The 144,179-nt window shown below is 33.5% G+C and overlaps 4 protein-coding genes and 2 long non-coding RNA genes across 7 annotated transcripts; 2 read left to right on the plus strand and 4 right to left on the minus strand.

The window, feature by feature from the left end:
* Nucleotides 1-3,390: 3,390 nt before the first annotated feature.
* LOC133178783 (uncharacterized) lies at nt 3,391-5,962 on the plus strand. The gene is made up of 3 exons (XR_009720029.1): nt 3,391-3,451; nt 4,228-4,365; nt 5,892-5,962. It is a non-coding gene; the product is annotated as an uncharacterized LOC133178783 (long non-coding RNA).
* Nucleotides 5,963-18,043: 12,081 nt separating this feature from the next.
* LOC133178718 (uncharacterized) lies at nt 18,044-25,173 on the minus strand. The gene is made up of 6 exons (XM_061313431.1): nt 25,132-25,173; nt 23,156-23,179; nt 19,233-19,363; nt 18,999-19,137; nt 18,298-18,428; nt 18,044-18,202 (listed from the first exon to the last, which is right to left on the minus strand). The coding sequence occupies exons 3-6, from the start codon at nt 19,311-19,313 to the stop codon at nt 18,044-18,046; spliced, it is 510 nt and encodes a 169-aa protein (XP_061169415.1). The 5' UTR covers nt 19,314-19,363; nt 23,156-23,179; nt 25,132-25,173.
* A 12,537-nt stretch (nt 25,174-37,710) lies between these two features.
* LOC133178533 (nucleoporin Nup37-like) lies at nt 37,711-45,921 on the minus strand. Of its 2 annotated transcripts, none has more exons than XM_061313229.1 (7): nt 45,714-45,838; nt 44,455-44,579; nt 44,088-44,160; nt 42,955-43,140; nt 40,632-40,813; nt 38,950-39,085; nt 37,711-38,472 (listed from the first exon to the last, which is right to left on the minus strand). In XM_061313229.1, the coding sequence occupies exons 2-7, from the start codon at nt 44,571-44,573 to the stop codon at nt 38,344-38,346; spliced, it is 825 nt and encodes a 274-aa protein (XP_061169213.1). In that variant the 5' UTR covers nt 44,574-44,579; nt 45,714-45,838; the 3' UTR covers nt 37,711-38,343. The 2 variants fall into 2 exon arrangements, with proteins under 2 accessions (XP_061169213.1, XP_061169212.1); XM_061313228.1 differs by having other exon boundaries at nt 37,713-38,472; nt 44,455-44,594; nt 45,726-45,921.
* Nucleotides 45,922-46,067: 146 nt separating this feature from the next.
* LOC133178784 (c-Myc-binding protein-like) lies at nt 46,068-49,855 on the plus strand. Its single transcript, XM_061313481.1, has 5 exons — nt 46,068-46,220; nt 48,112-48,184; nt 48,355-48,403; nt 48,829-48,958; nt 49,377-49,855. The coding sequence occupies exons 1-5, from the start codon at nt 46,206-46,208 to the stop codon at nt 49,410-49,412; spliced, it is 303 nt and encodes a 100-aa protein (XP_061169465.1). The 5' UTR covers nt 46,068-46,205; the 3' UTR covers nt 49,413-49,855.
* A 1,664-nt stretch (nt 49,856-51,519) lies between these two features.
* Nucleotides 51,520-58,978, minus strand: LOC133178785 (26S proteasome non-ATPase regulatory subunit 13-like). The gene is made up of 12 exons (XM_061313482.1): nt 58,843-58,978; nt 58,566-58,644; nt 58,376-58,410; nt 56,889-56,944; nt 56,283-56,413; nt 55,617-55,788; nt 55,082-55,161; nt 54,680-54,805; nt 54,385-54,447; nt 53,987-54,067; nt 51,988-52,104; nt 51,520-51,733 (listed from the first exon to the last, which is right to left on the minus strand). The coding sequence occupies exons 1-12, from the start codon at nt 58,941-58,943 to the stop codon at nt 51,638-51,640; spliced, it is 1,137 nt and encodes a 378-aa protein (XP_061169466.1). The 5' UTR covers nt 58,944-58,978; the 3' UTR covers nt 51,520-51,637.
* Nucleotides 58,979-81,554: 22,576 nt separating this feature from the next.
* On the minus strand, nt 81,555-83,232 carry LOC133178787 (uncharacterized). Its single transcript, XR_009720030.1, has 4 exons — nt 82,956-83,232; nt 82,236-82,311; nt 81,874-81,941; nt 81,555-81,689 (listed from the first exon to the last, which is right to left on the minus strand). It is a non-coding gene; the product is annotated as an uncharacterized LOC133178787 (long non-coding RNA).
* Nucleotides 83,233-144,179: the final 60,947 nt, after the last annotated feature.

Raw genomic sequence — 144,179 nt, forward strand, 5'->3', positions numbered from 1 at the left:
GGGAGCTATGCATGGACCTTGATGGTTAATTCTACCTAGCTTCATAGTGCAAGAGTGGTTGTTGTTCCAAAATCTAAAGCTGCCACAAGCATCCAGTCATTATGCATCAATTGGTTACCTGCAGACTAATTTTAAAAAATAGTTTCGGAGTAACACAGGAATAAAAGGATAGGACACTTGACGTAGATATAGCGAATCCAGCCGTCACTTCCGGTCGTTACAGGAAGTGATCAAAGAAATCGAAAATTTCAACTTTTCTTTTTATAATAAAAAATTGCATCACTTTATTGCATCTTTTTCGCAGATTCGAAAGATGTTGGTCCAACCGGAAACGAAAACGACAACTTCCGGTTATAAGAAAAAAAAATAAATAATTTGAGTAGTTTACTTTCCCATAAATATTCTTTATAGATAAAGTATTCGAAATAGATTTTAAATATGTTATTCACACTGGAAATGTCTAGAGTAACCTTAAATATCTTTCAAAAATTCACTTCCGGTCGCGTGTTTTCCTGTCCTGAAAATGAGAAGTTGTCTGAGCGAGATCTCAAAAACAGGAAAAAGATTAAAAAACAAACCTTTATGAGTAATAGACCTTGAGGAGTAGGCAAAACCATTTGGGTTAAACGCGTCAGTCGTCACTTCTGCTTGTCACAGGAAGTGATCAAAGAAATCAAAAATTTTAACTTTTCTTTTTTGAATTAAAACTTGCATCACTTTATTGCATCTCTTTCGCTGTTTTAAAATATGTTAGATTCTACTGAAAACAAAAACATCAACTTCCGGTTTTAGGAGATAAACTACGTTATTTTTATATTTAAATTTATTATAAATATTGCATATCAATTTAGTACTTGAAATAATTTTTGTATTTTGTAGATACTGCAAATGTCTAGAGAAAAGTCAGAGATTTTTTTTATAAAATTCACTTCCGGTCGCGTGTTTACATGTCCTCAAATTTAGAATTTGTTTTCACAATATTGTTTGGCAACAGCAAACGACTGAAGTCTAAAACTTACAGGACTGATAGTCAGTAATGAGTTTCTTTGAATCGTGAGAAAATCTTGTATCGCCGTTACTTCCGGTCATGACAGGAAGTGATGCAAAAAAAGTGAATGGTTAATGGTTAGCACGTTGGATTTTCACGCTGACGACCAGGTTAAATCTCCAGAGTGTCTGAATTTCTTTTATCACTTTTTCAGCTTGAATTTTCGTTTATTTTCAGAATCGGACGGAAGACCTCTCATTGCTCGCAATGAATTTCTAGTTTAACTATTAATAATTATTTGTCTAAAATAAAGTATAAAAACAGTATTGCGTCAGAGTACTCTCAGTCTTTTGATGAATTTCTTTATTGGCTGTTAGCTTCTATGGGCTTAGTGGCTGCTGTTATTGGCTGTTAGTTTCACTTTGGTACTGGCCCATGCGGGTTGCAAATGGACTTTTTCGAGAAGCGCTGACTTTTACAGTTGACGGCTTACTTTGACATTTAAACCCGCGTTATGTACGGAGGTACGGAATTGATAACAGATAAGAAAACATTAATACTTATGGCAAGCCCTTTTACTATTTATTCGTAAAATAATTTTTTCTTTCAATAAGAGAGATATCTCTTTAGCTTAGAGAGATATCTCTTTAGCTTAGAGAGATATCTCTTTAACTAAAAGAGATATCTCTTTGACCAAGAGAGATATCTCTTTGACTAAGAGAGATATCTTTATAACCTAGAGAGATATCTCTATAAACAAAAGAGATATCTCTTTTTGCAAGAGAGATATCTCTTTTACTTAGAGAGATATCTTTTTAAGCTAGAGAGATATCTCTTAAAGCGAGAGAGATATCTCTTAAAGTTAGAGAGATATCTCTTTAACAACGTTAAGACAGATATCTTCCTAAGTTAGAGAGATATCTCTTTAGAATTTCAAAAAGAGATATCTTTCTAAGTTAAAGAGATATCTCTCTCAATGAAAGAGATATCTCTTTTCAAGTTATCCTTAAAATGAAATAATTATTCCTCCCTTATAATACGAAAGCGAGGCTAGACACCACATGGCAGGAAGTGTAATGTTTGATGATCATATATACGGTAGATCTCTGCCTCTGGAATAGTTTCAGCATGCCCGATCCCAGAATGAAGTATGTAGAAAGAAATGCTAAATCCCATGTTTGAAACAACAAAAGGATAATGACTACTTTGTTGATAAACATGCTAAAGTCTTTATGTTCAGGAAAACGAAAGTAGGCTAGCAATAATCTCAACTGCGATGGACCGAATTTTCTCAGCTTTTGAAATAATCAGCTGTTTCAAATTTTAAATCTAGACAACACTGAATTACTTGTCATATTTATTTAAGTTATACTGTAAAAAAGGTCAAATTTAAAGACTACTTTAATTAACATCCTCGTCGAAATGAAGTTGGAGAAATCGGGTGGGGGTCTATTCCGTTGAACAGTGAACTTTTGCTGAATATTTTTATTGGTGCGTAATTAATGTTGTTTTGTGGAAAAAAAGTGGGGAGATTTGCTCCCAGCCAACTACCAGCAATTCTACAATTAGCCCCATTAGGTTCTGATACTCATTGTTTAATGCACAGGTGCTTGGGGACAGGACCCCCCCCCCCCCCCCCATCAGGCCCGTTGCAACGATTTCAAAAGGCGAAAGGGGGGTAGCAACTTCTCAAAAAAACATTAATGGCCCTCTGAATTATTTTTCATGATTTTTTAAAGCATTTGTTGATGCATAATGCACTATAAATATTCACAATTGATGTCTCTGGTATCTGATGTATCCCCCCCCCCCCAAAAAAAAAAATATAAATAACCTCTCTATTTATATCATTGGTATATTTTCATACATAGCTTATAAATGCATTAATTGTGAATTTATATAGTGCATTGTACATCAATATATATGCTTAAAAAAATAAATCAAAAAATAACTCGGGAAGCCCAAAATTTTAGAGGGTTGGGGTGGGTTGTGTTCCTGTTCCCTTGAAGCACCTGTGGTTTAATTATGTACATTTTGTCTCTTGTCTTTTATACAATAAGCTGAACTCTGATTGATTGCAAAGATCAATAATATGCGCTAGTCATTATCCTTCAATAAATCGCACACAAAATAACAAATTTAAATAAATTCAGTCTAACTAAAATTAGATCTTTATTCTGCTCCAACAAGATTGCTACACATTGCGATCTAGTTGGGTCTAGTTTTAATTTTTTCTGCTCTCACTAAAGGAAAGGGATCAAGACATTCTTTGATTTTGATGCAAATTCTATTGTGTGAAATGGAAATAAAAATTATAACAATGGATTGCCAAGTCATAATTGCAACACTTCTTTTATGGAAATCTATAGCTTGAACTTGTTTCTTTTTTTTTTAGAAGTTTGAAAATTTGCCTTAGCAGAATAGAAATACTTTCCTTGTCATCTGAAATGTAGGAGAATATAGGTACCCCTTATTCTTCAGAATTTTTATGCCCCAGCCATAAAATGGTCGGGTGGGGGGGGGGGGGGGTATAGTGTTACCCTGTTCCGTCATTCTGTCATTCCGTTATCATTGAATTTCCGTTCATTATCTCGGCAACAGTTGTACACATTCAACTCAAATTTGATATATGGATACGTCATAGGAATATGCAGGTCAAGTTTGAATTTGGTCATGGTATTGACAGTTATCCCCCTTGAACTTGGAAAAGATTTAAAAATTCTCAATTTCTAATCATTATCTTGGCTACAAATGTGCAATTTACAATTTGCAATTTGAAATTTTGGCTGTCTGCGGGGGTATTTGTGGTGTTACCACACACATCTAATTGGTAAAATAAAATCCTTGCCCTTTGGTCTTTGTTTTCATTTCCCAGCAAAATTAATCTATCATGGTACATGTACATTCTCTGACAATTCCTCAGAATTTTTTTTTTTTTTTTTATTTTTGAAATCAAATATTTCTGAAATTAAGCAAAGTTTACAGTTCAGTGCAGTCATTTAGGGTGCATACCAGTAATATTCCAAATCACTTTTCATTTAATTTTATTTAAATGCAAAAGGTGTAAATAATTTTATGCCAGAAATTGGCTGTTTGGTATTGACAGAAAGCAGTTTAAGTGACTATGGCACAATTCTTTGAGCATACCTTCCATAAAGTAACCATGACTGAGAGTTTTTTTTTTTTTTATCTCTGATATAGTGTAAAACAGGTCACTTCAAATAATTTGTGTGTTGCAGGTTGAGACATCTGAGTTGTGTCCCCTCCTTTGTCATAATGCCAGCTAGTGTAAAGCTGAGATTGATCAATGTACTCTAAGCTAACTTAGGACTGTGCTCTAGACCTGGTGTATTCCTTAGGGAATAGAGAGCCAACAGGTATTTATTCTTACTGATTGCATGACTAAATATTAATAAAATATATTAATCGTATCTTAATGAATTCCATCTGTTCAACAATCTTTGATTTACCTCATTACTTAAAAAAAATGTTAAGAAGGAAGACACATGTAGTTTATGAGATCACACAAAATAAGTTTATTTGTTTGTAGATCATTCTGCATCATCACATTTATGGTGATGTGTTAAATACACATAAATAAATACATGTATAACTTAATTCACTCTGTCTTACAAATTAAAACCCTTCAATATTATATACAGAAGTAGTTGATGAAAGGTTGACACCTACATACACTGCAAATGAACTTTTAAAATTTAAGAAATACCAGGTACATGTTCTAAGATTGAATTGTGTCTCTTTCAAGCTTGTTTACTTCCATTATGAATTAATAATTAAACCCTTAGTTTGGCCCTCTCTCACTTTCATATTTTTAGCTCACCTGAGCCGAAGGCTCAAGTGAGCTTTTCTGTTCACATTTTGTCTGTAGTCCGTCTGTCTGTCCGTCTGTAAACTTTTCACATTTTCGACTTCTTGTCCAGACCCACTGGGCCAATTTCAACCAAACTTGCCACAAAGTATCCTTGGGTAAAGGGGATTCAAATTTGTTCAAATGAAGAGTCACGCCTTCTTCCAAGGGGAGATAATTATGAATTCATGAAAAATTAATGGCATCATTAAAAAATCGTCTTCTCAAGAACCACTGTGCTTAAAAATATGAAACTTATGTGGAAGCATCCTCAGATAGTGTACATACAAGTTTATTCAAATCATGACCCCCGGGGGTCAGGTGGGGCTGCAATGGGCGATCAAAGTTTTACATAGGAATATATAGGAAAAATCTTTAAAAATCTTCTTCTCAAGAACAGCAAAACCATGATTGGTCATATTTACATGGAAGCATCCTGAGGTAGTGTAGATTCAAATTTGTTCAAATCATGACCCTGGGGGTCGGGTGGGGCCACAATGGGCAATCAAAGTTTTACATAGGAATACATAGTAAAAATCTTTAAAAAAAAAACTATTTCTTAAGAATAGCAAAGCCATGATTGGTCATATTTATATGGAAGCATTCTTAGATTAGTGTAGAATCAAGTTTGTTCAAACATGACCCCTGGGGGTCGGGTGTGGCCACAATGGGTGATCAAAGTTCTACATAGGAATACGTAGGAAAAATCTTTAAAAATCTTCTACTCAAGAACAGCAAAGCTAGATTGGTCATATTTAAATGGAAGCATCCTCAGGTAATGTAGATTCAAATTTGTTCAATTCCTGACCCCCCCCCCCCCCCCGAACCATTTTTATATTTAAACTTTTCAGCCTTTCAAGACTAAACTGATTTCTGCTTTTTCCTAGCCATAGTGCTTAGGTGAGCGATGTGGCCCCTGGGCCTCTTGTTTTTTATTTTATATTATCTATTCCTTTATTTGCTTAGCTTGACATTGAATGATCAGTTACTTTACTACATTTTGTTATATTTATTTTTGAAATAATAATTTCACAGGTGAATCACAAGAAGCAACTACCTAAACAAAGTTGAGAATCTGAGGGTGTCCTACCAAACCTATACTGTCCTGTTTGAATAATTCCAGGCCAAGAAAAGTGATGCACAGACTTCTACACTCTCTGCACTTTTACTTGTTTTTAAATGTTTTAAATTGTTTGAAAAAGTTTAATTACTTACTGGTACCGTGTATATGCATGTATCCAAATTTGAACAATGACAAAGCAATTTATTCCCAAGTCAATAAAACAATGTATCAGTGTTTTCAATATCTTTATTTGAATTCAAGATAAAAAGGTTATTACATGTACATACCAATGCTTGTTTTTTTTGTGTACTGGTAATACATGCTATGAAAAATTGTAATATCATAAAGTATAGTCACCCTGATGCTTATACTTATGTGACTGTTTTTATTTAAGAGGTCTTCCCAAGTTAAGTCAGTAAAATCTAAATCTGCAAACATTCTATCATTAAGGATTCAAAAATACCTTCCAGTTATGGCTGAATTGTCATGGATTCAATGTATACTATAATTGAACTATGCCTATATAATTCAATAACTGTGAACAAACTCCAACATTATACCCCCTATACTTTTTTTTTTCCTGAAAATGCCAATATCAATTTTCTAAATGTGACCTTGAACTTGCCAAAATGATATACTGGTTAAGAAAGAAAAGATGCATCTTCCATTCATCATAAATCTTTAAATAAAAGGGAGATATTTACTGTTTCTCCATTAAGACATTATAGACCTGACATGAGCAATTTTTTTTGCCATTGACCTTGAACTTGTCACAATATCATGGGTAAAGGTAATGACATACTTTCAGCTTACAAATAATCTTTGAAGTTTCCAGTTTCAATACTTATCCATGAGGGAGTAATGAAATGAAAACAAATTTCACACATTTACTGCCAGTAATCTTGACATTGGATAAGGTCATGAAACACCATTTAGTCAAAAGCAATCTTTGTGTCAAGTATCATTTGCAAATTATGCATTTGACAAAGGTAATACACTTTTTCTGCCAGTTACCCTGAACTTGCATAAAAATGACCTTGATTTAAGATCAGTCATAACCGCAGGTCATGCTCAATATTTGCGATAAGTATGAGCCTCTAAATGTTCTCAATTACAAGATATAGTCAAACAGGAATTATAGATTTTTATAAATTTTTATTTTATAAAATCACCTCAAACTTCATCAAATAACCTTGGGTCAAGGCCATCACACATATATTCAATTTATGCATGAAGCACAAATTTCCAATGTTTCTTCAACAGGAAATCAGGTTTTGGGCTACAGTCAGCCTTTTCATTCAGCCCTCACTCAAAAAAGTGTAAGGTAAATATGAACAACATAAAGAAAAGAAAATGAAAGAAAAGACAAAAATTTTATATTACTTATAGATGAATGAAAAATGAAACTTATGCTTGTGTATTTGATAGCTAGAATTGAAAAAAAAACCAAAAATCTTAAGTTATAAACTTGACTGCTGTTAAATTGAATGTATTGTGTAAAAATATTATACATGTGAAATATTCTACCACTCTCTACCATTGGCCCATACATGTACATGTCTGAGAGAGGAACAAATGACAACTCTGCATAGGAGATTGTTATCCTACAAATTTAAATAAGGTCCACAGTATCAGTAAACATAATAAAAAACTATACTAACATCACATGTAATTTTTTTTCTGTAGCCAGAAGATTAATAATAGGACAAGAATTTCTTCTTGGGTTGCAGTTTTGTTGAAGTGTATACAGTGAATTGTTAAATTATGGTCACTTGACATAGGTGGAGTAAAACCTCTCTTATTGATAAAACTTGGATATTTCAGAGTTCCACAGATCCATAAAGGGCATTCAGGTGGGTTCAATTTCTGGTGGCCAGATAGTTAAATTGGTAGAGCAAATGACTACTGATTCAGGGGGCCCTGACTTGAATCCTGGTCTGGTCCATACACCCCATTGCTTATCTCTTTTCTGTCTATGCAAAGAACTTGACAATGCAGACTTTCCCTCAATGATAGAAGTGCTTGTCTCTGCAGACTGTACTTGTGACCTACACATACACAAGGAAAATCTTTTAAGACTTTAAGAGAACATAATGTTTTTTTTAATTGATCTATTTCACGTTTCAATGTTGTTAACAGCATATTTCTAAGTCATAATACAAAAATACATACACATGTAAAAATTAACTCGCACTTTTTCAGGTAATCATATTGACTTGTTACAATCACTGGAATCTTGGACATCCTTCACATTCAAAGACAAGTGTCACAGAAAGTGTGTTGGACATACCCTTCTTGCACTTCATATCTGAAACAATGACAGAAAAAAATTTGTAGGGGATGTTTCATTAATCATTACATGTAACTGATCTTTTCAATTTAAATACAGTGGTCTGCAACTGCACTAGAAAACATGAAATCAAAAGGCCCATGGCCACAATGATCACCTTAGTCACTATGGTCATGTTGTTCTTTTTGAGCAGATCCCCCCCCCCCATCTTCCGAAGCAAAACTTGATTGTTTTGCCCGTTCTAGCTGGCTCAACCCTAGCCCCTGGAGACATGAGGATCCCAGCTTCCTTAGAAATATTACTTATCTTTTTATTGTTCTTGAGAAGAGATTTTTAAAGATTTGTTTCCATATATATTCCTTTGTAAAACTTTAATTTCTCATAATGGCCCCACCATACCCTCCATGTCATAATTTGAACAAATTTGATTGAACATACAATACGCAACCTAATGCTTCCATGTAAATACAGTTGAACTTCAGTATCAAGAACACTGATATCTCGAATACCATTGCTTATTGTTTAAGTAATATACCCTTGATATCTTGAATCCTCAGATATCTCGAAGTTTTTTCTTGGTCCAATCGAGTTTGAGATAATGAGATTTTACTGTATGAACAATTATGTCTTAGCTTGATTGAGAAGATTCTATAAAAAATTCCTACATATTCTAAATAATGTAAAACTTGATCACTCATTGTTGCCCCATACTACCCTAGAGGGTCAATTAAGCTATGAATGATCGTGAATCTACACTATATAATAAAGCTTGCACATAAGATTCAACTCACCTGGCCCAGTGGTTCTTGAGAAAGATTTATATTTATCAAATACGTCATAAAATCTTCACTAATTATCTATTATCTCCTATTGAAAGAGAGCGGGACCTTTATTTGAATATCTTTCATTTGATCCACAAGTTTAGATCAGAATTCAATGCTCAATTGAGCCTTCAGCACAGGAAAGCTAAATATGTTTCAAAATTGAGGGAACAATCATTTCATTCTAAGAAGGGGGGGATAGAGGGCTATTTTTCAAGTCAGCTTATTTCTTTCCATACCAGTGAAGGACAAACTAACTATTTTCAAGATGATAAATACAGAAAATTATATATATATTTTCTTCACTGATAACATTTTAACCCCCCCCCCCTTACACACACACACAAGGGGGGGGGAGGGAGGACAAATTATTTGTTTTCAACATTTTGAGGTTCTGATTATTTATTTCCAAAATCTGCAAGTCACTTCCCCCTTTCAGAATCAAATGGTCTACTCGCTTTCCACAGGCACTTGTTTCTGTGATACTTTAATTAACCCATAGTATGATAGTATATTAATAACATAAGGTATCCAACTCGTATGCAGGTAACGATCACAGGGGGGGGGGGGTGCTTCCGGGATGTATACAATGTTAATAAAGAGAAAGAAATATTTGTAGATCTACTAAATTGTATCAGTAATCACGATGGGTTTTGAAATATATATATATTTTTTTTTAAATATTGTTTACATTTCGAAACAAGCCCCTGTGATACGTTTACGATGTTTTCATGATCGGCTAAGTTTCTTACTCTGAACTTTTTTTCATTAAATCAGTTGATCAAGCACTTGTAGAAGGACAGCTCCCTTTTTGTGTCGTATCTTGGGGTCATTTTACACCTGCAAGTCAGTAATTTGCTCACAAATACCATAAAACACCACATGTTCTACTTTCTCGTCTCTACTTTCGTTTTGATTTAATGCATTTCCGTGAATATAAAGCTTAAATTACTTCCGGTAAAGGGAGAAGTCATTAAAAATGCTTTTTAAATAAAAATAATGTAGAGAGATATCTCTTTACAGTAAAGAGATATCTCTTTTTGCTTGAGAGATATCTCTTTTGGACACTTTTGAGAGATATCTCTTTCACTTTGAGAGATATCTCTTAAGATAAACTTAGAGAGATATCTCTTTTACTTTGAGAGATATCTCTTTAACTTGGAAAGATATTTCTCAAAGTAAAAGAGATATCTTTCTAGGTGAAAGAGATATCTCTCTAAGTGAAAGAGATATCTCTTTAACGCTAAGAGATATCTCTCTTAACGAAAGAGATATCTCTCAAAGGAAAAGAGATATCTCTTTAAGTGGAAGAGATATCTCTCTAAGTGAAAGAGATATCTCTCTTAGTGTAAGAGATATCTCTCTAAGTGAAAGAGATATCTCTTTCTTAGAGAGATATCTCTTTAAGTTGAGAGATATCTCTTTAAGTTGAGAGATATCTCTGTTTTTTTAAGAGATATCTCTCTAAAATAAGAGATATCTCTTTAATTTTGAGTGAAAATTTATTTTACGAATAAATAGTAAACGGGCTTGCCATAAATACTGGTTATAGGTGTGGTATTAGGGGCGCTAACATGATTTACCGGTGTACAATCATTATGAGATGATGGGAGGCAGACTAACATAACTCAAAATGTGTTATTCGTGAAGGGTAATATTTCCTTTCAATTTCATTTAAATTTGCTGAGGAAATAAAATAAGGAAGAAAAAAAAAAACATTCCGAAAGAAAAACTTGGCGGGAGTTGTTCATGGTGGAAAGGAAGGGGGTAGAGGATAGAGTAGTTACAGTTCCCTTCCTAGACAACGTTATATGTGCTTTGAAAGGGCCCATTATTACATCTTGATTAATTGTTCAGCTAAATATTTATATCGCAAAAGAGCTTCCGTATATTGTCGTTGTGTAAAAGTAAGCCGTAGAATGTAAAAGTCTGCGCTAATCGCAAAAGTCCAATAGGAAGCATTTACATATATAACATTCGTTGAAATAGTGTTTTTTAATATACATTTACTAGATCATGGCCTATTTAAAAATATGTTATCGCACAGATTTGCCAGTGTGTTCGTTATTAAGCAATTTGTAGCATTTGTCTATAAACTTTATGGACAATCCTAGTACAAGTATTAGAGGACAAAACATTAATCTGTCTACCACATAGCATAAAGGAGAGATAAATCCCAACAATATTTAAATGACGCCTCCTTATCCAGAGTATAGCTAGCCTCAGTTTGTTTTAATCACTCTAAGGTCATGAAATTCACTCTTTCTGAAGAGAGGCCCTTGATCATCTATGCACTATGCTTAGAACAGAGAAGATTTTTAAAGAATTGAAGCATTTTCACTATAACCCCCCCCCCAACACACACACACACACACACACACAACACACTCTCACACCAAAACACGAGACTCTAGAAGCCAAAAACTGCTTAATTTTGGAAGACGAACCCGTGCTTATCATAACTATACCTTTAGTTTGTATGCTTAATACCCATTTCCAAGATAGAGCAACGGAGGAGATTTTCAAAGCATAAATGCAATTTCTCTTTATTGTCAATAGCGCCTCTATCTAACATTAGAATCTCTGACCCAGGGGCATGGAGTACATAAATCATAACTACTAGTATGCATTTAGTTTCTCTGCTAAATACCACATGTAATCCCCATGTAAGTTTGTAGATGACAAAATTATAGTCTACATAGGTCTACCTCTCTATACTATAAAATCAACAAGGCCTGCAACTACCCGCCATGTTGGCTTTCGCCTGGGACCTATTACCGACTTACTTTAACAGGTTGGGAACAATTCCCCTGTAGAGAGATCATCTCGCTACAGCGCAATTATCCCTCTCTAGCGGGAGAAAATACATCTCGGAAACCCGAGATTTATATTCCGATTCCATCTGTAAACGTGTTAACTACCGTAAAAGGAAAATCCGGAAGCATGTCAACCCATTTGTTAAATATTTATTGTCTCATCTCTATATATTTGCTTTAAAATATTGCCTCTACTGCTGCATACCTTGGAAATTTGAATAAGATCTTGCACAATTGTATAGACTTTCTACGGAGGACCACAAGTGATAAATATCAGTACGAGTAAACTTGCTTATTGCAGATGTACGTATATCTTTCGCCTTATTTTTTTAATAACCCCGTTTGAAAAGCGGGGGGTATATAGTGATCAGGTGTCCGTCAGTTAGTCTGTCTATAAAGCTGTCCGTCCGTCCATTACGATTTGGGGTACCCATCTCTTATCAGCAACTCCTCATACCACTAAATAAAATGTAATGATACTTTTACAGATTCTCTTTTAAATTGTGACCTCCTAATTTATCTTTTTATCGGACAGATATTTGGACTTTCCCATAGCAACAAATGGACTTAATCATTATACACATGTGGGAGCAGGAGTTTCATTTCATGAGCTCATTGTTACACTCGTCAATGTTTGCAGGATCTTCTATATATTTATTCTTTTGTATATTTTACCCGTGAATGAAAAAAAAACCATCAGTGTAATTTTCAGTTTTTCATCCTACATTAATAACTCAATTAAAAAAAAAAAAAAAAACCATTAGACCATACTATTGTATTGCTCTCAGAATATAACTGTACATGTTATTTTGAAAAAATCACAAATTTTCGGCGGCGAGGGGGGGGGGGATAACAATTGCAAGGAACAAATACAGTAGGTAGGTTATGTGACTAGATTTCTTTAGATTTATACCGAAGTTCAAAAACAGATGCATGGTAAAAGCTATCAACATTAACCATTTTCAATTCACAGCCAATTTAATTTAAATAGTCTTATGGGTGACCTTCAAGTATGACTCGACTTACAGGAAGCCATATAACCTGCAAATCATCGCTTATACGTGACGCCCCCCCCCCCCTTGTTAACTCAATAAAAATATAATAATTTTCATTGTAGGATTAATAAAATGTTAATTACGAAGTATTTCACATAGTGTTAGTAAATCTTCTTTCTAAATAAATGCGTACCTTTAAAAGTATTTATTCCCTTGGGCACTTTTTATTTATTATTTTGGTCAAATTTTTTGGAAGCCCCCCTCCCCCCTTTTTGAAAAAAAAAAAAATCTACGGGCCTGGGTTCTCCTATGCAATCTCTGTATTGGAAAGTATCTGATGCACTATTAAAATTTACATTTGTTATGCAGGATCCCAACATGATTCCAGCGCAAGTGTCCTCAAACGTGGAACTGTTCATTGCCACCGGAAAAAACGTTAAGAATTTGTCATTGAAGTACATGTACGAACACTTAGGGCCTATACTTCTTCAAACTAACACAACACGTGGAAAGCAGTGATCACTCAACAATTTCGCATTTTTGTTTTCTCTGTGTTATAAAAAAAATAATTCATACTAAACTGTTTTGTGCCGTTTATCAGTTATGCTTGACTATGTTCCTATGAATATTGATAAGCTAAGACAACCAATGAAAATCTAGATCACCATTTGACGGTTATTATGCGTCGAGAATATCACGCTTACTGCAAGTCCAAGAGTTACTATATATCAACATTTTGTACTATGTCAATATCGGTTAGACTTAATTTAAACTTTTTTAAATTGATTTGTTTTCAATTATATTTAATTATTTAATGGGGTATCTAGCTTGTATATATGTCATTGATAGTTGTTTTTTTTAATCATGACTTTTAAACAAATGTTACAACCCTGTTGCGCTTCCGTACTTCTTGTAGTCCACCAAAGATCAAATATTTCAGCAATGGTCATGGGTTTCTGGAGAACGTAATTATTACCTTCTGTGCACGAAGGGAAAGCTAAAACCTTAACGAATATAATTTGGATATCTATTCATAATTTATATTGCTTCATAAACATATATAACTGTAAATTTTAAAACCGTTGCAAAAAAATGCACGATTTACACTTGATTTTCACCTCCTATTCTCACATGCAGCAGTGATTGTCTTAAATTTCTAGCCCAGGTTGTCAGTTTTATGTAGGAAATTCAAGCTTCAATGCAGTCTTGTCCCGGATTTTTAAAAAGCACGAGATTTTTGATTATTTTGTAATCAAAACAACAAAACACCTGTTTATGGTAATGTTTATTCTTCCGCTATAGAGGGATTATCGCGCTCTAGCGAGATGATCTCTCTACAGGGGAATTGTTCCCAACCTGTTTAAGGGTTTCTTGTCTCAGTGGGGCTGTTCATCAATTAACATCGGGTTCTGTATTCTATTGAAATAAAATAACTGCAAGCGACAATCCAGCAGCATTCCGCCGTATTTTCGTGTTTATTGACATTTCTCTGACATCCAGCTGATCTCAGCCGAAAGTAGTCAATTTTCGACAACTCGTTCTAAGATTACTCCGAATATTACATTGATATTACGCGGAAAATTCAAAAACATTCAGCATAATATCTTGTTTATGAAAATGACACATCAGTTGTATGTTTTCAATTTGAAAAAAAAAATTGAACCAAAGTGATCGTGCATTACTCTGGATTGGTTGTTAAATCCAAATGTTGAACTCTTCTATTTAAGGTAGAACCTATGTCGGAAAAGTCTTTGTAACAAGATTTTCAAACTTTTCAAAATGATAAATTAGCACTCATTTATCAATCAGTTAAAAATATATGGTGTGTTTCCTTGTTATTAAATGTAGTTCAGCCTGTGTAATTTGAAATGATAATTTTACACTGCGACAACATATTTTCAGCCATTCCATTTTTAGGGGTACTGGTCATAAAGGGAATGTAGAAAATCACAAAAAAAAAAACTTCTTGAAACATCGTCGTTTATAGACTTTATTAACTGAATTGTATTAAGCAATATTATTCAAGAATAAATTCTTTTTTATTCATTTGGCATAAAAGATTAAGTCCACATTTCAACGAATATAGGCAAATGTACTCAATATTTTTTAGTCAATTTACCACCTAAATTTGTAAATATTTTTAAAAAGTCTTCGTCAGAATGTTTTCAATCTTTAATATGATAAAGAACATACCCAAATAATTACATAAAGTGATTAATATATATATCTTTCCCAGCTCAGGAATCAGAGCCACTCTATTTATCAATACTTCTTTTGTTGATTTTTTTTGCACTTACACAGGATTTAATTATTAAATGACTGTTTTGGGGTTACGTTCAGATTTACAATGTGAATATTGATCAGAAAATGTTATTTTTTTTTTATTTGACGACGACGACCTAATTCATTTCTGCAATAGATTTTTTATTCAAATTTTAATATACCGTTCACAATAGATCAGGCGTTAGAGCTCTTGCTCCGTGATCGGGAGGTCATGGGTTCGAATCTCGGCCGCGACAGACCTAAGTCGATAAAAATAGGTAGCAACTGTTCCTTCGCCATGCGCTCGGCACTTTGAAGTGAAAGTTGCGGGTCCTTCGGATGAGACCTTAAAAACCGAGGCCCCGTGTCAAGGCAGGCGTTGGCACGATATTAAAGATCCCTCACTGCTCAATGACCCTGAGTGCCGAGTAAAGGTCAAAATTTGAAGCCCTTCACCGGTATATGGTGACGTCTCTATATGAGTGAAAAATTCTCGAATGGGACGTAAAACAATATACAATCAATCAATCAATCAAATTTCAATATGAGGTACAGTGACTTTTGGTGAGTTAAAATCAATAAAAAAAAAATCATATGGTCATCGATGTAGATTTTTAATGGGGAGCGTTTCAAAAGTTGGCGATGGAAATCGATAATTACTATAGGAAGTAATGGGGAATCCTATCTATTTCCACTATTGAAGAGTTATACTTCTTAGTGTGCTCTTTTGTGGAAAAAAAAAATGTACAAATCTCGCGGGATTTCTTGGACAAACGTAACATGAACATGTAAATAACATGTTGAATGTCGATGAACAAATCCTAACAAAATTCAGATGAAATATTCTATTGTTGTGGACTTTATATACATTAAGAGTAGAAATGACAACGATATCAATTTATATCTATTGTTGATCGTATGTATCTATTTATCGTATGGTACATTTAAATACAGTACACATACCTCGGAAATTTCGTATTTTTTTATTAATGGATGATAAATTTAGGGTTCTCGCTCTCTTACATATGTCTTTTAGTTCGTCTGTTCTTTAATTGGAATGACAAATACGTTTAACATTTAAAATTGGATTGAGGTTGGCATGTTTTGTATTATCCGCAATGCCATGCTGTCCCAGTCAGACGACCATACGCGCCTCTAATTTTGAAGAGTTCACTAATGGAAATCAAACGTATTGTCAGTGTAGGGTATTAGAGTAATCATTGATAAAATTCTGCAATAAAATCTTTATTCATATTAAAGGACAATGTTAACAAAACAATTTACCAGCAAATTATGCCAGATTACGGCTTAGATTTTTCAGGGGGACATGTCAAACGGCACATTTTATGGGAAATTTTCAATGAAAATACCAAATGGCCAAATAAATCATTTGTTTATAAAATCAACAAATGAATATAATCGTTAAAATTTACAATATTTTTGAGTTTGAATATCTTTAAAAAATTAAAAACCAAATACCAAAAGTAATCTTAGAACGAGTTGTCGAAAATTGACTACTTTCGGCCGAGATCAGCTGGATGTCAGAGAAATGTCAATAAACGCGATTACACAGCGGAATGCTGCTGGATTGTCGCTTGCAATTATTTTATTTCAATAAATTACAGTACCCGATGCTGATGAACAGCCCCACTGACACAAGAAACCCTTAAAGTAAGTCGGTAATAGGTCCCAGGCGAAGGCCAACATGGCGGGTAGTTGTAGGCCTTGTCTATTTTATAGTTTAGATGGGTAGACCTATGTAGACTATCATTTCGTCATCTACAAAAATACACGAGGAGTGCCTGTGTTAAATACCCAGGATTAATCACTTTCACTGTATGACATGTAGAGCCCCAACCTTATCAAGAGCCCTTGGCCCACTGGCAATAAAATTCCCAATCTTGCATATAATTATGCACTTAGTTTGTTTGCTAAATATCCAGACGCAGAGGATAAGATTCATGAAGAAATTAGATACTTTCACTTAATGAGTCCCACATAAAACCATAACTTCTGACCTAGAGGCCATGTAATTCACAGGAGTCACGCTTGTCTATCACAACTGTTAAATACCCAAGAGCACTTAAGTATATTTTCAAAGGATCAATCATTTTCATTATATTTATCAATAGAGCTCCACACTAAACCAGAACCTCTGACAAAGGAGCCATGAATTCACAATTTTAGATAAGGCACCCTTGCCCTACACAACTAAGCACTTAATTTGTATGCGTTATACCCAGGAGCAGAGAATATTTATAAAGAAATCATGTACTTTCATTATATGATCTACATAGCCCTGCCCTAGCAGCAGAACCCTTGACTTTAGGGCTCTGGATTTCATAATTTTGGTAAAATGCCAACAGTTTGACTGCTTAATGTCCAGGAATAAAAAAGATTTTTAATGATTTCATTAATTTTTATGGTTTAAGGCCAACCTCTAAGGTCACAGGGAGGCAGGGGCTATGATTTTCACAATTTTTGTTCCCTTTTGCCCATTGATGCTATATGCTCATATTGGTTGAAATTGGTTCAGCGATTCCAGAGAAGTACCTGATAATGGTTTGATAATGTTAATGCATTATTCGAAAAATAAACCAACAACGAACTAGCTTAAAAAAGTTGCAATTCACAAGTGAAAAAGAAGCATAATTGAAGCGTTTAATTAAACTTAAAATAATTGACAGAAAAAGCATCAATGAAAGATGATCACTTTCTTGGGTTCACCGATTTATTCACATTTCAAGTCGCAACCTTAAAGTAGAAAGCAAAATTAAATGCAAAGCAACATTTTTTTGTAAAGCAGATATATTCTCTGGGGAAAAATTTGCTAATTTCATTGTAAACAATTGTCAACGAAATTAAATGCCAAACTAATTTTTTATGCGACTATATATTTTTGAAAAGAAACGTAAATAAAATTACACACCTGATTCCCCTTTATCCTGTGACGTCTACGAATACATTTTTATAGATGTTCATTTTCCAGTGTCCACCACACCTTTGCCATTTACTCCCAGTGCATTTCTGGTTGCATTCTCTCTCTGGTTTTCGAACAGATGTTGTAAGAGTGTTTCCACAGAAACAATATCGTGCACCCTACAAAGAAATGACAGAAATGTTTATGGCTTATTCAATGATTTCCAGTACAATTCAGCATAGTAATGATTATTTTATCTAATAAATTGACGAACCTCGACACCGTAGTACTGGTAAAATTCCCTCCCACACATATATCTGCACCCATGAACAGTCATTCTTGAACTATGTGTATATTTTCCGGTCAATACTCGGTTCTTTTGGTCCTGGAAGCATCCTAAATATCCTGACAATAAAAGACATAATTTTTGTAACAAATGTATCTGATTTACAGCTGGCTTCATTTCAGATTAAAATTGAAAAAGACGATATTTATATTTTGAAGTCATTTAGATCATTTGGATTCCGATAAAAAGAAAACTAGCAATAGGAAGCCCACTAGAAAAATTCTTACTGGCTTAAGATATATCGGTGACATTAAATTTCTTTTTATTGTTTCCTAATAAACATTTTTTTTTTGTTTCATACTGACCTGAGCTAATGTAAGCTGTTTTTTAATATCAATCATATATTTTCTTTTGCAGTAAATTTCTTTATTCATGTGCACCGCTTTGGTGACCGAAACTTATAAATAGTAAGAAATAAGGTATGTTTCAATTCAAGAAGATAGAAGATATGTACTATAACCAACTTGTATTTTATATCAAAGAACCCATAATCTTCTGAATTAGCATCCAAAAAGAATGAAAAAAGGAAATAAATTTCTTGCTGTAATTCAACCTACGGTTAAATCAAACACATATCGTGTAATAGTATACCAAGTGGACGTTTCCTGAAACGTTAATTAAAATCACACCTGTGTTTGAATAGATGTGCATTTTCCAGTGTCCACCACACCATTGCCTTTTATTCCCAATACATCTCTGGTTGCATTCTCTCCAGTGTTTTTTAATAGGCTTCATAAGAGTGTCTCCACAGAAACAATATTGTGAACCCTACAAAGAAATGACAGAAATGTTTATGGCTTATTCAATGATTTCCAGTACAATTCAGCATAGTTATGATTATTTTCTCTAATAAATTGACGAACCTCGACACCGTAAAACTTGTTGTTAAGCTTCGTACACAACATCCTGCACTTATCCACAGACATGTCATCGCTTCTTGTCATCTTACCGGTCAATACTCGGTCCTTTCTGTCTTGAAAGCATCCTAAATATCCTGGGAACAAAAGACATAATCTTTGTACCAAGGCATCTGATTTACAGCTGGCTTTATTTCAGCTTTCAATTTTAGATGCAATTGTCTATTAATTTTCACGTAATTTAAACACCATTTGGAAGTATTATAAACAAAAATCCGTTTATTTTTCAAGTTGTTTTCCATTTCTATATCCTTTATAAACTTCTGTAGTAAAGAACATTTTTATTCAGTAAAATTCTGTGTTCCTTTGGTACAAGGTCAAAAGATCTTTTATGAAATTTGAAAACAAAATGGAAAATGTTTTGATGTAATTCTGAAGTGAACCTCTCATACCACTCACCCAACCTACATGTACCCATTCCCCAAATATAAAACCAATGATTACAATGTCACATCTATTTTTTATGGTGTTATAGACCATCAGTTTGTACGCCTTTTTTTAAATCCCTTTAAAGGTCAGATATAATATTTATTTGAAAATTCATAATCATTCATGAATATCAGCCTTTTGAGCTATATGAATGACATTATATGGTCTTTTTAATTTTTTTGTCACCAATGTCATCACTAATCGTCGTTAAATATAACTGTGTGACAAGTTGAGCGTTTATTGTAAATCGCTTCTCTCCCTTGCTGCGTGACGTCATAAGAGACAACGAGAAAATAGAAAGTGCCGGTTATGGAACATATCGTTTGCGAGATGGTGCTATGGGCTCTTTTAATTGTACCAATAAATCGGAACAGGACCTGAGTGTGTAATCTATTTATTTTCCAAGAACCCGAAATTGAGGAAAATATCAAAATTGAAAAGAGATGGTTTTGAACCCAATCAACATGTGAAGCTTTCTGAGCGACATTTTTACATGAATCAGTTTACAGTTTAATTAAATATAAAATAACTCACGAAGTTCTTGGTTTTATTTCAAATTTTTTATTGTATATTAGTTTGTCAGTTTGGGTGTTTATAGCCGCAAAACTGTTTAGAGGGAAAGGTTTTTCGACTTTTCGTTATTACACAAGATAGAAGAATTCATTTGTTCTTCCCAAGGCGCTGATATACCCATCCGACAAATCTGTAATAAGCGAGATGTCTGTAGAGTAGGGAATGAGAAAGGAAATACCATTTGCATGTTTTTTTTTTTTTTTTTTTTTTTTTTTTTTTTTTTTTTTTTCATTTTGTACATAAATGTTTTATTTTTCAAAGAAATTAAAAAAAACTTGTTTATCATGGTGAAAGAATCACCAGTTTCGGGGCACAACAAATGTTATTTCGGGGGGGGGGGGGGAGCAAAAATTCCTTGTCACGCATTAAACAAGATGCCCAGGGGCCACATCGCTCACCTGAGCACTATGGCTAGAAAAAAGCAGAAATCACTTCAGTCTTGAAAGGTTGAAAAGTTTAAATAAAAAAGTGCTTCGGGGGGGGGGGGGGGGGAGGGTCATGAATTGAACAAATTTGAATCTACATTATCTGAGGATGCTTCCATTTAAATATGACCAATCATGGCTTTGCTGTTCTTGAGTAGAAGATTTTTGATGATTTAACCTATGTATTCCCATGTAAAACTTTGATCGCCCATTGTGGACCCACCCGACCCCCGAGGGTCATGATTTGAACAAACTTGAATCTAAACTACCTGAGAATGCTTCCATATAAATATGACCAATCATGGCTTTGCTGTTCTTGAGAAGAAGATTTTTTAAAGATTTTTCCTTTGTATTCCTATGTAAAACTTTGATCGCCCATTGTGGCCCCAACTGACCCCCAGGGGTCATGATCTGAACAAACTTGAATCTACACTACCTGAGAATGCTTCCATGTAAATATGACCAATCATGGGTTCGCTGTTCTTGAGAAGAAGATATATATTCCTATGTAAAACTTTGATCGCCCATTGTGGCCCCACCCGACCCCCGGGGGTCATGATTTGAACAAACTTGAATCTACACTATCTGAGGATGCTACCATATAAATATGACCAATCATGGCTTTGCTGTTCTTGAGTAGAAGATTTTTAAAGATTTTTCCTATATATCCTATGTAAAACTTTGATCGCCCATTGTGGCCCCACCCTACCCCCAGGGGTCGTGATTTGAACAAATCTGAATCTACACTACCTGAGGATGCTTCCACATAAGTTTCATATTTTCAAGTACAGTGGTTCTTGAGAAGAAGATTTTTTAATGATGCCATTAATTTTTCACGAATTCTTAATTATCTCCCCTTGGAAGAAGGCGTGGCCCTTCATTTGATCAAACTTGAATAATCTCCTTTACCCAAGGATACTTTGTGGCAAGTTTGGTTGAAATTGGTCCAGTGGTTCTTGAGAAGAAGATGAAAATGTGAAAAGTTTACAACAACAACGACGACAGACAACGGACAAATTTTGATCAGAAAAGCTCACTTGAGCCTTTGGCTCAGGTGAGCTAAAAAAGTTACTAGACATACGTAATCTATAGTATACTTTATATTAAATCGCCGTGCCCCCAGTCCCTACGGCCATGCAATGTAAATATAAGAAGTATACGTTTTCACCTGTGACAGTCCTATGAACAACACGTAAAATAAATTTTCCTTAAACATTTTTCCACAGGCACCTGACGTTACTTATTTTTCTTTTAATAAATAAAATATATACCCCCTACCTAATAATTCACCCTTATGAATTATTAGGTAGGGGGTATATATTTTTTTTATCAAAAGAAAAATAAGTAACGTCAGGTGCTGTGCATTTTTCTGAAATATTGAGAGCTTGAGTAAAAGGGATTATAGTAATACCAGTTATCTGCATTCTCTAGGTGCTGTTGTGTCTTTTCATTTCCACTTTCACCTTCGCAGGTTTCGGATGAAACAGAATCGGTCGAAGAAGAATAATCATTTTCAATTTGTGTACTTTCCTTGATTGGCTCTAACCACAGGCACCTGAAGCGTGGACCACCCCCCCCCCTCCCCCGACTTACTAATAAAAAAATAAGGAGTCTTTATTTTCTCGAAAATATGTGATTTCTCCGTCAATTCTATCTGTATGTCATTCTGTGCGATTGGTTTGTACTTTTGTTAAGGTTTAAAAACTGGCCTTATACGGTATAAAAAATTGTTATGAAAAAGTATTTTTATAATACGGTTACCGTATGTAAATTTTTAAACCTTAACAAACGTACAAACCAATTGCACAGAATTGGTTTATTTTATTAGTTGGGGGGGGGGGGGGGGATTCACGCTTCAGGTGCCTGTGCTGTAACATTTCGGACCTTTTCTTAAATGAAAGATCTACCTCTGGTATATCACCATCACTGTCACTAAAATTTTACATTTTTTGTGATAATCGAGAGCACTATACTATACTTCACTAGATATTATCTGTTTCTGATGTCGATTGCCTCTTATGACGTCACAAAAATGGGAAGTAACTCTTTTGATAAACGTTATATTTAGCGATTTTTAAACAGGTAAACAAAGAAAACAACGAGGTTTAAAATTTTACAAATATTATGGTTCCCTCTTTTTAACTGTTGTTTACAACATATATAATTTACAAGTGTATCTATTTCCTTTGAATTTGACCTTTAAATGTAGCATTGTGTAGAAGATAATGCCAAGAGTAATGTCAATGTAAGCTTAATAAAAGCATGGGCCCTAAAATTATTAAGATTTTTCGTTGACGTAAAACCTGTCATTGATATCATTTCATTGATACATAAAACAACAAGAATATTTGAAACGAAAACAAAGAAAAGGTAATGCACAAATTTACAAATTTTTAAAATGATTGACATGTAGATTAGATGAAGACACAAATAATTTCTTACCTGGTATAGCTCCAACAAAGCATACTGAAAAAAAAAAAGATTACAAAAATTATCAAGACATTGTTGCTATATTGTGTTGTTATATCTGAATGGCTAGTGCTCAATGTAACATTCGGATTGATTCCAGTTTATAGTTGAAATGATTCACGCGAATGCACGAAAATATAATTAGACTATACTAGCCTAATTTCTCGCGTGGGTGAATGGCTTACCCTGATCTCTCTAAAAAAAAAATGCAATACTAATCCTTATCGGTCAAAAGGTGTGCAGCAACTAACGTAGATATTTTGAGTGTGCAAGGACAAACCCTAATATCTCATAGCGCACGATCAATCGGACGTCCCTACCAGAACCAGACCATCGGACTTTGGCGTTACTATGAGTCACTATATATATAATGCCTTCAGCGTATTAACAGATCATTGCTTCATCATCTAAATAATTCATCTTTTATCGAGATGTACCAATAATTTAATTGTTGTTATATATGTAAAATAGACCAGGCTCCATTCTATTAAGGTATTTGTTTAAGGAGGTTGGATCCTGTTATCAAAAGTATTTGAGAATTTTTTCTCGAGTATATTTTTAGAATCTACACACATAGCTTAATAAAAACTCTAAACAAAAAATGGGGGTCAGTGCGCTTCTTTTAGCACTACCGGGCAATTAATATGACCTTTTTGCACTGTAATAACGTCTAACACATAAATCAATTTTTCAAAGTTTTTCCTCTAATATCTATTATCCAAATAAATTATACGAACAAACACAGTCTTTTTTCATCTTGAATAGTCACATTAAAATTTGTGACAGCAAAAATAGTTTCAAATTACTTCGCATAGTCAATTATTTGACCTTTTTGCACTCAAAAAATGTTAATTTTCTGGCGTTAAAAATTTAACAAGCAATGGAATCATTTGAAAGTAATGACATTTTTCTGAATTTAAGCAGAATGGTTAAAATTACCTTATATATTCAGAAAATAAAATAAAAAGTGGGGAGCTGTGTTTGTTTTTGTTTTTGTTTTTTTGTTTTTTTTTTGTTTTTTTTTTTTTTTTAGAAATTACTAAAATAGTGTTACTTTTAAGCTTAAATTGGCGTCGCCCGCGTGGCGCAGTGGTTAGAGCGTCTGCTCTAGAGTCGCGAAGTAAGGAGTTGATCCTTACGTTGCGGGTTCGAATCCCACTGTGGGACGTGGAGACCGGTCCTTCGGATGAGACCGTATAAACCGAGGTCCCGTGTCGCAGTAGATGTTGGCACGAAAAAGATCCCTCACTGCTCAATGGCCGTAAGTGCCGAGTATAGGACAAAATGTGAAGCTCTTCACCGCGGCAAGTGGTGGCGTCTCTATATGAGTGAAAAATTCTCGAGAGGGACGTTAAACAACATACAAACAAACAAACAAAATAAATTGGGCTATTTTTTTCAGGACTTTCACGATATATTTGCTATATTTTCTAAATATGATGATATAATTCATGACAGTTAATTTTTATATATAATTTAAGACCAGCATAGAACATTTCACTGCACAAAATCTGATACTGTTAAAAAGTCTGATTTCAATGGAAAAAGTTTTCTATTCCCCTTATGAAAAGACTTGTAAATATAAGCAAAGTAATTTTTTGACACTCTTTTTAAAATAATTATTATAATCAATTACTAATGAACTCTTCTTTGTATTCAAATAAGTTTTAATAGCCAAATTGCCATTTATATTGAATTCAATGAATTATAAATATAGGCAGGAATCGAGAATTAGCGGTTGTAGTTCTTTGTCTGAACAAATATTTAAATTATCCGAACGAATTCAATATTTGTCAAAATAAATGTCTGATTCGGCCGATCACATTTCTAATATCTAATTCGTCGGGACAAATATGCAATTTGTTCGAACGAATTTTTAATTTTTCCGAAAAAATAAAAGATATATCTTTAAATTGTACACAAATATTAGCAAACAAATTCCAACTTACTTGTTTGAAGGATTGTTACCAGGTATAATATCAGGAATATGGCCACGATCTTCATTTTGTCTCGTTCATATATCCCCCTTTCGAAACATGCTTTTATAATACTCCTCCGTTTACTTCCTCAACTGTTTCCACCAATTAAATTGTTTACGACTATTGTACATTGTAGCACCTGTGTGAAATTCAGACACCAATGTATAATTCAAAAAGAATTTACCTATTTGCTGAACCATTTGCCAAGTTAATTAAATGATAATTCCACAACGCCCTTTTGAAGAATAACTTACTTAGAGATTACTTATATTGTATAGTCACTGGTGAGACAGAGGCCCAGATGTGAACAAAGTTAAAAGTGCCCTATATGAAGATTCCTGCTTATCAAGATGACTAAGCATGACGTTGTATAAAAGTATTTTCCTAGTATATAATTCCAGGAATGAGGTTGATCCCCCTATTGTGGTTCCACCCTAACCCCTTTGAGCATGATTTGACCAAAGTAGAATCAGAAAGATTTCACATAGGTGTCATCTTTTCTGGCTATGTGGTTCTTCAGAAGATTTTTTTTAATAAACTGACAATACATGTATATTTACCATCTTTTGATTATCTCCCCTAAGAAGGAGACAAGCCAATGTTGAATTTAATATCAAAGATTGTCTTGTACCATCTTTTTTGTATCATAGATGGATAAGGAAACAATATAGCAGCAAAGGACGTTTGTGTTAAATAAATCAAACACAATTGGTTTTCAGAATTGTATAAAATATTTTTATTTTTATTTTGAACTTTAAACCAAAACAGAGTTTGTTACTCAAAGATTATGAAACTAAGAAACTGTTAAAACATATATCATAGGGTTAAACAACTACGGTTAAATCATATATAAACAAGATGTGTTGTGAAACACTGATGCCCCCGTATGGCAGCTTATGGCGAAGGTTAAAGTTTCTCAAATGCAAGTCAAAATCCAGGCCAAAAGATAAAAAAATTTAATTTGAAAGCCCTAGCTGCAACTGTTCAAAAGTTATAGTGAAGGTTAAAGTTTTTTAAAAGAAAGTAAAACATCAAGGTCAAGGTCAAAGTTGTTGGTATCCAAAGGAAGGTCTTGTCACAAGGATTACATATTTAAAGTATGAAAGCCTTAGCACTAACCAATTAAAAGTTATGCCCAAGGTTAAAGTTTTTCGAAAGTAGGTAAAACTCCTATGTCAAGGTCAAAGGGTCAAAGTGGTTGGTATCCAAAGAAAGGTCTTGTCACAAGGATTACTTATGTGAAGTATGAAAGCCCTAGCTCAACCGTTCAAAAGTTATGGCCAAGGTTATTGTTTTTCAAAAGTAGGTCAAACTCCAAGGTCAAGGTCAAAAATGTTGGTATCCAAAGGAAGGCCTTATTACAAAGAATACACATGTGAAGATTGAAACCCCAAGCACCAACTGTTCAGAAGTTATGGCCAAGATTAAAGTCTCAAAAAATTTTGCAAAAGTGGGTCAAACTCCAAGGCCAAGGTCAAAAGGTCAAATATGATGGTACCCAAAGAAAGGTCTTGTCACAAGAAATACACATGTGAAATACGAAAGTCATAGCTCCAACCAATCAAAAGTTATGGGCAAGGTTAAAGTTGACAACAAACAGACAAAGAGACAAACAGATAAACAGACAAACAGACAGACAGGACAAAAACAATATACCCCTGGGATCTTTCGATTCGGGGGCATAAAAATATTTCACAGAAAAGTCATATTTGTATAATAAATTCACAAAAAATTCTGGTGTTCATAAAACACATCCTAGCCAGTCAAACTCTGTAGTCCCGTAGATAAGGGGGGGGGGGGGGAGGGATAGAATCCTCAACTTTATTCTATATATGGTGTAAAATTTGGAATACTCCTCCTCTTAAGAACAAAAATGCCAAAAGCAAATTTATATTTAAAAGAATGGGTTAAGAACATCCTTTAGAACAAAATAAAGCATAAAGGAAAATGATTTTATTTATGATTGAAACTTAACTTTTACATTTTATGATACAAATGAATATTCTTTGAATGTAAAGTTCAAAGTCCTTTATATAAACATATTTGCTTTTGGTGTCAACCAAACCGGGTGTTTAAGTTAAACTTCTATTTTTATTTTTGAATACATACATACATACATACATACATACATACATACATACATACATATATATATATATATATATATATATATATATATATATATATATATATATATATATATATATATATATATATATATATATATATATATATATTATACTTTCATGTAAATTAGTTAATTCTGATTCGTCGAGAAACATTTGTTAAAAAACACTTTCATCCGCTGAATAAATGAAGTCATGACCTCCAGAGTAGCAATAGTCAACATTGTTTGACGACGGGTGATATTCCAAAAAATATTGACTGCGCAGAAATTATGCGCGAAATGTTCACTGTAATGTGTACTTGTATAAAACATTCAGTATAATATAATAAATAATGCATGTAGTTGAGTGTAACATTGAAAATTTTCATCCCTAGAAAACCGTTGTCAACCTCGGCTGCGCCTCGGTTGATGATAAATAGCTGCATGACAACTCTTAGATTTATTTACATCTTTAAAAAAGCATTCCTTAGAACACTTTAGTTTATATTGTTACTCGTGTTTTGCACTTACGAAAATAACAAAAAACCCGTCTCACTTGTAAAATAAATTGTTTATCCAACTACAAAACGTTGAATATCCTCTAGATTTATTCTCGGCAGTGGTACGATTGCTCTCATCTGTACTACAGTATTGTGGCAGTAAAGCTGATGCATACGTACATATGCACTGCAAGGCTGAATGACAATTACAATTACAATGTTCCATAGCTTTGATGTTCCATGATGTGGACTGAAAGTTTTCTGTGTTCTTATATTTGGATGTTAACACAAAATGTTCAATATTTTAGGGCCCATTTTACACTGCACAATAATTACATGGTACTTTGAATAATTTGACTGATCTACCATTTGATATAATAAAATACAATCTGCACTGCATTCTGTAATTTGTGATTAATTCAAATTTTCTAATCATTATAATGGTCCAAAATTAATACAGTAATTGAAAGTTTTATTTGCATGTTTTTACCCCCATTCCTCCAATTTGAGTACACAAGCACGATTATTTTTGTCCCCACTAATTGAAGCCATATATGCTTGCTGTGTTCAACCATCCGTTTTTCCACAAGTATTTGTTTAAAGTTCCTCAAACCTCTATATTGGTTGGAGGTAGGGTTTTTGTGTCGCTGCTGAGCAGATCTAGAGCAACACTTTCCATTCTGATTAAAATAAGATATTTGATCCGCTCCAGCTAGACAAAGTTGTGTATGTATAATACGTTAAAGTTATATAAACGTTCAAAACTAATAAACACTGTGCATTGAAATTAGAAGCAGCTCAATCTTAATATTGCTATATTCAACATGATGTGCATATAAGGCTATCGCTTTATATTGCATTAAAACCTCATTCTTTGATTAAAAATTAATTAAAATTTCGTTCTTTATTAGACAATATGTATTCTTTTGAAGATAGAGAGATGTTCTTCGGCAGAATCTTGTATTTTTCTCGTTTATTCCGTATAATTTTTCTTTCATATAAAACACGGTTGTAAACCAAATTGATCACCCTTAATTAATCTATCATTAACTGCACCTACTGCGTATAATTTCATTATTCTTATGTTGGCATCAAGTAACAGACGGACTAAAGATGAAGTTTGATAATCAAATATGAAGTTGTTTTCAAGCAGATGTCCTGGTCTTTATTCTGCATCATGTATGTATTGGATACAGCTGATGTCATGAAGACATTTCATGCTATTTATATATAATTAACCGCTTTGTTTTGTCGAATAGTATAAGTTTATGTTATCATGAGTAAATACCCTCAGGTATCAATAAAACCCTTTCAAATTGAAGCTATATCACATTTAGTATAATCAAAAGATAATCCATCATCTTTTGATGATGGCAGTTTTATTATCAGTATTGTATTCAAGCTTCTCAAATAATTATATAGAGTACAAATATATTTAAAATACATCTAAGAATGTATAGTGAAGTTATATGATCGATGATCTCTATGACTCTTTTCTTGTTATTTAATTCTGTCTCCACACTGGTTGTAAATGTGACTGGAAATTCGCATCCTTTATATTTATTCAGTCTCTGATATTTTTAAGTTTGATCGTAAACTTGTTAATACCATTTGTTAGAGACGCCTCTTATTTGATCAATCATATTAATTAATAATAGGGATGTCATTTTTGTCCATAATTCATATTCGAATATTCAATGGAAGTATTCGAATATATTCGAATATTCGATAAAATAAATTTTAAAAACTTGTTTATTTTAAATATGCACCATCCTTCTTTCTTAACGGGATTTGCGTCAGTTTGGTATATGAATTAAACACACGAAATATATGGAGATAACGAACAGCACTTGTAATTAATTGCAATTATCTGCAGAATAAGATATATGATTATAATCTTCGATACAAATAACAGTGTTTTGAAAATAAAAACAAACATAAACAGTCAATTTTCCAGTCATTAACAAATAAAATAAATTCCCCGATAATCATTTAAAACTTTATGAATATGTACAACCCGAGAAACCGAAGTAAATGACGCATTTATTATAAAATTGAACATTTTATTATATTAAAAACTAATTCTATCAAACATGTAATTTAGTGATCAGTGAAATTTATTTTGATTAGTACACGCTTCATTTCTTTTAAACAGTCTAAGAAGGATTTCATTCTGGTGCCCTTGATTCTAGATCTGGTCATATTAAACTATTAAAAAGTATTAAATTTGTATCATATATGAAGAATTCCTCTATAATTCTTAAATTTATGGCTTACTGAAAACGAAATAATTTAGTGGAGAGAATGGAAAGTATAGAAAGAAATCAAGCGCTGATTGCTAGTAAATAGAAACAGGGTTAATCCCAGCACTGCCCTTAACAAAAGTTATCAATTCTAGTATTCCCTTTTTCTAAAATATGAAAACACCGAATATTCGAATCTCAAATTCATATTCGAATATTTAACTTATTGAATGAATATTCGAATGTTCGAATATTCGTTAACATCCCTAATTAATAATAGCTAAATATTAGATGGACAAACAGACAGACAAATAGGATTAACCCATGAAGGACTCTGTGTGTGTGTGAGAGAGAGAGAGAGAGAGAGAGAGAGAGAGAGTAGGTGCAGGTGAGGGTGTGTGGGTGGGGGTGGGGGGTTGTGTGTATGTGTATATGTGTGTGAGGGTGGGGTTGTGTGTGTTTTCCAGTTAAAATAATGAGTTTTCAAAATATAGTTTTATCCTGTTGTTTTGATATAACAGCATTCAATGCATTAGATTTGAATACTACTGAGCTGCAATAAGGACATATATCTATTGATTATACTAAATGAGATATAGTTTCAATTTGAAAGGGTTTTATCGATACCCGGGTATTACTCATGATAACATAAACTTATGCTATTCGACAAAACAAAGCGGTTAATTATATATAAATCGCATAGCAAATAAGAAATGTCTTCATGACATCAGCTGTATCCAATACATACATGATGCAGAATAAAGACCAGGACATCTGCTTGAAAACAACTTCATATTTAAATATCAAACTTTATCTTTAGTCCGTCTGTTACTTGATGCCAACATAAGAATAATGAAATTATACGCAGTAGGTGCAGTTAATTATGGATTAATTAAGGGTGATCAATTTGGTTTACACCCGTGTTTTATATGAAAGAAAAATTATACGGAATAAACGAGAAAAATACAAGATTCTGCCGAAGAACATCTCTCTATCTTCAAAAGAATACATATTGTAAATAAAGAACGGAATTTAAATTACTTTCAATCAAAGAATGAGGTTTTAATACAATATAAAGCAATAACTTAATATGCACATCATATTGAATATAGGAATATTTAAGATTGAATATAGTTATATTAAGATTGAGTTGCTTCTGATTTCAATGTACAGTGTTTATCAGCTTTGAACGTATATATAACTTTAACGTATATATACACAACTTTGTGTAGCGATCTAATTGGAGCGGATCAAAGATCTAATTTTAATTAACCCTAGTGTTGCTCTGCTCAGCAGCGACACAAAAACCCTACCTCCAACCAATATAGAGGTTTGAGGAATTTTAAACAAATACTTTTGTGGAAAAACGGATGGATGAACACAGCAAGCATAATTATATGCCCCCGAATCTTTAATTACTGGGGAAAAAATAATTGTGCGTGTGTACTCAAATTGGGGGAGTGGGGGTAAAAACATGCAAATACAATTTTCATTTACTATATTTTGGACCAATATAATGATTAGAAAATTTGAATTAATCACAAATTACAGAATGCAGTGTAGATTGCATTTTATTATATCACATGGTAGATCAGTCAAATTATACAAAGTACCATGAAATTATTGTGTAGTGTAAAATGGGCCCTTAAATACTGAACATTTTGTGTTAACATCCAAATATAAGAACACAGAAAGCTTTCAGTCCACATCATGGGATATCAAAGCTATTGAACATTAATATTGTAATTGTCATACAGCCCTGCAGTGCAGATGTACGTCTGCATCAGCTTTACTGCCAAAATACTGCAATACAGATGAAAGCAATCGTACCACTGCCGAGAATAAATCTACAGGATATTCAACGCTATGTAGTTGGATAAACAATTTATTTTTCAAGTGAGACTGGATTTTTGTTATTTTCATAAGAAAGTGCAAAACACGAGTGATAATATAAACTATAAAGTGTTCTAATCATTTATTTGGTATCATGCCATCATACATAAAACAAATACACATAAATATACATAATCATTTGAAAGACAATATTTGGGAATCCATAAATTTTAAATAGATTTATAAATAAATATTCAGGAAACCATATTTTTAGAAAGTGACTAGTTGATACCAGGATAATCCATTAAAGCTCGAGAGCTTATTTCCAATATAATATTTCTAAGGAATGCATTGCCACATGCTCTGTAGCTTTGTAGCTTTTTTAAAGGTGTAAATAAATCTAAGAGTTGTCTTGCAGCTATTTATTATCTACCAACATCATAGTTCGTGATTTTCCACGGATGGTATAAGACTTACATAAAATCTATTGATCAAAGAAAATATAGTTCCCCACCTTCAAAGAATAATTAAGTTGAAATTATGAGAGATAATTACTTATCATTTTATTAATGCATGTTTCAAACAGTCCTTCAGAAGAGATTTCAGTCATCTTTACTATATGTGTCGCGATCCGTCGTGGAATACCGCTCCCGATGTACATGTATTTTCACAGTAGTTAAAAATAAGTTTGGGTGTGGTTACTGCATTCCATGCAGTTTCAAAGTACAGAATCATGGGTTCATGAACATGTATTAATGCTTATTTTAAAACCCTGCTTCCAAGATTGATTGATTATTGCTGTTTTACGCCGAGTCGGCAATATTTCAGCCATATTTCGGCGGCTGCTTCCAAGAAAAATATGTTAGATTAAACTGCCCGGGGTATTTTTTGCAAAGTAGGTCAAAGGTCAACTGGATTGTAACACTGGTAATTTTCATGTTTTTATGACAAACCACATTATCCAAATGCTAAATACCATAAATTTAACCTTTTAAATGTCAAAGGTATCCTGTATATCGACACTTAGAACTATTTTGAAAAGTACATGTAGCTCAAAGGTCAAGAATCTCGAGGTTGGTAACCATGGTAGTTTACAAAAGCCAAATAGCCAAGCAATAAATAGTTTTCGATAGATACGATTTTAGCAAGAGTTGTTTCCCGCTGGTCGCCATATTGGAGGTACTCAAGCCCGAATTCCTTCATTATTCAACCAAATTAAACTTGTTATACTGGGCAATTTGTTGAAGATCACACAATTTTTCTTACGAATTGATGTTAACACAAGCTTCGTTTAATTCGTTATCTTGGTATTTTAGAGATTTTTGCCCTTATATTTCTGCCATACAAGTTTAAAATCGGTTGCTCAAAGAGGAAAATTCGCTAGTTGGACCTCCATTATGGCGGACAACGGGAAATAACTCACACTAAATTTAGGCTTATGTATGTGCAAATCCATGATACCTTTTACAGTTCTCCACATCTGTGACAGACGATCGGCCAGACAAACATATGCCAGTCGACACAAAGGCTAGGAAAATGTCCATAGGACATGAATGCCCCGCCGAGGGTTTATTAATGATGCAACATAAAAAATTAAACTAGTGTATTAAGTTTGATGAAAATACCTTGAATAGTCTCTTTAAAACTGAGTTTTAAGGAGGAATATACCACACCAGAATTTTATTTAATAGATCTTTAAGACATCCCTTTTAAATTATGGTTTCAGCAGTGAAAGATCGATATTAGCTCTTGATTATTTTATAAGATTTTTTTTTTTTTTTTTTTTTTTTTTTTTTTTGCATATTTTAGTGAAAATGAAAAAAAAAAATGTTTTATTTGCAAATATGATGATTTATGGTTTAACATTTGATATTAATAAATGCATAATATTAATGTTTAATAAAATATGTGAAGAAAGGCTGGATATACATTTTAATTAAAAAAAAAATATTTATGAATATAAAACACATGATTTGTGAACATTTTTTAAATTATGGATAAAATCTTCACACAACTAGTCACAACTAGGGAAAATATATTAGTTAATCACATTTTAAAAGGAAATTGAAATGAAATTGCGAAGTTTTAGGGAAAATAGTTATTTTAATATTTGGACCAATCCCGATAAAAATTAAACTGACCCCGATCAAAATTAACACAAAATAAATTAAATAATAATCTGCCTTCTTTATGTATTTACCTCTAAGAAATTTATTTGATTGTCAAGTTCAATCAATTTTTTATCTGTTTTACACCTAAACAAATTACATTATGTAGTATTCTAGTGAAAATGTTATCTATTTCCAATTATTGCGAATTTCTCGTTGGGATCAGTTCACTTTCGATCGGAATTAACCAAAATTTATAAGAATATTTTCTCTAAAATTTCGCACATTCATTACAATTTTTTTTTAAAAATATGATTGTCTAATATATCCTTTGTAACTGTGAACAACACAAGACAAAACAAGAGACCCATGGGCCACATCGCTCATCTGAGCACATTGGTTAGGTAAAAGCAAAAATCAGTTCAGTATTGAGAAGTTTATGGGGGGGGGGGGGGGTACTTGAATTTTGAACTACCTGAGGATGCTTCCATACCGATATTACAAACGGCTTTGCTGTTCTTTAGCAGCAGGTTTTGCAAGATTTTTCCTATATATTCCATTGTAAAAAATTTATCCCACACTGTGGCCCCTCCCTACCCTTGGGGTCATTATTTGAACAAACTTGAATCTACATACCTGATGATGTTTCCATATCAATATGACTTAACATGGCTTTTCTGTTCTTGTGAAGAAGATTTTTTCCTATATATTCCTATGCAAAAACTTTGATCCTGCGTTGTTACACCACCCAACCCCTGGGGGCCGTCATTTGAACAAACTTTAATCAACACTACCTGAGGATGCTTCCATATCAACATGGTTTTGCTGTGATGGTGAATTTTTTTTCTGTTCTAAAACTGCATAAGTTTCCTTATGCTTGTGAACTTTACTGCCTCCAAGTATTTCACTTATTAAGTAATGAAAAGTTGCATCAATTGTCTAATTATTGTCTAAAATAATGTATTAAGTGGTCAAAAATGGTGAATTATTTTTCCTTTTTTTTTCATTTTCTGTTTTAAATCTGCATAATTATCCTTATGCAGGTGAGCTTAACTGCCTCCGAGTGTTTGACTTATTACGTGAATAAGTGTTGCATTAATTATCTAATTATTAATAATTAATTGTCTAAAATAAAGTACAAAAACAGTATTGCGTCAGAGTACTCTCAGTCCTTTGTTGAACTTCCTTATTGGCTGCTAGCTTCTACGGGCTTATTGGCTGATGTTATTGGTTGCTAGCTTCAGTCTGGTTCATCCATATTATAATTACTCATTTGGTTAATTATCCCCCTTGTGAGGTCGTCCGATGTGACGCCTATTTCTTCTTTAGCTGTGATCTCAACAGGCTTTTCTCTCCTTACATTTATTTTCTTCTTGCTTTGTAAAACTGTTTTCAGGAAAAAAAACTTCATTAAACTTGTTTACCTTGTAATCTTTTATTGAAACAACTCATGTTTATTTTGCTGAATTTTGGACATTGCTTTACATACACATTATGCTTTCAGTATCATATGAAACTTTTCCAAAAAATTATATGGATGCAAACCGTGAGTGTGTATCTAAGGTACGTGGCCTCCTTTTCACTATAGGGTGTCTGCTGTACGCTGTGTACTTTCTTGCAAACATTTCTCTGTCCCATCTTATGGAATAAATAATGTCCCAGAAGGGCTTTCATCTGTAGAATGACGTATACATAATATTTTCCCCAATGATATACATGTAATTATCTGTTATATATTTTAATTCCTATACACTTAAGCAAGAGCTTTGATTCAACTTTATTGGCGGTGATTGTCTGCTTTATTCCTGACGTTATTCTACAGTTATTATCTCTTTAAAACAGAGTATGTCCATGAATCCCAAAAATTCTTTGTGCACTTTAATGCTGAAGAGACATAATTTGTCGAAATGCGCACGTGGTGCAGCAAAATTGGTACCGTATATGATTTACATTATGACTCCTGGGTCGAGGCCTCTGCTGGTGGACTGTTAGTCCCCAAGGGTCTCTACAGCCCAGTAACCTAGTACGTATGTACTTCGGTACTAGCCTGAAAAAACGAATGTATATATATATATATATATATATATATATATATATATATATATATATATATATATATATATATATATATATATATATATATATCTATCTATATATATATATATATATGGGGGGGGGGTAACCGCCGTGGTAATATTTAGAAATTCATTTCAAAATTAAGGATTATCCCCCTCATGCATAACTCTGATCCTTCGACGTATTTGGCTCTAGTCTTCGGCACTTTTTTTCAGCCCTTCGAAAATTCTTTTTATTCAAATTTTGGATTCCCAACCTTTCGGCTTGAGCATCACTGAAGAGACATAATTTGTCGAAATGCGCATCTGGTGCAGCAAAATTGGTACCGTATATGATTTACATTTAGCACTACTGTGTCTTTTTGCAAGTTCGTATTTCCGCGGCATGGATGCAATTGTTCTATTTAAAATAAAGATTACCATACAATCCTTAGTGCTTCCTTCAGTGCAAAATGAAATAATAAATTCGAGTTTCTATGACATTTTCTTCCGTGTATTTTCTTTGATTGCATTTTGATTCGTAATCCTGATTTAAAGGACTCCGCCTTCTTCATTCAAATATTTGCCGAGTGAATGTCGAAGTTTAATTTCTTTGGCGGTTAGAGGTTTAAAGCACCCTCAATTTTTTTGTTACCCCCTACAGCATATATTTCCTTTGCAAACGTGATGCCCCATAAGTTTGTTTTTCACTTGCAAAGGCTTCTGGATAACAGGTATTTCTCTCTTTTCTAATATTTTCTGCTCTTCTGGCTGGATCATCGACTCTTTTCTCTTGAATTTGTCCATTCATTCTCAGTATTTGTTAACGTTATAGTTTACTAAAAACATTTTTGAAAGACACAATATAGAGAACATAAATTGTTTCATGTAATTGGAAATGACCATATTAACTGAAATGAAAATTATTTTTCATTTTTTTAAGAATTTTATTTCTCCAGAAAAAAAGTCATAGTGTAATGATTTTTGTTCTGACATGTTGTAGCATTTCATCTCTTTCCAGCTTAACGTTATCAAGCTGAAGGGATTCTGAAAGTGTCTATTAAAGAAAATATAAATATGATATTCATTTTAAAAGTAATGTTATTTACACAGATTATTGTGTATTACACTAGCATACAATGCTTTTGTGATATTTTCTCAATATTTTCTTCTACATGGAATTAATCCTTGAAACAATTCTTTCTGGCGACTACAAGAGATATATCTGTATAATACAATCTGAGCAGAGACAATTTTTGCAGAAATAATGCTTTTTTACTATATAACCAATAGATCCCCATCTTGACACCAGAACCCCTGATCCTGGGGCCTTGAATTTCATGATTATGGTGGAGGCACTCTTGCTCATCATTACCTTGAGTTAGATTGTCTGGTAAATTAAATGTACAAGGGAGAGAAGAAGATTTTTGAAGAATTGGTGTTTTTCACTTTGAGATCAATAAGAGTCCCTCCCTAACACCAGAATCCCTGACCCTGGGCCTCAAATTGAACAATTTCAAAAAAAGACATCCTTACTCATTATAACCATGTACTTACAGTGTAGTTATTTTGCTTAATACCCAGGAGCAGAGATAATTTTCAAAGCAATAATGCATACTTGCTTTAGAGCCCTACCCTAATTCCAGAACCCCTGACCCAGGGGCTATGAAATGCACAATTTTGGTGACATGGGCTGCGACCTTATCATCTAATGCACACATTGTCTCACATACTCCGGGCTCAGTCAATATTGTACTCCTTAGGTGTCTAAATCATTGTAATGACCTCAAGAACAGCAATAATTACATAATGTCAGAGAAAATGATGCCCTTTAACTTTGAAGTATTGCATCCCTCCGAGAACACCCAGAAGTACAGACCAAAAACTTAAAAGGGGTCTTATCTTGTCCACTGGTATTGTATGTGTATTGCTACAAAAGCATAATGCTAAAACTCATTCTTAAAGGTTCTTATTAAGGAAAAATCTTTCTCCATTGCAATACTTTTAATTTTATAATGAATTTCCAAACACACGAAATCCATACTATGCAAGAAAATCCTCATTTGTAACTAAAAAATTTCCACACATTCAAAACAGAACTAGATTTTGTTTTCATTATTACATGCAGTTTCTGTTCTCAAGTTCTCAGCTACAAATTACCAATATCTTGGAGACAATACCTGAATAACTCATGAGATTGAAAATTTCATACACCATCAATACTGAGTTCACAATAATTGTGCTGTTGTGTCTGTTAAACATCACTATCCAGTATCCACAAGTTCTTCCTTTGAAAATGTCCTCCAACATTATCAGCGATAGTGTTCCCTGACAGTGTCATGTCTGTTGCCTGGCTGGTTCTATGTAGTACAGATGTACCTGTGAATCACCTCCAACTGCTAGCACTGGTAACTGAGCATGCCAACTCATTCCATATGATACTTTTAACGAAGTGTTCAGAGGAACCTAAAATTAGAATACATCAAGAGAAAGGAAATTAGATCTATATACATGTATTAAAGTATTTATAAAATGATGAATTCATATTTGTCACATGACTTAGATTACTTTTGCTTTCCATATTATTTACCATATTTCCACATGCAGGTAGCAGGTACATTGCATAAATATACATGTATGTCTGGTTAACAAAAATAAACAGTAAAGTTCCCTTTATATACAAGATTTTCAATTTAGATAATTCATAAATGTCTGCAAACCTATGTAATACACATGTATATGTAATAATTCTACACACATATAACAAGTTTCAACCACCTAATAAAAAATTTTCTTTGTACATGTATATATTAGTAATTTTAGCATTAAAAGGGAATTAGCCCATCATGAGCTGAAGCCAGACTTAGTGAGATGTATGACCCCTTATAAACACATCAAGGAGACAAAATTAAGATAACATTTTAAAACAATAAACAACCTAACCTGGTGATGTCTTGTATTGAACACTTTGATTTGCCTCCCTGGGCGACCTGATGTGGCTAGAAGATTAGGTTGACTCTTACACCATTTGATGTCTCGAACCCCATCTGTGTGGGCCTGTCTTCTCTCTAAGGGCTGACTGCAAAAAAATGGGAATGTTTTATAAAGGTTTGGCAAATTACATTGTATGTGATAAACTGATTTTAATCCAAATATTACTGCGTCTGGTTTTATTTAATGAAATTTTCAATGTCTTACTCTTAAAACGTCATTTTATTTTAAAGGAAATTCAGTTTTATATAATACAACATACTTATATTGCAATGGCATGTGAATTTTCATATTTACTAAGGGCAAAATCACCAAAAACAAGATGCCCATGGGCCACATCACTCACCTGAGCACATTGGCTAGGCAAAAGCACAAATCAGTTCAGTATTGAAAAGATTACGGGGGGGGGGGGGGGGGGGGGGGGGGGGGGGGGCTTGAATTTTAAACTACCTGATGATGCTTCCATGTCAATATAACAAATGGCTTTGTTGTACTTGGGAAGATTTAAAAAAAAAATTCCCATATATTCCTTTGATCCCCAATTGTGGCTCCTCCCTATCCAAGGGGTCATCATTTGAACAAACTTGAATCTACACTACCTGAGGATGCTTCCATATCAATATGACTAAACATAGCTTTTCTGTTCTTGAGAAGAAATATTTTTTCTATATATTTTAATGTAAAACTTTTGATCCCCCATTGGGCCCCACCCTACTCCCCGGGGTCATGATTTGAACAAACTTGAATCTACACTACCTGAGGATGCTTCCATATCAATATGACTCATCATGGCTTTGCTGTTCTTGAGAAGAAGATTTTTAAAGGTTTTTCCTATATATCTCTATGTAAAACTTTGATCCTCCATTGTGGCCCCGCCCTACCCCAAGGGGTCATGATTTGAACAAACTTGAATCTACACTACCTGAGGATGCTTCCATATCAATATGACTCATCATGGCTTTGCTGTTCTTGAGAGGAAGATTTTTAAAGGTTTTTCCTATATATTTCTATGTAAAACTTTGATCCTCAATTGTGGCCCGCCCTACCCCAAGGGGTCATGATTTGAACAAACTTGAATCTACACTACCTGAAGATGCTTCCATATAAATATGACTCATCATGGCTTTGCTGTTCTTCAGAAGAAGATTTTTAAAGGTTTTTCCTATATATTTCTATGTAAAACTTTGATCCTCCATTGTGGCCCCGCCCTACCCCCGGGGGTCATGATTTGAACAATCTTGAATCTACACTACATGAGGATGCTTCCAAATGAGTTTCATCTTTCCTGGCCCTGTGGTTCTTGAGAAGAAGATTTTTAAAAGATGCTATTAATTTTTCACTAATTCTTTATTATCTCCCCTTGAAAGAGGGCGTGGCCCTTCATTTGAACAAACTTGAATCCCCTTCACCCAAGGATGCTTTGTGGCAAGTTTGGTTGAAATTGGCCCAGTGGTTCTGGAGAAGAAGTCGAAAATGTGAAAAGTTTACAGACAGACGGACGGACAGATGGACTACAGACAAAATGTGATCAGAAAAGCTCAATTGAGCTTTCAGCTCAGGTGAGCTAAAAAAATATTGAACTTTATGTTTACAGATGGACTTCAAACATTATTTTTTATGTTTACACTCTTTACCTTGACCTAGATAACTGGAACACCAGCCACTCTGTGCCCGCTACAGCTCCTATGATGTCCTCGTCCTCCCGACACCAGTCTATCCCCATCAGGGGGGAAATCCCACAGTCACAGGAACTGATCTGGTGCTGGAGGTCAAGGCTAAACATCTTAATGATGCCGTTCTTCTGGGCTACCACCACCTGTAAACAACAACCAAAACTTACACCAAAAGGCATACTGAGTGTTTATTACCTGTCTCATATGGTATCATATGGTACCACCTGTGAACAAAATATAAACTTACACTGACAGGCATACTGATTGTTTATTACCTGTATTACTGTGGTTTCATCATTATTCGTGGAACACCAATTTTCGTGGATTTCGTTTTTGAGTCGATCCACGAAATCAAATGTTCATCGAAGTTTGGTGCCTCCATTTTGATTTATGATAAACCTTTAAAAAGCTATTACGACTTTCGTTAATATATGTGAATACCCCCCTTTCCCCAGCAGGTTGGCCTTATAAATGTATTTTATCATTTTAAGGAATATTTTTTTAAAAAATACTGTTTGATAATTATCTGGCAATTTTTAGCAAAATATATTTAAATATTCTGCACGGGGATAAACAAACAAAATGTACGTAGAACCGCGGTTCATATACTAATCAGAGGTATAACACAAAGGATGATAAATAATCAGGTTTAAATGTGTAAATTTGTTATTCTCAAACAATCTAATGGTCCAACACCAATTATCACCTACACAATGTGAACACAAATTACCGTAAAATAAAAATTACGGTAGAAATAATTAATTACTCTCTGTTCATAATTGGCTTAAAAATACAAATTATAAACACAATTTTATTCTAATTTGAACATGAGAAAGCGGGTACATGTATGTATGTTCGGAAGTCCTGCCGTTTCGAAGCCCTTCAAGGTTTGTTTGTCGTCCACTTTGCATGTTTAAGCGTTGCGTCGTATCCGGCGAGCGTGGATGTGTTTGTTCAGAGATCTGCAAACAAGAGGGTCTGGATGTCACTGTCGAGTCCAAAAACAACACGCTGTGCATGTGAAAAAAGTCCCTAACACCATTTTGTAAATTTAAGTACTTAATTATTTTTGTTACTTTTTAATACCCTGCTGCCAACTTAATTATCGTCCGTATGTGCGCCTAAAAGAAAAAATCCAAATTGTCTTAATATTTTAAGATACTTGCACACCTTTTAACCGAAACGTTGATTAAATTAAAGTCTATTTTAATTAATTGTTTTTAATAATCTGTTTCAATATCCGATATTTAATTTGCCAGTTGAGATCATAGTCTTACAATGGAGACGGTGTTTTGAATTCCTCACCCTTTATTGTTATACCATGTACACTGCGTTGTAAACGCTTGAAGGTTCCGACTTTAAAAATACAGATGAGTAAAATACAAAGAATAAATTAAAGAGTTGTCACCTGTAAGTAATTGTTTTAAAATATTAACATACTCTTAACATTGTAAATGGCGTGAAGATTCCCGCTGAAGCATATAGAGAGTGAAAAAAATTAAAAGGTAATTTTTTTGGTATGATCATTATCCACGAATTTACGTATCCTCGAAACAGTGATTTTTACTAAATCCACGAAAATTGATGCCCACGAATATTAATGAAACCACAGTATATGGTATCATATGGTACCACCTGTAAACAAAAGGTAAACTAGCACTGACAGGCATACCGATTGTAAATTACCTGTATCATGTGGTATCATGCCAAAAGCACTTGCCAAATGAATACATGTATGATTGTCAATATTTTCTATGTGTGACTTTACTATATGTACTGTGTTAGCATAGATGGGCAAATCATGAAAAGCTTTTGCTCTCAACAGGTTAACCAATTATCATTTCCTTATTTGAGGAAGGTTAATGAGGTAGTATATATTTCTTTGCATACTTATACCTTTAAAGTTTGAATGAAAGCTGAAAATTTTCAGATATAACTATCGTAGTATGTCAAGCATGATTAAAATATTTATCGTAGTGGTACATATATTAACTTGGGGACTATGACTGCAGTTTTTCACCTTCGGCAGATAGACCATAACAAAATAATATTTTTATGGTGCTGAAAAACATGTTAAATATCTTGATCAATCGTGGACTAGCGAATTACTGTTCTCTCGATTTATTGTCAAAGAGCCATTTCGCGATATGAAGTACTCACAAAAAATAAAAAATCTACAGTAATTCTTTTGTGACTTAATCTATCAAATGTAACATTCAGATTTTTGGTTTGTAGTTACCAAGATTTCTTTAAAATTGCATGATACGAAATACATGTACCTCACCTTCCCAGATTCTTTTTCGTGGATGCAGACTGACATCCCGGGGGCACTCAGTTGGAAGCATGCCTGTTGACTACCATCATTACCCCATAATCGACATGTGTAATCATCTCCTGTTGAGGCCAGAATGTCACCATTTTCTGGGTTGTAGGTGAGGGCATTGATAAAATCAGAATGACCCTCAAGTACCTAGTCACCAAAAAAACTTGCTACATGTAGAATGAAAAGTATTATGATTGTTCAATACATGTATACCTAAAACTGCACATCATGTTCATTAGCAAATAATATAATCTGCTCAAGGCACTACCTACCAGTAGTCCTCTAAAATTAATGAAGATTTTTACATGTCGTTATAGCCTCCCTGTTCAGGTATTTAAAAATATTAAAAAATATGGTGGTCTTTGGTCTGGACCATATTAAGTTTTTGGGGTGGACTAGCTAATTATCGCCCACCAATAGTTCTCTGGACTAGTCTCATTAAGCAGAAAAAAAGATTTACAAGGTATCATTATTTTTTAAATTTCATCAGCACTCATTTATTCTTGTAAAAAGCTGGTTCACAAGTGCATTTTGAGGACTAGTTTACTATTGAATACATTTACATCACCCTAACAAGATAATGTTCAAGTTTTATAAAAATTATGAAACAAGTTTAAAGAGTCAGTTTGATAGCATCAGGATGACAGTGTGATACTGAAGGTGCCAAAACAGTTAACAAACATTTCTCTTTTTTTTTATTTTCCAATGGACTAGTGAATTAATGTTATTGACTAGGGAATTTCTCAAGCTTGGTAGTCCATGGACCAGTGAATGCATAGGGAAAACTTCAACCAGTTCTTACAGTTCTAAAGATGTTGTACTTAATAACAGTTGAAAAACAAAGACATCTCACTCAGAATTGTTCATGTAGAAACAAGTAAATTGTTTGCTTTTATCTAATTTTCTTAATTTAGTAAGGTCAACAATAAAAAATGATTTGTTTGATGTACTACAACAAACCCATCAAAATCATCCCTATGCAATCATTTTTTTTTCTTCAAATTTTTCAATTTTTTTATTTTATTATTATTATTAGTATTTGGGGGGGGGGGGGGGGTTCTTTCTAGGGATATACAGATTGCTCTTATCATTACCTCGGCTTCTGTTCCTTCCACCAGATCTGTTGTAAATATTTTTATTCTGTTGTCACTCCCAGCTGCTGCAATTCTAAAGAGGGAAAACAAAAGAATAGGAGAGAGATGTTGCACTTAGTTTTATACATGATACATGTACATGTAATGCATATGTGTAAAAAATTTCTGTATTCAACAACAGGTAACCATACTAATTGAAATAGCTGCCAATCAGTATAACCCCCCCCCCCCCCTTTACATACACATACATGTACAATTGAAGTTGACACCCTCATTTTGAAATGAAAACTACTGGTTAAAGAGATAAGCAGTACAGGCATACTCTTCACACTGAATAAACGAATACATCCATATAGATATTATATACCTGATAGTGTCCAGCTGTTCATACGACTTGTACGACGTCACCGGTGACCAAGAGAGAGACCGCACAGGACAGCCATTTTGTATGTCTATCAACAACTTGAAATCAAAATCCTCATGCATGGACTCCTCCCCTTCATCTTCCTTCAAATAATGAAAAAGAAAAGTGTTCAGTGAAAATGTGTCACCTGATTGTGATATTTTGGTCAACAGCCACATTCACACCTGACAGCTAAATTCCATGACAGAGATCAGAAGGAGAGATAGACTACATAGTGAACCCAGGGCTAGAAATAATTTTTTTTTGTTTACTGGTCACTCGGGCTATCGCCTTAAATTTTTACTGGTTAGCTTAGTACTTTCACTGTCCCACTGAGCCAGTAGATTTTAAAAAGACTGGTCCAAAACCATAATAATAATAGTAATATTTTTTTTTTATATTGTGATACTTAGAAGTACAATTTAACAAAACAAGAAACAGCAGAAGATGGGACACACAACACTGTCAAATTAACTAGTCCGACTGTGAATGAATTTTATTATGCATAAAAAGATGCTGACCCAAAGGACACATGCCTTCTGCAATGTACTAGCCCAGATTGAAAATTCACTGACCCCAGACCAGCGGGCCATCAATTATTTCGAGCCCTGGAACCCAATGCATCTGCCAAATGACATGGTTGTCCCTAAGACCTGGGGTTGGAGAATTTCCGTGCCTATAATGGCATTATCCCCCAGTTACTCTGGCATTCTCCCTCAACCCCCTGTTAGGGGAGCAACCCAAGACCCCCCTCTACTTCATTACTTGTCCCCTGCTATTTCAATTCACAGGTGCTGAAAAGTCAAGTCTCAACTGTGACTCAAACCCAGGGCCTCTTATGTACAGTGCCAGAGCTTTAACCACCCCGATATATTGACTGACCTTAACCCAGTGACAAAGATAAACTTATCAGTTCATTGATTTTATGATATTATTACACATATATGTTATCACATGATAATTATGTAGTAATTGCCAGAAAGAATACATTGGAACCCTGCTAGGATCTTAAACAGTTAAACTCACTTGAAGGTTTACAAAATATTTTCATATCTTAAAGGTTGGATGGTCATAAATGAATTCCACAGGGTATTTCCATCTAATAATTGCTAGTAATGTAGAAATCAGTTTGTAAATATAGCTGCAAAAAATCTGCTGGAGTGGAAATATCAAATTATATAAATATAGATATTCCACCTATATTCACTGACCTCATATTCCACTTATTCACTGACCTCATTGATAAATCTACAGCGGTATATTGTTACTCGTGAATTCGTCCCAACTGCAAGCAATGTCGAGCACCAATCGTAAGGACAAAACTCTACAGTATTTACTATGTCATGACATGGGATATTGTATGTTGAAGCAGAGCTCTGTTCCATTTTCCACAAGTTCACCACCCGCCTTTTCACATTTGTACCTCCACAGTCAGAAGAGCTCAGTGTACTGAATCGATTTGTATAATATTGTTTATCCTCTGGGCAAATTTTGGAAATTTTTTAATTATAAGTAATAAACTTCTAGAAAAAATTCTATGAAGGTATTTTATTGTGTTAGTTTATTATTTTGATATTATATATTCCGGATATCCGTAATCTTCGATGGCCAATTTTACTTTTAAATACTCTAAAGTGCGTTCTGCGCATGCCCATTACAGGTAGCAACGGTGTTCGACAATATTTACCACTGACAGCGTTCAAAATTAGAAGAAAATGACTACTTACAGGGTAAGCACATGTTGAATTTGTATTTTTTCTAGGAATGCGTTGTTTTTTCTTCTTTAGGTATGGACCTCAGTGACGTAATTTTCTCTGTGGTATTCACTATTATTGTATCTTTCATGTATTATTGTATCTTTCAAACAAAAAGCTATTTTCTGTTAACCTCAGTGTTAAGGTAACACACTTTGATAAATCATAGATAAGCGTTATAAAACATACATGTAAAACATAGAAAATCCTCCCTTCAAAAGTGTTAGATTTTCTTTAATAAGTTTACGTATACGAAGCGGGGCATATTCAGCTGTCTGAAGGGCATGTCGTACACAAGCACATGTTACGTATACAGGGCACCCCTTCTTAATTTTACCACAAGGTACCTAACTCAGTTTCAGGCACCCCAACGACAAGCCAGTATTCTATCAAATTATCAATCATTAACCTACTTCAATAAGACATACTTCGCTTCTACAGACTTTTTTCTTTTCAAACACCCTTGTTCAAGCCTCGATCTTCATTGTAAACCACTTATTTATTCCTCAGAAATTATTTAATGACATTATAAGACTTAAGAGGGGATACAAGAACTTTCGGTTACGGTTATAGTGTCAGACAAAACCAGAGACTTCAGAATAAAAAGTTCGGAAGTCTCTGGTTTTATCCTATACTGTAACCATTACCAGAAGTTCTTGTATCCGTCTAAAGTTTTAAAATGCCATGAGGTAATATTCAAGGAATAAATGAGTGGTTTACAATGAAGAGACTTGAACAAGGACATCTGGAACAATATATTTGAAAAGAAAAAAGTCTATAGAAGCGAACTCTGTCTTATTGAAGTAGGTTAATGATCAATAATTTGATAGAATACTGCCTTGAAGTGGGGGTACCTGAAATTGAGTTAGGTATCTTGTGGTAGAAATAAGTAGGGACAGCCCCATATATGAAACAAGTGCCTGTGATGTGGTATTCTAATGTGGTAGATAGCTCAGTGGTTAGACTCAGCTTGGAGCACCTGCCTAGTGATGCAGGGTCCTAGGTCAATTCCAGTACATCCATCAACATTTCTAGTTACATTTGGAGCCATTATCCACCCCTGGACTTGCCAGGGGCAAAAAAATTTGGGTTTTGTATCTTTGAGGGTGAACAGTCAGGGGTTTTGCTTAAACAATTCAGTAATGAAAAAAAAAAAATTAAAAATTAGTCACTCAGTATTGCGAAGAGTTACCTCTTTTAAAACATAACTGAAATACATGTATGTAATTTTTTGAAACAGGTCATAAAAAAGTCCAATAATTGCCTTTGAAAAAAATTCTTATAGAAGTAATTTTTTCATAAAACTAAATTAGTTTGAAACAAAAGGAGTACTCTTTCTTCATATCAACAGCAAAAAAAATTATATTTAGAATAAAAATTGGAATTGAACATGAAAATGTACTTCAAAATAAGGTAAAAGGGGGTCAAAATCAGTCAAAGTTGAGTGATTTCTTCAAAGTGGTGTGTTTCCCTTGACTCAAGTCATGTGGTTTTGTTTATGTTAAGTAAAATGAGGCCTAGCATAAACATAGGTACTGTCAATCTTTTCTTCAATAATTTCAAACAGATTAAATGTTTTACACATCTTTTACACATATTTTCAACTTATCATTATTATAGGAAGTAAGAAAAAATAGTTTTAAGTAAATTTTATTAACTTTTACATTTACTTCTTTAAGCTTTAAATCAGGCTATGAATTCTCTCTGTTTGATCTAGTCTTCTTTTCTTGTCAGTAGCTGAAAGTTACATGTATTTTTATTTAACAGCTTTTATGCAGAAAAATTTAGTCATAAAGTACATCAAGAAACTGCATTGTTGCAGACATATATATATATTACATGTAATTAATGCCATCCAATTTTTCAGGGAGCAGACTCAAAGAGGGAAGAGTTTAGGAGGTACCTAGAAAAAGCTGGTGTTCTAGATGCACTCACAAAAGGTAACAATTAAATGTTTCCAAATCCCAAGTGAGATATTTTTTTTTTTTTTATTGAAAGGAGGTACACTACTCCAGTCTTTGCATTTGACTTCATTGTGACATCTTGTACACATTTATTTTTGATGGAAAAATTATAGTAATGTATGTTTAACAGCTGTTTTCTATTTCAGTGTTGGTGGGATTGTATGAAGAACCAGAAAAACCAAACAATGCATTAGAGTATCCTTTTCTCAGTCAAAACAGATCACTGTCATGATAGTACTTAAACTTTTTTTATTCCAAACAAAAACACACTCATACAAAAGTAGAAAAATTTTTAATTGTCAGTTACTGTAAACCAACTACTTTTTATATGTGTGCGAAAAATATCCATGAGTTTTGCGACTTTTTTGAACTCGCGAATATTAATCCCTGCGAACCATTTATTTTGCTTTGTATTTGTATAGAATAATTCCTCAGACGCAAAAATTAGTCGTTGCGGATTGATTTCAAACTTACAAATTGCGAATAAAAGATGACGCGAATAATAGCTGGTTTTCAGTTATCTCATTATCAGGTTCACAAAGTCTCTGTGTGGACTGCACCGAGTTTGATTGAAACTTATGACTGTTCTCTTGTTTAAATTCTTTAACTTGTTACCTAAGCTTTTTGAAGCAGCATTTAGGGGCCTCAGGACCAGAGACAGCTGATGTTGAAGCCCTAAAATTAGAAGTGACAGAACTCCGACAAAAAGTGGAACAATTGACAGAAGAAAACCAGGAAATGAGAGCAAAGGTAAAATTTTCATAGAACACACATCTCAGACATATTTCTCTTAGCATTAATTTGATTGGCATCTTCATGCTTTTCCTTCAAAGTGTAATTAAACTTTTTCTAATGGAGATAGTTCTTCAAACTTGTATAATTGTGTTCTTAAGATTCTGGGATTAGAGTCTAAAAGAAATACAACCAAATACATGTACATACTGAAATGAAATCCAGAAAACCGTCTTAAGTTTAATGTCAAGATGGATGCCAAAACATTTTTATTTTCAACAGCCATTTCTTATTCATCTACATTCTCCTTTAGTCAGCTTTTTTTTTTTTTACTATGAATTAATTAAATGCACTCTTTAATCTGTATAAATTAGGTGATTGTATGGGAAAAAGTGCTCTAATTTCCCATATTAATTATATTCCTTTTTTATTTCAGTTACAACAATTTGAAGAGGAACCACAAACTTCTTAGATGCTTATTTAACATCATATACACCATATGTACATTCTATTCATCAAGTCTGGCTTGTTCAGTAAATGATTAACCAATATTTTTGGCTTGATTTCAACTTTCTGTAAATTAACCTGTACAGACTGTACATCAGGATCAATCATGATTATCTGAACAAATATTCAGTCTCGGCAAATAGTGATATGTTTGCTTATAATTAAAGTCTTAATATCTGTGGCCAAAAAAACAAAAAAGAAATCTGGGAAATAATGATGTAACAATAAATCTTGTACATATTCCTTATTATGTGAGGTACATGATAGTGGTATGCTCACTGAGTGAGAGTATTTTATGATGTTCTGTTTCCTTTTTAATCATTTATAGAGCAAATCTTGACTGTTAGTTTCAAATGTTTACAAAATTGTTTACAAGTCATTTTAAAACATTAAAAATGTTCACTTAAATTAAAACCTGAATTGGATTTTTTTTTTTTTTTTTAGAAATCCATGCGTTTTCTTCAGATTGTAAATTTTATGTATATGTGGTACTGCTTGATTCATGGCTTCATACTACATTGGGGCTTGTGGGTAATTTACTCTTTAGCTCAATCGGTAGTGCACTGCAATCTGCTTGACTGGCATGCAAGAGGTCCAGGGTTCAATCTCATGCAAAGGCACTTAAAAAGCTCGTTACATATATTTAAGTAAACTAGTACCGTTGTTGACTTTATCAGAATGAGAATGATTCATGGTTTTGAGATAACTTGGAGCAATTTTGCTCATCATTAATTGCTCTTGTAATCTCATCTGATGTCTAAAATCCCCCCTTCCCCCCAAGAAAAATTATAATTCAAGAATCTTTAAATGACCAGCATACTTGTATAGACAATGTGGAATTAGACCAGAGAAATTGGGATTGAATGCTTTGAAACATTCCAATACTTGGGAAAAAAAAACTTATTGAATCAAAAGCAGCATGGGAATACTGTGTAATCATTTTAATTGGGGGGGGGGGGGGGTTCAGTGCTCATGGGCAACAAAATTTTGTTGTTGCATGGGTACATAATTTTATGGGTAACTTGTATTTGTAGAGGATTAATTCACCAATATCTTCAATGACAAAATTGTCCTTTGTTGAAAAGTGCAAATATCGGCCCCCCATAAATATAAATGTTGATTCCACAGTATATATGTATACATAGGTAAAATATTAGTTTAAATAATATATGTATATATATTTTGAATACATTATAATTACATGTAATTTGAAATTCTAGATGATGAACAGTTGAACAAGATCATAAAACAGAATGATTGAGTAATTCATAAGGATACATTTATTTAGATACCATAATTAAAGAAAAACCAGCATGAAAAAAATAGTATCATGGAAAATTTTAAGGTCCCCAAGATTTTGATATATCCAGGTTTCACTGTTCACATATAACATATATATATAACATATCACATATATAGCTAAACTATAGAAGGCCATGCTCAAATGCCTCGTTCTTAAAAACTTGTGCTTTCCTTACAAGATGCCCCAACCCCAAAGGCTTGCTCAGATCTTATCATTAATAAATAATCTAATGAACAAAGCATCTAATGAGAGGACAAATCTGGTTACTGAGTAATATACATGTATGTATTGCTGTACATGCATAAGCACAGAGAACTAAAACTCTGCCCTTTCGCTGGCCAGTCTGAGAATCCTTCCTACATAAATGTAGATTATGAACAAGCCTCCGGGTAAGATTCTACAGAAACACCTTCTGACCCCCTTCAGTGACTTTGACGATATCTAAATCAGGAGAGACAGCTGTATGTTTGATATGCCAAGATTATTTTTGAAGTGTCCTTAAGCTTAGCCAAGACACAAAAAATTGACTGCAGAACGAATATGCAAGAAATTATTATTAATATCGAGTTTGGGCAAAGAAATAAGTTAAGATCCTTAAACAAAATCCACCTCTGTCTAATTTACAATGGACAAACATTAAATTTTCTACATACATGTATGTAGTCTGAGGAAGAATATTTATGCAGTCATCTGTTCAACAAGGATGTTTTAATTCACAAAAAGAAACATTCCCAAAGTCCATAACCTGAATCTCACAAACAAGAGAAAGTAGAGTAAGAATGTTTTTAATTCCTACATCTCTGAATTTCTACAAAACACCATATCAGAACTTATTAATTATTATTATCAGTCAATGAATCATGATGAGGTAAAATGTAGGGCAGTGATTATGTCAGGATGTCCTTGGCCTTCACTTCTAATAGTTGTTCCATTCCTTTAACATCCTCTGTCCATTGTTCCAAGCGCTTCTGCATTGTGGCAATCTACAATCATTATCAAGTATCACCAGTTTCTCTAGGTTATTTACAACAATGAACCTATGTTCTGCAAAAATCCAAAGAATTTTTTTTAAACTGCTGGAAATCTCCCCGAGCATTATTTTTTAATATTACTAGTTTCTCTCACTGGCTACAAGGAGAAGGAGCCTTCGTCTCCCTTATTAAACTATAAGTGTATTGAAAAATCAAAGGAAGTTTTTGGAAAAAGAAAAATATTGGATAACCCAATCCATACTTACTTGCTGAAGGTCAAGGACACGAGGTTGAACCCAGGTCATGTGTACTTTCTGATCAATTTCATCAATAGATCCCTTGACAAGACCTAAACTTAGGGCCTTCATTACCAACATCTCAACCTGTATAAAAAACAAGAGGCCCATGGGCCACATCGCTCACCTGAGCACATTGGCTAGGCAAAAGCACAAATCAGTTCAGTATTGAAAAGATTACCGGGGGGGGGGGGGGGGGGGGGGATGGGGGATGGGGGGGGGGGGGGTTGGTTACTTGAGAAGATTTAAAAACAATTTTCCCATATATTCCTTTGTAAAAATTTGATCCCCCATTGTGGTTCCTCCCTATCCAAGGGGTCATCATTTGAACTTGAATCTACACTACCTGAGGATGCTTCCATATCAATATGACTAAACATAGCTTTCCTGTTCTTGAGAAGAAATATTTTTTCTATATGTTCTTATGTAAAACTTTCGATCCCCCAATGGGCCCCACCCAACCCCTGGGGGTCATCATTTGAACAAAATTTTATCTACACTACCTGAGGATGCTTCCATATCAAAATGACTAATCATGGTTTGCAGTTCTTCAGAAGAAGATATTTTCCTATATATTTCTATTTAAGACTTTGTGGCCCCATCCTACCCCCGGGGGTCATGATCTGAATAAATTTGAATCTACCCTACCTGATGATGCTTCCATATAAATATGAGCAATCTGGGCTTTGCTGTTCCTGAGAAGATTTTTAAATATTTTTCCTATATATTTCTATGTAAAACTCTGATCCTCCATTGTGGCCCCGCCCTACCCCCGGGGGTCATGATTTGAACAAACTTGAATCTACACTACCTGAGGATGCTTCCATATCAATATGACTCATCATGACTTTGTTGTTCCTGAGAAGAAGATTTTTAAAGATTTTTCCTATATATTTCTATGTAAAACTTTGATCCTCCATTGTGGCCACGCCCTACCCCCAGGGGTCATGGTTTGAACAAAATAGAATCTACACTACCTGAGGATGCTTCCACATAAATATGACTCATCGTGGCTTTGCTGTTCCTGAGAAGAAGATTTTTAATGATTTTTCCTATACATTTCTATGTAAAATTTTGATCCTCCATTGTGGCCCCGCCCTACCCCCGGGGGTCATGATTTGAACAAACTTGAATCTACACTATCTGAAGATGCTTCCACATGAGTTTCATCTTTCGTGGCCCTATTGGTCTTGAGAAGAAGATTTTTAAATGATGCATTTATTTTTTCATTAATTCTTAATTATCTCCCCTTGAAAGAGGGCGTGGCCCTTCATTTGAAAAAACTTGAATCCCCTTCACCCAAGGATACTTTGTGGCAAGTTTGGTTGAAATTGGCCCAGTGGTTCTGGAGAAGAAGATGAAAATGTGAAAAGTTTACGACAACAACGATGACGCCAATGACGACGACAGACAACGGACAAATTTTGATCAGATAAGCTCACTTGAGCCTTTGGCTCAGGTGAGCTAAAAATGATTACTCAATGTTGGTCATATTGGTACTTGTGAAATTCTTAATTCTACTATAATATATGTAATTGTTTCAGTATAGATAGTAAATCACAAATTTATCCATCAATGAAATTCTCAACAAAGTTGTCAAACATACAACTTCAGTAATGTGAAAAGTTTAAGCTTACAGTAACATCAGTTTATAAAATTTCCACCAAAAACATTTAAAGCATTGTTGTGCATGTATGTAGTGCACACACCAGTATTTGTGAAATTACATGTACCAATTACTTTTCTAAGTAAAATTACATCTATATTACTTTATATGTACACATAGTAAATACTTATATCTTCTGATGAAAACTATTTTAAATTTAGTCCCCTTTTATTGTATCTTACTCAATGTTCAATATTGCTGAACCCTTCAAACTCCAAGAACACACTTTTGTCTTTTATGACAAACTTTGAAGTTGTCACAAGTAGAACTGGTGTCTTGAACATTTTATAATTATTTTCTAACCTCATTATTAGGCAGTCTTGTTTGGTCTGCAATTTCATGAAATGTCAGTTGTCTGTTTGTTGCTGGTCTCTGGAAAGTCATCTACAAGAGCAAAAGTAGCACAAACCTTATGATACAAGATTATCATAAAACTTTTTTTTGCTTTGCATGTCTGAGCTCAGAAACCCTGCAGAGTAATATAAATGATGCGGATATACATTCTGAATTGCTAAACTGTTGAGTAAAAAACACATCATTTTAACACTGCCTTGCCTGAGCAATTTTTTTATGTATCTGTCAGAATAAATAGTTTGTCCATGTTTGCACATATACATTATCCATGTTTTCAGGATATAGCATTCAAACATGTCAGTGAAAGCTAGTTTACATGTATATGTTTATATTTGCACAAGACTTACCTCCATTAAGCAGAGAAGTGAAATCTTTTGTCTCATTGGTATCTCATTAGCAGCTAAATCTGCCTGAAAGTTAACAGGGTGTGAAGTAATTAACATTCATGTATTTTCCATTCCCAAATATTTGCTGCTTGCCTAAATTAGCAATGAAAAACATTTTTTAAAAAGAATTTTAAACATTTTGAATATCATATATATTGGCCATATACAATACACTAAGCTTTTTTTCCATATTTTCTTTTTCTTACAATTAATGAACTTGTTTCAATAGATTTTACTTTTATTTATCAATCAATACCTGTGCCCCCCAGAATTTCTTAAGTTCTTCAAACTTGGGGATATTTCCACTATTGAAGCAAAACAAAAGATCTGTTAGCCAAGCTTTATCTGTTGTCTTCAATGATTCCAGGATAGGGTGGGCTAACTGGTAAGAGAGAACAATTGTATTCTTTAATGATCATAATTGCAGATTACTTCCCTTCAACTATCTAATATATTCATTTTTCATGATGGGTAACTCAAATTTCAAACTGCAAGGAACATTTTACTAAATTTAGAATATTGTCATGAAATCAATACAATTTCTGTCAATTTTTACATTAATATTTACATTACTATATCCAGAATTTCAAAACTTAGTAATTTCCTCATGCTTTCACAACTAGGGAAAACCCAATCCTCATAATGAATCCACACTTACCAGTTCACCAAAATTATAGACCCCATCACCCAAGATGGCTGCTAAACCTAGATTGAATGCTCTTTCTACTTGCTCTGATGCTGTACCAAATAAATAAAAAATCGTTTCAAGTATAAGAAGAAATCATAGGCCATACTGGTGGTAACAATCAGTTTGAATTATTTAATATTTACAAAAAATGCCTGCATTGAAAAAGAGTGTGTGTAAGATGCTAAGACACTGGAAGGTGTACTTCTGAACACAATCAGAAAAAGGAATACTTCTTAATGTTTCGATATTGTTTATTTATTTCTTTTTCTATTTAATTCTGAAACCAAACTCTGATGTGTATGATAATAGATAATAACATTATATATTTGAATATAATTTGTTTTGTTTGGTTTCCTTACTCCAGCTTGTGTGTAAGGAGAAAGACAAAACATGTCATAAGCAAAACAGTACTAGTATTGAACTGCCCATAACACAAATACATGTATACATACCATAAAATGTATATACAATTTTTAGACAAATCAATGTGCACAATTTGACAAACCTGGTATATCCTCGAGATCGGTACAGCCTAGGTACCTGAGGGCTTCCTGATAATACATGGCATGGTTCCCCATTAGTTTGTGGTAGTTACTGGACAATTCATAGAAGCGTCCGTGTACAGGCGTGACACCATCCAAGCTATCCAACAGACCACTACATTCCTCTACTATTGTCTGAAATGTATTTATAATTCAAATTAAATTGTATTCAGAATTTTCAAACTTATGAGACAGGATCAATTGAATCAGCAATGTTTTCTATATATAACTTACTATAAATGAAATATGAACACTTTCTTTTTTAAATCAAATAATGCATATATATATTTAAAGTTTTGAAGCTTTGAGTAAATCAACATACATGCAACATTAGTATTTCTCCTTTCAACCAAGATCATTATGAATACACATTAAACGAATCACTTTTGAAAATAGTGTTAGCTTTATACAAGGAATTTTTATAAATCTAAATTGCATGGTTTAATAAGTGGATACATTCTACAGTATTCTACAAAGACTTGATAGTGAAATTACATTTTACGACGTGGCCATAAGTTTAGGAGCATTTACTGATGCTCTCATTGTGAAATTGGTACTATATAGTCTATACAAGTATCCACCATGAGGATCTGACACTGTTAACTGTATAGTGTATATATATTAAGTACCTTTGTTGCCGGTAAGTCACGTGTTCTCAGTCTTATTGTTCCCATTGTCGTCAGACACAGTATCTTTGCTTCCTCGCTGGCTTTTACTTTCTCTTTCATTTTCTCAATAAATGATACAGCAGCTTCAACATCTAAATATTGAAATGAAAATGTTTCCAAAGAGATATAAAACATGTATATCATAAAAATGTATATCATACTGTGTTTTGTCAATTTTTTTCCTAAAAAATCTTGAAATATTCATACAAAAACAGATTTTTCTTTCATCTTCTTATTTTCACGTCTTATTTTGAATGTTCTCTGCTATTATGGAAGTTATCAACACACAACTGATACTGTTTAATTTATGGGGGTCAATGTTCATGAGCAAGGAAAATTTCACTGGTCCATGAAAACGTAATTTTATGGGTAACTTGTATATCATTATACATGTTGTATATACAGAAGATTCAACGAATAAATATGTTGACAAAATATTTGTTTTGGGGGATGTAAATTCTTAGAATAGGGTGACCCATGAAATTGATGAACATTAGTCCCCCATGAACACTGATGATTAAAATTGCAAAATGCAAATTTATTTATGCAAAGATGTACAGCCCATACCTGTCATCTGTTTGACTATAAACACAGTTAATTCAGCCAAAGCCAACAGGTTGATTCTACAAACAAAAATTAATATCTGGTCAGTGGTGTTAAACTACATGCACTAATTTCACTGAAATCTGATGTCAGAAATGATCCTGATCATAAACATAATAAATACTTCAATTTAACAGGATTCTCAAAATTCTTTCAGAAAAATCATCAAATTTTCAATTACTATGAAAACATAAACAGATGTTTAAATTAGCATATTTTTAAGGCATATGCATCAATATCTACTCTTGTATGAAACATGTACATCTACACATGGGAATTACGTAGAATATTATACATGTATTGGTAAAATGATATCGACCTTTGTACCCAGTTTAATAGAATTTGTTCCGTATGTTTGCAATGCAGCAAAAAATAAACAGGGGCAGATAATTCTTATCTACTTGATTGTTATGGATAATCCAGAGTTCAAAATATCAACATGACATGTAAATTTGAAGTGAGAAAATATGTTGAGAAAATGAGTTGAATTTTTGTACTAATATCTGATTATATGGATTATTTTATAAGGTGAAAGGCATATACAAGCTCAAAATTTGGTTAATTAGCACAACTTCTCTTGTATTCTTCAAAATTCTTTTGGATTGGATCTGCTCTTACTTGCAATTAAGGGTGAAACGTTTACTGAATTTTGTGAACGTTTAAACAAACAGCAGTAAACAAAATGGTACCATTTAAACGGGAAAATATTTTGTGTTGAATTTTTATGGCTACTTACTCATGACACACTAATTTATAAACCATTCTTTCACTATAATGTAAGTATAAGTTGTTATTGCTATTTATTTGTTGGTTTTTATGCAAAAGAATATGAAGCGCATTAAACTCATTCACTCACTACATTGTCACCCAATATTGCATTAATGGTTTGTTTGGCTACATACCGGACGTAGAAAAAGCATTGTAAAATTAAACTTGCAAAGATGGATCTTTTTATCCGGAACAACATCATACCGTTATAAGCATGATATTTTGTATTTTCTAAGCAATAAAAAGCAACAGCAAAGGTTATTTATTTTAGAACATATACTTTGAAAAATAAAATAAAATCATAATATATTGCTGGTATTCACTACTCTGAAATCAGAATTAAATTTGTTAGACCGTATTGGATTTTAGATAGTTTTGTTTAATATCATGTTTCCAGTATCAATTAAAACAGAAAACAATTGTTTTTATTGGACAAAGACTGTGTTTTTCATTGGTAAATATGAAATAAAACAACTTGTTTGTATTAATCTTTATTTCTGACAGACATTGATAATGACCTTCGTGTAAACATTTACTCAACTTGTAAATGTTTAGGGCATTTAATCGAAACGTCGCCATTTACATGTGTAATCGTTTCGCCCTTATATGCAACTATATGGGACATAATCTAACTGTGGTGAGGGGTAGTCTTGAGACACAGTTAGATTATTCTAACTACTCACCTGTGTTCAAAATCTGCAATGAAGTTTTCATACATCTACAAAAATGAAGATAAGAAATAATTGCAAATGAATAACAGTTAAAATTGTTTTTGAAATGCTTTTATTCAACCAATATAGATCCTGGTCTAATGATAATATGGGCCTTTATAAAAGATTTCATATACATTTACACATAACCTTTATCACTTACCTTGATGAGACCATCTCCCTTTGAAAATATGGGATTCTTCACAAAATTGAGAAGTTTCAATGTGAGTTGATGCCATAATCTGTCAAATTTAATAATAATTGTAAGATGTGCACAAAAAATGCGAATTTGATTTAAACACATCCTTCTCCACCGTGTTTATCTTTCGTTATTAAATCTTTCATGAAAAATTACCGGTACCCTCCCCCCCCCCCTTTGTTTAATGATTGTAAAACCTTTAAATCACGATTTTCTGATAATATACATGGATCATACGAACTTTTTGTTGTAAAGCTCTTCGATCTGTCCCCATTCTGATGCTACTTCTCCCGATGTTTTCCTCTGTTGTTCTGATAAATAGGCACCAACGTCTCTCGGCATGATGAGTTTGGGTTTTTGTTAACAGTGAATTTCATGCACACCGAACCCGATTAAATTATAAATTACCTGATACGGCGCAAACACACAGAAATGGATCAATTAAAAAAAAAAAGCAGCCAAATGGTTCATATGAAAATTGGAAAAACAATCAAATATTTCTGTTTCTTTTTTGAATGTAAAATGATAATACAACACAATCATGACAATATTTTGGGAAAACAGCATTTAGCAAACACTAAGAAACTCAGTGAGGTATTTTTTTCAGAATTTTCTCGTAAAAATTATCAAATTATCAAACAGTGTTTTTTCGTCAATGGTGTTACCTTATATAGGATTGTTGTAAAGAGCCAAGTAAAAAACTTATGAATGCAAGCTATGATAAAAATTTACTAGGATTATTCCAGTTTACTGACAATTTAGCTTCTTTCCCCATACAGTGACATTGTGGAATTCTCTTCCACACTCAGTGGTGGCAGCAGCCTCTTTGGACCAGTTCAGAACTCTGGTCCAAAGCAATGTTCCATAGCTCTTATATTTATAGAGCTAATTAGAGTACAATGTATATATATATATATATATATATATATATATATATATATATATATATATATATATATATATATATATATATATATTTGTATATTTATTTATTATTCCAAATCGGGGCCCTTTTGAGCATATTACATACATGATTATTAAACAGAACATATAAATATAATAATTATTCACAAAATGTGATAATAGTAATATTCAGCATTTTCTTAATACATATACTTAGTCAATTTACTCTTGGTTCATAAGTTGATATAATTGCTAACATGTATAATTTGAAATACACACTGTAAAGTATAAACAAGTACCACCGTGTACCATAATGCAAAAAAGCCAGAGATATACATATACAAAATATAAATTGAATATAGATATATTCCACTAAATTGCAACAGATACCACAGGACAGTGCATTGGTACTTTATAAGTCACCATGTTTGCATATCTTATGACCAAACTAACATTTATTGAGTGTTAAAAGTATACAATTTTTAAATTCTATATTAAATTCTATATACATGTAGAAGACACATTATTTACATTTGCAAATATTTTTCTTAGATGAACCTATTGAAGAGAAAATATGTTCAATTCTGTATGAACTTATTTGGGGGTCAGAGGTCATGGCATGACCGAATCACACAGCGCGATGATATCTGTCTACATATTTCTGTCACGGTGACACTGGTTTCGGAACTTCTAACCCGTTAAAGCGATGAAAAAGATAAAATTATTGGAACATATATGTTTTTCTTCGTTCAACAAATGATCATTTGTTCTTTCTTCGATGCGAAGAAAGCCTAAAATCACGCTTACCTTTTTAACCCGAAATCCCTCTGAAGGTATGTAAACGGAAGACGATAGCACCGCTTTTGACTTCATATATAAAGAACTCATACAATAATAGTAAGATTATTGTCAGTAGCGATCATTGTTTTGCATTAGGAACAGATATTTCCTGAACTGGACTGCTGAACATCAATGTAAGTATTCAAATGTTGGAGCGAGGCGAACTCTCAAGACCAAACAGCTTCTAGGTCATTGCGCGTCACAACGTAGCAATACGGCGGGCCGTTCGTGTAATAAATGCAGTTCTTTTCAGAATATTTGTCTCAAATGTAAATAAAAGTAATAAACAACAATGTTCGGGCTTCACAGGATTTGATCACGTGACCAACCAAGTTCATTTCCCAGAGAACTTTTTAACATTGTTGTTTATTTCTTAATTATATTTCTCCCTTGATCAATTCACAAAGGGATTTAAGAACATCATAATTTTCACAATTCAATATCCATATTAATTTGTTCATGTTATCAAGAAGTAAAATTTGTTTACAATGTTGGTGTACACTTTCATACATATTTTGCCTAAGTAAATTATATTTTGGGCATTCAAAGAGTAAATGAATTTCATCTCCAATTTGGTGAGAAGAACAATTTGTACAAGTTCTTAGTTGTCTGGGAATCCCTAAGTAACGACCTCGTTCTATTGGTAAATTATGTGCTGATGTCCGCAACCTTGTAAGTACTTTGCGTTGTTCATGTGATAACAGTGCTAGGTAATTTTCAAAAACCAAATTAGTTTTAAATTTTATGTAAGTTTCAAGTTTTCCTTTTTGTAAATTTCTCATATTGTACCATTCATTTGTGTAATGATTATATAATAATTCTTTGCATTTTTTCTTGAAATATAAGGGTTTATTTATGGTAATAATATGGTTTAACCCAGCAATTTGAAGAAATTTACATACTGTACCATACCATGACTGCGATTTACATGTATTAGCATTAAGCTTACTTTGAAGGTATGCTGCATTCAATAATGGGAAAGAAGTCCCAAGATTTTCTAGTCTATTCACATAGTTCATTATATTTTTTACAACATCAAGGTGTAATGGAAATCTACCAAGTTCTGACAAAGTTGCAAAATTTGAGCACTTTCTATGAAGACCTAAGATAAATTTACAAAATTTCAAATGGAGATTTTCCCTTATCAAAATGAAATCCATTTAATTACCATTTAAAAGACATTTCTTTTCTGACCATTTTAAAACCATTCGGGAGCCATTTTATATCATCAACAGTTTCAAGAATTCTCAACAGAAAGGATTATCATTTAAAAACCATTTTTCATTTTATTTCCATTCAAACCTCATTTAACATCCATTCAAACTCCATTTTTTTTTGGGCCTTATAACATGCAAATTAACCATTCCAAAACCATTTATGCAAATGAGAAGAAAAATGAAAAATAAATGGTTTTTGTTTTAACCATTTAATATCCATTTTAAAAACATTTTTACAATAATTGAAAAATGAAAAAAGCTGGGTTCTCGATATCCACAGAATAAGCACTTTGAAAATCCATCTTCTTGGTAGTAGAGTCAGTCATGAAACAAAGGTCAAATGTTTTATTTTTTCACAAACTTTGTTTTGCATTCCTAGAAATTTTGATGGATTCTCCTAATTCGATCTGAATAATGGTAGACTGCATCTTTGACAATTTACAGTTTCCACGTTCATTTTGGTGTTCCATATGCAAGCAGTACTTTTCTAAAATTAAAGAAAATGCACAATGAGAAAAGAACAGAAAACTGCTTTGTCACATTTTTTTTCACTACTGCAGCTGATCATTACTCCTGTAGCATAAATCTAATAACTTTTACGAGGTCTGTATTCATGAACAATATAAGTATACATGTACAAGTACTGCCCTGCCTGTATATTCACTATTTCATCAGAAACAAATGATTTAATAGGTTGAACAGATTGCAGAAGAAATTTAACCATTTACCTGAGAAAAGTGAGCAAGAAAATAGTTAATAATTGAAGTTTATAAGAATTTACAATAGTGTCCCTCGATCAGTCTAAGTTTTAACTAGATTGGCTTATAAATTAATTATTGCATCAATATGATCAGTGGACACTTCTTATGTACATGTTTTCTTTAGAAAAAGCATTTTTCTGTTGTTGACATTAATAAAAATATGTGCATATTTATACTTTAACTTCTCAAAAAGAATACCCTTTCAGTGATGGGGAATGTGTTTTTCTTCTGCACCACTCTCCGAATATAAGAAACATTAAAACTGTCAGATAATCATCCTCCAAGAAGTTAGTAGTCTTATAATTCTGCTTTGATCATCAATGTACAGTTTTTTCAGCATCAAAAATACTAAAAACCCCAATCTTCCTTGAAGAATAATTCAGCCATCTAAGCTCCATCACTATAAAGCTTAGCACCTACATTCAGAATTTTGCTTTTGTAATCATTCAACATGTTCAAAAGTATTCCTAACAAAATACTGAAACATCTACACTTCAATTCAAACATTTCAAAATGGCTAATTCTGTGTTGACCCCAGTACAATCTGCATTTCATTGGCTGATTTGACTTGTTTACTGTTCTTGCGAACTTCCTGCAAACATTCAATTTGTTAAATGTTTCCTGCGAACTTGCTGCGAACAACAGATTGGCGTGTATGTTTCTTGCAATGTTCCTGCAAACATGTTGAGTTCCTGCGAATTTGCTGCAAGCTTACAGCAATTGCTGCAATCTTTGCCGCAAGATCGCAGCTAGCGGCAATCATCTGCGAACAAGAAAAGTTTCTTCCTGCGAACAATTTTGTTTGCTGCAAACTTGCAGCAGACTTGCTGCAGGTCTGCAGCAAACATAACAGTTTGGTAAGGGTAGGTCGAAGTGCTCTTGTCCAATGTTTAAAATAACTGAAAAAGGCGGTCACCACAGAACTGGGGAGGAAATCTGATAGCCTCTGGCCCATTATACAAACTTGGCACCTGGCATCAATTAACTGCTGACAAATCTTAAGGGTTAAGAATATGCCTAAAACTAACCATTTCTTCATTTTTCCATTTCTCAGAAAATAAATGGAAGAAAAATGGCAAGCTCAAGCAAGTTAGATCACCAAACTGGCATTTCTTTTCCATTTACTCAAGTAAATGGAGAAAAAATGGTGAAGGTTTACCATTTAAAAAGCATTTTCTAACAAAAATGGTTTTGAAATGGTTCTGAAAAAATGGTTTTGGAAAATTGAAAGATAGAGAAATGTAGGAAAAATGTTTTTAAAATGTAAAATGGCTAGAAAATGCTGAATGAATGGAGATAAAATGGAAAAATGCCATTTCTTTTTGCTATGGGTTCACACTTTAGTTTGGAGTAAAAATCATGCAAAGATATAGTGTTGCGGTTAAACAAAGATGGGCGATTTAAGATTCCCCAAATCTCACTGCCATAGAGTAATATTGGTTTGATAGTGTGATCAAAGACATGAAGAGATGTTCTAATGCTTGGTTGTAATGATAAAAAGTCTTTCTGTAATTTAAAGTATGCTTTCATTGCCTTATATATATATATATATACACACACACACACACACACACCTTTTCATGCACAATGTAAATTGTTTTCCATAGCACTTAGTTTATTTATATTTTCCATAGCACTTAGGTTATTTATACTTTTTAAATTAAAATTTAGAGGTCCCTTTGCGCAGGGCCAGCGTATAATCATCAGGTTTGATGGAACGCTGTACTATGTAGATGTAGATGAAGTCCAAAAGTATTATTGCAAAGTTATTCAACGAGGTTCGCTCCTGAGCTTTTGAGCAGATTCTTATCTTAACCTATATTTCAAAAATTCTGCATAATGTTTTAATTCTTACAATAAATTTGGATTCTACAATGCCAATTTAACTATATTCAGTTAAAACTCCATGATTAAATTCCATACCAAAAGCATTAAGTGAGGAACTATATTTTGTGGCGTAAGGTTTTTTAGAAGAAAATGATCATTTTTTTCTCTTTCGAAGTATTTAAAGTATGTTAAGTTTGGATTCCTATTTTTAAATGCAGTCTGCACACATAGTTATTTTGTGCAGTGGACTGTTTTATACTGGTCCTAAATTATCTATTAAATAAACTGTCATGAATTCTATCATCATATTTGATAAATATAGCAAATATATTGTGGAAATGAAGAAAAAAAATAGCCCTAATTTAAGCTTAAAATCAGCACTATTGTAGTAATATCTAAAAATTAACATCACAGACCCCCACTTTTAATATTCTTTTCTGAATATATGCGATACTTTTAACCATTCTTCTTAAATTCAGTAAAATTTCATTACTTTCAAATGATTTTTTTGCTTGTTAAATTTTAATGCCAGAAAAATGAAAATGTTTGAGTGCAAAAAGGTCAAATAATTGAACATGCGGAGTAATTCGAAAATTTCTTCATTGTTACAAATTTTAATGTGACTATTTAAGATGAAATAAGACTGTGTTTGTTCACCGTAATTTATTTGAACAAAAAATATTGAAGGAAAAAATTTAAAAATTGATTTATGTGCAAGACGTATTTACAGTGCAAAAAGGTCAAACTAAATGCCCTGTTGCGCCAAAAGAAGCGCATTGACCCCCATTTTTTGTTTTGATTTTTAATAAAGCTATGTGTATAAATTCTAAAAGTATACTTGATAAAAAATTCTCATTACTTTTGATTGCAGGATCCAACCTCCTTAAAGGCCGAGGTTTTCAACCGATCGGTTTTCCTCAGGTAAATTTGGTGTGGGGTGGAGCTTAATTGTAACGGCTGAGAAGCCCCGAGGGAACCAAGCCGGCTTGTGTATACCTACCTATATACACAGGATGTTACCTGTATATTTCCTGTAAATGTTTTCCTAAGACATTGTTTAACTTCGCGTGTTGGTCAATCGAAATGTTGATCGTCAAATTTCTGAAATAAAACATGCTAATTTTTTTTTATGTAGACTGATTTCTTTAATTCAATTCTTTTTTAAAAATATGTTTGAATAAAGGAGACAACTTTAGTTTAATTTTGTGCGTTAATAAATTTCAAATCTGTGGTTGTACGCTGGCGACACCGAGGGAAACAGTCATTCGCAAAACGAAAGTAGAAAAAAGCGCGGTCCTGAATAAGTCTCTAAAACTTAGAAATCCTGTTTGAAGTCTAAATTTTGTAGAAAATATATAATAAATTAGATAAATATTTTTAATATAATTCCTATGTGATTAACCCATGACGTATGTTTCGTAAAAATGGTCATGGCATCCGCGTATTGTTTTTCCGACAGGTAGACGAAACGGGAATATAATCACTTTATCCTACTTTTTTCCTAGGGATCCATAATTCTAAACATAACTTGTATATGCTATGACAGCTTTTATAATACTGCTTATTTCTCTTTAAAACTGGTTATTTTACCGTAACTTTCATCACCATGTCTCGAAGAAATATTACACGTCTTAAAATTTTTAACTTGGTCAATATGACTATCTCATAATTATAAAAAGGAATTATTATTTAATTTAATTACACGATGCTTCCAATGCAGTTCAGTATTTTCTGTTTTAAGTAAAATCGATGTACGTGTAAATTTGGATAATCTATACCGCATTATAGATTGTATAGTGAAATGAACCCCCCTTTCTTAATTACAATTTAAATAGATACATTTCTGATTTTCTTTTTCTTTTATTTAATTATTTGACAGACTGATTAAATATAAATTACATATGGCTAATTACTTTATCATAAAGTAGAAAAAAACCCAGCTCTAGCTGCTTCTTTATCACGATGTATGCGGTAGGCATCAAAGACTGAATGTTAATTCAATGATCGGTACGATCCCCAGCCAAGGTATACAAGATATACACAACAGCAGGTAACAAAATGTCAATCAATTTTCAGTATCCAATCTCAGGCTTAATTTTATCTGATTGACAGGGGTTCCCAGACCAGGTAAAATTGAGGGTGGTGCTTATTTCCTCCCCCTTTAAAGCTGCCTTTAAAGAAAAGTTTTAGATCTGTATTAACAAAATTAAGGATCAGTGCCCATCCATTGTATATTGAAACGGGCAGATACTGTAAACCCCCTATTCCTAGAGAAAAACGTTTATGCTTTTCATGTAAATTATTTATTGAAGATGAAAAACATTTTGTTCCATACTGTTCAAAGTATGACCAATTTAGATGCAATTATACTGATATATTTAATGTAAACACATATACTAGTGATAATCCCATTACAAAAATTGTCAATCCTACAAATATTACAACTGCTAGAAGGATATGTTATTTTTTTGAAAAAGTGCTTTGACACCAGAAAAGAAAGTCAGCAATGAATACTTAGAAATATTTGAATATACTCTATACATTATTTTGTTCAACTCACATTTGTCACTTTGTATATGTATGTATTATTCTTGTTAATTTGTTTTATGTCATGACTGTTTGCCGACATGGTAATTTTCAATAAAGTGAATTGAATTGAATTATCTAGTGGTGAACATTAAGTTTTTAATCAGATTTGGACATTGACAGGAGACATATCTATTTTGAAATGTTTAATTTTCTTAATTAGCCATGAGTGATATGGCCAGACGGACTGTGCTTTGAGATGCTTAATAATTGTTTATTTAAAAATATAATCTTTAACTCTATTTGTAAATCAAATAACTCATGTCATATGTTACTCACGTATGTCAATTATCAGTCATGTCTTTAAATACGAATTTTTGTTAACATTCGGAGAGTTGGAATCGGGACGTTGTCCTTGATACTGTCCGACCCAACGAGAAAAAAAGGTCTCAAAGCGTAAAAAGGTTGAATAATTCAAAATTCAATGTAATAAAAAATCATGGACCTCAAGACAAAGGACAAGGTGCGTTTGGCGCAAAATTCGGCCCCGTGTCAAAATTAAATAATATTCCTCAAAAATCTTTGAGAGAGTATATATTTTCATAAAATTATCAATATATGCATGTACAAAGCTTTATTTTTGTTTTATATAAACGTAAAGGTAGCATAGTTTACGATAACGTTGCGATATTTTGACGTTGCTTTATGCGACGTCATGAACAAGAATTCAACGTCATGTTTTAAAATAAATCCAGCTTACATGTATATTTTATTATGCACTTTAATTAAACCTCATTTTCATGTTGTTGTTGTTGTTGTTGTTTTTTTTTTTTTTTTGTTTTTTTTTAACATGTTTCATTGACAATATGTCAAAGGGATTGGACATAATTTCTAAAAACTTAGATAGTCCTCTCCCAAAAATATAATGCATTTTCATTTTCATAAACGTACATTTCGATGTATTAGTATACTTTTGATAGGATATCGTGCTTTCTAAATTATTTTTCATAATTAAAGACATATCTTTAAATCAGTTGGTATGGTTGGCTTCTAAAATTTTTGAATCATAAGGGAAAAAAAGGGGGTGTACATGTACAGTACATTCTTCGCGGATTTCTCACTTTCCGCACCGCGCATTGGCACAAGCAAAGTTATTGGCTTTGTTTGTTAACTTGACGAACCGTAATCGCCAAGCTTCGTAAAAAGACCTAAAGACCGTTAGACTTTTTCTTGGATTTTGATTGCAGGTGTTCAAGAAAATGATTTTGTGTGTAATGATATGTCAGTATGACTCGCAAGATTTTGGTCTTCCTGTTTATCTGCATTATATTTAAAAAAAAAAACGCACACAGTTTACCTCTCTGCAAGTACTTGACATTGCTTTTCTGTGGATTGATTTTCATAAGTTTACCTGTGTCTATATTATAATATTTTATTCATTCCAACATCGAAGTTATCAGCTATTAATATCATTTTTAAAAAAAAATGCAGCTTGTTCCGACATGAATATATTAGGAACTACGGGTTATTGAACAGACAGCATGTTTAAACGATGTTTTATACGTGTTGACATATACATCTTCACAATGTCAAAGTTTTGTAATATCGTTTCTCTTCAAACCTTTTTAAATAGGAAGGATTTCACAAAACCTTGACATTGTGAAGATGTATAGGTTAATGCGTAGATGACCTACAATATACTTGGTCTTTTAACGATGTTTAAGAGACTTTCACATTAATTCATCCCCGTTGTAGACAAGGAGCAAAAGGTACTACCTGGTTCATAGAGGATTTCGCGGAAAAGAAAAAAATAAAACACTAATACTTCACGGTAAAGAAGGATTTTTCGCGGAAAAGCAATGTCGACTCGCGGAAAAATGTAACAGCGCAATTGAGAAATTTTGTGTAATTTTTCCCAGAAAAGGGAGTGAGGTATTCCATATCAACTCAAAAAAAAAAAAAAAAAAAAAGGAAAGAAAAAAAAAAAAGAAAAAAAGATCGACCCAAAGGAGAGAACCTTATTTAAAAAAAGGAAAACTAACCCAAACCTGAAAAAAACCTATTTTGAAAGTGGGGATGTCACTTTACCTTCCTACATATCTTACAAACTTTACAAAGTTTTCTTGACCCTTCCCCCTTCATATTTTTGGTATTTTACTATATAAATTTTATATAAGTGGTGGGTGTTGGGGTGCGGATCCCTTACTACTTCCTCTAAGTAATTGACATCTTTGTGATGACAACCTATACGCAAACGTATGTTTTAAGGAAGCTCTAAACACCAATTAGGAAAAAACATTTTTTTAAACTATGAGAAGATTTTATCATATAAATGTGTACATTATGAGCTAATCTAGTTCATTTCAAGGATAAAGTGCCTGCCTTAAATTATTTCCCCAGGAAAATTGTTCAAAGACAATCAGATTTCACTGTTGTTTACTTATATCGGTAATTAATATGTAAATACTGTATTCAATTACTTTGGTCTAATATAATGTTAAGAATACCTCAATTTAATATTGTGAACCTAAGTTAACCCTTGAAAGTAGATGGCCTTTTGTTTATAACAAATAGAAAGCAATATTAATTATATTTTGTAATTCTGGGGAAAGGAAGCAGACAGTACAGTTGATACTTTTTTACATGTTTATGGGGGGGGGGGGGGGGGAATCTATTCAATGAGAACTTTGATTACATGAAATATACATGTATATAGTTCCTATATCACATATTGTAGGCGTAGAAATTAAAGCAAAATAGTTCTACATTGAGCCTGTTGATAATTAATTAAATGATTATTTTCAAGATGACAAAAAATAAAAAAGTAAAAAAAAGTTGTCGTGGGAAAAGTATCATTATGTTCATCGTGGTGATGAAATTTCAAGTTAAACTTTACCATTTACACATGTAGGGGGTAGGTTAAGATTTTTTCGATATGTTACATTTTTTTCCAATTCGAATCAGCATTGAAACTACGTGCCTGAACGTTACGTGTGGATAAATTGAGAGTATAAACAGGTTAAAGAAACAAAATGTACACAAGCAAAAAAAAAAAAATCTCAAAAGGGGGAGGGAGGTGCTGCACGTGGCACCGTGCCGATGCTGGATCCGCCTTTGAATACATGTACGTACTAGATAATAGATTTTGATATCCAGGAAGTCACTATTCCAGTAACCAGTAAGCATGGTGAGAACGACATTTTCTACAAATTCCAGCACCGTGGAAACCATTTCACAATAAATACGATGCTTATACACCGTAAATCCATTTATTAAATCAATCATTTTCTATGTTCTATGACACCCTGTTTATATTTTATTTTGATTTTTCCCTCCAGTTGAATTAACAAAAATAATGATCAGCTATATTTTCTACGATCACTACATTACAATTGTACGAGCCCCGTTCGAGAATATTTCACTTATGCACAGATATCAGTGGATATATATTTATCATTCCTTAGGCAATACATTTTCGGACATTAATACAGGGGCCCGTTTTACAAAAGAACTTACGACTAAGACCAAAAACTTTAGTTGATTATAAAATTTTGCAAAATTTTTGATTCTGATTACAATTGCTAGCGTAAAAGTATCTTTCTACATATTTATTATAAAGATTAAAACCATTTTCTATTCAACGTAAATTAGAAAGTTATTAGCAGAATTAAATTTTGGTCTAAGTTTTAAGTTCTTTTGTAAAACGGGCCCCAGCTGAAGGATAACAAGCAAACGATGTGATTCTTGACAATGAAAGGGAACGCGGCTAGGATAAGGCTGTCCGAAGAATGTCACATTGTACCAGCCGCAGTAACTTCTCTGAAATTTCTAAATATGACGTCATAATGGCATATGACGTCAACTCACTGCATACTTGAGCAGACAAGACGGGGAAAGTGTCATAACTTTTACATTCCTTTCACATAACATGTAGGATTTTTTTTACGTTGATGTTTAATTCATTTGTCTTGGTTGTTGTTTTAAGGCTGTTATGATGGTGAATATTTGCAGTATAATATCGTTATTCCTTTTTCTTGTCTAACATGTACGTATTCAAACAATTACAAAAAGAATGTGAAACACTCCCCCTTACGCGTCTGTAGACAGAGTGAGAATTTATAAATCGTGTATATATTAGATTGGCACAAGTGAATAATAAGGATTAATTGAAGATATTCTGTGTGAATCTACTAGAGAAATATGTCCTCTAACTGAATTTTGCTGGGGGATTGTATGTAATTTATTCCATTTTGCATAAATTGTGATGAAGAGTGGAAAATGACCCCTTGTATGTGGGTAAGTTGAATTTCTCGTGAAATATTTTCTTAAGAAATAAAATTCAGACTTGCCCCCAGCACTTTATACATACCCAAGAATGCGTTTAATTGATTTATGTAACAAGTCGTTCACAATAATGTTGTTTTTCACTTGTGCTGATGCGATTTTTGTGCAACATTTAAGAAAATTTATAAGTGTTCGTCACGTGATCAACACAGTCATGTGACATCACAGAAATGCATTTTGTAATACTTTATTCAACCCTCTTTACAACTTAATTGTGTACGTATACATAGATTACAAATTGAAATCAATACATAGCTCAAAATAAAATTGTATATATCTAATGCATATTAAGCCTTCGGACAGCCTTAACATAGCTGCGAAACACTTTTTTTATCCTGTGCCATTCGTTCCTTCTATCCTTTTATATTATGTTTATATATACAATTCATATAGGTCTGTCGATCTACAGTCGTTACAGTAATATTAAGAATATAAATTAAGAGGAGCAATTGGACACGACACCCCCCCCCCCCCCTCATCCGATATCATCACTCAAGTAGTAATTTATACCCCCCCCCCCAAGTTTATTGTTTTCTTCTCTTTCTTTTTTTACATAATGTAAATATTACATCAAACCTTTATTTAATTGCTATTAAGTACATAAAATGCTATATATTACCCTTTTTTGACCATCTCGAGAAATGATGTGACCAAAATACATTTATGTGATGTATATGGCTTTTTTTTTTTTTTTTTTTTTTTTTTTTTTTTTGGAACTCTTCAAAAATGGTAACCGAAGTCATTGATAAAACATTTATGACAATCTAGATTATGTTCGGAACTGATCTACATTGCACATATTTTATACTGAGAGGCGCTTTTGTTAAATCTATGATATTTTGCCAATTGTCTTCTATCTTGGAAACTTAGCCTCTATTTTTCACTTTAATCGCTCAAAAAAAAAATATCCTTGTACATGTAAATGGTCCATTTTCCCAACAGGCCAAATAGATCGGCGAAACCATTGTGACGTCAATTTTCAAAAATGACGTATATCGTTTTATTATGTTCAGCTTGACATGAATATGGACACAGGCACTGGGTAATAAATAAACTAGATGTAAAATAATATTTATACAAGTGTAAATACTGCATTTTTTTTCTGAACTGCTACTTTTTTCTACCACTTACGTCCAGATATAGTCTAACTCGGGCCACTGTCGCTAAGTTTGGGAGCGCGGAAGTGAGATGCTATACTAAAATAGACCCAATGTATCTGAATTCGAACAACGTGTAAAGAATTTATACAGACCAGGTCTTCATAACATTGATATAATGATTTCATCCTTCATAACATTGATATAATTATTTCATCCTTTATAATAAAGAATGTTTAGCGATACGTGGCGAGGTATATTCTCAATATTATTTAGATCTAGCAAAACACCATCGAATGCATGTGTATTGCATGCTGTAAAATGAACACATCTTTAAAAAATTAACACGGTCCGCACAATATCACCATCCTAATTTTTTGCATATAAAATGCGTTCAAATCGATGTTTCATTTGTGAAAATTTCAAAGTGGTGATATAATGCGGACCTATCGAAAAATGCTTTTAAGTCTGATTTTTAACGATTTTTCCGGAAATACGCATTCCGTGCATGATTTGACCACGAATAAACAGTATACAGGGGACACATTCTCAAAGTTTGGGTTTATTTTTTTAACAAGCATATATCCATCCTTTATTTTCAATGTAAAGTTTTGATTCAGTGTAAACTTTAATTTTGAAATTCACAGGGCCAAATATTATATCAAGTGAACCTTGTCCTTTTAAATTCGAAAATAACAACATATTTTAAATATATGAATGGAAATTTGTTCAAGAAATACAAACAATTAAAGAACATGCCGAATTGGTAAAAAGTATCTGCATTTTAACAGTTGTTTAATTTTCCCGCCATACATGTATTTCTAAGACCGGCGAATCCGTTGCCGGTGTCGCATAATTTACGTTCCGGATACTTCGCGTTCCGGCCGGAACCTTAAAATCATAATATTTGTTCCGGATTTTACTGTAAGTTTGGTTCCGGCCATGGCTGCAATCTTCGAATCGCGGTATCTCTGAATTATTATCGTCCAGTTTTCATTCTATACTGAACCTTAGAAGTAGGTTTTTTTCCCTTGAGGATTAAGCATGGCGCAGCGGCATGTCATTTTCATGTGGCGCAATGTTCTTTTTATAAGGCGTCATGCCCTTTTTGTACAACCATTTTTAAAAATAAATAAATAAATAGCCTAAGTAAAGATGGTGAAATACGCTTTCTGATACATGTACACCGAATAAAATTTGGTCGCATGAAAGGCTTTGTTTATCTAATGCATACAAATTAAGTCCCTTTGTTTATTTAGTGCATGTCAGGTGTGAATTTCTCGCTTGAATGCACGCAGACCAGGTATTTACAGGGTAAAGAGGATAGAAGATAAACTAGACTGAGATTACACAGGCCTAAAAAGAAGCACAATGTCAAAGATAAATTTGATCAGTAAATTTTAATTTTATAATCTGATAAAGTAAAGAATTAAATACAAAAAGGTATATGTATTTACAGAGATGCATTCTCTGTTTAAATGATATTACACGTATTGCAAATTCCACAATGTCGAGCCTCGAATACATGGCTTCGATCCATTCCTCATAGATGTTATCACTAAAATGGCATGAAAATATCTTTTATATCCCATTAGAAATAAACAAACATAAAATATATAATTCACTGATGAAGACAGTTATATAGTTTTTTTGTGATAAATTAAGGTAGTATGGGATACCTCCACGTTATGACGTATTTCCGTTTGAAGTATTGTTTTGATTTTGCATGAGTGCTTATTATCGGGTCAAAATTTGTAGATACACCGTTGAAAAGAACACTCTGAAGTCTATTTCAATGCAAGTTCTCACAAGTCGGCATTTTAAGTAAAAACAGACAAAAAAAATCGCAAGTATATAAATTTACTTATAATTGTACAACGGACATTTAAAAAAGCAAACCCCTGTAAAAGGTAGTTTCAACATTGCTGCTTTTGAACACTTTTAAGCAAAAGCTGTATTTCAATTGTTTGAGTAACTGTACAGCACCTTGTGTGCGGTGAGGCATGGATAAGTGCGATTACTTCACATTGTGCTGAATTATCACCAATCAATTATCACGTTAACCAGAGCTGGACTTTTTTGTTATTTAATTCAAGAAGTAACTGTTTGGTCACAAATCAGCTAGCTGTTGTATATAGTCCCAAAACGTTCAGAGGAATGCAATTGCTCTGAACAAGACACGTCCTGGAAAGCGATTGTCCATGCATTGTTTTCAAAACCGCTCAAAGTTGAAAACTACAAAGTGCGATTTTTTTATGGTTGGGAAAAAATGCTCATCATTTCTAAAATAGCACCCAGGCTTTTTCAACCCTTGGAAAATAAAGAAGGATAACTCTTCCGCTCGGATCTTTTAATTCAAAAAATTTTAAATGCATTTTATATTTTCCATTAATATATATTTTTTCAATTTGTTTATTTCACTTTGCTAACATATTAAGATACATTCTTATTGTAGACTTTCATGAAATGTTATCCGTCTGTTTTCAAGAAATAAAGTTTTCCCAGTTTTTTACGCTTATTTTTTGTTGAAAATTAAAAAATTACTAAGACATATTTCTTGTCATTTTTGTTTTTATAAACACTTTATATTAGCAAACGCCTGCCTATAATATTAAGCTTATGAAAAAAGAATTATGCAAGAAAAAAAATCGTTTTTGTATTTCTCATTAAAATAATAAAAAAAATATTAAAATTACACTTTAATATACTGAAAGGTGGGGGTATTTCAAATCCTTCTAATTTGGGTACATAAATATGTAGGAGAAGTTTCGTTTGGTATCCCATACCACCTTAACAATGGATACTTCATGAATATGTGGTTTATTCTGCAATGAAACAAACATGAAAACATAACGATATGGTTTATTCCCTTAGAATAAACAAACACAAGTAATTAATGAAAATTATGTTGTTGTTGTTTATTAAAGACCGTAGGAAGAAAAAAAACAAGGTTGAAATATGAAAAGTAAAGACCAGCCATGTTGATTGTGAAAATAGCAGTGAGGTAAACTGAATTAGCTCAAATTAATATTTTAATAAGATAAATGTTTTAGGAAATTTTAAATGATATTTTTTTTTAATGTTTTAAAGGCCTTGAAATGCACTTTTCTGTAACTTCCATGCATGTCCTACCCACCCACCCCTTAATATATTTGGGACATGCCAAGAAATCCGTTCATTTTTCCACAGCGATGGAGTCGATAAAAGTGTAATTGATGCAAATCACCCATATTTCCCTAACGCTGGCGAGACAATTAACGGCAGCAGATTTGAGGGGGTGGATCCTAAGTTTTCCGTTTTCTTAGTCAAAGAAAAATAAACTTCTACCCCCAGGAAGTAGCCTCCTATGCCCTGAGAAAAATAGTTCTTGTCAAAAACCTTTATTTATTTACAAAATATATAAAATGCACTAGACACAGGTACCAAAATTGTAAAAATAGACTTACTTACTTACTTACTGCCCGTGACGCCTTTGGCGTATAGGGCAGTAACGAGGGTTCTCCATCCTTGTCTATCACTGGCTAGCTTTTGGAGTGTGCCCCAGCTTCTCTTTTGTACTTTAAGTTCGGCTTCCACTGTCCGCCGCCAAGTGACTTTGGGCCTTCCTCTCTTCCGTTTTCCCTCTGGTGTCCAGAAGAGAGCTGTCTTTATGATGCTGTCTGAGTCCCTTCTAAGTACATGGCCAAGCCAGTTCCAGCGTCTTCTGATGATGATTGTGGCCATGTCCTCTTGTTGGCACCTGTTGAGAAGGTCTTGATTTGAGATGGTATTGGGCCAAAATATTCTTAAGATCCTTCTCAGGGACTTTGTATGAAATGTTGACAGCTTGTTCAGGTCACTCTCTGTCATTCTCCAACACTCTGATCCATACAAAAGGATAGGTAGAATGCAGCTTTTGTATAGTTTCAGCTTTGTTCTTGTTGTGTACTGACTTGATCTCCAAACAGTATGTAGGTTGTTAAAAGCTGCTCTTGCCTTGGATAGCCTCTCTTTGATGTCGGTCTCTGCTCCACCATCTGTTGTTACTTTGCTACCCAAGTATGTAAAGGTGTTGGTGCATGGAAGGATGTGATTTTCCACTTTGACCGCTTGTGGGTTGTTTACATTTAGGGTCATGACCTCTGTTTTTTGGTGTTTATCTTCAGTCCAATGCTTCCTGCATATTTGTGTAGCCTGCTGGTTTTGTCTTGAATGTGCTGGTGGGAGTGGGAGAATAAGGCTATATCATCAGCAAAGTCCAGGTCTTCTAGTGTTGTAAATGTACCCCATCTGATGCCTCTCTGAATGTCAGATGTTGTATTCTTCATGACCCAGTCAATGGCTATGATGAATAGTGTTGATGACATTACACAGCCTTGACGGACTCCTGTTTTAACGTCAAACTCGATGCTGGTGTTTCCAACTCTGCATCTGAAGTTGACATAAAAACTCTTGATGATATCTATTAGATGTTGTGGGATGCCATATGACCGCACAATTTTCCAGAGACTGTCTCTATGAATGCTGTCGAAGGCTTTTTCGAAATCAATAAAATTAATATATAACTGTCGTTGCCATTCTGTACACTGTTCAATGATGTTTCTTAGTGTAAATATTTGATCAATACATCCTCGCCCTGGCCTAAATCCTGCTTGTTCTTTACGCAATTTGACATCTACAGCTATGGATATCCTTCTGATGATGATTTTAGCCATGATCTTACTTGGGATGGAAAGCAGTGTTATTCCTCGCCAATTGTTGCAGTCGTTTAGGTTGCCTTTCTTTGGTATTTTAATGATGACTCTATGGTTCCACTCATCTGGTATGGTGTTTCTTTCCCAGATGTCATGGAAAATTGGCTGTAAAATTGTGGCTGTAAGAAGTGGATCTGTTTTGAACAATTCTGCATTTAAGTTGTCATATCCAGGGGCTTTTCCATTTTTTAGACTTTGTATTGCAGAGACAATTTCTGGAATTTGTGGTGGTTCAATGCTTATGTTTAGGTCATTTGCTGGATAACTGATGTCAGGTTCATGAGTTGGAGGTGGTCTGTTTAAGATTTCCTTAAAATGCTCTGTCCATCGTTCCTCCATCTCTTGTTTTGATGACAGCAACTTTCCTGTTTTGTCCTTGACAGGTAGATTGGGAGATGGTCTATTCCTGCCACTCAGTGCCTTGGTTATTTTGTAAAGATTTCCTTGCTCTCCTCTGTTGGCTGCCTCTTCTGCTTTTGTTGCTAGGTCATCTATGTGTGCTCTCTTGTCTGCACGTAGAGCCTTTTTCACTTCCTTCTCTATTTCACTATATTCCCTTTGATGTCTCTCTTTAAGTCTCAGAGATTAAATGAGGCCAAATCTCTGAGACTTAAAAATAGACTGGAAGGAAATAAAAAAAAAAATTCAAAAGGAAAAAATAATAATTTTATATGTATGGAACTACAATTGAGTTCTAAGTTCATTTTCATTGGTCAGTTACCGGTATGATACCTTAATTAATAAGGTGCGAGACTTCCACAACAACCAAGTCCCCCCCCCCCCCCCCCCCCAAATGGAGGAGTTTAAATTATAGCATCTGCAAAAATGTAAGATTGTTAATTATTTTTTTTTTATCATTTGCAAATTAAAAATAATTATTATTCCAGGTTACAATTTCTGAGAGTAATATCAAACATTTTTGTTTCCTGTTCATTTTATTCCACCTTATAAAAAGATAATAGTAAAGTTTTTCCCGACTTTTTTGTATCTACCTTGTTTCTGTTCCACTTCATAACAAAGATAAAGTAGTCAAGAACCATAATTATTGTCAGAATTAACGTTCCGGGTTACAATTGCGTAGAGTATTTTCAAACATATTTGTTACATGTACTAGGTTGTTTCTTTTCCACTTTTTCACGAAGAAAAATTAATTTATTACGGATAAAAATTAATTAACGTCAATCTTTTGTTACTAGGTTGTTTCTTTTTTACTTTCTTACGAAGATAAAGTAGCCCAAACCAAAATTATGATCATAAATAACGTTCCGGGTTACAATTGCGTAGAGTATTTTCAAATATCATTGTTACTAGGTTGTTTCTTTTCCACTTTATTACAAAGAAAAAGTAGCCCGGAACTAAAATTTGGTCATAATTAACGTTCCGGGTTACAATTGCTATGTATTTTCAAACATCTTTTGTTACTAGGTTGTTTCTTTTTTACTTTCTTACGAAGATAAAATAGCCCAGAACCAAAATTATGATCATATTTAACGTTCCGGGTTAGAATAGCTGAGAGTATTTTCAAATATTTCTGTTACTAGGCTGTTTCTTTTTCACTTTATTACAAAGAAAAAGTAGCCCGGAACTAAAATTATGGTCATAATTAACGTTCCGGATTAGAATTCCTGAGAGTATTTTCAAATATCATTGTTACTAGGTTGTTTCTTTTCCACTTTATTACAAAGATAGAGTAGCCCGGAACTAAAATTATGGTCATAATTAACGTTCCGGGTTAGAATTTTTGAGAGTATTTTCAAATATTTCTGTTACAAGGCTGTTTCTTTCTTACTTTATTACAAAGAAAAAGTAGCCCGGAACTAAAATTACGGTCATAATTAACGTTCCGGGTTACAATTGCTGTGTATTTTCAAAAATCTTTTGTTACTAGGCTGTTTCTTTTCCACATTATTACGAAGATAAAGTAGCCCGGAACCATAAATTATGTTCCGGGTTACAATTTCTGATATTATACTTTCATGTAAATTAGTTAAAATTAGTTAGCATTTTATTATGTCGTCCTGTCTCATTTTCAAGATTATAAGATGAAAGCCTAATTCGACTAACTTGAAATGGTGCTGTGCAGTTTTTAACTGACGAAAGCTACACGCCGCATTTTCGTTTCACAGGGGGAGGGGGATATTTTCCATTTCCCACTGCATTCTATAGCGGAAAACATGTTTTAAAAGAATTACAGAGTAATCTCTTCTTCTTTCCAAATAATTATTGATTTGAAACTTCGTTTATTTATATATATCACTCAGATATGCCTTTTGAAAATTGAGGTAGGTGACAAAACAGTTCTGAATACAAGGTATATAAATCTCGGCGTTCGACATTTTAGCGGGGGAAAATGGACATTTTAGCGAAAAATGTGATATTTAAGCGGAAATTAAAATACAAATGGACATTCAACAAATTGTTATGTAAAATATGATTATGTCTATGCCTCTTCCGTTAGCCACTCGGGCTAAGTTTTCTGCTCCCTGCGGGGGGAGGGTGTAGGATTTTGCGCAGACTTAACAATACTATTCATTTCTCAGGATTGTAAAATACAAATCTGTATCTGTAATTACATTTCCTCTTCAGAGTAATTATTACAAATGCTGATACCTGCACTTACCTGTATAAATAGAAATGAGTTGAGTTTTATTCAATATAGTTTTTAGCTGTGTCGTTGAAACCTTTGCTGGCATTACATTGATTGTTTAAAAAATAAATTTTATCCGAGAAAAAAATCCACAAAAATTTTTATTGAATTATTACAGGAAATTGTTTTTCTTCATAGTAAATGCTTTATAAATTTTCCGCTGAAATTAATGTCTATTCACACCTTTGCAAGTCCTTCGCCCATACATCTATTGTGTTCATTCATGTATTGTGATTTAATGATATAGTAGGCTTTACAAGAACGCAATGGGTGTTTGAAAAATATATATACAGATATTAAAATATTATCCAATAATTTTTTTAATCGTAAATATAATTCATCTATCAGCATTACCAGCTGATCAGGGTGCCCCTTGCCTAAAACTCCTTTAAAATTGCGGAAATGACATACAGCGATTCGCATGACTGCATATTGTATCGATAGAAGGGAAACATAAAACATGATGGGATATATCAATGTAAACAAGTTTCACACCTTCGCGTTCTTTTGTTTATACAAAGAACGCAGTACAGTTAAGGCAACATTTTCTATAAAAAGGCAACAAAAACGAGACACTTTAAGTTCAACCGTCTTATTTTTCAGCATGAAACTCTATCTGAAATATCTTAATGGTTTTATGAAGAGTTTGTCCATCGCTTTTAACATCGATATTTTTTGTCATCATGTCACCCTCTACAGTCACGTGAGCTCCGATTTTAGGTCAAAATATGAAATGTCAAATTTAACCAAAAAGTGCAAGGGCAAGGCAAACAATATTTGAACTGCACAATGTATCATTGTGTCCCTTAGTATCTACCCTATCGTAAAACTGATGCTCATTCAGTCAGATTTTTGAGATATTTAAGTTATTCATTGAAAACAAACACCAGTATTCAAAAATAGGGTATTTTTCAACATTTAATCGGAAATTTTAAATTGCCTAATGAATTACAAAGAAATGAGCATCACTTTTTAAAAACTATACAGTAAAGTAAAGAATTTAAAATAAAAACCAACCTCTTGGGTTGTCGCCTTGCCCTTGCACTTTTTGATTAAAAATTGAAATCTTAACACATTCATTCTAAATATAGTTTTCAAACGCATCACTGACCCAGCATGGGAGATAACTCTGTGGTACTTAGTAGAGTTTGTGTACCTCGCAAATTTTGAACAAATAATACCTACGGACTGTGCTGGGCTTTATTTAATTAAATCAAATCGGTATGCATAAAAAAAAATCCTTGACTTTACCTTGTTTTGTATATCTTCGTTCTTTTATACGCTACACAAGACGTATTTGACACCTACCGCATTTCCTCCGTTCGTGAACAATAGGCATAAAATTTGCTGCAACATCTATCAATGCCCATAGTTAAAAATATTGAAAGATTCAATCACTTGTAATAAAAAATAGACAGCCGCTATCAATGATAAAATATTTATTCTCCTCCAGCAGACACACAGAAAAAATATCTCCAACAGAACTTAGTTGTTTTTTTTATGTTTTTTTTTTGGGGGGGGGTTACATATGTGATTATTTTAGTTATCAAACCTTCAGCTGTTTAGAAATTCTAGACTACGTTAAAAGTTTTAAGAACAGGAGGAAGGGATTGGGGAGCTTACTCCTGTATTTAATTACCTGTTTTCCTTTCTACAGATCTACCCCCCCCCCCCCACCACCACCAGTTTGCCTCTCGTTCCTTTGATACCATATACTTTACTTGCATGTAAAAAATAAATTATTAAACAGTGTTTACATGAGGTTTTATTTATTTGCATATTGTAGCACAAATCACATTGGGGGGGGGGGGGGGGGGGCTTTTGTCTCATTTTTTTGAGTTATTATCAATCCATGCCCAAGCAAGATAATCATAGTAAAACTTTGTAATCAAGAAACATATACTCTGTTAAAGAACAAGTGAACACAATTTATATACACGCTGAAATTTAGATCTTGTTGGTACCCAAAAACACAGACAGAATATATTCAAGTAAAGATATTCAAATCTTAACAGCCTTCAAATTTTCAAACCATTGTACTATTAATAAAACAAAGTATTATTTATCTAGAAAATTTATTTAATTAAAAACAGCTTTTCAAATTCAAAGGCAGGCTGTGAAGGGATTTCTGAGCAGGTGCAAAATATTTCAAACAGTCCACAGTTCAACCAGTTCTTCTGGATGAAATCAATTCTAAAAACAAAATGAAATACCATTATGGAAAGTTCATTGGGGTTTTAAGAAAGTGATACTCAAAACAATGCATGCGCTTTGAGTAACATGGAAAGCATATACATGATTCTACTGTTTTTATTATCAAAACATTTAAATAATCTTGCTAGGAATATGTATGGTTTATAGCTTATATGGAGCATACCTTTTTATTTTATTGGTGGAAACATTTGCTTCCTGAATGAATTGTTCAATTGAATTGTTTGGGAGTAGCTACAACACAATATATATGTAATGAGTGAATAACTTAATGATAACTATTGTAGAATGAAATGACATTGCATTGTACAAAACAAACCATGCTATACTATATTTTCTGAAATTTATAAAATAAATGGAAACAACATTTGCAAAAGTAGAATTGGTAGCTATACTTAATTTACATAAAAAAATAAAAATCAATATACTAGAGATAACATTTAATTCTTTCACCTATACAACATTTAAAAAAATATTTAACACTGGCATACTATAAAATTAATGTGAAATGCTTTAGTGTGATCATACCCAGTGGAGAAAATGATGCATCTATTTTGATAGTTCTAGCTGATGTAAATGCCAGTTTTAACCAGTTCTGTGACAGCTACAATGAGAAAAGAATTATACATATAAACAGTACATAAATACATGTATATACATATAAGACTGACTTAATGTACATGTAGTCAGACAAATGAAAATTCAAACATTTTATCTTCATTAATGTAGAAATTCTACAAATTTACAGCCTAGTGATACAGATAGTTAAAGTTCTACGATGAATTTAAAACATGAAGCACTGGTAAGAACTGAAATCTTAAAATTCACATATTTTTGATTGCCAGAGGTATAAATTAAAATTTATAGGGTCTAATACTCTTGTATGTACAGTGCACATGCATTGTACACTGTGCAGTTTGACATCACAAATACATGTACATTGTAAGTGTGACTGCATCTAAATTATACTATTTGATATCATGACGTGCTGTGCTTATATTATGTTACATGTTTGTACATGTATGCCAGAGGACAACATCATTGCATGTTTAAAAGTGTGCAACTTTCATAATGTGTGTGTTTTTGTGTATGTGTGTGTGTGTGTGTGGGGGGGGGCATACACACAAAGCACTGCATTGCAGTTTGTGACGGACTGTAATAATACATCTTATTGTACATGTTCACGGTTATTTTACATCGATGTAAAGAATAGTATGTCTACATGTTAATACCTATGCACATACACACCTTAATGAACAGAAAGGGACCAAGTGAGGCAGTGCGGATCGTCTCAGTTTTCCATGATTTCCCGAAATAACGTCATCATCTTCTCATCAAAAAGATAAACAAGGCCCAGGTCTCTTATTTTATCCCTATTCTCTTTAAAGATTGCCCGATTGTTGCAATTATCCACTGCATATCTCAGCTGCTGTCGCCACGTTTTTAGATGTAAACAACATTCCGTGTCACCGAGTGCAAGCGCTTGGCTGAAGCCGAATGCAGCCAAACGACACAATAAAAAGAGAATTATTTCGAAGACGTGTTGTTACTATATATGAGAAAATCACTAATGTTTATTTATTTAAACCTGAAAATACAGACATTCATTACAAATTCTCGCAATCATCATTAAATAGCTTTTTTGAGCTCTATTTCCTTATATGGATCTATCAAGGCGGACCAACTGTCATGACGTCAAATCTCATTATGACCTCATTACCATATTATCTTCATGTGTAGCCTTAACTGTACTGCGAAACAAATAATTTCGTATAATCCCATGGATTATAGTATTGGTACATGTATTAAGACCGTATATTGGGACTTCTTCTAAATTGATATACGTTTAAATGCTGCTGCATCGTATAACCCGTTAAGAGAAAGAAAAAATCCAAATTATTTGTAAATATTAATTATAAATAAACTTTTTAAAAGGGTGCTTGGATGCCCGGAACGTTTATTATGGCCGGAACCAAACTTACGCGGGCCGGAACGTTTATTATAGCCCGGAACCAATATTATAGGTATTTAGCGTTCCGGCCGGAACGCTAAGTTACCCGGAACGTAAATTATGCGACACCGGTCATTTCTAACCGGCGAGATCGGCGTACGCCGGCGAACCTTCCCCGGTCAAATGAAGTAACAAGCCGGGTTACCAAAGGTCAAGCGGCGCATTCGGCGTACGCCGGTTTGACAAATGAAGTCCCACCCATTAGTCTACATTTTTAAAATCTAAATTTACAATTTTATTTCACAATGAAATGGAAATATAAGGAATCACTGTCTAGTTCTAAAGTAGAGTATGCAAATTATCCCACGTTTCCAACTCTCGTTGATGCCCTGGCATATTCTGCTAACTAGACAGTGATTCCTTAATTATAAACAGTTTCTGTTATTTTCGATGAGAAGTGATGTAATATGACTCCGGACTGATTATATAATCTCTTATCGGGATTGATAACTCTTTTGTAGCAAAAACAAAAAATAGTAACATCTCGGACACAGCTTTCATGTACAGTCATATTCAATGCTGTATCAGTTTAACGGAACATGGGACTCATATTTTTTATTCGTAGACATATTCATTTTAACATATGTTTTATGCATACATGATTTTTAAGACTAAAATTCAAACCATTTTTGGCATATTTATCCTTGTTTGAAGAGAAAAATTCCATTGACAGTATAAAGTTGGCCGATTGGTGTGATAAAAATCATCCATTGACTTAAAAGAAATTAATTATGCGAAAATTTCTATTAGTCATAGAAAGTATAGATGTCATAGATTGTAAAGTAACAATCTAAAATGGAGAGAAAATTAAAAAAAAAAAAAATGGGATTTTATAAAGAAGTGACACGTTTAGCTGCTTTTTTTTTTTTTTATAATGACCCAAATAGGTTTTTCAACTTTTTTTTCCGATACATTTTTTAAAGTATATATTTTTCAGTTATCCTTTCTTCCCCATTCTTTCACCGAAGGTTAATTAACTTTATTTCTTTAATATTCTTAAATGAAGAATTCTTTCAATTCTATTTACATCATGTTACATACAGAATGAAAAGTACAATGTGTTATTACATTACTAAAACACATACTAAAGTACTTACATAAGTGTACAAATCAGTGAATTTAACTATGTTTACAACTTTAAGTTTATAAATAATCATTTTGCAACCAGGATAATATGAACAGAGATAAATTGATTAATGTATTAAATATGTATTATCTTAAAAAAAAAGGGGGAGTCATTGATCAGTTCTGTTGATGCTTTGCTTTGGAATTTGCAATTAAAACTATAGAACTTGGGGAGGGGGGGGGGGGGGTATGTTGGGTGTATGGCCTAAAATTGAGGCTTACGTCATATTTTGTAAATTTTGATTTTACAGGGTGGCAGTTGTCAATTTTGTAATGTAAGTACTGCCGTCCAATAAATTCTTTATATATATACAAAATGTCAATTTTGCAATGGTTTCCCAAAACTGTATTTTCTGCCAAATCATATGGCTAACACTTGTTGAAATGTTTTGCTTGAGGTTGTTAAATTATGCCTCTAATCGTGACTAACTTTTGTTGTATGACCCTTTTTATTCCCAAAACTGAATAGTTCTGAGTTAGGCCTATGACCTCAAGTAATCAGTTAAGAAATCTGTAATCGGTTAGTCGGAAAAAAATGATATAATTATGTGTAAATTTCCTTAAAATTCAACTTGCGATTCAAAAAATCTATGAATGTTGATAAGTTATAAGTTAAACGTTTTCACATACATGTATTTAGACATAATTTATTAGGACCCTTCAGACTGAAGTAATTGGTCAATTTGTGAAGTGTTAAATGTTGTATAAACATCAGGTGGTTCCCAGCCTGTCCCATATTGTTTTAATGATAATAATTAAATCACCATTGAGCATTGTGAACTGATTACATTGTGTATCTTTTGCAGTTATCTGTCAAATTATATTTTTATGCAAACATTGTAAATTAAGTAATAGTTTAATGAGGTCCGTTCCTGAGCTGTCTTGACCTCTATTTAAAAAAAAAAAAATCTGCGTAATGTTTTAGTTCTTATAATAAATTTGGATTCTACAATGCAAAATAAAACTATATTCAATTTAAACTCCATGATTTAATTGAGCTATGTGTGTAGATTCTAAAAATATACTTAATCGATTGTCATCCCTAATATATATATATATATATATATATATATATATATATATATATATATATATATATATATATATATATATATATATATATATATATATATACGAGGGTTGTCCCAGAAAAACGCGAACTTTTTGAATATTTCAAAAACTATTCGACCAAAATAAATAATTTTTTGCACCTTGTTGGGAAATGAAATTTTTGCTATTTTGACAAAATATTATAAGGTTTTAATGTCATATGCATGTAAAAATAGCTTTTAAAGGGTGTTTAATATCGGTGCACGGCAATTTTTCGAGTTTTAGAAATAGCATTGTCAGGGAAGTTTTCTTTATTAGCAGGCTATACGGAAATATAATGTGAAAAAAAATTACCTCCATAAAAACTCTATGATCTGAAGTACTCATGTGTTAATATTCATTAATTTAGCATCACAAATGACAAAAATATGACGATAGATGCAAAAACACCTTTACTTACTAGATATTGTCAAAAATAGTGACGTCGGGCGAGAATGCGGAACACCAAATTATCAAGCAGTACTGTTTAGCGGGATATGACTCCTGTCTATGCGGGAAAAAGATGTGCAAACGATGGAACGACACAAACATATATCTTGGACACAGATTTATACCTAGTTCAAGAGGTTTGAGGATGGCTTGACTGGATATTCGATTGAAGAAGCGTTTGGTAGACCAACAAACTGATTAGTCAGAAACTGAACGTCATACGTGGCGACGGCCGTATAACTGAGCGAGCAGTTAGTTAAACTTATGACCTGGGTCGGCAAAATGTTAAAGTTTATTAAAAGGATTAATTCTGCGAACTTTTGGAAACGCAAATTAATACCTGAGATCGATAACTTGATAACTAAAAATAAATCAAATGCAGTATCGAATTTATGCCTTAAACGAATTTTATCAGACGCACGATTCCATAATAAATTCACAAACGCCACGAGTTACGTTTTGACGTCGTCAGTGTTGCGCCGACAGCTATTTTGTAAGATTCGTTTATCTGAGAGAAAAATGTTATTTATAAAGATATTTTATTGAAATTTTTATGCATTATTCAAAAAATGTTGATTATGGTGTATGCTAATTTTCAACATTATAGTGTTAGTGAAACAAAAGATATTGAAAATGTTCGCGTTTTTCTGGGACAACCCTCGTATATTATTTTTTGCGATAGGAAATTCAAATATCTTCTCGATCATAACATAAGGTAGGAGGAGCACAATTCTTTGAAAGTATCTTTAAATATTATGCAGTGGTACATGAATACAGGAGGAGTTGAGGATAATAATACAACCAATAATATTATAGAAAGAAAGGCGGTGTCCATGTTTTGCTGTGGTAAACCTAAAATGTGTGTCCAGGCAGAAATAAATAAACTAGGAGGTGCAGAATGGCACTGTGTTATAAAGATACTTTGAAAGTATAACATTAAATTTTATTTAGTGGTAAAGGAGGAGTTGCAGATAAGAGATGCCCCCCAAACCCCCAAATTATAAGAGGAATTGCAGTGGACATGTTTTGCTATGGGAAACCCGAAATATCTATCCGATCAAAAAGTAAAATAGGAGGTGCACAATGACACTCTGTAATAGAGACTGTGAAAGTATCATCAAATTTTATTCAGTGGTGTAGGAGGAATTGAGGATAAGAGATGGGTACCCCAAAGCGTAAGAGACAGACGGGTGTATAGACGCACACTCCCATCACTACAATCCCCCAACACACACACACACACACACACATATACATGTGAAACACAGGCGCTTGACGTTTTTAACCTTTCTTTCCATAAATAAAAAATCCCCCATACTATAATAATACAGTCCCTGAAACGTTCTACTTTCCCACTTGAACGGTGAGCGAACGCTGAACGAACGGTGAACGAACGCAGAGAGAACGGTGAGTGAACGATGTGTGAACGCTGAACGCAACTTGGTGAACGATGTGTGAACGGTGAAGGGTGAGCGAACGCAGAACGCGAACGGAGCGCAAACGCGAACGCAAAGTGAACGGAGAAAGAACGGTGAACGCAAGATGAACGATGTATTCGGAATGCCTCTGATCTTTTCCTTGCATTGAAACTATTTTATTGTATTATAATGTCAGGTGCCAAAAAAAAAAAAAAAAAAAAAAAAAAAAACCAAATAATTAATAAGTAAACAAATAAATGAATGAATAATTAAGTAAATAAAATAAATTCTCCAAAATTGTCCTCAGAAAGACGATGCATGCACATTAAGTTTTTAATCACACGATTTTTATCGCATTAAAACATTGCAATTGTTGCCGAACGCTGAAGTATAAAAGATATTGTTTTTAGTTGGAAAATAAAAATGTTTATTCTTAGTTGATAACAAATCAGAGAAATCTTATGATTTATAGAATGAATTAAAGCGGTTGTAACTTATATTCATATATATATATATATATATATATATATATATATATATATATATATATATATATATATATATATATATATATATATATATATATATATATATATATATCTCCGTGTCAAGACGATTTCGTGTAAAGTAATGAAAAAAAAAATTGATTACATTTATACGCTCGTATTTTAAATATTTAAAACAATAATATATTATGTGTCATTTCTATTTTTCATTATGATTTATTGAGCAGACGTCTACATGCATCTCTAGATGGCCGTGATTATACTCGGACAAGATCATGATGATACAAAGATACATATTCATATTATTTGTTATAAATTCAATTTTCAGAACTTGATATTTAAGTAATATGGTGTTATAGTTTTTATTAAACAGACAAATGAGAGAGAGAGAGAGAGAGAGAGAGAGAGAGAGAGAGAGAGAGAGAGAGTAATATTCAGTTTTAGCCCCCCCCCCCCTCCTTTCAGGCTTCACCAAATGTTTGTACCTATATCAAACAAAAACTCGGAAATTTTTTTCTAAATATATCAGACAGTGAAAGTAACTTTTTTTTTTTTTATCAACAAATCATATCCATTTGTTTGATTGTCATACTCGTTTTTTATTTTCCTGCTTCAAGTTCACACGAAGTCCACGTGCTTGTCCTGTCAATCAAAATCATTCGACACTGTGCAGGTGTGAAAGTTTCGTCACATCGAAGACAAGTGCGAGTATTTCCAACAAGTTATAACATTTATTTTTATCATTTCTAGATTTGATTCCAACATTTGAATAATAAATAAGTAAAATACATTAGGCATTAACACTTGAATGTGAAAAATACTCTCTGCCAATTTCAAATACCACCACCGACACGCGTACATTTTGATCTACTATTGTTTTGTGACTTTTCTAGATGCATGTTTGTTTTGAGACTGAACTTTTTGATCTAAAAAAGACCGTAGCTTTTTTTAAAATGTTAATTAAAACATTCTAGAAATATGGTACTGACTAAGTCACCGATTTAGGGGGAAAGGGGGGGGGTATTAATCATATCGATTAGCAAACATATAAAGTTACGGTGAAGAAAGTTTTTTTTTTCTCTATAACTATAGACTTTACATATTACAGTAGAGAAATTCTGTAGTGCATTACATTTTAAATAAATATTTCCTTTAACCACACTATCAATTTAATTCGTTCTAAAGATAATAAATTAACAGGATATCCGCAGTACTATGTATAACTCTCAGAACTAGTACTAGTTCTATTATATTTTCCGTAGTAATTGAAAAAAAAACGTATTAAAAATAAATATTTTCGCAATTTTGCTGCATAATTATTTGACTTGAATAATTATATCTCCATGAATGATTTGTCGTCTTTAACAAAACAACAAAATGTTGCAGTGCTTGAAGTATTTGCACATTGTCCTTAGTTAAATTTAATATTTCACATCGTTCTACATAGGTGCAGAATGTGCTTGTAACAACACTTATTTTTCAGAGTAATTTAATAAATAACCTAACAGCTAAGTTAAAATAATAAAAAATATATATCGTAGATATTTTTCCTCATGAAATAATGATTCTTCAAACACGATATGAAAGTTAATAAATTAAAAAAAACCCTGTAACTCCTTAACTACAAGAAGATAAGTCCTTTCACTTCGAAGTTCCGAATGGCAATAAAAACTGAACGATAGGTGAACGCTGAACGCAAGGTGAACGCAAAGTGAACGGAACGAAGAGCGAACGCTGAACGCTTTGTGAACGGTGAACGCGAGCGCACGGTGAACGGTGAACGCAAAACTGTGAACGGAGAGCGAACGGTGAACGTACGGTGAACGAACGGTGAACGCACGCTGAACGAACGGTGAACGAACGGTAAGCGAACGGAAAAATGGGAAAGTAGAACGTTTCAGGGACTGTAACAAGGTTCGTCACGGTCGCCATCTTTAATTTTTCAGTTCAGCTACTTCGCCTCGATTTTTAGTCTACAATGTGTTTAAAATTAACGGATACAACCGTTTCCCTCAAGTGCCTACTTTAACTATGCCTCCACTTTCGGGCAATTCAACTCAAATCACATTAAATCCTCTCTAATTCTTAAGATGTCGCTTCAAACTCAGTCTACTGCTACCGATTCCGTAAAACTTAGAAAAGGGAGGCCGGAAGTTGATGTTGTTATGTAAATGGTAATTCCCTCTACTTAAATTTCATTGGTTAAAAGAAATATGACGTTTCGCGGGGAAAATCATGCAAAGACAGTTACTGTAACAAACTTTTTCGACATGTTGAATGCTGAGCAGGCCGATGCTTTTCATAATCATCGGAAATAATATGTGAAATATTTTTTTCTTTTATTTTGTTGAAGAAAAAATCATGAGGAAATAAAAATTATGCTTGGTCCTGGAATTCTGGTTACTAATTTCTCGTGTAAACCAGACCCTTTGCATTCTGGCATAAATATTTCTTCCCTATAATGGTACTATTTTCAGTGTTTGGAAGCGATGAAAATTATAAAATAGAAGGATAGATATGTGTATTTTTTATTTTTCATCACAGTGGTGACCTGGCCCAGATCACTGAACCTCCATGTCCCCTCTTTCTACAGGCGCCAAGCTGCCTTTGCAAGTACGCAAGTGCGTTACTACACATCGTTTTTTTTTTTTTTAAAAATGTAGGTCTGGGAGAGAGAGAGAGAGAGAGAGAGAGAGAGAGAGAGAGAGAGAGAGAGAGAGAGAGAGAGAGAGAGAGGGATTGTTGAGTGAAAAAAATATTAGCATCATCCGGCAAATATTTTTTTTTTCAAATTACTGTATACAGGGTTATTTTCGCCCCGTTTTATTTTCGCCCTTTCACACTTGCAAACAATTTTGCCCCGTTTTAAATTCGCCCACTCATAGTTTTGTTTAAGAAATTATACTGTATTCTTTGAATTCGCCCCGTTTTAAATTCGCCCAAATGAGGGTAGGGCGAAAGGGGCGAAAATAAAACGGGGGCGAAAATTTCCCTGTATACAGTATTAATTGTCATTATTTCGAATAAAATTTTATATTATAACGTCTATTTGAAATCTTTTATTGAATCATATTGCCAAATCCAAATAAATCATGAATCTATAGTAAGTGTTCTATAACACATTTATAATTCTATAAGACCTTTGAGAAATTAAGTTTAATTATCGTTAAATGGCTTGATCAAATAGTATACTGGCGGATTTAGAGGGGGGGGGGCAGGGGACCAGCCCCCTCCCTTTGTGTCCAAAATATACATAAGATTTAATAAAGCAATTTTTCTGTGTGTGGCTGTGAGCCCCTACCCTGACCCCAAACTGGTCGCCCCCCCCCCCTTTTCAAGATTCCTGGATCCGCCACTGTAGTATCTGATTTTAAAATTATTTTTGCTACCAACATTTAAAATACTTGTTGCTGAACATTATAATACATATTATAACAGAGAGCAGACGATACAAATGTAGCGGTAAAAGATTCTGCATGCCTCAAGTACATTTACAATAAATTTCCGAGAAAGTTAAACTTCGTGTTAAAAACAATATTACTGCCTTGTCTTTCATAAGAAAAGCCAAATACCATGCTATTCCCTGCAAGAATGTGATTGAAATATTTGTACAAGCCCCCGCCCCAAACAAGGCTTCGCCTAAGACCTACGGGTGGCCTCACAGATTATATTGCCATTCATTTGTTTTTAAGGGAGGACCAATTGATTCCGGAGAGGGGACTGGGCTGGCAATTTTTTCCCCAGCTTTATTTCCATGTCAGTGAAGGACAATCAAATTTATTATCAAAATATGCCAGCCCCCCCCCCCCCCCTAAATTTCAGAATTAAATTGTAAACGCTTTTATGTTTTGACAATATAATTGTATTTTTATTTGGATTTAAGCCCCCCTTTACTTTTAGGTGTGTAACTACGCCTCTGTATGTAAAGTACAGTGTATACTATTCAGCCTAAATATTTCAGTGTTTCTTAAATAGCAGTTGAAAAAGTACACAGTTTTAGGCTAAATATATATTTATTTGCAAACAGTTGGGGACTATAGATGTATCAATATATATTACTAAGTTATTTATAAAATACATACCAGTAGTCTAGAACTGCTCAAGCTCCATTTTTAAACATTTCTTAATACATTTATTAATATAACTCTCAAAATATCCACCAATCAGAAAAGGGCTTTCCCGGATTGTGACGTTCTAACATCAACTTCCGGCCTCCCTTTTCTAAGTTTTACGGAATCGGTAGCAGTAGACTGAGTTTGAAGCGACATTTTAAGAATTAGAGAGGATTTAATGTGATTTGAGTTGAATTGCCCGAAAGTGGAGGCATAGTTAAAGTAAGTACTTGAGGGAAACGGTTGTATCCGTTAATTTTAAACACATTGTAAACTAAAAATCGAGGCGAAGTAGCTGAACTGAAAAATTAAAGATGGCGACCGTGACGAACCTTGTTATTATTATAGAATGGGGGATTTTTTATTTATGGAAAGAAAGGTTAAAAACGTCAAGCGCCTGTGATGTGAAAGGTGTCAAACGGGGACAGGGGTTAAAGACTGTCAAAGTGGGGACTTCTTTATTTTTATTATTTCATTGACTTTTGACCAAAAATATTAGTCCTCCTATAACCCTGATGGCAAATATAATGAGAATATGTCAATATCTTTAATTCTAAGCCAAGCACTTTTTACAGCACAAACGGGGACCCGTTTCACACTCATTAATATTCACACACTAGTACTTGATTCATTGTATCTAAACGGGGACATTTTCAAAATTGAATACATATTTCTCTCTTTTGTGCCTTTTATTCACTAATTACCACCGTTCTCATCCCTGATTAGGATTCTTGTCTTCATAGGTACTTGAATGTTTTATATTTTAAATCAAGTATGGAGATAACTTGAAACCGTACAAATCGTGAGCAGGGCAAACACGGACGTTAAAAACACTCGAGTGTGAATAGGTGCCATGGAGGAGTAAGCATCCTCTGCCGACCGTTGTCGCATGATATTTGGTCCGCCTCGTTTAAAGGTCCGGGGAGACCTAATACGATAACATATAAGGCCCGCCTTTTATAAGAAAAGGTCCGGCCCATATAAGAAAAGGTCTGCCTACGTTAAAGGTCAGGGTGGTGCAAAAGGTTTTAATCTTGATTTAAACATATAAAATTAAAGATAGTTTGTTTATATCATATGAAGAAATAAGGGTTTACCCTGTTGTGTTTATTGTTTGTACAATATATCTCTAGGACAGAAATAGCTACTCCTTATTTAGTTGTTTTTAGCAGTGCCGTTTATTTAGTTTTAACATTTCCATGCTTGTGGTGTAAAAACTGCATATGAAAAAAATCTCTTTGGACTACAGATGGCATTACAAATGTATTTTTATTTATATAAAACTGATTGAGAGTGATCTCGTGTAGAATCTCTACGCGGTGAAAACCAATAAAGTGTATGTTACGGAGGTAAACAAGAGCACGTGTGCTTCCTTCAACTGTTAGAATCATCTGTTGTAGATGGCTTTGTTGTTCATTGTGCTCAGTAATCTCAGCGAGTAGTACGAATCTGTTTCCAGGGGACAGACAGTCGACAGACCGTTATTTACTGTAGCTATCAGCTATCAGCGCTTCACATTTCCGTGCCGTGTATTGTATTAGTAAATAATGATTTCTTAGCGGTATTCATGAATTAGCGCAGCGTTGTCCGCGCAAAGCCGCTATAAAATATGAAGTCCGCTTTTTTAAGTATACATACAGTATAACATATTTAGTACAACATCACCTGCCCAAGAGTTCTTGAAAAATTCTATACGAAAGCCAGTAACTTTGCCCATGTCCGTAGATTATCCTTTTAAAAGTCTTCAGTCATTCTCCGTGGTAAGCATGGGGGAAATAATATAATCTGTCTCATGAAAGAATTTTTGAAATTCGATTTTCATAAATGCTATACATTGACCATATGTTGTTTCGAATATTAACTTATACAATTTTGAATAATGATTACATGTATATGAATATTCTCGGTATTGGATGGAGAAATTTCCGGTAGTACAATACATCTCATGCGAGGAGGAGGGGGAGGGGCGGCAATAACCGCTTCTTTATCTTTCCATCTGCTCCTTGCGTATAAAGTACATAGTAACTAAACACCAACTTCAATTAATCTAATCTGGTGTATTAAAGATTTCTTTTTACTTGTCACACAAGGCATTTACCACAACGTAGTGTTGATGACCCCCTTTCTTATTTTAATCAAAATACTGATACAGTACTGAAAGACGGGGAGAAATAGTAAACTTCATTATTTTACAAATTTCATAAGTGCATGTTGAACATTTTATGTAGGGCTTTGATACCAAATTATTTTTTTTTCATAATTTAATTTTTTTTTCATAATATTTTTTTTCATAATTTAATATTTAATAATTTAATATTAACATTGATATTAAAAAAAAAATGAAAAATTTATCTGCATGATTTTTTTTTTCATTTACACTGAAATAGAATAATCAGTAACCACTAGTCAAGAAACCTTATTGAATTGTTCGAATGTCACTGAGTCCGAATTAATATGACATTTCCGGAAGTTAACAATCTATTTGCTAGTGCTCTCGAGCGCTAGCAACTACGTTAGTCTATATTTCTGGAATACGCATGCTCGACTTCACGGTCGGGCATTCTGGGAAAACTACTGTAGATAGACTGTGCGATAACAATTTCGTTTTGTCATAAAAATATAGATATGATCAGAATTTACACTAACCTTTCCTGTCTGATATGTGCGATATACATTTCTTACGTTAGAGACAGGCAATACCAGTCTAGATCCGGATTCTGATTTTTTTTTAATTTATTGTCTAACCTACACATAAAAGTACAAGAAAAACTTACGTCATATAATGCCAAGATTCTAGACATCTAGCTTTCCTCACAGTTATACCACCTTCCTGGATAATTTCGGCAAGCTCGGAAAAAAATCTTTTCAGAGTATGTCGGAAAGACATGTCAGTTTAGTTTTTATCATCTGAAAATACATATGATCTGAAGTTTCGTGTTATGGTGTCTATCCTGCACGTAAATGAACAAAAAGTAACAGTTACTCGGGTCTTATAAAACGAAGACTGTTATTTCTAAAATTGTAATGAATACCTAGCTTTTCTAATCTACCTTCATTGAATTTTCCTGCAAGGTCGGAAAACCGCCGCAACCTCGGATATGTTTACCGAGCTTGCCGGAAAGTTCCGAGAAGATGTGATTGCTAAAAAACAGTACCACACTGGAATATTTTAAACTAATGCTCATTGGTTCTACTGACCTTTTTTTCACCTCCAAATTGAAATTACAGTAGAATACAGAATGCTTAAAGCACAGTTAGAAGTTATGCCATTGCCGACGTGAAGCCCACTCTTAGATTCACCATTCTGAATTATGACCCCCCCCCCCCCTCAACTCCCCAGTGCTCCAATTAATGTGCCTTCTTATTAATAATTAATCGATTCAGCAAATTTAACAAATGGTTCAGGTATCTTCTGTATTTTATTATGCTACAGCGCTACATGTAGCTCACCAATCTTTTTAAAAGATAAGCTTGTATGTTTACATGTACGCAGTCTTGTATTACGCAGCCGAGTAGTTAGTGTACTACAGTGGTTCAGCATTATGTTTTTCACGTTAAAAATTTTCAAAACGGTTCTTTAATATGAGTAACAAAAACTTCATATGGCTCTCTTTAGTTTGATACAGCGTGTTATTATTTCAATCGAAACAATTTCTGCACTCTTTCATGTAGCGTAGATTAAATTCATGTGTTCTCCCCACGGCTTCCGTTCTGAGGCCTCAAATGAAACTAAACTAATAGACGGGGTCACGTGACCCCGTCTAAAAATTACTTTCCAAATACATGTGCATTGTCTGAATACAGAACTAAATACCTCTTTTTTCATGCTATATGATGCAAGTCTATAGATACGGATACAGTACATCTCACGGTCATTCTAACATAACAATTTTTTGTGATATACATGGATAATAAATCTGACCTCATATGTTTTGATTGTATGTGGCGAATACATTCTATATAAATATAGGAGACTACACATAAGCCTCGGAACCGGGGGGGGGGGGGGGGGGGGAGGAGATAGAGGGGCACTTCTTTTTTTTTTTCTTTTACAAAGTACAATTGGTACTGCTGAAAGAAGTTCGATCCCCCCACCCTACAAAATAGGATTTTCGGGTTTGGATAATTTTCAATCTTCCTTTTTTTTTTTGGTTGTCAACTTTTTTCAGGTTTGAATTTGTTTTTCTCTTTCCATTACTCACCCCTCCCCCCCCCCCCCCCCACACACACACACTTTCAATTTGCTTCCGACGCATATGCTACATGTACACCGCACTACTGTTATACGAGATTCGTCACTGCTTTTTATAAAAGAATCGTCCTTCGATTTCCCAAGACCTTGATATAAAATAACAAGAATCCCATGCGCCACAACACTCACCTGAGTCAATATTGCCCTGCTGTTTTTCATCAGCAGATTTATTCTATTATATATTCCTATGTAAAACATTAATCTCTATCGTACCCCCCCCCCCCAACCACCACCAAGTGTCATGATATTTATAGATGTAGCCCAACTCTACTGATTTCTTCTTGTTACAAAAATGAAATAACTTATACATGTATCTCTCGTTTTTGCAAAGTAATTTCAAGACGGACCTTAAAACGTAGTGCAATAAAAGGTCCGCTCTCTGAATTTTCCAGTTTAGCTTGAATTACAATTAAAAGTCAAGATAAAATGCAAAGGTAGACCTTCAAACGCAGTATAATAAAAGGGCCGTACTCTGTATTTAGCAAATCTTACTGTTACAAAGCGAAAATTTTGGACAGTTTTTTTCCCATAGCATACAAACTAGATAAAGTGGCAAGCGGACCTTAAAACCGCCCCATATATAAGTTCCGTTCTCTGTTTTTCAACTATCTCCGTTTTACAAAGTAAAAATTTCGGAAATGGTTTATTTACCACAGTAGCATAAAACCTGGAGAAAGTGGCAGGGCGGACCTTAAAACGCAGCATAAAGAAAGGTCCGCCCTCCGTATCTCAGGTACTAGTACTCTAGTATCTTACTATTACAAAGCGAAACTTTGGGACAGGGTTTATTTTCGTAGCATAAAAATAAGAGAAAGAGACAGGGCGGACCTTAAAAGGTCCGCCCTTTGTATTTCAGATATCTTACTATTACAATGTGAAAATTTTGTACAGGGTTTATTTTCCTAGCATAAAAATAAGAGAAAGAGGCAGGGCGGACCTTAAAACGCAGTATTAAAAATGGTCCGCCCCCTGTATTTCTGATATTTTACTGTTAGAAAGCAAAAATTATGGACAGGGTCCTTTTCTGTAGCATTAAAACTAGTTGTTCTGAGTTCTCATAGTGATCAATCGTCTTTTTGTTTTGACTGAATCACGTAGGCTACCTTTTTTGTATCTGTTCTATTTTTTTTTTTTTTTTGGTCAGTTTGTTTTCTTTTTTTCAGATTTGCTGTTTTTTTTATTTCATCATGGGTTAACAGTCTTGTTATCTACTTCAACCAAATTATGTGCTTGTATTCACAACTTTTTTTCCCCGCGGCTCACTTGCTTATTTTTTATGAAGGTCACATGTTTCTTTTAAACTCATGATAGATAATACAATCGAAAAATATAGTAAGTTTAGGATAGAATTTTACAATGAATAGTTACCGGTGGCGGATCCAAAGAAGTGGGGGTAGTTCACAAGTGATTTTCTTTGATGAAAAATTAAGAAGAAAAATTAATATTGTTGACACTGGAAAATCGTATTTCGTTGGAGTAGGTTCATAATCAGCCCTATAACTACATGTATGTCCGTAATTGTTAGAAGTGGATAAATGAAAAGCTCATACAAGTTAACAAACATAATTTACGAAAGCCAAAAAAAAAAAAAATAAAAAAATAAAAAAAAGAAAAGAAAAAAAGAACAAGAGGCCCAAGGGCCTTAACGGTCACCTGAGTATAAAACAACAATCCATAAAGGATCCATTGTGTATAAATTGAAAGCTGTAAAAACAAACTCAGTTATACAATATAGATTAATTTTTTATCCGATCAAATGACGCGTTACAACCAAAATTAAATTATATTAAGATGACTTATCATGGTTTTGTTGTTTTTGAGAGGATTTTTAAAAAATCTTTCCTATACATTCCTAACTAAAACTTTGATCACCTGTTGTGCCCCCTCCCTACCCAGGGGGTCAAGATTTGAACAAATTTGAATTAATATTACCCAAAGATGCTTTCATATAAATAAGACAAATCATGGCTTTGCTACTCTTGAGAAGAAGATTGTTAAAGATTTTTCATATGTAATAATGTGTAAATCTTTGATCGTCCATTGTGGCCCCACTCCATCCCCAGAGTCTTGATTTGAACAAACTTGAATCTATACTATATCTGAGGATGTTTCCATGTAAATATAACTAATCATGGCTTTGCTGTTTTTGAGAAAAGTATTATTTAATGATTTTTCCTGTGTATTCCAATGTAAATTTTTTATTGTCCATTGTGGCCCCACTACCCCCCGGGGATCATGATTTAAACAAACTTGAATCTACACAACCTGAAGATGTTTCCACATACATGTAAGTTTCATATTTCTTGGCCTAGTGGTTCTGGAGAAAAAAATTTTCAAATGTATTCCCATGTAAAATTTTGATTATTCATTGTGGCCCTGCCCTACCCCACAAACTTGAATCTACACTACCTGAGGATGTTTGCTCACAAGTTTCATCTTTCTTGGCCCAGTGGATCTGGAGAAGAAGATTTTTCATATGTATTCCTATGTAAAAATTTGATTGTCCATTGTGGCCCACCCTACCCCTGGGGGTCATGATTTGATCAAACTTGAATCTACACTATCCGAGGATTTTCCATATAAGTTTCATCTTTCTTGGCCCAGTGATTCTTGAGAAGAAGATTTTTAAAAGATGCCATTAATTTTTCACTTATTCTTTATTATCTCCCCTTGGAAAAAGACTTGGCCCTTCATTTGAACAAATTTGAATCAACATTATCCAAGTATACTTTGTGGCAAGTTTGGTTGAAATTGGCCCAGTGGTTCTTGAGAAGAAGTCGAAAATGTGAAGTTTACGCACGACGACGGACGAAAACAGATAGCAATAGGTCACCTGAGTGTCTCAGGTGACCTAAAAATGAAACTCAAAGGGGGAGGGTTCGCCCGCGTGGCACAGTGGTTAGAGCGTCTGCTCTAGATTCGCGGAATAAGGAGTTGATCCTTACGTTGCGGGTTCGAATCCCACTGCGGGACGTGGAGACCGGTCCTTCGGATGAGACCGTATAAACCAAGGTCCCGTGTCGCAGTAAGTGCTGGCACGAAAAAGATCCCTCACTGTTCAATGGCCGTAAGTGCCGAGTATAGGACAAAATTTGCAGCTCTCCACTGGCAAATGGTGGCGTCTCCATATGAGTGAAAAATTCTCGAGAGGGACGTTAAACAACATACAAACAAACAAAGGGGGAGGGCACGTCGACGCGCGCCAGTAAGTACTAGATCCGCATTTGGTTACTTGTTTCAAACATGAAAACATGCCCCCTATAACATTCCCATATAATTCTAAGATGGGTCTTAATGTTTTGCACACTCGTAGCTTAAAATATGTTTTAAAAAAATGTGTTAGTACGAGCTAAATAGAGAGGGGAAAAATCTACGCAATCAAATCTAAATTAAAATTTTCGGAAAACACATTATATACACATGTAATAATTATAATTATTTAAATTGAAGATTTCTGCACGTCCCGTTCACTCGGCATTTCAAGTGCAACTGCTGAAAATGAGGCACTAAACCAATTTTCTGCCAAATCATCTGATTGGTTGAGACCCAAATACGCATGTAAAAAACTGAGGTCATAAGAAATGTCATGACACAAATCATTTAGAATATGTTTCCTACTGTATCGGAGACAATGGGCGGGTGCGTCTCAAGCTCTCGGCCTTAAAGATATACACTCTATATAAACGCGATTTGATGTGAAACAAAATGATTTAATGATTTGAAAAACATGATGTGTAATAAAAAATAATTACTTTCCGCAAAGTTTTACTAAATAAGTTGTAATTACATAACAATTTAGCAAGATCTGCAATTAAGAATTCAGCCTTTTCATGAATATTGATGAAGGATGTGCGTAAACAGTACTATATAGACACGCATGTCCGCGGGAAATCATAGACGAGGAGGTACGCGTTGCATTTTGACTACGATTATGGATAAAAGGTTAATATCTGTCATAACAGAGTAGATGGTTAATACTGGTTGTTGGAGATAAGTATCTTTAAGCATTAGATGTGTGCCATCAATGTCAAAAGTTATTTGTATACTAAACTGCCTACCTCGTTTTCTTGACGCCATTTTTGTTTATCAATCTAAAAGAAGCGACGGTGTCACATGACGCATGAATTTAAATAGAGGCATTACTTTCCTAGCAGGAAAAAAATACTTATAATTTGAAATCTTTATAACGCGTTCATTTTTAATTGTGTAAATTACAGTATTTTCCTAACTTTATTTGGTAAACAAAATAAATAAATTTCCAACTTTATTTTTAACTGACACAAGTTATAGCGTGTATATTTAAGCCCCGCCCTGTATAACCAAGAGTGGAATGTTTATCATAGTACAATCGGGGAAATGTATATATGAATTATCAGGATACATTTCAGGGGAATTTTTGTGTATTAATTATTACAATACAATAAGGGATTATACACATGTGTACAGTTAATGTAGAGGAATTATTTTTATAAATTATCGCAAAACAGTAGGGAATATTATATATTACATGCAAGTATAGCAGTAAACTAAAGAACAAATGGATAGAGCATATTAGTAAGCTATAGGGAAAGTGGATAAATTATCCCGATTCAGTAGAGAGATCTTTGTAATTTATAACAAAACAACAGAAAACATTTGTGTATAAATTTTAGGGCACAATAAAAAATGTCTTAATCAAAACAATACAATCGGGAAATTGTGTGTTTGAATTATCACAATACAATCGGGGACATTTGTGTGTAAAAACCACAATACAATAGGGGACATATATATGTGTATGAAAATCACAATACAATAGGGGACATATGTGTATAAAAAATCACAATACAATAGGGGACATTTGTGTATAAAAAATCACAATACAATAGGGGACATTTGTGTATAAAAAATCACAATACAATAGGGGACATTGTGAGTATAAAAGATCACAATACAAAAGGGGACATTCCTGTATAAATCATTACAATACGATAGAATATTTTTTTTTTTTTATAAATCATTGCGAATCATAACGGACATGTACATGTATGTATACCTGATTATAATACAAGAAGGGACGTGTTTATAAATTATTCTAAAACCAATGGAGGAAATTGAGTAACAATTATCACAAAACAATAGGGGACATTTGTGTATAAATAATGACAATACAATAGGGGACATTGTGAGCATGAATAATAACAGTACGATTTCTTGATGTTGAAAAGCATAAAGCCATTGCGCGAAAGTGCTGGTGAGTTTCAAAATACGAAGTATTTTTTTTTTTTAAAATGAAATAATCATAAAGATGCATAAAAAAGCTTTTTCTCTGATAACAGTTACTTTTGATTTTATTTTGTTTAATTTATTCCGAAAAAAACTTGAAATTGAGATTGAATTTTGTTTAGGAATAAAATGCAGTTACTGTGGAACCCCCACCCCAACCCACCTCACCCCAAAGAGCATAACTCAATATCAAAGAAAAATAATAAATACATCTACAATAGTATACTTATTATTGAAAATATATGTATGAAACAAAAGAAACAATAGATTACACTGTAAAGAAAGTATTTACTTCCGTTATAAATGACGACATCTTTTGACAGAAAATGTATTAGTAACAACTAAAAAGTGGTCACGTGTGGGGTTTTTCACTTAAAATATTATGAAAAAAATTTCAAAATCATCAACCAAATGAACATCAAGGAGTCGAGGATTTACATATAACTTTGCAGCTTCTGATCTGTAGCTCGTTGGTCTGCATGAGAAAATTGGAATGGACGATTAGAGAGGTATAGTGCCCCCCCCCCCCCCCGACCAAAATTGACAAAAAAGTACATATTAATTGCGCACAAAAGAGTGCACTGTTTCTTCATTTATTTCTCTGTATATTTAAGCTGCCAGTTCAAAATATTACAAACCATGAAATCTTAATATGCATTATATTTTTAGTGCATGATCGTCTGCGAAATATGAGGATTAAATCATTCGCCGATGGTTTCCCCGGGGATATGAATTTTATTGGCTGGATAAATGTTCGTATTTCCATTATGATAATGAACTGAATCGTTTGCGGTATTATACCGAAAAGCCAAGCCTTTGTAAATAACATTCAATTTAGGCTCCACTTTCTAATTTAATTCATTTTCAGGTTTAAAAAAGATTAATTTTCATAAGATGATTCCAAGAATACAATTAAGACACGCACAGAAGCAGAATTTTTTTTTAACACTAAAAACATATTCATTTTTTTCAGCGTATAAAAAATATTGAAAAAATTCTTTTTAAATATATGAATTTTTACATACTACGTAATAAATTATTTTTTAGAAACAATTTTTTTACACCATGACGTGTGTGAATATTTGTTCCCATTAGTATGTATCTTTGATAATACATGGTTTTATTTTGGATGGATTTCCCCTTTTTCCGGGACATCTTTGTATTTTTTTATGTTTTAATGTACATGTGCTTTAATATATACATTTTTAATTGAGCTAGAATATCAAATATAAAAAAGATGCTTAGTGTGAAATTGTACAGTACATGTGTCATATTTTCGAATTAATACAATCCGTTTCTAGAACCCGTCTAGAACCCCCCCCCCCCCCCATTTCAAAATTACTGGATCTGCCCCTAGAAGTGTTCACATGTAAAAACAAAGGCAACTTCAGAGTATATTGACAGTTTAGGAGCTTGGGAGAAGACATATATATATATATAAAACATCGTCTAGAGTTTATATGTGTTATGAAAGTTATAATTTAAATAATTAGGAACTGAATTTGACGCATGCGACGTCAGTACATCCTTATTGAATAACGTCAACGTCGCTTTGAAGCGCCTTACTAAAATGATCATAAAATAGTGAAAGAATTAGATATTTATAAAAGTGGTGCATATTTAAATTCAGAAATAGTCGGGCTTTCAAAATTTACAAAAAGTCATTTTGTGAAATATTGACCTCAAGGGCCTTTCTCTCATGACGGCAAATTTGAAATAAATTTGAATATTTTTCTTCACTATTCTTCACGCCTTCCTCCTTTCTCTCTTTCGACTCTGATCAATTTCGTAAACATTGTACGACAACGATAACGAAATCCACAAACCGGGACTGCAATTTATTCCGTGTATTATAAAAGTATGACATTTTAATTTGAAATTAGCAGATAAAATGGTTGAAGGAGTACAAACATTGACTAATTGTAGATAAAAGATACTTTTAATTAATCCGATTTATTGTAACTAATCAATATAAGCTAACTTTATGAATCACACAGGTTTAATTTATAGTTTTTGCAATATTTGAATTTTATCTGCAAGCACAATGTAATTGAATGCATAAGTATGTACAGTAAATTAAAACAAGTGGTAGTGATATTTTACTGTTATTTGATGGAAGAAAGTTTTTTTTTTAAAGATCATACCCCAAAGGCAAAAACAAAAAAGTTCTGCGCACACTGATCAATTCGCCGTGACATACAGACAGCATAAGACTGCCCCTCTCTCTGCTCATTCCACACAACACAGAGCTTTTTTTCTTAAAGCAAAGTATTCATTGATATCTTGAGATTTCTTTACATATCTCTCCCCTTCAGAAATCTCAGGCTGTCGAAATGATATGAAACTTCAATTTAAAGTCAAATCATATAACATGCATTTGTCATTCTACTAATGAGGCACGTTTTAGGAATTTCAATCTAATCCCATGCATAGATAGATGTATGTATATGTTTACCGCCCTTAGCCAGGAAAATAACAGCACTCCGCACTAAACCCCCCCCCCCCTTCATAAAAAAAATGCATGATAAAATTCAGATCTGGTAAAGTGTATATTTACATGTAGTATTAAATTAACTCTGCAAATTATACATAAAACTCATATTAATCTAATTGAGTATTATTCTGCCACGAAATCAAGAACACGTTTAAGAAAATCGACCCTGCTGCAGAGATCAAACGCAATATGAACAATACAATTTAGAATTGATACCTCATTTTATATTTCAAAAATAAACCAATTTTTAGCATAAAATACTACTATACGATAGATAAAATTATAAAAGACAATGAAAATTTCAGTGCGGAAATTGGGCTATAGTAATAAAAAATGTACTTTTGGATGAAACCTTTACATTCAAGAAAACATTTTTTTTCTTTCAAAAAGTCATAATCAAAACTGGACATTTAATGTTCTTCTTTCTTTATATAGTACTGGTGAAGCAAGATTTAATTAAAACAGAATGAAATATAACGCGACTGCTAATTCTTCAATCATTTTACTGTAATAATTTCAATAAATTCCGAGAGAACCCGAACAGTAAAATTAAGAATGAAGCCAAAGCGTGTGAGAATCCTGAACAAAGTGCAGTCCTTCATGTAAACCGAGTAGCATTCCGTGTGAACTGCTCTGTGCAATCCGTGTACGCTTCGTTCAAACCATGTAGCGTTTTGCTAAACTATTAGGCGTATATGATTCGTGCAGTGTGCGACTGGGTTAGCATAACGATAACCGTCCTGAAGTTGTCAGGTGGAGCACTTTTTTATGGATTGTTATGATATGAAAACTCAAAGACCTAATGTTCATGAATAAATATAAAGAAAAATATATTTTGGAATAGAGTTCTTCTGAGCCTTAGGGTGTCAAATATTCGAAAACACGATGTATTTTTATAGAAAAAGCCAAGGGATTAATCAGAAGACTTCACGGCGGTCATGACTGTAAGCTGTCACACCATATGTCCACAGTCGAAATGTAATAAATAAATACAAAAAGAGAAACTACTCTTTAAAGACGGGGTGTTACTAAACACAAATGAACAATAGGAAACGTGCAGATCAACATAATTTTTCTAACGGAAATAATTGCATGCAGATAGATGGACAGCTATGCAAATGTTAAACAGTAATAAAATAAAAGGATGCGACACCTGTATTCTCCGTTTTCAAATTATCCCATTCCTGTGTTGGAAACAACCCCATAGAATGGGGGGGGGGGCATGGGACCCGTCCCCTCACTTTTTTCTGAGTGTAATTTTTTTTCTAGAGTAATCTCCATTTAGATTCAGGTTTCCCCCTTTTTTGTTGGTGTAGGATGGAGCAAATTCAAAGACATTTTAAAATTTTGTACCAAAATGTAAGGGAAATGTCCATCATCACCCCTCCCCCTTTTCGAGTATGGACGGTTTAGTTTTTTCTTTGTCAAAATTTTTGAGAGGTGCCCCCTTTTGAAAACATTGCTCTGGGTTGCTTTAAAATGATAGGACATGAAAAGTAGACTACTAATTAAAACTATGTACAAACTTTCTTTTATGAAGGAACAAGTGAAAATAACGAGTGATTTCCGAATGACAACTTAAGGCCGGTGACAGCTTTGGACAGATAACGTTAGCACGCTTCAGATTCTGTAATCGAAACGAAATCGGACACAGATTTTATGCTGTAAAAGACAAGGTATCGGAGACAACAGGGAAAATAGTAACTTAGCAATGAAATTCAAGGTCGAAATTCACATTGAAACAGATTGCACATATGTCAGATTACAAAGTATACTAAACAGCGCTTCCTAGCCATACGTTCAGAATTTGTAGCCCTCCACCGGTAAGTGGTGGCGTCTCCATATGAGTGAAAAATTCTTGAGAGGGACGTTAAACAACAATCAACCAACAACCAACCATTTGCTGGAGTAGGGGTGCAGTAGGGGTGCAAATTTGGACCTATTCTAAACACTCAAGGCCATTGAGCATTGAGTGATCTTTTTGGTGCCAACATATACTGCGACAAGGGACCCTCGGTTTATGCGGTCTCATCCTAAGGACCGGTCTCAATGTCCTGCAGTGGGATTTGAACTCGCGATGTAAGGCCACGTGGTGACTTTAGAATAGGTTACCTAGTATATTTAATTTACTGCGCCTGCAATCACATCAAAGTTCCAATTCCCATAATATGCTTAGTATTCACTCCGAATTTCTGGCGTGGCGCAGTGGTGGTTAGAGAGTTTTAGAGTGTTTGCTTTAGAGTCGAGGGGTAAGAAGTTGATCCTTACGTCGCAGGTTCGAATCCCGCTGAGGGACGTTGAGACCTGTCCTTTGAATATTTTGTTTGTTTGTTTGTTTATTGTTTAACGTCCCTCTCGAGAATTTTTCACTCATATGGAGACGCCTCCACTTGCCGGTGGAGAGCTACAAATTTTGACCTATACTCAGCACTCAGGGTCATTGAACAGTGAGGGCTCTTTTTCGTGCCAGCACCTACTGCGACACGGGACCTCGGTTTATACGGTCTCATCCGAAGGACCGGTTCCCACGTCCCACAGTGGGATTTGAACCCGCGACGTAAGGATCAACTCCTTACTCCGCGACTCTAGAGCGAACGCTCTAACCACTTCGCCACGCGGGCGACTGTCCTTTGAATGAGACCGTATTAACCGAGTTCCTGTGTCGCAGTAGGCGCTGAGACGAAAAAGATCCCTCACTGCTTATTGGCCTTGCGTAAATATATACATTTTATAGTTAGCGAAAACATGGAGCAATGATCCGCTATACCCGAAAAACAGTTTTATGACAAAACGTTTGTATCTCTCCGAGAAAGTCCATTTAGTCAATGCTCATATCACAAACATGGTTTAAATGTCATTATTGATCCAGAGTTGTAAAGCCGAGCGATTAGCGTGTTAGTCTAAAAAGACATTAATAATCGGGATTTTTATTGCCAGGGTTTGAACCCCAGAAATACGACTTTATTTTTTAGTCCTGGTAATAGCTTATTTTTAATCAAAACGTTTTGTTTTTCATAAGTTCATAAATTTCAATTATGAGAACTTTACTCTTAATATTTAAGTCACAAATTTGATATGATTCTTAAGTATCTAATGCTATCGGCATTCTGCACGCCTTGATCGCCCATCTCCTTTTTATTGAAAACCTTCATAAAGAGCAATTCCCTATAATTCATCTTTAATGTTTAAAGTATTTAAATTAAAGGTGCATGTGTTTGACTTATTCGTAAAAATTAAGACTACTCTTATTGATATATTTTAGTGAAAAATTATATTACGTATCAATTCAAAGCAAATTTTGCGCTTTTATGTGTATTAATTGCAACCAATATCTTTAAATTTTTCTCAAAAAAAAAAAAAAAAAAAAAAAAAAAAAAAAAAAAAATCAGGATAAAAAAGGGAAGACAATTAAATACAGAATTGCCAAACTGTAAACATAAAAATGAATATATTTCGATGATAATCTGAAAACAATCAGTAACAAAGTGTACGTCACAAGCATAAATGCTAAGTCGATCATACATCTGTAACCCAGGTGTTCCATTGACATGAACGTTTGTCGGATGGACTGATGTTCATACAGGAGTAAGGATAAATAATATATTTAAATTCTCTCTCTTAAAAAAAAATACGGATATAAAAAGCAAGAATGAGATCTCAATATAATGCTTGTTTCAGAAAAGTCACGTGACTTGTTTTTCACTTTACAAACGGGGACACGTGTGTAACCCCCAAATACAATCTTCGGTAACTGTGAAAAGTTCACACTCACACACATGTATTAATCCTAACCAACCGGGGACATTTGTTCAACATGTAGAAAAACGGATCTTTTCGTCATTTTGGGGTAATTAGACATCCCTGATTTCGAATTTGGCGTTATTTTTAATCGAAGACAACCGGGGACGTCCCCGGTTGGGAGGTTGTCCCCGGTTGGAAGGTGTGTAAACAAACGATTGTCCCCGCTTGACACCTTTCACGCACGCACACACACCCTCACCCCCCCCCCCCCCCCCCCCACACACACACACACATTTTTCAATAGAGGATATAATTTTTAAAAAGATGGACGTCGAAAATATTAAGCGATTATACAGTGTTTAGTTGAATGTTCACAAACCAGTCTAAAACTTAATCTCAGCCAGATTCGTCGAGACTAAAAATTTTGTACTGACGTCTCTTCCAAATCTCAGCTTAGTGTCATGCAAAGTCATTCGTTTAAACTTCCGAAATCTCGCTGAGATTATCTAAAACTACTAGCTGCACAACTAGCTGCACATTTTTCAATTGGTATGTTTATTTTTTTACAATGCCGACCTTATCTTTATCGCGTTTTAGAAATGCACTCCAGACAAAAACCATCTACTGACAGTGGTAAAGATGCTAAATAAATATACCCCCTCCAGCCTCCCCTTTCGAAGAGAGAGAGAGAGAGAGAGGTGGGTTATAAGAAAGACCAATACATGAAATGTTTTTGCAATATATTCTTTATTATTTTAAGTATAGAAATGCACAAAATGTCTAGTTTTCAAATGATACAGAACCTTTCAGAAGTCAAAATAACTATGCCATCAGCACCGCAACTGTCCACAGGTATATAAGACAACCATATAGGAACAAAAATTTTTCATTAACCTTTTCATATTTCTGTTTACATCAGTATTTTTCGTATTTACATAAGATGCACACAAGAACTATTTTTAAAATGCAGGAAAATGAAAAGTTTGCTTGTACAACACAAAATTAAAAAAAAAAAGATTAATTAAGGTACATGTAGTCGATCCTCAGGTCCTGAAAATCAGGAGTTGGGTAATTATGTTCCCCAAACGAAGTTTGGGAACATGTTGGTTTTACTCTGTTTCTTATTATTATTAAGGTCTTCCGTCTCCAACGGAAAACCTTATTGTTTTCGTTCGGTTTCTTTTCCCCTATTATTATAATTATTAAGGTCTTTCGACTTCCTTCGGAAGACCTTACTGTTTTTCTTCTGTTTCCTATTATTATTGTTATCCCCTTTTCATAGTACACGTGATTTCTCAGAAACTACTGGACCGATTTCAAAGATTTTTTCAGAAATGATGCATTGTTTTCATATCTCCAGACCGTTTTTTTTCATTTTTTGAAAAATCACTTCCGGTCGCATTTTTTGTCCGATTTTCATTTTTCAAATTGTCAAAATGGAATCATGATATTTTCAAGGAATGGTAGAACATTGCATTGCGTTATGTGTGGTGCATTTAGATTTTGTATCCGTCACTTCCGGTCACCACCGGAAGTGATATTAAATTTCAAGGTTTTTTAAAAATTTTAACGGTTTTAAATAAAGGCAAATAGAACTAATGCTCACATGGATAATCGACAACAAAAAACATCTATCGGAAGTACTTCCGGTGTAAACCGGAAATAGTCGAAAAATAAAGCTTTTCTCCGAAATCATAAGAAATATTATAAAATGATTTTTAATGGAGCTTTAGGTTTTTTCTGGCCTTATGACTTTGGATGTCAACCGGAAGTGACGACTGAACGGCCGGAAAAGTCAGAATCGAAAAAGGAAGCTTTTTCTTGTTTAATAACTTTTAAAGTAATAAAAATTTGGTAAGACATATAGAACAAAAGTTGTGTGTAATTAAAAGAACATTCAGATAACATCAAGAAAAGGGGGCTGACCCCTATATTTAAGGGTTAGCAGGTCATAAACATATTATTTGGATAGCTTAAATTATTGAAAATATTATGAAAACGTTTGAATGACAAACTTTCTAACATGTTAAATATTGTCATTTGCTATAGAGAGAAACAAGTTCCGTGCTATATTTGATTATATTAAAAAAAAAAAAAAAAATAATTATCTGAAAATCGTAAAGAAACAAGTTTTCTACAAAAGCTCTTTTACGGGGCTTCGTACGTATCGTGGCACGTGCAAGTACGACTTTAAGATAGTTGTTATGTTTTAAAAAATATGTTTTGTTTTGATTTCTTTTATTAATATATAATTTATAAATGCGACGTCAAATATGCAACTAAAGGTAAATAAACATGTACTATGCATCCGTATAGAGAAGTCTTTATCAGGGCCTCTTGTTTGTACAATCACGAGTGGCATCGTGGGAAGTAGGAAGATGCTAAAGACCTGATATACTAACGACCTGAATTTGACCAGATAAGACAAAGCATAATTTGTTAATAAATATTCCATAAAAGTAAATTCTAGCATTGAATAATGCTTTATAATAAATAATCCTTTTAAAATAAATCATGTATAACACTCAATCTGATTCTTTTAGTTTTTAAAAATCATTAGGTCAAATATCCGGTCTTTAGTCTGTCCTGAAGAAGTAGCCGGAAGAAACAGAAAATGAGAAATTGTATGGAGTTGTACATTTGCTCACCGTACAAGCCGTATGTAGACATGCACATTCAATTCACAGCTACGAAACACATGAACAATCATTGGCTGCGTACATGGGACATTAGTCTAAGGAGGGATATACATATTCTTGTGCGAATTTTTTACGAGAAAATTCCGACGGTCACATTGACAGCTGATTGACAACGACGAACAGTCTGTTTCAGAGTTTCTAGTGATAAATGTGACGAGTGATAAAAGTGTTTACGGAGAAATTAAAGTATGTGATTGGCGTTGACGTTGGAAAAGAAGGTTAGATATTTTCTTATCTAAATTTACTTATAGCACAGGGGCTTGCTCCCGGCGTGTAATAATTATTTATTAAAAAATCATATACGGTAATACTGTTGTTTTAGTATTACCGTATATGATTTTTTAATAAATAATTATTACACGCCGGGAGCAAGCCCCTGTGCTTATAGAACACTGATGTTTAAATGCCAGCAAATTTAAACAGGTCCGTCACAATCTCTTGATTTAGCTATATAGCTTGAAATAGCTATACAGCTTTATTAAGCTATTCAAAATAGCTTGATAAAGCTATTTTTATACAGTTTTTCACAAAAATGTTTTTTGCAAGAAATAGACAAAAAGTCGCAAGTATTTGACTATTCATATATGTACTATGGGCTAACAAAACAACAACCGAAATCAAAGATAATTCTAACATTGCAGCATTTGAATACTTTTAAGCAAAAGATGTATTTCCATTGTTTGAGTAACTGTCCACTACCTTATGTGCGTTGAGGCACGGATAAGTATGATTGCTTCTCATTGTACTGAATTATTACCAATCAATTATCTTGTTGACCATAATTGGCCTCCTTTATAATTTCATTGCAGAGAACTGTATCAATTGCTTTATATAGCGTCAAAACATTTAGAACTTTGAGTACAAAGTCTCTTAAGGAGACACAATTTGATGAGTGATTTTTACATGCATTATTTTCAGAAGAGTTCAAGGTTGAATGTTATCACTGCACCAAGGTGCGACTTTTTGTGGATGCGGAAAAAATAGCACATTTAAGAAAAAAGTGTGATAAAATAGCTAAATCAAGCTATTCTGAATAGCTTAATAAAGCTATATAGCTAAATCAAGCTATATAGCTAAATCAAGAGATTGTACCGGACCTGTTAAATGTGCGCACACACACTGATGTATGTATCTATTTTATAGTACAGACGCTGTCTGTTACCCCTCATATGATATTTAATCACATCCTCACTGCTTTACATTTTGTTTAAATACATGTGGGCATGTAATTTCACCAAGACTTTACTATTTTGACATGTTTGATTGAAACAAAAATGCAAAAAATTCAACAATACATTATCTAGCATACTATAAACATGATATTGATTTGTGAAAGGAAAGGAGAAAATGTATGCCTGGACCGGGAATCAAACCCAAGACCCCTGCATCACTAGTCAGGTGCTCTACTGACTGAGCTACCCAGGCCGATATGCATCACATTCGTCCCTCCTTAAAATTGTCCTCGCCATAGAAGACACAATCCAAATGCAAGAGATTTAAGGCTAGGTATAGGCATTTCTATGCAAATAAACTAATTAAAATGCCTAAGGATTATATCCATTAAACAGAGAAAGTTGAAACTTATTGTCTAAATTACATTCTTGGTACCCACGACATAATACATCATCACAAACCATGGCCAAAATGTACGATCCTCTCCCATTCTGGCCATGGTTGAATGAGAAGAGAATATTTCGTAGCTCATTAAAATATTGACCAATGCAAGTAAAGCATAGTCAGATAATGAACATTGACGCGACCTTTTAATACCCAATCGCAGTATACGAAACATTTCTTGTTAACTGTTGATATCAGTTGTTGATTTCAATTGCGATGGAAACAAATATTGTCATTGGCTGAACATGACGTCACAATATGGAGGCATTAATATTCAAGATTACGACACTTTTTGTGATCAAGCAGCCACGGGTAGGAGAGAGCTATATGCGGACTCCGGATGTGGCTTGAGACGATGGAAATAATATAGCCAGTACACATTATGACGTCATAATCATGATAGTGTCATAGTGTCTGTAAACATTTTGGGGAGTAATATTTCTTTGTTTTTTACTAGGGCTGTCACGAGTACCCGAAATAACCGAGAACCGCAGTCCAAGTTGTTCGGTTCGGTTCCATTTTTCCGGATTTCGGTTCGGGTCTGGTTTATATATTAGAGTCTGTTCAATACAAAAGATGGCGTCGAAATCAAAGGAATGAAGACGATAACAGTGATAAATAAACATCACAACTGAAATCTACTTCATTCCATGACAAAACACTTGTCACGGAAGTATTAGATAATTATCAAAACGAGCAGGAATGGTCAGGTTGTGGCTGATAGTAGGCCAAGTAGTTCTACACACCGATGTCTAGACGTTCGCATGGTTAGGACTTGTTTTCAATGTAAATTTAATGTAACAAAGAAATATTTTTCAAGTTAAATTCATGAAATTAAGGTTTGAAATAGATGTAAATAACCGAACCGAAAAACCCGAAACCGAACCGAAAATTTACAGAACCGTACCGACCCGAAAAATTTTGGAACCGTGACAGCCCTATTTTTTACTCAAAAACAGCATATAAGTACCTATGTCAGACCACCAGCAAATGCCATTATGCAGGTGTCAAAATTAAATTCTAATCATCATTAGTTTATGCGAAGTTATTTTATGCACATTAAGGTAGAACCTATGTCGGAAAAGTCTTTGTCACAAGATTTTCAAACTTTTCAAAATGATAAATTAGCTCTCGCTTATCAATCAGTTCAAAATATATGGTATGTTTCTTCGTTATTAAATGTAGTGCAGTCTGTGCAACTTGGAAGGATAATTTTACACAGCGACTACATATTTTCAGCCATTTTTAGGGGTACTGGTCATAAAGAGAATATAATAAATCACTAAAATACTTCTTCAAACATCGTCGTTTATAGACTTTATTAACTGAACCATATTAAGCATTTTTATTCAAGAATAAATTCTTTTTAATTCAATTGACATAGAAGATTAAGTCCACATTTCAACGAATATAGGCAAATGTGCTCAGTATTTTTTTAGTCAATTTACCACCTAAATTTGTAAATATTTTTCAAAAGTCTTTGTCAGAATGTTTTCAATCTTTAATATGATGAAGAACATACCCAAATAATTACAAAAAGTGATTAAAATATATACCTTTCCCCACAAACGAATGAGAACACTCTATTTCTCCATACTTCTTTTGTTGACCTTTTTGCACTTACACAGGATTTAATTATTAAATTACTGTTTTGGGGTTACATTCAGATTTACAATGTGAATATTTATCAAAAAATGTATTTTTTTTTTGTTTAAAAAGATAATATTTTAGGGAAACATTATTATTATACACCAACCATTATGAATAATTAACAAATAATTATGAAAGGGAATGCACGTCATTTCATGATAGACATTACAAAATTTACACACAATTTTTAACAGAACTTTGACTCAGACACTTTTCATCAAGATATTGTACTATTTAGATTTCTTAGGATTTTTGATTTCCTTCAAAATAGTTGCATGTCATTCACAGTTGTGTAACTTCATTACATGAGACATTCTTGAAGAAAGTACGGGAAAAAGTAACATTAAATTAATTATGACGTCATAATGGATCTTGCACCAAAAAAACCAGTCTAAGCTAATTTTCTCAGTATGACGTCATACGACGTAGGTTCTACGTTAAATTAATTTGAATTAAAATAATTTACATTAAATTTTCCTTCTGAAGGTGGTTCAAATTTAATTCACATGTGAGTAACTTACATTTCATTCGAATTAAACTCTTCATGTAAAAGGGCATTACATCTATACTCAGAAGTCCTTAGACATGAGAAATCTTTTCGTGTGACATGAGACCTTGATGGTTGATTGTCATGTCTGTATTCAAACTTGCATTTTCATGTTTGGATTCAAACTTAAAGTAAAGAACACTGATAACCAATACAGTAAAACACACTTATAAAGAAGTGCCAGGGGCAGACAATTTGGTTCATTATAAGCGTAATTCATTACATCAGTAAAGTGTTCAATATATTTTAAAGTCAAGGGGAATGAAAATCACTTCACTATAAGTGTCAATTCATTATAAGTGTGTTTGCTATAAGCATGTTTTACTGTACATTTATAATTAATGAATTCATGCTTACAGTAAAGTGATTTTAAAAATTTTTGTGAACTTAAAGAATATAACAAGATAGACTTATAACAAAGCAAAATCATCTGTCCCGGGCATTTCATTAGAAGCGTGTTTTGCGCTCAACACATTGTTTATAATTTGTTTATAATTCATATGTTTCATATTATTAATAAGAATTTTATATTTCTTTTAGGTGCGACTGTACGCCTTTTGATTAAGTATGTTAAGCAAATGTGAAGTTTGATTCAAAGCATGGCCATGATTTGCCAAAAGAGCACTAGCTGGAGATGATAAGAAAATAAGCAGAATACAGAAATTGAAACAGGCCTAAAATGGACATACTTAAATCATGTAAATCAAGAACATGTAATAAGTGTAATTTAAAAGTATAATTTTTATATATCTATACAAGTGTGAATTCAGCTTGCTTGTTTCTTGACTTCAGTGCACAGACAAATTTTTGATTTCAAAAAATAAACACATTTAACTCTTCATTTTCAGTTATTTATGAGAAATTTGAGAAGCTCACAGAAAGATTATTACATTTTTTTGTATTTAAGTAAATCATATTTTGTCCATATGTCTATAAGAAAAACAAAAGTGATGTTTAACTCATGTGAATCATAAGCTCAAGTTGTTTTGTGATCAAAGTTGTTCAGTTAATATATATCTTTTGCCAAGTTTTTGATATTTTTTTTTTATTTTCAGCTTTCTTTGCAGGAGCACATGAGCAACTTTTTTTTCACAAATTCCATATAACATCTTTGATTTAAAAACATTCTTATGTTTCTTTATAGAGGGTAAAAATTGTGAATTATTTGAAAAATTGTGAATAATTGTGAAAATACCATTAGGTTGGATTAATTAGCTTATGAACATGATTCCAGGAAAGACAGACAAACAAGTCAAGAAAAAGCTTTATTACTGAGTGTCAACAATCATGGCTTATTTACCAGGTCAAGGTGTGATACGGTAGATTGGCAAATAATCACGATGGTTTTGATTTCATTATGTTCGCGATTCATCATTTTTCCGCGAAATTAAACCCTATCATTAGTTTTTAAAAACGTTTAAATGCTTATACGAAATTTGAATTAATTTCTTTCATTTAGAAATTAAAACCATCGCGATTTGTACTTTTTGAGAAATCGAAACTTTCAGTAATGAATAGGTAAATGTAAGCTGGGAGGAGGGGTGTAATAAAAGGATGGGACATTTTCAGGGATGTCATGTACAATTTTAGATAGAGGGACTGCAGCACAATCCTTTCTTTTAAGGAAATACAGGAAATAATGAACAGTAATCAAGCTCAAAAGTGCATTGAAACAAATTCAGAGACACAGACCTCTAAAAACGCTCAGGTCATTTTCAACCAAACTTGGCACAGAGTATCCTTGGAAGGAGGGGATTCAAGTTTGTTCACTTCAAATGAAGGACCACTTTTTTCCAAGGGGGAGATAATTACAAATTAGTGAAAATTTAATGGCATATTTTAAAAATCTTCTTCGCAAGAGACACTGGGCCAAAAAATATGAAACGCATGTGAAAGCATCCTCAGGTATTGTAGATTCAAATTTGTTCAAATCATGACCACTGGGGGATGGGTAGAGCCAAAATTGGCAAACAAATTTTACATATGAGATAGAAATTTTTTAAAATCTCTCAGGAACAGCAAAGTTATGACTAGTCATTTACATATGGAAGCATTCTCAGATAGTGTAGATTCAAGTTTTAATCAAATAATAACTCGGGGGGGGGGGGGGGGGGGGGCTAGGCCACAGTGGGAGAACAAAGTTTACCATAGTATGAAATAGGAAAAATCTTTAAAAAATCTTCTCCTTAAGAATTACTGAGCCATGATTGGTCATATTTATAGGGAATCATCCTCAGTATAGATTCAAGTTTGTTCAAATCATGATCCCAAGGGGTGGGGAGGGGCCAGAATGGGTAATCCAAGTTTAACAAGGGAATATATATATCTTATAAAACTTCTACTAAAAGACAGAAGATCATAATTAGTCATATTGATATAGAAGCATCTTCAGGTAGTGTAAATTCAAATTTGTTCAAATCATGACCCATTGGAGTAGGGTCAGGCCACAAAAGGTGATTAAAGTTATAAATCAGCATGCATAAAAAAAAATCTTTAAATGTTTTTTTTTTTTTTTTTTTTCAAAACAGCGAATCCATGATTAGTCAAATTAATACAGAAGCATCCACAGGAAGTGTAGATTCAAATTTGTTCAAGTCATGACCCTGAGGGTAAGGAAAACAGAGGGCAAATCTTGAAAAAACTTCTCAAGAAAAGCAAAGCAATGTTCAGTCATACTAATATAGAAGCATCCTCAGGAAATGGAGATTCAATTTTTGTTCAAATCGTGACCCTGGGGGTAAATGGGGGGGGGGGGTGTGTCTCAATGAATAATTAGCTTACTAGGAAAATAGAGGACAAATCTTGAAACATCTCGAGAAAGCAAAGCCATGTTCAGTCATATTTATGTAGAAACATCCTCAGTAAATGAACTTGTCTTTGGGTTGTATATTACACCTTTTATTTAGCATCTGTTACTTTCAGTTGACACTTGTAATGTTTTTAAATTAAGTGATTTTTTTAATAAATTGAACTTTGAATAAAGTCATATAGAACTGTGCAACAAAAACAGTCCATTTGAAGTACTTCTGATTAAAACCAGAAGTAGTCAAAAACTGCTTTTTCCTAGCCCAAGTGCTCAGCTATGTTATGTGGCCCTTGGGCTTCTTTTTAAAAAAAATCACTTCCAGTTCAATTTTTTTGTTCCTTTTTTCATGATCTAAATAATCATTTTATCCTCGCCTTATCTGTAAAACAACTCAAGACAAAATCTGATATTTTAAGGGATGATGCATTACAGAACATTTCTTTGGATTATACATTGCACTTTTTTGCTTCCATTACTTTTGGTTGTAACTTGTACTGATTTAAAATTTAGCGATTTTTGTTAAACTTTGAATAATTTATAAAGGCATAAAGAACCGTTCAACAAACACAGTACTGATATGAATCTGAAGTAGTGTTTTTTTTCCCTCTTAAATCATAAGAAGTAATAAACAATGATTTGTAAATGAGGGTTAAGGTTCTGTTCTGGACTTTGAAACTTCTGAGATACCTTAATGTACACAAATGTATGGATTGAGCTTGTATTGTCAAGAAATGAATTGTTGTGTATTTTTGGCAATTTGCCTAAATGTTATTATTGATTTAGAAAAATATCTCTAAACATTACTTTCGTCATCCGTCGTCCGTCGGAAGACCTACTCGTTGCTTTGCAACGAGCTTTGCTCTAGTTAAGGTCTTCCGTCTCCAACGGAAGACCTTATTGTTTTCGTTCGGTTTCTTTTTCCCTATTATTAAGGTCTTTCGACTTCAGCGGAAGACCTTACTGTTATTCTTAGGTTTCTTTTCCACTATTTTTATTATTGTTTTTTTTTTCCTACCGATTTTGTGCACGCAAGTTCTCGGAAACGGCTCGCCCGATTTTCATGAAACTTTCAGGTCTGATAGAGAAATAAAAAATCTAGATATATATATTTTTTATTTTGATTACGTCTCTTCCGGTCCGGAGATTTTCGAGATTTGGTGATTTTCGAGGGTTAGTTTGTCCGGGCATTTTCAAGAAAAGCACTTAACACAGGAACGTGAGATTTTCAGTGATGATAGAGCAACATATATAGATTTGTACTTGGATGTTCATTTTTCCTGCAATATCAAACATCAACGTCCGCTACAGCCCAAATTTTTATCTTCTTTTTCCTACTTGTTCACTTTGATGCCTCATATCTTGCTTATTTCTCAACGGATTTTGACCAAAATTTCAGGGTTATAGACGTTACATAACTCTATCAGAATAATATAACATTTTTCCAAAATCCACTTTCGCTTTCGAGTTATTTCCCTTTAAGTGAAAATTTAGTGTCTTTAATTTCCAGACAAATATTCCGAGACTACAAAAGTTGGAACGTAAATACTACTGAATATAAGAAACAGAAGCAATGAAGTTGTGAACATTGCTTTTTGTTTTTTGATTTTTGCGTTCAAACTGCCGCTAGATAGGGGTCAAAAATTAGGACGCATGAAAGAGCAAATATTGACACATGTTTTCCTTTATATCCTTTAAATAAGAAATATTTTATTAAGACATGTAGAATAAAAGTTGTGTACAATTTAATTACCTTTTATTTGACACCACTAAAAAGGAGCTGGCCCCTTCAATTAGGGATCTAGGGCCCTTGAAAGTTTTTGCTTTATAACTCAAAAACGAGAAAATACTTCGATATGGCTGTCGATAAAAAGTTGTTCCTTATACCTTCTTTGTCTCATGAAAATATTATTTTGTTCGAGTCTTGTGTATGGTAGGGAAAAAAAGCTAGACCCGTAAACAAGGACCCGTTTTCATTTGGCTAGTGAGGAAAAACTTAATGCGTATAACTGAAATAAACTTGCCATAAATAATACATCTTTCAACGCTGTATCTTAATTTTCTTAAATTAGGTTTTAAACGTGCCCTTTGGTTCCTATTCAGATTATTCGGTGACAACGTTCTCTTTTTATTGTGTTTTAAAATAAAGAACCTTCCAAGAGAGAAAGAGAGAGGAACTGTACAAAAAAGAACAAGTATCTTTTCTTTGTTTAAATATGAAAGCAAACAATGTAAACGCAAAAAACTTCTAATAGTCAAATAATTCACAATCATTAACTGCGTGATTCTTACATTCACCTGAACCCCAGATTCTATTCTGTTTACCGTTACGTAACCCATCCCTCGATCACGCACGGCCGAGAAGATCTAAAGCGATCCACCGCGTGTGAACCATTGACCTACAGTCGTAAACAAAATAATAATCGGCGTATTAAGTCTATTTTGTAAACACGACAATTAATGGACAATTATTAATATTGAATATTTGAGATTATGTTGGTTTATCTTTGTTTTAAATTTGATCATGATACATGTAGCCTTAATCCAAATCGTCTAGCCAGGTTTTGTCTTTGTTTACAATTACGCAACCACTAACCATTCCTTCGATCGCTTGTGGTCAAAGCAGTCCATCGTATGTTTGTTAACCAGTGCGCAGTGATCAAACATTGTTGTTCTAAATCTAATTTACAAACACAACGACTTATGGGAAAAAATTACTTAATATGTTAGATTTGATTTAGGTACAAAACGCTAAGCATTTAATCAGTCTTAAATTTTAAATGTTCGTTTTCTCCATATTTCAATTGTTTTAACGTTACCAACAATTTATTTCCCAGCCGTGTGTAATTTTACTTATTTGGTGATTCATTGCGTATGGACTAGCGATCTGCGGTTACTTTAATTTAACCATTAAACGCACAAGCTTTGCGCTTTCTCTACGTTTTGAAACAGTAAATTAATCCGTTTTCAACACAAATATTTCCAGTCCTATTTTTTTCATCACAGGTTTTTATCATGATTATACCAACTTACGAATCATAAGGGTGACCAGTCTTACTTCAAAAATGATTCGTTATTTTACTGAAAAGTAAACAATGAAATGGATTAAACATTGATAGGTAACTCCGTCACGTGGCCAATGTCTGAACTTCATAAGCGACTTCTGTGTTGCACTATGCCTATTTATATTACAGGGTTGATAGTAAAGTTTTAATAAAATACCACAGGATTTTAAAGCAATGAATTTTGTTTTTATAATTAATTCAAATCCCGTGAATGATATTTTTTAAGTATAGTATGCTAACATCATAATTTTGTTGTGGGATTAAATCTCGGTAGCGGGTTATACATGTAGATAACAATAAACCTATATCGTATGTCCAGAACTGTAAATTTCAGAATGCATATAACATTTTTTTTTAAATATCAATTGGAACGGAAAAGTTACACACTGGGAAAATTTTAGAATCACTTGAATATCTAACTGCAGAACTGTACATGTAGCTTTCCGACAAAAAAAAAAAAAACAAAAAAAAAAAACAACAGTTTATTGACGGACCGGCGTCTCTGGTCATCCATCCCATTTTTAGCTCTTCTGAGCCAAAGGCTCAAAGAGCTAATGCTATGGCCATTTGTGCGGTGTGCGTAAACTTTTTAGAATATGGGCCATAACTCAAGAACCCCTTGGCCAATTATTGTCAAATTTGTCACAGGGTATCCTTGGTCCAAGGGCTCCCTTTTATACTAAAACTGGGGTTGTGACCTTTTAACAAGGGGAGATAATTAGGAAAATAGAAACAAAAGTACTGGTTGCTAAAAAATCTTCTTCTCTAGAACCACTGGGCAGATTATCACCAAACTTACACAAAAAGATGAGGATATGTTGTAGATTAAAATTTGCACGGGGATTTACCCTGGGGCAAAGGGCGTGGTCTCAAGGTCACTTCAAAGTTGACCAAAAATTACATTTTATTAAAATGTTGATATTTTGCTTAGTATAAGGAATAGGATCATAAAATCTTGTCAGTTGGTGCATCTAAGGACCTCATATCATGTTGACTCAAAAGTAGGTCACGGTGACCTACCCTTTTAATTTTGCGGCCATTCTTTTTCAAAATGATATAGAGGCATATTTTGAAAAATTTAAGGCCTATGATCATCAAACTTTGTCAGTTGATGCATCTTGGGTCCTCAAAGTACGTCAACTAAAAAGTAGGTCACCTTGACCTACTTTTTGAATTTTATGGCTAATCTTTTTTAAAACAATTAAGGTCATTAATTCGAATATGGGGAGGCTTAGAATCATTATATCTTGTAAGATGATGCATCTTGGGGCCATAAAACATACTTATTAAAAAGTAGGTCACAGTGACCTACTTTTTGAACTTTGCAGGCATTCGATTTCAAAGCGTTTTAGAGGTATAATTTGGACATTTTAAGTCCTATGATCATAAAACTTTGTAAGTTGATGCATCTTGGGTCCTCAAAAAAGGTCAACTGAAAAGTAGGTCACTGTGACCTACTTTTCAATTTATATGACTATAATTAAATATTTCAGGTACTAATTGGCTTAGAATCATCAAACTTTGTCAGTTGATGCATCTTGGGTCTTCAGAGTAGGTCGACTAAAAAGTAGGTCACCGTGACCTACTTTTGAAAATTTATGGCTTTAATTAAATATTTCGGGTACTAATTGGCTTAGAATCATCTAACTTTGTCAGTTGATACGTCATGGGTCTTCAGAGTAGGTCGACTAAAAAGTGGGTCACCGTGACCTACTTTCGGAAAATTTATGGCTTTAATAAAATATTTCGGGTACTAATTGGCTTAGAATCATAAAACTTTGTCAGTTTATGCGTCATGGGTCCTCGGAGTACAACAACTGAAAAGTAGGTCACGTCGACCTCCTTTTGAAAATTTATGGCTTTAATCAAATATTTCGGGTACTAATTGGCTTAGAATCATTAAACTTTGTCAGTTGATGTGTCTTGGGTCCTCGGAGTACAACAACTGAAAAGTAGGTCACGGTGACCTACTTTTGAAATTTTATGGCTGTATTTAATATTTTCAGGAATTATTTGGCTTAGAATCGTCAAAATTTGTCAGTTGATGCATCTTGGGTCCTCGGAGTAGGTTGACTAAAAAGTAGGTCACCGTTACCTACTTTTGAAAATTTATGGCTGTAATTAAATATTTTGGGTACTTATTGGCTAGAATCATCAAACTTTGTCAGTCGATGTATCTTTGGTCCTCGGAGTACAGCAACTGAAAAGTAGGTCACGGTGACCTACTTTTGAAAATTTATGGCTTTAATTAAATATTACAGGTACTAATTGGCTTAGAATCATCAAACTTTGTCAGTTGATGCATCTTGGGTCCTTGGAGTAAAACAATTGAAAAGTAGGTCACTTTGACCTACTTATAAAATTTTATGGCTATAATTTTAAAAAATATTTTAGGTATTAATTGGCTTAGAATCATCAAACTTAGTTGATGGGTCCTCAGAGAATGACAAGTGATAAGTAGGTCACCATGACCAACTCTCAGGTACTAATTGGCTTAGAATCATCTTGGGTTCTCAGAGTGTGAATTGGAATTTCAAGGGTTTATCTAAATATACAGGATGCTTCGAGGCTTCAAATAGAAGTGATAGGTTGTACAGTTTATCAGAAGAGCGATTCAATGCCCATGGGCCTCTTGTTTTTTTCAGACCAGTGAACTTCAAGTAAACTTTTACTTAATCTTCCAAACTGCAGATTTAACCCAGAATTGTTAAGGCAATTCACAAAATCTAAACTTGGTAATGAAAACTTTTTTAGCCTTACACCAATCAGTGAAAATAAAGTAATTAATTTGTTGAACGGGCTTGATGTCAATAAATCGGCAGGCATTGACTTCATAGGACCTCGTCTCCTAAAACTATCATCTAGTATCATTGGTAAATCAGTCACTCATTTAATTAATGCTAGTATCAGTAATAGTATTTTTCCATCGAAGTTGAAACAAACAAAAGTCACCCCTGTATACAAAAAGGGCAAAAAAGCAGACCCCGGTAACTACCGTCCCATTTCTATACTACCAACATTATCTAAACTAATAGAAAATCACATAGCAAACCAAATGCGAGATTTCACCTCAACTTTTGATCTTATAACAAAATCTCAATCTGGATTCAGAGAATTTCACTCTTGTCAAACAGCACTTACTAAATTAACTGATGCTTGGTTGCATGCTATGGATCAAGGTAATCTCATAGGCATAACATATTTGGATTTCAGCAAAGCTTTTGATTTAGTGAGTCATGGCATTCTTATAGATAAATTAAAGAATTACAACTTTGAATTACAACTTCAGTGCAGCTACTGAATATCACAAATTTATCATTCTTAATTAATACACTTTGACAACTTTATTAAAATCATAATCGGCAGCCTTTGTATCATAAACTATTAAACTATTTGTATCGATTACCGTATAGAATTGAGTAATTGACTTGTAACTTACGTACATTACTTTTCTGGGTTAGTTTTAAAAAATACGATCCAGAGAGAGAGAGAGAGAGAGAGAGAGAGAGAGAGAGAGAGAGATATTTGCTCATGTACATATATACCAGGTAGTTCCTGTATCAAATATTGTTCAATTTTCTTAATTTCATTTACAATATCAATCATAATCTCTCTATTCTGTAAATCTATTTGTTGATTATTTTCAATTTCAATCACAATATGTAGTACTAAAATGAAGTCCATGCACGGGTGCTTTTGTACACCTGGAAATATTTTTTATTTAATACTTCTTCCATGCTTTCCTCCTTCACGGAAAAAAGATTAATTAATAAATTAACCGAACGAGGTTGAAAAAATGCCAGACTATTTTTTTTCTCAAATTAACTGGATTGAATGTACTTTTTTCATTTCACTGTACACGTGTCCTGAATAAAACTGCGTGGTTTGGGTTTGTCAAAGTGTTTTAGACCAAGATAAGTCAGTCGCAACTTCTCGGGCCTTTCCAATTAACGGAAAAAAACTTCGAATGTATTACGTAGACCCCCCCCCCCCCCCTTTACCAAACTTTGAAATAAATGACTATTGAGTTTAACTTTATTGAATGTAAAGATATTACCTAAAATATACTAATTAGCTAGAAGGGACTTTCAACTCCGTCTATCCATTATAAATAGGAAGCGACTCCATCTTGTATAAAATTTCAACATCTGGTAATGTTAAAACATTCGGAGTTGTTTTTCCGTCCTCTGACTGAAACCCCCGAGATGATGCGATTGCGGAATCAGGATTTTTAAACATCATTGGCCAGTTTCGCTTATTTTGCACTCAGGGGTTTTTCAAAAAAAAAAATATGTTGATCGACATCCGAATAGAATGGTATTTAAATAGAGTGCCAAATATATCATGAGCGAAAATTTGTATCATAAAAATGGTTCTTACAAATAGAACTATACATGTAGATAACCCTAAATAGCTAAAAATTTATTTGTTTTGTCTATAACAGATGTTAATTTAGTTCTTAGCTGACATTAACTTGCCATGTACTTGTAACCAAATGTTCCGAAGCAATCATTAATATTTATAGGACTGATAGTTGATTAAATTTCCTCTCATCAGTATACATGTACGTATCCCCCCCCCCCCCCGAAATAGATAAAATTCTTCCCTTCAGAGAAAAAGTTTTCAGTTTTTTTCTTGGGGGGGGGGGGGCGTCAAAACGTCGATCGTAAAAAAAAATATTGAATATATAAAAATAATTTCAATTTTTAATCAGTACCCCATCTCTCATGCCAAAGGCTAAGTAAGATTTTCTGCTCATAATTTGTTTTTTCTCCGACTTCGATGTTGGCTTTCTCGGTGTAAGCATAATCGACGTTGTGGCTGTAAAACTGGTACTTGTAATTTTTTTCTCATTCTTATCTTTACAAGAATGACTGGGTCAATACTAACCAAACGTTGTTGATCAAATGAATGACCACATTCTCTTCCAACATAAGATAATTAAGAAATACAAGTAGTAAAAATTGGAAAGGGTCATTTTAAAAAAAAATATTCTCTAGAAACCTGTGGGTCGGAATGAGAAAACATACTTATAATATCTCCCTGAAATAGTAAAGTTTATTTTTTTTTTCAAATCAGAATGGGTGTTCAAAATTTAACATAGGAATTTATATCCCCCGCAAACGAAGTGTCCGGTCTGGGGGGAGGGGGGATTAGGAATCATATTGTCCGTCTGTCTATCCGTTTGTCTAGGTGCCCTGTCTCTCCAAGTTTGCCCAGGCTATGACTTTCTGGATTAACTGGAAGCTCATACTTGGTACAAAGATTGCCATTGATCCTAGGGTGTGTCGTGGTCTTGATCCAAGGTCATTCCGGCAATTTCAAAGTCACTGGAGAAAGAATAAATGTTTTGTCCGAGCCATTTATTTGCAATTGAGAATCACTGGAAGCTCATTCTTGATACAGAGATTGCTTGTGACAAAAAGGTTTGCCACGACTTTGACAAGGAAAATTGTATGATTACGACCTAGGCTGTAATTTTTTTTAAGTTCTTACTTGGTACAAAGATTGCTTATGGTCCGCTGGCTTTAGATGACTTAAAATAAGGTTATTTCAGCAAATTCAGGGTCACTGGCAGAAAAAGTTGTAAAATGCGTGTCTGGGATATGGATTTCTAAGGGGGAATCACTAGAACCTCTTTCTTAAAACAGAGGTTGTTTGAGATTGATTGTTTGTATTGACACCGATCCAAGGTTATTCCGTCAAGTTCAAGGATACTGACAGAAAAAAATAATTTCTATTTCATGCTATGATTTAGTATAATAGAAAGTCACTGGAAGCTCTTACTTGAAACAGAGATTGCTTATGAACGGATGCTGTGTCATGACCTTGATCAAAGGTCTTTCTGGCAAGTTCAAGGTCACTTGCAGAGAAATAAAAAAAAACATGTCCAGGCATAATTTTATTATTGTTTTTTCCCTACCGATTTTGTGCACGCGAGTTCTCGGAAACGGATTGTTTGATTTCCAGGAAACTTTCAGGTCTGGTAGAAAATAAAAAAAATCTAGATATAGATGTTTTTATTTTGATGACGCCACTTCCGGTCCGGATATTTCTGCGATTAAGTGATTTTTAGAGGGTCACTTTTTCCGCTCTAAAAAAGCACATAAAATAGGAACTTTAAATTTTCAGCAATGATAGAGCAATGTTCATAAATATGTAATAGGTAGTTCAATTTTTCCGAAGTACCGCACTTTGACGCTCGGTATGCTCCAAAAATATTCTTATTGAGAATATCAAAATTTTTAGCATTTTTTCAAGAATATCTCTTGTATATATTTTGTTAAAACATATAGAACAAAAGTTGTGCAGAATGGCAAGCTCTTTCATTTGATATCAACAATTAGGGGCTGACCCCTAAAATAGGGGATCTACAGGGGCTGAAAGCGTTTTCTCAAAATCTCAAAAACTATTGAGAATTTGTGATACATCAATAAAGCAAATTTGTTCAAAATGACAAGTAGAAGTGAATAAGATTGTCGAAAGTCGTCAAATGATGTCACTTCCGGCCAAAACGGAAGTAGTCAGGAAATGCATATTTTTGCCGTTTCGACATGTTATTGGTTAATTTATGTAACCAAAAGCGTCCAACCAAATTTATCTTCCCTCAACATCACTTCCGGTCAAACTGGAAGTAGCCAGAAATAGCTTATTTTGCAGGTTTTGATACAAAATTGTAATTTTAAAGTCACTGGAGACGTCGAAACTCATTCTTTTCTCTTGTTGACGTCACTTCCGATCAAAACAGGACGGAAGACATACTCGTTGCTTTGCAACGAGTTTTGCTCTAGTTAAGGTCTTCCGTTTTCACGGAAGACCTTATAGTGATTCTACTGTTTCTTATTAAGGTCTCCCGTTTTCACGGAAGACCTTATAGTGATTCTACTGTTCTTATTATTATTCTTATATTTCCTCCCATATTTTGTGCACGCGTTTTCTCAAAAACTATTCAGTGGTTTTCAATGATTTTTTCAGGGATGATGGACATTATTATGATCTTTGTGCATTTGAGGAGAAAATTCAAAAAATCTCTTTCGGTTCCATGTAATGGCCAGTTTTCTGATTTTGAATTGGATTTTTGTCTTCCTATCTCTTCTAGAACGGCTAAAAATATGAACTGGAGACATGTCAAAGATAATAGAGCATGACTTGTAGATGTTCTGACCAATTTTTTGTGTGTCGTCGATGCTTCCGGTCACCACCGGAAGCAAATTTCAAAAATGAATTTTTTCAACTTTTTTGTTTTTCATTATTTTTCTTTGATATTGTTAAGGTTAATAGAAACACTTCTAAAAATACTTAATATATATATTGTTTTAAAATTGATAAATTTAAACTCTAGATATTTGCATTTTAAAATTTGAAGCGGGATCAAAATGGCGGCCGTCTCCGTCAACTCCGACGAGCTGGTCGGAATTTACGGAGACAGCCGAACGTCTTGTTGAACGAAACTAGCATAAGGATCAATAAAATGTACAGGAACTATTGGATCTGGCAGATTTTGGAAATGGATAATCTGTCTTTGAAAACATAAATACTCTGACCTCCAAATGCAATAAAATTAGTAATTTATAAGGTACATACAATAATATATATGATGATGGAAACCATTCAATAGAACAAACATTTAAAAGAAAAACGCGAAGATTTGCTCCTGACGTTTGGTGCAAAATAATGTTTTGTAACACCCCTCCCTTTTCATAGTAGACAAATGGTCTGATACAGAAGATCAGAAAAAGATAACATGGACATGAAATACATGTATATGGAATTGCATGGAATAAAAAGTTGAATATATATGTATAAGGAATAAAAGATGTAAACAGTATCATCAGTTCATCAGTAACAGATTATTTCTTGTGATGACAGTTATTGTTTGATTAAACTCAGTTAACAAATTCCGATGTTAATCTGCTTGCACAAAATTTGGCTAACTAGTTCGCATTCTATAATTCCGCCGTATATAAAAAAAACTTTTATCCTCCTTGACACTTGATACTTCAAGTATTGATACAAAAACCGATGATGGATGGTAAAATTGCGCTGGTGTAGTGATTTCCATATTGAATTTTAAAGCAAGCGATCTGGGTTTATTCCCAATTATGTCTGAATTTTCTTTCTCATTTCTTAGTTTTAATTTACGTTTCAATCTTTATAAACGACATTGAGCTTTTTTTCTTTGTGAATTTTGCACTATTCTCATTTTTTAAAAGAAATCTTTAATATCTTTGCAATTTGAAAGATCCATGTAATATTTTAGGCGTCTTTACTACAAGCATATATTAATATAATTTTACATGCAAAGAATATCACATTATCAGTTGTCTGAGCAAGATCTCGAACAAGGTAAGAGATTAAGACACTAAACTTATATGAGCAACAGATCTCAAGATGTAGACAAAACCATTTGAGTTCAAAGCTTCAGCCGTCACTTCCGGTCGTCACAGGAAGTGATCAAAGAAATCTAAAATTCCAATTTTTCTTTTTTTAATTAAAAATTGCATCACTTTATTGTATCTTTTTCGCAGATTCGAAAGATGTTGGTCCCACCGGAAACAAAAACGACAACTTCCGGTTATAAGAGAAAAACTACATAATTTGAGTATTTTACTTTCCCATAAATATCTTTTATAGATAACGTATTTGAAATGAATTTTAAATATGTTATTCAGACTGCAAATGTCTAGAGTAACCTCAAATATCTTTCAAAAATTCACTTCCGGTCGCGTGTTTTTCTGTCCTCAAAATGAAAAATTGTCTGAGCTAGATCTCAAAAACAGGTAAAAGATTAAAACACCAAATTTTTATTAGTAGCAGACCTTGAGGAGTAGGCAAAACCATTTTGGTTAAACGCGTCAGTAGTAACTTCCGGTCGTGAGAGGAAGAGATCAAAGAAATCAAAAAATTTAACTTTTCTGTTTTAAAATAAAGTTTGCTTCACTTTATTGCATCTCTTTCGCTGTTTTGAAATATGTCAACTTCCGGTTTTAGGTGATAAAATACGTTATTTCGATATTTAACTTTCTCATAAATATTGCTTATCGATAAAGTACTTGAAATGTTTTTATGCATTTTGATGCAAAAAAGTGAATGGTTAATGGTTAGCACGTTGGATTTTCACGCTGACAACCAGGGTTAAATCTCCAGATTGTCTGAATTTCTTTTATCACCTTTTCAGCTTGAATTTACGTTTTTATTTTCAAAATCGGACGGAAGACCTCTCATTGCTCGCAATGAGTTTCTAGTTATTATTATTGTTATTCTTATTTTTCCTCCCATATTTTGTGCACGCGTTTTCTCAAAAACTATCCAGTGGTTTTCAATGATTTTTTCAGGGATGATGGACATTATTATGTACTTTGTGCATTTGAGGAGAAAAATCAAAAAATCTCTTTCAGTTCCATGTAATTGCCAATTTTCTGATTTTGAATTGGATTTTTGTCTTCCTATCTCCTCTAGAACGTCTAAAGATATGAAGTGGAGACATGTCAAAGATGATAGAGCATGACTTGTAGATGTTCTGACCAATTTTTTGTGTGTCGTCGATGCTTCCGGTCACCTCCGGAAGCGAATTTCAAAAATGGATTTTTTCAACTTTTTTTGTTTTTCATTATTTTTCTTTGATATTATTATGGTTAATAGAAACACTTCTAAAAATACTTAATATATATTGTTTTAAAATTGATAAATTCAAACTCTAGATATTTGCATTTTAAAATTTGAAGCGGGATCAAAATGGCGGCCGTCTCCGTCAACTCCGACGAGCTGGTCAGAGTTTACGGAGACAGCCGAACGTCTTGTTGAACGAAATTAGCATAAGGATCAATAAAATGTACAGGAACTATTGGATCTGGCAGATTTTGGAAATGGATAATCTGTCTTTGAAAACATAAATACTCTGACCTCCAAATGCAATAAAATTAGTAATTTGTACGGTACATACAATAATATATATGATGATGGAAACCATTCAATAGAACAAACATTTTAAAGAAAAGCGCGAAGATTTGCTCGTGACGTTTGGCGCGAAATAATATATTGTATCACCCCTCCCTTTTCATAGTAGACAAATGGTCTGATACAGAAGAGCAGAAAAAGATAACATGGACATGAAATACATGTATATGGAATTGCATGGAATAAAAAGTTGAATATATATGTATAAGGAATAAAAGAAATAAACAGTATCATCAGTTCATCAGTAATAGATTATTTCTTCTGCTGACAGTTATTTAATTAAACTCAATTAACGAATTCCGATGTTAATCTGCTTGCACAAAATTTGGCTAACTATAGCTAGTTCGCATTCTATAATTCCGCCGTATTTAAAAAAAAAAGCTTTTATCCTCCTTGACGCTTGTTACTTCAAGCATTGATACAAAAATCAATGATGGATGGTAAAATTGCGCTGGTATTGTGGCTTCCATATTGAATTTTAAAGCAAGCGATCTGGGTTTATTCCCAATTATGTCTGAATTTTCTTTCTCATTTCTTAGTTTTAATTTACGTTTTCATCTTTATAAACGACATTGAGCGTTTTTTCCCTCGTGAATTCTGCACTATTCTCATTTTTTAAAAGAAATCTTTAATATCCTTGCATTTTGAAAGACCCATGTAATATTTTAGGCGTCTTTACTACAAACATATATAAATATGATTTTACATGCAAAGAATATCACATTATCAGTTGTCTGAGCAAGATCTCGGACACGGTAAGAGATTAAGACACCAAACTTATATGAGCAACAGACCTTAAGATGTAGACAAAACCATTTGAGTTCAGAGCGTCAGCCGTCACTTCCGGTCGTCAGAGGAAGTGATCAAAGAAATCTAAAATTTCAACTTTTCTTTTTTTAATTAAAAATTGCATCACTTTATTGTATCTTTTTCGCAGATTCGAAAGATGTTGGTCCCACCGGAAACAAAAACGACAACTTCCGATTATAAGGGAAAAACTAAATAATTTTGCTTTCCCATTAATATATTCTTTATAGATTAAGAATTTGAAATGAATTTTAAATATGTTATTCAGAGTGCAAATGTCTAGGGTAACCTTAAATAGCGTTCAAAAATTCACTTCCGGTGGCGTGTTTTTCTGTCCTCAAAATGAGAAATTTTTGGAGCGAGATCTCAAAAGCAAGTTAAAGATGAAAAGAACTAAACTTTTATGAGTAACAGACCTTGAGGAGTAGGCGAAACTATTTGGGTTAAACGCATCAGTCGTCACTTCCGCTTGTCACAGGAAGTGATCAAAGAAATCACGTTGGTTTTTCACAATGACGATCAGGGTTAAATCTCCAGTGTCTGAATTTCTTTTATCACTTTTTTAGCTTGAATTTTCGTTTTTGTTTTCAGAATCAAACGGAAGACCTCTCATTGCTCGCAATGAGTTTCTAGTTATTAGGGTCTTCCGTCTTCAGCGGAAGACCCTTCTATTATTCATAGGTTTCTTTTTTACCTTTATTAGGGTCTTCCGTCTTCAGTGGAAGACCCTTCTATTATTCTTCGGTTTCTTTTTTACCTTTATTATTAGGGTCTTCCGTCTTCAGCGGAAGACCCTTCTATTATTCTTATGTTTCTTTTTCACTTTTATTATTATTCTTCTTTTTTTTCTCCTTACCGATTTTCTGCAGAAGAAATCTCGGAGATGAATTGATCGATTTACTTCAAATTTTTAGAGTTTATATCTTATCATCTGAAGTTTGTACCGGCATTTCAAAATTTGAAAAATCACTTCCGGTCGGAAGTTATCGCCCTTTTATTAAAATTCAGAGGACCTCTTTGTCTGCGATAGAACTCAAAAACGGCTTAAGCTAGAGCGCTGAAATTTTCAGTGATGATAGAGGACATGTTGCCACATTGCACCTGGGTTTAGATATTTTCCGGAAGTGCCTAGTATGGAAGCTCGGTAGGGGTCGAAATTTAGGACACGAATCATGAGTGAATTTTTGAGACATTTTGTATCATATCTTTTAAAGTATAATTATTTTGTTAAAACATATTGAACAATATTTGTGCAGAATGGCAAGATCTGTAACATGATATCAAGAAAAAAGGGCTGACTCATCACATTAGGGGCTGATAGGGGCCGAAAATCTTTAATCGATAACTCTTAAACAAGCAATATTTGTGTATACATTACTGAAGCAAAATTATTTATCTTAATAAACTACAACTATATATTATGATTTTTACGTCATATGTTACATAGATAAGGGCCACAAGGGGCCAGAATGCTTAATCTTTGAAGCTTTATATCTCGAAAAGGGGAAACATTTTGAAAAGCAATATTGAACAAAAGTTGTTTAGAATGATGATCTGAACAATGTGCATCCTTTGAATTTTTCCTAAACAGCCCCTATAAGGACTTAAAGGGACGGCCCCTAAATATTTCAAGTCTACATATCTCGAAAACGAAACGAAACTTCTGAATAGTTGTTGAACAAAAGTCTTCAGAATTATAAGACCTTTCAAGTGATATCAAGAAAAAGGGGCTGACCCCTCAAATTAGGGGCTCAGAGGGGCCAAAAGTCTTTCATCTATAACTCTTTAACGTTAAATATTTTGATATTAATTATTGAAGCAAAAATGTTCATCTTCACAATCTGCAACTATATATCTTAAAATTTTCTTCAAATATTACGTAATTAGGGGCCATAAGGGGTCAGAATGCTTAATCTTTGACGCTTTATATCTCGAAAATGGGAAACATTTTGAAAAGTAATATTGAACAAAAGTTGTTTAGAATGATGATCTGAACAATGTGCATCCTTTGAATTTTTCCTAAACAGCCCCTATAAGGACTTAAAGGGACGGCCCCTAAATATTTAAAGTCTGCATATCTCGAAATCTGAATAGTTGTTGAACAAAAAGTCTTCAGAATTACAAGACTTTTCATGTGATATCAAAACCCCTCGAATTAGGGGCTCAAAGGGGCTAAAAGTCTTTCATCTATAACCCTTTTACAGTAATGTTCATCATCACGATCTGCTACTATAAATATTTTAAAATCTTCATCAAATATTGCGTTTTTTGGTGCCATAATTATCAAAATTTTGTTAAACATAACTGAAGCAAATTGTGCGTTTTCACTATTTATATATTTATGAACAAAAATATGAGTCAAATTCGTATCTCATCTTATCAAAAATCGGACGGAAGACCCACTCGTTGCTCGCAACGAGATCGCATCTAGTTAAGGTATTCCGTCTCCAACGGAAGACCTTATTGTTTTCGTTCGGTTTCTTTTTCCCTATTATTAAGGTCTTCCGTCTCCAACGGAAGACCTTATTGTTTTCGTTCGGTTTCTTTTTCCCTATTATTATTATTATTAAGGTCTTCCGTCTCCAACGGAAGACCTTATTGTTTTCGTTCGGTTTCTTTTTCCCTATTATTATTATTATTATTATTCTTACCGATTTTGTGCACGCAAGTTCTCGGTAACGTCTTGGCCGATTTTCATGAAAATTTCAGATCTGATAGGTATTGATCTAAACCTTATTGGAAATTTTTTTCGTTGATGACGTCACTTTCCATCTCGAGATATTTAGGATTTTCTGATTTTCAGAGGGTCGGCTTGTCCTGGAAACTCCTCCGAAACGACTTAAGATATTGAGTCAAGATTTTCAGTGAAGGTAGGGGAAGGTTTGTAGATTTGCAGGCAGGTGTCCAAATCTCTCTAGCGCAAAAGGCGCCGAAGCTCGGTAGGGCTCAAAAAATGTCTCAGAAACATCTCACAAAATTTTACACCTTTTCTTTCATATCTTCATACATGTAAAGAATTTGTTAAAACATATAGAAGAAAAGTTGTGCAGAATGATACGACCTTTCATTTGATATCAAGAAAAAGGGGCTGACCCCTCAAATTAGGGTCTCAGAAGGGCCAAAAGTCTTTCATCGTTAACTCTTTAACGATCAATAATTTGTAATACATTATTGAAGCAAAGATGTTTATCTTAACGATTTACAACAAAATATGATAAGATTCTGATCATATGTTACGTAATAAAGGGTCACAAGGGGCCAGAATGCTAAATCTTTGACGCTTTATACCTCGAAAAGGGAGAATATTTTGATAAGCAATACTGAACAAAAGATGGTCAGAATAATGTTCTAAACAATATGCACCCTTTCAATTTTTGTCAAACGGCCCCATTAAGGACTTGAAGGGGTGGCCCCTAAATATTTCCATTCAGCATATCTCCACAACGAAAAGAAATCTCTGAATAGTTGTTGAACAAAAAGTCTTCAAAATCACAAGACCTTTCAATTGATATCAAGAATAAGGGGCTGGCCCCTCAAATTAGGGGCTCAGAAGGGCCAAAAGTCTTACATTGTTAACTCTTTAACGATCAATAATTTGTAATACATTACTGAAGCAAAGATGTTTATCTTAACGATTTACAACAATATATGATAAGATTCTGATCATATGTTATGTAATAAAGGGTCAAAAGGGGCCAGAATGCTAAATCTTTGACGCATTATATGTCGAAAAGGGGGAATATTTTGATAAGCAATACTGAACAAAAGATGGTCAGAATAATGTTCTAAACAATATGCACCCTTTCAATTTTTGTCAAACAGCCCCATTAAGGACTTGGAGGGGTGGCCCCTAAATATTTCCATTCAGCATATCTCCATAACGAAAAGAAATCTCTGAATATTTGTTGAACAAAAAGTCTTCAAAATCACAAGACCTTTCATTTGATATCAAGAAAAAGGGGCTGACCCTTCAAATTAGGGGCTCAAATGGGGGCAAAATTCTTTCATTTTTAACTCTCTAATGATCAATAATTTGTAATACATTACTGAAGCAAAGATGTTTATCTTAACGATTTACAACAATATATGATAAGATTCTGATCATATGTTTCGTAATAAAGGGTCAAAAGGGGCCAGAATGCTTAATCTTTGACGCTTTATATCTCGAAAAGGGGGAATATTTTGATAAGCAATACTGAACAAAAGATGGTCAGAATAATGTTCTATACAATATACACCCTTTCAATTTTTTTCAAACGGCCCCATTAAGGACTTGGAGGGGTGGCCCCTAAATATTTCCATTCAACATATCTCCACAACGAAAGGAAATCTCTGAATAGTTGTTGAACAAAAAGTCTTCAAAATCACAAGACCTTTCAATTGATATCAAGAAAAAGGGGCTGACCAATCAAACTAGGGGTTCAGAGGGGCCAGAAGCCTGTCATCTATAGCTCTTTGATAATGTTATAAAGATCAAAAGAATGAAATCTAATTAGGGAAGTCTATATATTATTATCTTTTAACAAAGTTCATAGTCAAAATCATATCTCATCTTATCGAAAAATCGGACGGAAGACCTACTCGTTGCTCACAACGAGATCTCATCTAGTTATTATTATTATTATTCTTACCGATTTTGTGCACGCAAGTTCTCGGTAACGTCTTGGCCGATTTTTATGAAACTTTCAGATCTGATAGGTATTGATCTGAACCTTATTGGAAATTTTTTTCGTTGATGACGTCACTTTCCATCTCGAGATATTTAGGATTTTCTGATTTTCAGAGGGTCGGCTTGTCCTGGAAACTCCTCCGAAACGACTTAAGATATTGAGTCAAGATTTTCAGTGAAGGTAGAGGAAGGTTTGTAGATTTGCAGGCAGGTGTCCAAATCTCTCTAGCGCAAAAGGCGCCGAAGCTCGGTAGGGCTCAAAAAATGTCTCAGAAACATCTCACAAAATTTTACACCTTTTCTTTCATATCTTCATACATGTTAAGAATTTGTTAAAACATATAGAAGAAAAGTTGTGCAAAATGATACAACCTTTCATTTGATATCAAGAAAAAGGGGCTGACCCCTCAAATTAGGGGCTCAGAGGGGCCAAAAGTCTTTCATCTTTAACTCTTTAACGATCAATAATTTGTAATACATTACTGAAGCAAAGATGTTTATCTTAATGATTTACAACAATATATGATAAGATTCTGATCATATGTTACATAATAAGGGGTCAAAAGGGGCCAGAATGCTAAATCTTTGATGCTTTATATCTCGAAAAGGGAAAATATTTTGATAAGCTATACTGAACAAAAGATGGTCAGAATAATGTTCTAAACAATATGCACCTTTTCAATTTTTGTCAAACGGCCCCATTAAGGACTTGGAGGGTCGGCCCCTAAATATTTCCATTCAGTATATCTCAACAACGAAAAGAAATCTCTGAATAGTTGTTGAACAAAAAGTCTTCAAAATCACAAGACCTTTTATTTGATATCAAGAAAAAGGGGCTGACCCCTCAAACTAGGGGCTCAGAGGGGCCAAAAGTCTTTCATCTTTAACTCTTTAACGATCAATAATTTGTAATACATTACTGAAGCAAAGATGCTTATCTTAACGATTTACAACAATATATGATAAGATTCTGATCATATGTTACGTAATAAGGGTCAAAAGGGGCTAGAATTCTGAATTTTTGATGCTTTATATCTCGAAAAGGGAGAATATTTTGATAAGCAATACTGAGCAAAAGATGGTCAGAATAATGTTCTAAACAATATGCACCCTTTCAATTATTGTCAAACGGCCCCATTAAGGACCTGGGGAGGTGGCCCCTAAATATTTCCATTCAGCATACCTCCACAACGAGAGGATTTTTCTGAATAGTTGTTGAACAAAAAGTCTTCAAAATCACAAGACCTTTCAATTGATATGAAGAAAAAGGGGCTGACCCCTCAAACTAGCTGCTCAGAGGGGCCAAAAGCATGTCATTTATAGCTTTTTGATCATGTTATATAAATCAAAAGAAGGAAATCTAGATAGGGAAGTCTATATATTATTATCTTTGAACAAAGATCATAGTCAAAATCATATCTCATCTTATCGAAAAATCGGACGGAAGACCTACTCGTTGCTCGCAACGAGATCTCATCTAGTTATTAGGGTCTTCCGTCTTCTGCGGAAGACCCTTCTATTATTCTATTGTTGATTTTTCACTTTTCTTATTATTATTATTCTTTCTTTTTTCCTTACCGATTTTGTGCAGAAGATTTCTCGGAGATCGCTTGATCGATTTGCTTCAAATTTTCAGGGTTAATGCGTTGCTATCTGAAGTTTATAACGGCATTTCAGTTTTTGAAAAATCACTTCCGGTCAGAAGTTATCGCCCTTTAATCGATTTTTTGATAGACCTTGTGTCTGCACAAAAACTCAAGAACGACAAATGCTAGAGTGTTGAAACTTTCAGTGGTGATAGAGGACATGTTCTAGTTGTGCACCTTGGTTTTGAAATTTTCCGGAAGTGCGAAGTATGGAAGCTCGGTAGGGGTCAAAATTTAGGACGTGATTTATGAGTGAATTTTAGAGACATTTTTTTAAATAACATTTTAAATTGATGTATTTTGTTAAAACATATTGAACAAAAAGTCTTCAAAATCACAAGACCTTTCATTTGATATCAAGAAAAAGGGGCTGACCCCTCAAATTAGGGGCTCAGAAGGGCCAAAAGTCTTTCATCTATAACTCTTTAATGATGAATATTTTGTTATAAGTTATTGAAGCAAAAATGTTCATCTTAACATTTTGCAACTATATATTATAAAATTTTGATCATACGTTACGTAATAAGGGGCCATAAGGGGCCAAAATGCTAAATCTTTGACACATTATATCTCGAAAAGGGGAAATATTTTGATAAGCAATATTGAACAAAAGATGTTCAGAATAATGTTCTAAACAATATGCACCCTTATAATTTTTGCAAGACATCCCCATTAAGGAGTTGGAGGGCTGGCCCCTAAATATTGTTATTCTATATATCTCTTAAACGAAAGGAAATTTCTGAATAGTTGTTGAGCAAAAAGTCTTCAAAATCACAAGACCTTTCATTTGATATCAAGAAAAAGGGGCTGACCCCTCAAATTAGGGGCTCAGAAGGGCCAAAATGTTTTCATCTATAACTCTTTAATGATGAATATTTTGTAATAAGTTATTGAAGCAAAAATGTTTATCTTGACATTCTGCAACTATATATTATAAAATTTTGATCATATGTTACGTAATAAGGGGCCATAAGGGGCCAGAATGCTAAATCTTTGACACATTATATCTCGAAAAGGGGAAATATTTTGATAAGCAATATTGAACAAAAGATGTTCAGAATAATGTTCTAAACAGGGATGGGCACGATTACTGAAAAATGTAATCGATTAATAATCGATTACTTAGAGGAATTTTGTGTAATCGATTATTAATCGATTGCACTCATTTTTGTCCTGTAATCGATTGTAATCGATTACTTTGGAAGATGTAATCGATTAATAATCGATTACTTCCAAGTTTTTATCCCTTCAAATATCAAAGCAATATTTAAATGGTAAATGTTGATGTTATCCACTGAAGTTTGAATGTGTTCCTGCAGTTTCAGTGCAGATTCTTTTAAGGTTTTATTCTGGCTAACATTCTCACTAAATGCCCAAATGAGGGATTTTCTACCATGGAAAGTGGAGACATGATTCCTACAATAAAATATGCCAAGGAATTAATTATTCCTTTCAACCTTAGATCTGTACCTCCATATTTATTGACTTGTTGAAAAGATTATTTAATATTTTATTGTGAATTACTTCATTAGAAGTATTTGGGCTGTCCGTATGTTGACAGTACACATTAAACATTCCTGTACGTGTCTTTTTCAAAAAAATAAGTAAATTAGAACGAACTCTTAGTAATTAACATGTAAATTAAATGTGTCTTTAAGTAATTTAACTAATACATGTAACACAGTTTCATTCTGTATTGAAATAAGTGTTTTGAGAGGTATTAATTCTTTTAATAATATTGTTTGTCTTCAATGGAATGATAGTTAAACACAAGGTAGTTCACAGTTTACACCTCATTATCTGCAATCAGGGATATGTCTCAGTCAATTAATCAGCCAATTAAGATAAGCAAACACAGTGACACTTACTCCCTCTCTTACAGGCACTTATAACCCCTAAATGATATAAAAGCAACCTTACAATTTTGAATGAAAACATGAGAATGATTTGCAAATTTTAAAGTTACTAAAACACAAGTTTGAAGTTGTTTAAACATTTTCAGATATGAATAAGTATTTCCATCTTTTTTTTGAGTACTATGTAGTTTATTTACCAAATTATTTATATTTAATACAGCACTTAAATCTGTTTTTGCTATTTATAATTTTCTATTACAAGACAAAGTTTTTCAACTTCTGAAATATGAAAAAGGACATGCAGCAAGAGGACAGTGGGTCAAATGTAAAATGCACACGAAAAATCTGTATATTTTATTAATAATTGGTTGAAATATACTTCTGAATTATTTAAAACTAGACCAGTAGGTCTATAATGCAAATTTCATTGAGAACATTATTAAACTTATGATAAGAAAAGTTAGAAAATCCAAACATTACACTAGGTGGTTTATATTTGATATTTATGTGTGATTGACTGGAATTAATTCTCCAAAATAACATCCATTTATGTATAAAATAATCGAAAGTAATCGAAAAAGTAATTATAATTACATTGAAAATTTTAGCTGTAATCGATTAAATTACGATTACAAGTAATCGAAAATCTCTTCGATTACAGATTACTGTCGATTACTTGAAAAACAGTAATCATTACAATCGATTACGATTACTCGATTACGATTACCCCATCCCTGGTTCTAAACAATATACACCCTTATAATTTTTACAAGACATCCCCATTAAGGAGTTGCAGGGCTGGCCCCTAAATATTGTTATTCTATATATCTCTTAAACGAAAGGAAATTTCTGAATAGTTGTTGAACAAAAAGTCTTCAAAATCACAAGACCTTTCATTTGATATCAAGAAAAAGGGGCTGACCCCTCAAATTAGGGGCTCAGAAGGGCCAAAAGTCTTTCATCTATAACTCTTTAATGGTGAATATTTTGTTATAAGTTATTGAAGCAAAAATGTCCATCTTAACATTCTGCAACTATATATTATAAAATTTTGATCATATGTTACGTAATAAGGGGCCATAAGGGGCCAGAATGCTAAATCTTTGACACATTATATCTCGAAAAGGGAAAATGTTTTGATAAGCAATATTGAACAACAGATGTTCAGAATAATGTTCTAAACAATATACACCCTTATAATTTTTACAAGATATCCCCATTAAGGAGTTGGAGGGCTGGCCCCTAAATATTGTTATTCTATATATCTCTTAAACAAAAGGAAATTTCTGAATAATTGTTGAACAAAAAGTCTTCAAAATCACAAGACCTTTCATTTGATATCAAGAAAAAGGGGCTGACCCCTCAAATTAGGGGCTCAGAAGGGCCAAAAGTCTTTCATCTATAACTCTTTAATGATGAATATTTTGTTATAAGTTATTGAAGCAAAAATGTTCATCTTAACATTCTGCAACTATATATTAGAAAATTTTGATCATATGTTACGTAATAAGGGGCCATAAGGGGCCAGAATGCTAAATCTTTGACACATTATATCTCGAAAAGGGGAAATATTTTGATAAGCAATATTGAACAAAAGATGTTCAAAATAATGCTCTAAACAATATATACCCCTATAATTTTTACAAGACATCCCCATTAAGGACTTGGAGGGCTAGCCCCTAAATATTGTTATTCTATATATCTCTTAGACGAAAGGAAATTTCTGAATAGTTGTTGAACAAAAAGTCTTTAAATTCACAAGACCTTTCATTTGATATCAAGAAAAAGGGGCTGACCCCTCAAATTAAGGGCTCAGAAGGGCCAAAAGTCTTTCATCTATAACTCTTTAATGATGAATATTTTGTTATACGTTATTGAAGCAAAAATGTTCATCTTAACATTCTGCAACTATATATTATAAAATTTTGATCATATGTTACGTAATAAGGGGTCAGAATGCTAAATCTTTGACACATTATATCTCGAAAAGGGGAAATATTTTGATAAGCAATATTGAACAAAAGATGTTCAAAATAATGCTCTAAACAATATACACCCCTGTAATTTTTACAAGACATCCCCATTAAGGACTTGGAGGGCTGGCCCCTAAATATTGTTATTCTATATATCTCTTAAACGAAAGGAAATTTCTGAATAGTTGTTGAACAAAAAGTCTTTAAATTCACAAGACCTTTCATTTGATATCAAGAAAAAGGGGCTGACCCCTCAAATTAAGGGCTCAGAAGGGCCAAAAGTCTTTCATCTATAACTCTTTAATGATGAATATTTTGTTATAAATTACTGAAGCAAAAATGTTTATCTTAAAGTTCTGCAACTATATATTATAAAATTTTGATCATATGTTACGTAATAAGGGGCCAGAATGCTAAATTTTTGACACCTCGATCAAGGAGAAATATTTTGATAAGCAATAATGAACAAAAGAAGCTCAGAATAATGTTTTAAACAATATGCATCCTTTCACTTTTTACAGACGAATATCTCAGTCAAGATCTTGACTAATCTTATCCAAAATCAGACGGAAGACCCACTCGTTGCTCGCAACGAGAACCATCTAGTTATTATTATTCTTTTTTTTTCTTTATAAAATTTGTGCAGAAGATTTCTCAGAGATGGCTGGTTCGATTTTATTCAAATTTTCATGGTAGATGCGTTGACATCTGAAGTTAATTCCGGCAATATTGTTTTTTTAAAAATCACTTCCGGTCGGAAGTTATCGCCCTTTTATTAAAATTCAGAGGACCTCCTTGTCTGCGATGGAACTCAAAAACGGCTTAAGCTAGAGCGCTGAAATTTTCAGTGATGATAGAGGACATGTTGCCATATTGCACCTGGCTTTAGATATTTTCCGGAAGTGCCTAGTATGGAAGCTCGGTAGGGGTCGAAATTTAGGACACGAATCATGAGTGAATTTTTGAGACATTTTTGATCATATCTCTTAAAGTATAATTATTTTGTTAAAACATATTGAACAATATTTGTGCAGAATGGCAAGATCTGTAACATGATATCAAGAAAAAAGGGCTGACTCATCACATTAGGGGCAGATAGGGGCCGAGAGTCTTTAATCGATAACTCTTAAACAAGCAATATTTGTGTATACATTACTGAAGCAAAATTATTTATCTTAACAAACTACAACTATATATTATGATTTTTACGTCATATGTTACATAGATAAGGGCCACAAGGGGCCAGAATGCTTAATCTTTGACGCTTTATATCTCGAAAAGGGGAAACATTTTGAAAAGCAATATTGAACAAAAGTTGTTTAGAATGATGATCTGAACAATGTGCATCCTTTGAATTTGTCCTAAACAGCCCCTATAAGAACTTAAAGGGACGGCCCCTAAATATTTCAAGTCTACATATCTCGAAAACGAAACGAAACTTCTGAATAGTTGTTGAACAAAAGTCTTCAGAATTACAAGACCTTTTAAGTGATATCAAGAAGAAGGGGCTAGGCCCTCAAATTAGGGGCTCAGAGGGGCCAAAAGCCTTTCATCTATAACTCCTTAACGTTAAATATTTTGATATTAACTATTGAAGCAAAAATGTTCATCTTCACAATTTGCAACTATATATTTTAAAATTTTCTTCAAATATTACGTAATTAGGGGCCATAAGGGGCCAGAATGCTTAATCTTTGACGCTTTATATCTCGAAAAGGGGAAACATTTTGAAAAGCAATATTGAACAAAAGTTGTTTAGAATGATGATCTGAACAATGTGCATCCTTTGAATTTTTCCTAAACAGCCCCTATAAGGACTTAAAGGGACGGCCCCTAAATATTTCAAGTCTACATATCTCGAAAACGAAACGAAACTTCTGAATAGTTGTTGAACAAAAGTCTTCAGAATTATAAGACCTTTCAAGTGATATCAAGAAAAAGGGGCTGACCCCTGAAATTAGGGGCTCAGAGGGGCCAAAAGTCTTTCATCTATAACTCCTTAATGTTAAATATGTTGATATTAAATATTGAAGCAAAAATGTTCATCTTCACAATCTGCAACTATATATCTTAAAATTTTCTTCAAATATTACGTAATTAGGGGTCATAAGGGGCCAGAATGCTTAATCTTTGACGCTTTATATCTCGAAAAGGGGAAACATTTTGAAAAGCAATATTGAACAAAAGTTGTTTAGAATGATGATCTGAACAATGTGCATCCTTTGAATTTTTCCTAAACAGCCCCTATAAGGACTTAAAGGGACGGTCCCTAAATATTTCAAGTCTGCATATCTCGAAAACTGAATAGTTGTTAAACGAAAAGTCTTTAGAATTACAAGACCTTTCATGTAATATCAAGACCCCTCGAATTATGGGCTCAAAGGGGCTAAAAGTCTTTCATCTATAACCCTTTTACAGTAATGTTCATCTTCACGATCTGCTACTATAAATATTTTAAAATCTTCTTCAAATATTGCGTTTTTTGGTGCCATAATGATCAAAATTTTGTTAAACATAACTGAAACAAATTGTACGTTTTCACTATTTATATACTAGTATTTATGAACGAAAATCTCAGTCAAATTCGTATCTCATCTTATCAAAAATCGGACGGAAGACCCACTCGTTGCTCGCAACGAGATCGCATCTAGTTATTATTATTCTTTTTTCTCTTTACAAAATTTGTGCAGAGGATTTCTCGGAGATGGCTCGTTCAATTT

This window comes from Saccostrea echinata, unplaced genomic scaffold (genome assembly GCF_033153115.1).
Source record: "Saccostrea echinata isolate AGI-Se365-2 ecotype Australia unplaced genomic scaffold, CSIRO_AGI_Sech_v1 ptg000003l, whole genome shotgun sequence".
In the NCBI taxonomy this organism is placed as follows: Eukaryota; Metazoa; Mollusca; class Bivalvia; order Ostreida; family Ostreidae; genus Saccostrea; species Saccostrea echinata.

Excerpts from the sequence above, each read along its gene's own strand:
- LOC133178533 (XM_061313228.1), bottom strand. The coding sequence starts at position 45,875 with ATGGAACAGAGCTCTGCTTCAACATACAATATCCCATGTCATGACATA. Across the intron at positions 44,595-45,725 it reads GCTGTAGATTTATCAATGAG|GAAGATGAAGGGGAGGAGTC; the intron begins GTCAGTGAATAA and ends CATTATTTGAAG. Across the intron at positions 38,473-38,949 it reads TCAATACAAGACATCACCAG|GTTCCTCTGAACACTTCGTT; the intron begins GTTAGGTTGTTT and ends TTCTAATTTTAG.
- LOC133178718 (XM_061313431.1), bottom strand. The coding sequence starts at position 19,313 with ATGACAAGAAGCGATGACATGTCTGTGGATAAGTGCAGGATGTTGTGT. Across the intron at positions 18,429-18,998 it reads GCACATCTATTCAAACACAG|GATATTTAGGATGCTTCCAG; the intron begins GTGTGATTTTAA and ends TTTTATTGTCAG. Across the intron at positions 18,203-18,297 it reads ACCAGTACTACGGTGTCGAG|GGTGCACGATATTGTTTCTG; the intron begins GTTCGTCAATTT and ends ATTTCTTTGTAG.
- LOC133178785 (XM_061313482.1), bottom strand. The coding sequence starts at position 58,943 with ATGCCGAGAGACGTTGGTGCCTATTTATCAGAACAACAGAGGAAAACA. Across the intron at positions 56,945-58,375 it reads ATTGCAGATTTTGAACACAG|AATCAACCTGTTGGCTTTGG; the intron begins GTGAGTAGTTAG and ends TTTTGTTTGTAG. Across the intron at positions 54,068-54,384 it reads CACTTCTCTGCTTAATGGAG|ATGACTTTCCAGAGACCAGC; the intron begins GTAAGTCTTGTG and ends TTGCTCTTGTAG.
- LOC133178784 (XM_061313481.1), top strand. Across the intron at positions 48,185-48,354 it reads TCTAGATGCACTCACAAAAG|TGTTGGTGGGATTGTATGAA; the intron begins GTAACAATTAAA and ends TTTCTATTTCAG. Across the intron at positions 48,404-48,828 it reads AAACCAAACAATGCATTAGA|CTTTTTGAAGCAGCATTTAG; the intron begins GTATCCTTTTCT and ends TTGTTACCTAAG.